Raw genomic sequence first — 126,944 nt, forward strand, 5'->3', positions numbered from 1 at the left:
ACTTTTAAGGGCAGCTGTGTTTTATTAACCCAGTCATAATGCCCCTAAAAATCCTTATTGCTCTTGCAATGGTCAACAAATCTCCTGTCGCAACATGTAGAGGATCTGTGAACGGCGTCTGGGGACTTACATTAACAACCTGTCGCGCTGCAAAACCAGGGCACTCGTCAAATGAACTGCATGTATTGGTTGCATTGACTACTTTTAGAGCGGTAACCTTAGTTAGACAAACCATGGAATCGCGCTTATTGAATTGCAGAACACGTGTATGGAAAAGATGCATTCTCCAAGGATTTACAGAAAACGAGCAGTACCAACAGTTACTTTCGTAAAATGTGATATGCTGATGCCTATAAGCACAATGATGAAAATGTTGTTGAGTGTATCTGGAACTGCACTGGCTGAATGTATGTATGTACTAACAATTCCAATGTTTCCCTTTGGCAGACTTATGAATTATGCTGTCATTGTATTTCTGCACAAGTCTTCCTAGTTTAATATTCAGTCAGGGGAGTCAACCCTCCTTATCCTTTTGTATTTTGACATTGCAATCATTGCCAAGGGACAAACTGAAAGAGAGACAGGAAGGAAGATAGACAGCTAGTCTGACAAATAAGACAAGCGGCAAAGGCAGACTATCACAACTCAGAGAGCACACAGTACAGGCCGGTAGAAATACTGGCAGGCAGATGGGTGCATAGACACAGGTAAACCATGAGACATCTTGACAAGACAGCAGGAACGCAGAGAGTTCTAGAAAATGGCATCCAGGCAGACACAGGAAAAGACATGCAGGCAAACACACAGATAGAGAGAGACATCGAGGCAAGCAGGCCGTGGAGGACTGGGATCCAGGCCTGGGTGTGGTGAGGTGGACTGTGTTGGCTGGAGAGAGGGTGGTGTGGAGTGGAGCTCTCGATATTAGTGAGTGAGTCATCGGAGGGAGGATATTCTGTTGAGTTTCCCAGTGGGACGGCCATTGCTGAAGGAAGAATCCTCTTCACGTCGAGGGAAAGAGAGGGAGAGACAGACGGACGGGGAGTGAGGGAAAGTGCGGACGATGACTCAGGGCCATGAACCACATGGTGATGGAGGAGGGAGGGAGGAATTACTCATCAGAGCATGTGGAATCTCATACGGCTATCACAGGACTGACAGTGTGCTTCCCTCATGGCGGCTGCTCAGCCGCCACCCAGTCGCCATTACTCCCTGAGGCACAAGCTCAACATCAGCCTGGCTTTTTGAACAAGGCGAGCTTTTATCTAAGCTGAATTTTTTTTTCAGTCTCCTTGTGACTGGCGAGTGCATGTTGAAAATACTGCATAATTTTCTGAAATGTTATTTGAATTTCATCAGAAGCTATAACAGCCGTCCTGATGAGCAATTGTCATTCTTGGTGTAAGAGAATATTTCAAATGATAGGCCAAGTTGAGTAGCAGCTTTAAAGATGATGCCAGCCTAGCTCAGGTTTTATATCAAAAGGTTGAGCATTATAAAGTGTAAATATTGAGGCATTTTGAAAAAGGAGTTGTGCCTGAGAACCTGTCTGCTTTTATCTTTGGTTTTAAATGACAGCAAGTCAGTGCAGGTCTCTCTGCTCTTTCTCCAAATTAGACAATACTGTCAAATTATGTAATCAAAGGACTGTAAATTGTGCTATGGATATGCATCTTCTCTAGATAAAGAACAGAGGGTGGCATTTTAAAGTCCAGTAGCTATTTTTCTTCTTTGTAGCTCGGCTTATAAAACAGCTCTTTCATTGCTGCGTAAATCCATCCTTACAGTGATAAATGTGCCACTTCAGAGCGCCTGACAGGGTTGTATTGAGTGATGACAGGATGGAGAATATAAAAGTGAAAAAGCCACAGGAACGCCGCGCACCACGACTTCTCTGTATCTGCTTGAGACTCGGCAGCTGAACCTGCAGATGTCCTTGGTTGTGAGTGGTGGAGAATTAAGCATTAACACATAGCTCCGTGGTGGAGGGGGAAGTTTGTGTAACTGTAAACATGTGCACTCAACTCTACTTTATGTGTGTCCTGTACACCTGCTACAAAGATCTTTTACTCTAACTCTTGATTAGGCCTGCCCTAAAAACTAATTTTGTAGGACAATATAATAACCCCAAATTCCAAGAATATTTAAAAATATAATATCCTAAATAAATAAACAATGAAAAACCACACAACCAAAACAATAAATAAAAAGGCTCCGTTATCAAAAATGTGCAATGTCTTTGGAATGCCTACGTTTTATAATGGTAGGGAAAACCTGCCAATATGAGGTCAGAAAAAGGGTCGATGCCTTTGTTTATATTTATTAAAAAAAGTCAATAACTTAATGGTTTTGACAGGTTTAATTCAAATTGTTCATATTCAGCATAAGAAGTTGGTGATGAGTACACCATGGCGGCATGACTCAACAGGCAGAAGGGGCACGCCTATAAGACTAGTTTAGGCCCCCTCTGCTTACCAGAGGCGGCTCAGTCCCAGATCTCTGTCTAACACAGGCTGCATGAGGGTGTGGGCTGACAGAGCTCCAACACCAAAAGAACCACTCAACTCCAGAGCAAACACAGCAGACAAAAGCTAGAGGGCAGGGAGAACTGGAGCGGACCTTCCCTGTGTCAATCCCTCCAACAACCGTCTGACTGGATATGGAATATGGACCAGAAACTTTTTTAAATGAGCTGTGATGATTTTAAATTTCAGAGGGGACCCGTTCAAAGCGCAACCAAACCGACACATCAAAGATGATTGATTGTTTACTGTAATAAAATGTTTACAAGAGCAGAACGTTGTCAGATATAAAGCCTCTTAATTTTGGCACATTAGAAGTGCCCCATTTTGCGGCATTAAAAATGTAAATACCATAAATTGCCTTCAACTAAGTTAGCATAATCTGATATTTTCACTTGTTTAAAACTGAATGAATCCCTCTGAACTACTTCATGTTTGCTTTTACAAAAAATAAAGTTATTTATATCTACGAAAGATTTGCAGTCAGTTGTTACATTTCTTTGACCAACCGTAATATTATTTTTGGACGTTATGCTACATCTTCTGATGCTACTGTGACTTGTTTAAATAGTTGATTAATTGTGATGTTTCTAAGCAACAGATGTATAAATCACTCAGTCTTAACTTTGTAAGATATTACTAAATATTTTATGCAGCAACTACATTTATCTTGCTTGAAACAGCTAATGGTTACACGAAAAAACGTATTATGATATGATAACAGCATCAATAAATAAACTGTGGAGGAAAGAGAGTCGATCATTTTGAAAAACTCTGGCAGCAGTATACTACAATTGTGAGCAAACATATCAATATGCTTGTTCTCCGCACTGCAGTAAGTTTAGCCTGTAGGTGGACTAAAAGGTCACAACAAACACTGACATGTCTCCCAGGCTTCAGCTATCTTGTAGGTGTAGAAGGCGTGTCTGTCTCTCACACATGTATGCAAACAAGATAAATTGAGTCAGGGGTCAGCACTGTGTACACACACACACACACTCACTCCTATACTCACTGTTTGCTTTTCATATGGAACGTTTAACTGCTTGCAGGTATTTAACCTTTTCTGCGCCGGCATGCATTCAGAAAGACGGCAGCAGGGCTTTTTCTTCCACTGTTTGTCTTTGTGATACTGTTTGCATATACTCTACGTAAGCCGAGTGTTGATGTGAAAGTATTAGAGCTATAGTATGAGGAGAAATAGTTTATAGGTTCTCCCCTGCCTGAGCTTTAGCTTGAGTTCATCCACAAATATTTTGAAAAGTCATTCCTCTTCTCTTCTCTCCTCTCCTCTGCCAACCAGAGAGGGGCACACTGTCAGTTTCCAGTTGTTTTCTGGCTGTTTGGGGTCAACGATGCATGTTGGCAGACCTCATTGGCACTGTCTCTTTGCATTGCTACATTTGTTGGAGGCTGAACTTGGTTTGTCGTTTGTGCGCCCCGATATAAAGTAACAATGAGCTCTGCAGGGCGATTGGCAAATGTGTTTTTGAAACGGCAAAAAACAGTCATGCCATTGTGTGGAGTCAGCGAGTGTGTGTTCACATTTGTGTATGTGCATAGGGGGTGAGGAAAAGTGGGTGTTTATTTTGGCACTAAGATCCTTTGCCAAAGAAGCGGTTCCGCTACCAAAACTCACCAAATAAACCTGCGGCGGTAAGTGTCTTATCTGTTCATCCTCCTCAGTAGTCAGAATGGAAAGGTAGCCATTTTACTTTCTTGCACCTTCCTCCTTCACAACTTCTGAGCTAAGGGAGCTAATGACGAGCTGTGGTAGGCCTTTACCGGTTTGTTTTTTCCCCAAAAAATAGACAGCAGCCAATACAAGCTGACAATTTCACCAAACTTCTTAAGTATGTAACATATCTGGCTTACAAGGGAGTGAAATAAACCATTTTTAGCAAATCAGGGGCATGACAGAGCCCACATGGTTGCTCTGATCTTTTCTCCTCCCTGCGGTAGCTTATTGTCTGGCTCGAGCCAACATCCTCCCGTCCAGAGGGCCTCTGTGCCAAGCTTGGCTTTGAGGATATTACAAAAAAGAGAAAACCCATCTTCCCAAAAAAATTTCTCCAATACAGAGAAGACATTTTCCGCTTCCATCGAAAGCTGTCAATGGAAGTTATTCAAGCTGCCTCGGAAAACATCAGTTGCTGTTTTTTTTAGTCTTCGCCTTCGCAAAATGATTAGTCACGGGACAGCATGATCATAGTTGGCTTTAAGGAGAAAGGGAGATTGTGTGTAAGTGTGCATGGGTTATTATACTTATGATACCCCTAGAGCAGTGGTCCCAAAGTCCCCCTCTTTAGATACATTTTGATACATTTGCTTGAAGACTCTTATAGGATTTATTAGAAACATTGTAATTAATGCATAACTGCAACTTTAGAGTGTGACATCTTGAATAGGGAGGAATAAGTCACTTTTAGGGAGGAGGCCTTAAAACTGACATGTCAGCATGCATTTTTATTGTGCAGATAAAAAAAACGACATGTTTACAGATTTCATGGGAATAAAGACCTTTATAACCACGGGCCGCCCAGATTTGGAACCACTGTTCTAGCGTTGTATGCAAGTATTATCTGCAGCGCACATGTGCAGCTGAAAAATATCAGCATCTGCTTTGCTTTTCTAACCGTAACCTTTGCAACTGATGTGGACAAGAATAAATTGCCTCTATGTGTGTGTATGTGTGTGTTTGTGTGTTTGGGGAGTATGTCTGGCTTAGTGTTGAATGAAGAGCTTTTTTATGTTCGCATCAGAGTGATCGTTACCACAATGTGACGGGCTGGCCGCGGCGTTCTCAAGCTCAGTAATGTGCATTCTTGGAACTTAAAAAGGCATATTACTGAACTTACTTGGGCATAAATACCCATCTGACTACCAAACTAATATTTTGGAAATATCTTTTGACATCTGCTTCCCAAATATTTAGACTTTTATAACTCAGATTTGGGTTGACTGTTTTTTCTTCCATATCCCTTTTGTATTTTTAAAAAAAATTATTCTTGGCTTTTTTTGTCTTCACTCATGTACTTGCACAGGGTGGCTTATTTTAGGCAGTGTGGGTTTAGGAATGTAAACATTGTCATAGAGTATATGCAGGAACAGTACATACAAAAGATGTTGATTACTGGAGACAAATACCCCTTTTGACATTGACTTATTTTCTATAAATGCTTTTCTATTGTTAACGCTTAATATGAGATGTTATGACATATGCCAATTAACTATCTCGCAGCGTGAGTAAGTAGGTGTGCTTGCTCAATGGGCCAATAGATGCAGAAATGACTGGATAATCCAGGTAATTTATCACTCTGCAGTCTGGATTAATGCGCTGCTGATTAACATTTAATAAACGGGTCCCTCCAGTTCTCTTTATACCTCAATGCTTTTATGTCTATATATAGGAAATAAAAAGCAAGAAGCCTGTCAGCGTAGCTTAGCATAAAGACAACTAGCCTGGCTGGGTCACAATCCACCTACCAGCACCTCTTAAGCTCACTAAATAACCCGTTTAGACGTTGTTTGAGTGGAACTACTAACACTGTGAGTTGTGCCAAGGCGTGTGGATCAGATATTCCCCACCTGCATTACAGTCTGATATCTCAATCTCTCAGTTGGCTCTCTGCTGGTGACATTTCAATCTCCCCATGTGCTTGATTGTCAAATATCCTCTTGCTTTGTAATTAAGGTGAAGATGAATACACATCAAGGCAACATCAAAGTAAGATATACGGTAGAGGCTGACATAAATAAAAAGAGCAGAGCCTCAGCAACAGCTAGTCATAAATCAACTTGTTATGAAGGAACATGGTGGAGTTTAGAGGATAAATTCAACTAAATGTGTTTCTTTCCCTCCATCCTCCCCTCTTAACCCATCCATTTAACCTGCTCTAATACAGTGTGCAAAGCTAACAAAGTCTGCATGCAAAAAGATTTTAGAGGGTATTTTTTCATGACACTGATCAAATAAAGAACGCAAACCGTACGCACTTGATTATAAAACCGTCAACTCCCACAGGATATTCAGTCCCCTGAAAGTGGCTTCTCAAGCAGTGCTTATTTTCAGACTGTGCATGTACCTCAACAAGCTCTACAACGTGAAATCTAAGCAAGCCATTTGTAACGTTACACCTGAAACTAACCACTTGATTAATGCAGCTGGTTGGGAGTTGGCGTGCAGGGACGTTATATGATCATTACTGTATATCAGATTTAATGTTGGCACTTTATTTGTACATGCTACTAGTGAACATGTTGTGGAAGCTGTCAAACTAGCAGGGATAAGGAAAACAATTCTGACATAAATGTCTATTATTTTGGGACACAGCGAAGTTGTCCAAGATGCTACGTCAGCACCCAAAACTCATTTTATTCATAACGTCCTGCATTTGTCGGGTTTGGCTTTTATAGGACTGATACTATAGTTTGATATAAAAGTATAAAAGAGGCAACATCTGCATATCTTATAAGTTTACTGGAACTTAGCACTATGTTTAACCAGTGTTTTTTTTTTTTACAATTTTGAATCATTAACTACAAAAAAGGTCATGAAAAGCATACATGTTTTCAGAAACGCATTCACAGATTGACACATTTCTGGCTGCAAAAACCTCAAACAAATGTTGATGGGTTCCAATAAAGCAAGGGAGATATGATATGAATTATTAAAACATATCTTTCCATGTATTGTTTTTAATTGCCTGCTAAGGTGTTGCCCTCAGCCTGGTAGAGTTTAATTTGTAGCCCTCAGTAATTAGCATATAGAAAGATGTGAGATGATGCTTTGGGCGCGTTCTTTGTTTGCAAAATAGGTGCATTATCATGAATAGCAGCAGGCACATTTCCAGTGTTAACGCTGCTTCCCAAAGTCGGAGCATTATGATCTAAGATCACAGTTGTCAGAATAAATAATGGATTGTTGGACATGGATCTCTGGCTCAATAGAACATAATGATACTCAATCCATCCCACCAGCGACAGGCCTGTGACTCAAGCAGTGTCCTGAGACTGCACGGATATACTTCATTCAGACAGGTAGAGCCTAATGCCCAGAAAAACTAAATCACTTACCAGTAAGGCAACTCATGAACGTTTTGGTCACTTTTAAAGCAGTTTTGTGTTCCGAGAGCAAGTCCAAAAGCCAACAGTATTTCATTAATCCTATGTTACACTAAGAGGACGATTTGGTTGAATTTGGCAAGACACTTTGACACTGCTGCAGATACTATCATATTTAGTTTCAGTTTAGGAGTCATTTCAACCTGATCCAATCCTGGTTGTTAAAGCAAGTGGGGGTTGTATAAAGAACTCCATATGTTACCCTCTTAAGCTGGTAACCACCACGTTTACTGTCGTGTTATTTGTGGGATCTGCCTGGCTCTGACTCTGAGGGATATGTTGTGTTGCAGGCATCAAGATATTTAAGCGGTTACAGTTTAGTTTTCCTGGAAGTTGATTCCTCTCTATTCCCACCTCTTCTCTCGTTCTTTCTTACTGGTAGCTCTAACAAAGAAAGCTTTGGAGTGGGTGTAAGGAGACACACATGCCTAATGAGCAAGAGAAAATGGCTTAATGAATTGTTTAATTAATCTGTATGTCAAGACGGCAGTGTGATTGCGATGTCTGGTAAAGCAAAGAGACAGGGACATTTGTTATTGTGTCAGCCAGATCACATGTTTAATGTCATGCTTTCCTTCAAAAAACATCTTCAACCAGACATTGAGATTTCACCTTCTGAACCTGGCGAACAGATTAGCCATTTATCAAAATTAAATCCATTTAAAATTGACAGTAGCTTTTTGTTAGTGATTATGTAAAGTGCCGGGAAGAAAAAGGGAGAATAAAAGAAACAAAGAGGTGAAGGGAATGGTCTTCTCTCAGATTTACAGCCATGGGGTCACTAGTGGAAGTGGAGCTGGAGCAGGGTGGTGCAGAGCTCTCCTCCTCCCTCCTCGCCTCCCACCCAATTTGTTTTGCTCTCCGTTAGTGCATATGGGTCATACTGTTATTGTGTGAACATGTGGATAAATACGTATTTCAGTCAGCTTATGGAAAGAAATACTCAAACATGTACCTTGAAGTTTAAAAATAGCCACACAGTGGAACAAAGCTGCTTTTAAGGTAAAGGTCATGCTTATGACTTGCTGTACTTACGTAAATGCATGTAAGTGTTAAATCAAAGTGTACTTCGACCGGGAAGAAGTTGTTCATGTTCTGGTTGATCTAATTGCACAGTCGATGTAATTCAACTCAAACATGAGCTTTTTTTATAAAACCTTTTTGGTGCAAATTTGAATTAGACTCTGTGTCATTAAAAAGATCATGCAATGAATTCACACAATTATATGACAACCTTTTTTTTTTTACATCTGTCATATGCGTGCTGCTTATGAGGTGCCATACTTCCTCGAGTACATTCTGCAATTTAAGGCAAAATAAGTGGATATAGCACTGTTTAAAATGAGTAGAAAAAACCTGACCGTTATTGCAACTAAATCACAGTGATGTCTATAATCAGCAGTATGTGATCATTTAAATAAATCGTGAAAACAAGCCAGCTCTTCCAGCTTTTCTGCACTACTTTAGCTAACAAAGGTGTAACTGTAAATAAAGGCATTAATATAAAGTCACATTTGACATTTGATACACTATTAGTGAGAGAAAATTTGATAGCACAATTCATTAGGATAGTCTCTCACTAATATACCTGGGGGCCCCACGAAAAGTCCACGTAAGCTCGGCCCAAGCAGGAAGGCAGGATGTTTTTGATGAAGCAGTGGGCTTAATTTAGGTCCAAGCATTCTCAGCATCTGTCAGTGTCACCTAACTCCCAACAATCTGAACACACAGTGCAGGAGGCGTTAGTGTGTGTGTGTGCATGTCTGCTCATGTTTATCCAGGCAGGCGGGTTATAAATTCAAGAAACATACACCGACACTTAGCCATGCTAAAGAGACTAGAATACCTCTCAAGAGTAAAGACATGTCCGTCCTCCTTTTCGAGTTGCTGTATAGTAAACATTTCAGCTTCACTACAAACTATAGTAATACAGTGTTTCTTTGATATGATTTGATATTGCTTTATTAATACTGGCTATAAAAAAATGAATCCCATTAATCCTGCCAAACTCCCAAAAATCTTGATTTCTTCTTGTAAAGGAATTGGCTTAGTTATAGCTCCTGCTTGGCTGTAAAATAACCAAACAGGCGTCTGCAGTGCCAACAAACCAGCAAAAGCAAAAGAGGACTGCCAACAACCTCTGCCAAAGACTTCAGCTTGCACCCAGTGTTCTCCTGCTGGTATATAGAGAAATGTCCTGTCTCCTTCACAGCCGATCTTTTCTGCCTGTATATAAAAAATGTAACACTTGAATAAAAGCGAAATTGGTTTTAAAGCAGCTACGCACTGTATAATAGGATTGATTTCGAGCTCTTTCTCAGAGCCTGAGGTGTGATCCATGTTTGATGAGCACATGCGTGTGCTGAAACACGCAAAGTGGGTTTTCAAAAACCCCTTAAGAGAACCCGGTGACGCTTTGACCTCGAGCTTGTCGTCGTTTTAATGTTGCATTAAGTGAACGTGCTCTGACTCGTCGAGTGACTGCACAGAGTGCCGAGAGGAGAGGCGTGTGGTCGTTATGCATCCGTAACGAATGGAAAGAAAAGAAGACCACACAGCGGCATGGTCAGAACCAGTTGTCAGACACCATATTTAAAATGTAGGTCAGACTCCAAGACGTAACCTCCCTCGCCCACTACACTCCCCTCCTCTGCACCCCATTTCTAATCATCCCATCCCACTACCCTCTCTTTGTAATATCTTCTTACAGCCTTTGCTCCCCACTCACTTTGCATAATCCACATGTCTTTTTTTTATTCACTCCTTCTTGTCTTCCCTTCCCTCCGTATGCTGTTCCTGACACGTGCTGCTTAGCCATCCGTAGAGACAGCAGCAGCTTTGCATGTGTTTCACGGGCATCTTCATCGTTAGATCAAGATGGTATTAGTTGGATTTAAAAATAATTAGGAAACATTAACATTGCGCCCACAAAAATGTGCTAACATCTAAATGTATTACTTCACGAAAATCAGGGGGTGTAGGGAACAGCTATATGCAGGTCAAGTGGCAGCCAGATAATTATGAGTTGTAACAACAAGTCTATTCAGTTCTACTTAATTTAAGAGAAAAACAGGTGGAGCTGTTGCTTAGGTGTGAACACAGGATTTATCAATTCAGGTACTTGTATTAAATAGAAAACAAGTCAAGACAAAACAAACATGGGAAGTGGGGTAGTAGCAAATAGTTATTTTGGGAATAAGGCTTGATTGGCTTGAAAATGAATCTCAGTTTTAAGTCAAATGTGCTACATACTGTGAAGTCACTGGTCCCAGTAATTGTTGGCTAGTAAAAAGCTTGCCTACCCCAGCTTTACAATATATCGCTAGCTTAAATTCTATGTTAAAATGTATATAGTTGCTTGATTACATCTATCTAAGCTGTTAACCTTTGCTTTTAGACAGCGTGGTAAGAACAGATCAATCTCTGAAATAAAATAGATTCAATATTTTTTTTTAAATCTAATTCATAGTCAAACGAAACAAGTTGGTGTTTGTTTCCTTCAATAGTCTGCTTACGCTTTTGGAAAATTGGAGGTTTTGCTGCCTGGAAACCGTTAAAGGGCCAGTGAAAAGCTTGATTGAAGATTTACAAGGTGCAGCACTGATCCTTATTCTTAAAGACAGCCTTTGGCAGGCCTGCAGCGACAGTAACAGCGTTCCTGCTACCATTCATCATGGGAAAATGGCAAACGCTGTACAGTTCAGCTGGCATAAATGTCCGTGCTTCTTTTCCGCTCGGTGGCTCCGAACCTATTGTGGAGCTCACATGGCCGCCAACAATAAGACATGATGACATTGTACTGTTTTCACTCTGGAGGCCTCCCAGTACGAGTTCTCAAGAAAACCTCTTCAGTGTGACATGGACTCGGGCCTGTAACCACCAGCGGAACCGAGCTGAGCTTCAGAGCTCCGCTGAGACCTGCCAGAGCCGCAGCTCTCCCTGCCAGGGGCCACGGCTCGCAGTCAGAGTGAGTTACAACCCATGCTCCTGATGCACACATGCTTATCCTGAAACACACATACTTTAAACATGCACACTATGCATCCATGCAGAGGCTTACGTGGAATACATATTGAAGCATATGACTACAACAGGACACCCACATGAAGACAGAAATACTGGATGTTAGCGTGCGGATAAATGTATGCAAACACATGCAAGTACAACCACATCATCTAACATAACCCACTAACTGTGAGTGTAGCCCCGTTGGACCACTGAGTGCATGCACAATTATAGATACTAATGCGCACCATGCTTGCACACATGACAGGAAGTGTCCTACAGGAGCGCTATCTGTCAGGGTAAGTTTAAGGTCAAAGTCCGGCAGCTGCTGGATCAGCTGGATTGATCTGTCTGGGTAAACATGAAGGGATAAATGAGCATGTATGTGATCAAGGGCTTAGAAGAAGGTGTGTGTCCGTGAGTAAGTGTATCACAGCATCAATATGTGATGGTTTATATACCGTGTAGATGCAAACATTGTGAAGATTTTAATCTTTTTCCATTATGGCTTTGACACGATCACCCACACAGCGTCTCAAGATTAGGAGATGAAGCAAGTAGCATTCTTTGAGAGAGAGGTACCAATCTTACAAGCTCCTGGTTTGGAGCCGATCTATCTATCTTTCCACATGTAAGTCATTGCATTGTCTGTTCCTAATTCGGAAATCCAATTGCCCCTGTACTATGGTTGTTTCCATGTTTATATTGTACTACAGTTAACTGTGTTTGTTTCTTACAGGTTAAAAAAGTCCATGGTATCATGCCCTTGCAAATTAATTTAATGTTGAAAGATTAATTAGTGACAGAACATTGAGGGCGGTACTTGTTAGCTCACATAACCTATGAGGTAAAAGCATTGATACCGCCTGTGTTTGCACCTGACCACCACATTTACTAAGAAGAATGAATTGTATTATAAATATGACTTAAGGAAACTATGACAAGATCATCAATCAAATGAGGAAATGACCACAGCGACACGCTTCACCAAATCATGTGCCAACAAATCTCCCCAAAGGCACGTTGTTGGGTCTATGAACAATACCAACAACGTGACTTCATGTTTTTCTTCGTAAATGAAGTGGAACATAGAAAGTTTTTCAACCAAATCATTCAGCCAAAATCCATGTGGCACCTGTGGCGCTTTGAATGCATAGTTTAATTATGCAAGTGTTTGGGGCAAGGGTCAATTTGTCGTCATGGTGAATTAACTACATGATTAAGGTATTTAAGTGTGGGCAATAAAAAACTGTTTTTTTAAAGGAGAACTTCATAGATTGGCCACTGGTTGGGGAGGACTACTGCAAATGTGAGAAAAGTTATTTAGAGCTTGAAGTGGCTCCAGAGGGAAAAGAGCAAATTTGTATTTATTGGCTTAAGTGATCTTATTTGAGTCAGCATCAGTTGGGGCTGAAGACCCTTTAAGTTAGAGTTAAACAATCAGTCGGTCTTGAGTTAAGAGTTGAATCATCTTATCTCAAAACCCACTACCAATCTCTGCTTGAGGCTAGTGTACAAAAGTCGCTACTAGCATAACATTCAACGTAACTAAAATTGCATTGTTGGTAATGTAGGCAACAATAAGGATCATTCAAAGTATTCGAGTGATACATCATGTCCAGATACATCAAAGCTGTATCTGGACATATTTAGCTCTCATTTGGGCTGTGTTTTGGCAGATCATATGATGTATCCCACAGCAGTAATATATTGTGTGTGTGCATTGGTAGCTTTAGACTTTGTCTCTACATTAATCTCAGGAATGTTGATGTCGTCCAGAGTTTAATAGAATGAGGTGTGGGTGTGGAGTAAGAGTCCCCCGGAGCAAAGTTAAGGGTCTTAAAGTACTGAAAAGCATTGACCCAGACCCTTCGCCCCCACTCACTGACACAGCACTTCTCCTCCAACCTCGCACATACTTTGGATATGTATCAAAGAAACACAAACTTGGACTCACATGTCAAACACAGACACAAGAAAGACAAGAGGAATGATATGAACTTAAACAACAAACGAGCTCTTTTTCAGATGAGGATGAGCACAACATGTACCCAGCCAGAGATGTTGATGCTCTCCTCAACACAAAACAAATGTACACACAGAGCAGAACACATCCCTGTTGTCTTGTGTTACTCGTCATGCAATGAGGAGCACATGACTTAAATCAGGTGTGGTGCGTGACCTCTTATCGGACAAAAGCGTCCCACAGAGAGAGCTGATGGGGAGACTGAGCCTCCCCGCCCTCCCTCTCTGACGGCAGTCATGTGGTCTCTATCCCGTTCGCCACCCCATGTCTCGTGGTTCAAAGACCATAAAATGTTGGCGGCACGTTGTCAATAATCATCTGCTTAGCCTTAGGAGAGCACCATTAACCCGGGGGAAGGAAGAGCTAAAGACTTCTTTTAAACAGTGTCTTATAAATGTCTTACCTGGAGGGCCTAATGTCTCTCGATGAGATTCTCTTAATGGTTGGTTTGTATTTTATGGATAGGCATGCAGAGCTAAATGCTAATATTCCATGAAGTCTCAATGAATGGACTAACGTTCCTGATGTTTTCACTCACAGCTTTGGAGCCTGATATACCATATATTTTTATGTTGCATGGAAGGTTTCATATTCAGGTAGTTAAAATGCTTCTGAAGGTGTTGAGACAGCTAATAAAACAAATTGTTCCACCACCAGGACAAGGTATCTTTCCAAAAATCTGTAAAATGGAGGCAAGCGGGAGAAAAGTAGGAGATGAGGTATGTTAAAGTTTACTACTGAACATTTTCTCCAAATGTTCCCTATTTGATTTAGTTAGTAGCTGGTGAAGTGTAAAAGGGTGTAATCAATTTCATCAGAAATGTGTATGTGTGTGTGTGTGTGTGTGTGTGTGTGTGTGTGTGTGTGTGTGTGTTTGTGTGTGTGTGTGTGTGTGTGTGTGTGTGTGTGAGCCTGCAGTCACATCACAAGGTAGCGTTATTGAGCAGCGGGCCACAGGCCACTCAGGACTTTAAATCAGAGTAGTGTTCACTAACCCAAGTTTACTGGATTCATCCACAGACAACATATGAAAAGGAAGGATTGTTCACTGCAGTCCTGAGGGTGGCATGAAAATCAAGTGACAAGGCTTTGAACCACAGGCCTATATGTGACCGTGGCTAATTGTTAAGATTGAAAGACGAATTGAGGGATGTAAGGCAGATGCAAAAATAGACGCCTGTCCCTTCAAGCGATAACCACCTTCAAGACTGTGAGGAGAACAAAGTGTTAAATTAATAATTGGATTAAAAAAAGGTTTGTGAAATGTTTTATTCTTGAATAATGTATACGTGTAACATATTAAATAAATATTCTGTTGAAAACAATATTAACTGTGTTGTCGTTTTTGTGTGGAAAATAAATTATTGTATGTTATAACTTTTCATGCTAGATGTAACAAATGTCTCAAATATATTGTATTAAACCTCTGTTTAGCTAGATGTATACGTTCCAGCTAAGTACTGTAGTTTTAGGCAAACATAACTTAATATTTTTTTTTGTTGGAGACTACTTTGATGTAGTATTCACATGTGTTTTTGCCACACAGACAATAGGCTACTTGATATTATGAATTTATTCTTGCTTTTTTTTCTCATAGGATTCATTGACAATAATAAAAAAACAAGTAAATCATCAGACTTATCTTTTAAATATTCCCCATACAAAACACACCCGATAGGATTTATGACACGCTCATTTGTCTAAACGGTACTTGTATATACATAGTTTCTTAACTTGTTGATAACTGCACTGATGCCTATCCCCTGCTGCGAATATTGACATTATGGCAACAGTACTGTATGATTTATCGATTTGCTTTCGAACGGGTCACAGCGTTAGGCTTCCCGTTAAAAATAATTGATCACAACATTGTTTCAGAATTCAGAACATGGTTGCAAATAAGGAATTAAACAATGAATAACTCAATGATTGTTACAAGTATTACACATACACACACAAACTTGAGGTAGAATTAGAGAGCTTAACCAGTTTTTGAACTGAGAAACACGTTCAGATTTCAAGTGTTAAAATGATCTAATGGCCATACTAACCTTATTAAGCTTTTTCAGACACACACACACACACACACACACACACACACACACACACACACACACACACACACACACACACACACACACACACACACACACACACACACACACACACACACACACACACACACACACACACACACACACACACACACACACACACACACACACACACACACACACACACACACACACACACACACACACACACACACACACGTAATGACTCAGACATTCCATGCACATAAAAACACACTTCTCTCTCTCTCTCAAATGTTTGATAAGCTAGGTCATTATTTTGCCGTTTCTATGGTATGTTACATGCTGCTGTTACCCAGCAAACCACTTTTACTAAAAGAACAACAGAAATGCAGCAACTTTCAACTGGTTTGTAACAGACAGGTTTTAATCGCCGAAGCTCCAAGTACCTTATCTGGCATGTGATGACCTATATTCTAATGATCTGTGGCAAACCACTGAGTTCCTTCAAATCTCTCCACCAAATTATTAACGGCTCTGAACAATTCAAAGTGTAATATTGTAAATGTCAGCCTAGTTTAAATAATGATAGACAGCTGATATGCAGGATCTTATTGCTGAGACAGAAAGTACTGTCTTATTTAAATATCCTTACTTAATTATGATTTAACCCTCTAAAACCTCATGAACTGTGGAAAAGCACACACTAATAAATTAAAAGAGAACAATATCTATTTCCTGCCAGTCATCCTTGTTATAAAATATTAAAAAACAACCTGAGGTCCTACCAAAAAAATGAAAAAACCAGTATAACTGTGGGAGGGAAGTAATGCTCTACACTCAAAGACCTGCATCATGTGGCCCATTCATAAAGCATACAAGCCCAACCCTGGAGCTGCATCTCAAGGCCTACCCATAATGCTCATGAGCCTGACCCCGGAGCGGCATCAGGAGTTCATACGGCCTCGCGGTCCACACCCTGCTTCGGAGGAACTGCTAACACAGTCCAGCGGGACCAGAAGAGGATTTTCGGACATGCAGACACGCCTTATCCGTGCTGCGTTTCTGCCAGACACTGAACAGACACACGCAGATAAAACAGCAAAGGCAAGAACCCAGATGAACTCACACCTACACACATTACATGCAGCTCCTCACATTCTATATTCAAACAACCTGCTGGTAACAATAACGAAATGTTGTTACAAGCCTGAAATGTCTGCAGTGACTTGTGTGTTTATAATCGGTAAATGCACACAGCTGTTAGCGTCCAGTGTAGCTAGTGAACAATGCTGGCAGCTCCGCACCTCCAGCACGAGGGACACATAAGGAGAAATAGAAGGAGGAACTGGCCCACTCACTCTAAAGACCAGTCCCTAGTGAGTGTGTGTGTGTGTGTGTGTGTGTGTGTGTGTGTGTGTGTGTGTGTGTGTGTGTGTGAGAGTCAGTCTTTATTGTAATATGTCTCCACCTTAGAGTAGGATGAAAATCATATGACAAGACACAATGGTTACAACATGCCTGTAAAGCGTAAAAGTAAAACTTAAGGATGAGCTAATGCAGGAGTGGAATGTGATCCATTTGAAGGCAGCGAAATGTATATATACTTTTATAATTCTGCACATGAATCAAGACCATGCAGGCTTTTCAGAAAATGTCAAACTCTTCAGTTCTTCTTAAAGCATTTGTTCACTTTTTAACCAATATTAGAACTGAAGCAATCCTACAACTTTTATAGTTGCAAAGTTACCTTAAAAGCATGGAGCATGATGACTCATGCCTTTGACCATCACACAATTCCTTGCTTGCATTAGTCAAGTCCCGCAGAGGGATGTTTCAGATGCAAATAGAGAGAGATGCCAAGCTCACTCGCTGGCATGTTCCATTGCCAAACCTGTTGATCGGGCTCTTTCCTCACGGGCCTAAAAGCACAATTCAATATTCTGTTAAAAGCGGTAGGTGGCTTGTTTGCCAACTGCCCTGAGCTGATGGGATACATTTATTTAAAAATGTTCATAAGCTGTGAAAACTGTAGGGACATCTTGTGAAAACTGGATTTGCAAGTTTGTGCAAATCATACCGACTTCCCACATAAAGTGAGCATAGTTTGATGCACAGTAAGCAGAACTCCCTATTTTCTCCTCTATAAGAGCAAGATGTTAATAATGATATGGGTGAAAGGCTGAAATCACCACAAGCAGTTGCCAGAGAATAAACTTAAGCGTCTGTCTGGGTTTTGCAAGAGTACGAAATCTCCAATTTCAACAGCAATCCCTATGGCCTACAGCGACATATGACCCCAACAGCGCACATGGTCACTGGTATGGTTGGTTGTGAACACACACACACACACACACACACACACACACACACACACACACACACACACACACACACACACACACACACACACACACACACACACACACACACACACACACACACACACACACACACACACACACACACACACACACACACACACACACACACACACACACACACACACACACACACACACACACACCTCTGCCCCCTCTTTGCAATCCTTTTCCCCCCTAATGGCCGTTGCAAGTAGCAGACGGTTTTGCCATCCCTCTCCCAAAATAGCCCCCCGTTAGCACAACCAGGTCAGATGGTTTTGAAACATCCATGGTAAACCGTGCTAGAGTGGAGGGGTGAAGGGGATAACAAGTGCGTGACCACCTCCTGGAGAGCTCCTGAGAGGCGGTCATGGGTGGGCCTCAAGTGGAGGTTTCTTTCACACTTGGGTGACATTGAGTGTTGGGGAGCAAAGGAGTGGTGTCCGAAAAATACTGGTGAGGTGTGCGAGCAACAGGTGGTGGGCATTTGATTCATAACATTTGAACATGAATTTAGAGAGCCTGAAGTCCTGAAGGGGTAAGCTGTTATTCCACTAGCTTCTAAAACATAATGCAATCTGTCATTGACTTTCTGTGATTTTACAAAAGTTATAAATGTATTACTTGAGAGGGTGAAAAGTACAAACTTAACATAAACTTGGTTATCCGAAATAAATTATGTTAATAAATATACTTTTTTAAAGTAATTTTCCAATTGTTAAACTGTGTAAAAATATTTCCCTTTCTCTCCTGTTGTTACTTTGTCATTAAACATAATTCCCCTCTTGGATTAATAAAGTATTTTCTGTGATTGATTAATCAATTGCTTTAACACATGTCTGAGGTAATAACCACGCCTATGTACTTGCCACGTTTGCCGAGCTGTGCCTTTTAGCCCAGGATGGTCGGGGGCCCATGGGAAATGTTGTAGAAATGTTGTAGAAACAATATTAGATTTTTTTTTATCTTTCAACACAAGTTAAATGTGGGTTGAGCCGCTCACCACACTGTGGGTTCCTTTGGGAAGTCATTAAGACTTTTTTTTTTTTTTTACTGCAAATGTAACATAATGGTATTACTAAACTTGTTGCAGGAACATGTGGAGGAAAATTGTTACAGCTGCACAGAGAGGCTATCAATTATAGCTCCAGGATTTATAAACAAACACACTCGAAAAAGTGGTTTGCTAAGAATCAACTAAGAATTAATTTGTGTTTTTACAGAGTAATGACAACCATGACAAGAGGTTCATGAACGTCAACTATTTAGCTGACAAATGTAAAAGCCGTAATGAGAAATCACATGCACCATCTGGCTTGACTCATGTATCGAATGTACTTTTAGCCATGGTAGCACACAGAATCTTTGGAGGAGTTAGCTAACAGTTAATGATCTGGAGTCAGGCAGACCAGAAGATAGATCCTACTCTGTGTGTGTATTTCACAGTCAGGCATTTGGATTATCGATTCATCAAAAAAGTAGAGCAGAGCTTGACATAGCAACCAAACAAGCAGTCTCCTAATGACTTAACCACATCAACTCTTTTTATTCTGTGCCTTTCACCCTCCCTACATCTCTCGCTTCAGGCACCAACCGTGGCTTGAACACGGTGAGTCACGTTGGAACAAAAAGCCCCATTCAACACAAATACACAAGCGCACACACAATCTTAATAAAAACTCCTTCTCTTCTTCAGTAACTTCCCCCCCCTTCTTAATCTGCAGGCAGAACCAGATCGTCATGGCCAAAACCAGACGAGCAAACCAAATGTATTTTGGAAGTACTATGATTTCCTTCCTCAAAAAAGCCATCTGTTGCCTTTTTTATCCCGCATGACACACCATCAGTGTCACTCACTGGCCTTCTTTCTGGTCAAGGGTGACTTTCAACTGGCTTATTTACACAATTTAGATAAATAATCTGTCAAAAAAAGGATGGGTCGACTCAGCTTTTTAAAATATCGTTGTATTTTTCCCCTTTGTCAATAACTGACTAGCAATACTAAAAAACATTAGTTTCTTCCAAAAAAAAATATTTTCTTGTGTTTTATTCTACACAGATCTCTGTGAGCTAACAACTGATTATAATTAACTAAATAAACAAACCCAAATTTCAACATGTCGGTTCAGCATGTCAATGTTCAACATGTAAAAAGTAAAAGCTGCCTTACCCCATGTGAATAATGCATATTAGGTTAAAAGAACTGTATACAATTTTTTATTCAAACCAACGAACAAACCATTTCAAATAAATATTCAGACAGTTGATAAAGTATTTAATACACAAAATTACCTACATGGTTATTTAATTATATTTGTATTATGAAATCATTAACCTGTAAGCAAAGTTTTGACTGGTTCGGGTGGGGCTCTTTAATAATGGTGGACTTAAAATATATTTAAACAAAACCCTCAGAAAGCAAGTAAATGAAAATAAGCATGAGATAGCTTATTACCTCACAATTACATCTAAGTAAAGCATTTCAAAGAAGCAGCCAAGTGACTGTGCTTATTGTAGAGTACACGCTGTGGGAGTCTGAGATACGTTGTGGAGTCATTAAAACTGCATCAGTGCACATTTAACTAAAGATCTAGATAACGCTTAATGGGAAAAGGACAATGATAGAGTAGAAATGTTTGCTTTCTGGCCGGCAACTAAACAAAGAGGAGGGACTATTTAGGCTTTCACTACTATTTTTTGTGAAAGCCTTCTCTTTCTTTTCCGATGTATTACTTTAGGAGAATTTCCAGATCTTCACCATGTTGCCTGAACATGTTTATCATGACAGCCGTATAAAACATGTTTTCTCTAGGCACTATGCCAGTATTCACACCAGCAGTCTACATAGGGGGAATCTCTCTGCGGGTCAAAGAGTTTGCCTCGCACACAAGTGTGTGTGCCATGTATAGACTGGGATAATAGGTTCATGAAGAAACAGTTCACTGTCAGCTTTATGGCCCCTTATTCTTATGGTTCAAAGATTTCTGAACTGGCAATTGTTTTCAACCAGCAATACTAGCGATGTGAGTTCTTAATTCTTTATTAATTTAACGTTTGAATGTAATGGTAATTTGCTGCTTGGTTTTAAAGTGAAAGTCCTTTACCAAGAGAGACAGCTTAACGAAACTGGGCATGAAATCAACGTAAGAGGCCTCTCAAAGAATTCAGCTGAGCTTATTTTACTGGAAAAGCCCCATTTTGTGAATGATTGTTTCCTCTGAGCATTGGGGTAAAGATTGTCAATCAAAAAGTAGATTCATCAAATCTTCTGTGATATTCTAAGGGCTGTAGGAGCGATCCCTGGTGGAACCGTCTACCTGTGAGTATAAGACTAGTATTCAAACACAAAAAGCTTCTGCAGCCAAACCCATTTTTGTAGGGTAACCGTCTCCGCATGTTCTCTTGCTATCTATTTCACTGTATTACAAACCAATTATAATTGTGTTTAAAATTAAAGAGCATTTCAATCAAGTCAGGTAACATGTTAAATGTCAAGCTTCCCTGCGCTTGATTAAGTGATATAGTGATTTAGTTGTGACTCAGAGTTATTTCAGATATTTCACTCAGCTCAATGAACTGTGGCGGCACAGCTAAACATATATTTACATTGGCTAAGGCCCAGTGTAAGCAGAGCCCTTCAATCATGGTCTAAGTTATAAAGATATGGGTATGAATGCACATTTTACCTCGTGACCTTTCTTGCGAGAGGCAACTCACTTCTACTTTTTACAGGTCTTTTTACGGAGATTAAATATTTAATCATAAGAGATGTTACTCAGGAAAATGTTGCTTTAATGCTTTAGTTGGAAGTGAAATGTACTGGGTGTGCCAGGAGTGTGTATTCTCATGTAATACAGTCCAGATGTTACTATTTTAGCAAGCTGCCCTGTGAGGGTGTACTAAGCCAGGGACAGCAGTGCTTTAAGCTAAATGCTAACTTTAGCATTCTAATAATCTTTCATTCCCTTTTTTTTAATATTCTGATATTTGGCACTCATTCATTCATTTGCCCCCAAGTTAGAGCCTCTCAAATGTGGAGATGTCTCTGTAGTTCTGTGATGTAAGGTTGAATGAAAGTCTTTGGAATGGATTTGGTCCTTCAAGGACATTATTTGGAGTTTCAGACTGTGAAAATGGCTGGTTGATAATGCAGGTAATCAATAATTTAATTTAAATCAATAACAATGCTTATTGGATCTAACCAAAAAGTACAGCTAGGTCGATAGGAATGTCATCCATTTAGATCTGATGATGGCACAGGATGAAAGGTCAGGGGATTCCCAACATTATCACAATGTATCCTTATCAAGTGTCTTAGCAATCCATCCTATAGTAGTTGTTGAGACATTTCAAACAGAACTGCAATTGTAAAACCTCTTGGTGGTAATAGAACATATGTATATATTGAGCTTTTGTTTTATTTCTGTAGATCCTTGTTACTTTGTGTTTTTTCAGCATTTTGGCTGTTAATAAAAGTACCGAAGGATACATTTTTTGTGACTCTAGCCATCTTATTTAATTCCTATTTTTTTCATCGACCCTTTTTGTAACACATGTGATCACCAATGTCATTAGAATTAATTGTCTGAGAATGTCTGCAATTTTTTTTAATTTGCAATTCATAAAATAATTGTTGAGACATTTCAGTTTGGAATAAAAGACTGAAACCAAACCACAAGCAATACTAAAAATAAATTCCATTTCCTGAACTGGATGAAAACCAACAAAGTACTGACCTATACACAGTAAATGGTGACTGTGTACATGTATTTTCAACACATTTGTATCTGTGAATCTAGACAGATTTTTCAGACTATTGTGTTATCTGCAGCATGAGTTGCATCATTAGAAGTTCTGTACTGAAGAAATGGTGCAACTCTCTCCCTTGGCATGAAAAACGACATCTCTACAGGCTACAGTGCATTTCATCCTAACATAGTGTTACGATCCCAGACACTTAAGATGTAGGACCCAAATGCAAGACCCGGGAGACAGAGGTAAAGTATTTGTTGGATACTTTATTTTCCAAAACAGCAAATATGAAAACGCTCACGCAGTGAGGAATCAAAAATCAAAGAGTTCCAAGAGCATAGACCTAACATGACAATAGACAAGAAACGATACGCATTGACCTGAACATGACAAGAGACAAGACGAACTGACACTGAACACTGGGAGACAGGGGAATTTAAACACAGGGTAACAAGGCACAGGTGGGAACAATCAGGGGCGGGGCTGACACTGACGGGCACAGGAGACACACGAGGAGTGACAGGTGAAAACAATCAGGGAATTAGACACACCAGGGAACTAACGACAGACAGGAAAAACACAGGGAAAAGGACCAGACAATAACCCAGGAGGAAAAACATGACAGCAAACACCCAAACCTAGACAGACAACACTAAAACCCGTGACATAAACCTGGGGGTGTGACACATAGCAAGGGTACAGGAAGGCTTTAGGTTTTCTAATAAAAAAGCAAAGTTGTACATGGCAATTTTCTCAGAGTATTTGAGGCACATTTTTATCCTCCTCAATTGGGTCCTGACCCAGATTTAAAGAAGAAAGCCTGCAGGGGACTGAGGAGACCTACAGCGCAGAGTACAATGTTCCTAACACTGGCAGGGTGGGGTGAGAACAGGCATGATGCAGAATACTAATAAGAAAGAGGAGAGCTTAGAAAAGCAAGGATGACTCAGTGTCACCCAGACTGCATGTGACTACAAAGGCTGGGGGTTAAAGCCTGTCTCCCCACACTGACTCTCCCTCCATCCTTTACAGACAGTATGAGGAACAGATCAGAGGATGTTGGACTTCACCAAACCCTACAAGCCAGCACCAAACCTAGTGTGAGTCACAAAGAAATTTCCCTGAAATCATTTCGCCAAAGACTCCTCCTACGTTCCTATCCAGCATGTGGCATCAAGTCTTCCAGGCCATGTGCGCCAAAAATTAAACTTTTGCACGAAACAGCTCCTGTTAAAAAAAAAAACTTACAATTTTGAGCTCTTCCACCCCAACTGGAAAGCTGAGACTGGGATGAAAAAAATAAAATCAGCACACTTTGACTGAACTGCAAGCTGTTAACAGGGAGCAGAGTGGAGAGGAAGTGTGGTGTTGTAAGTAAACGTTGTAAAAACGTAAGTAGTTTTAAAGCATGTGAAGCCCCCATTCTTTTCCAATATTGGTTGCAATTCCAGGCATTTAGGAATATGTAAATATTAAATGTATTACATTTTAAGTCAAATAAAGTGTGTTATCCTGCACATAAGAAACTTTGAGTTCTTCCTACGTCCAGCTATGATGTTTCCATTGAGATGCACAACTTCAACATTGCAAATAAAAAAAAGAGGACCTTGTGAAATGTAACATGAGCCGAACATGTCCCGAAATGCTTAGGGTTCAAAGGTTTAATGGTAGTTTAATAGGTCTTTATCCACTGACTGCATTTGCCCCACTAGCATCCATACATTACCCAGACCTGAGGTACGCTAACCTCAGAGGAGTTTACTTAGCAAACCAATGTGCAGTCTGACAAGACAACCTGTGTTTCGGTCTTTTTTTTTGTCTGATAGATTAACAAGTTGGATAACTGCTTGGAATGGAAGAAAAGAGATATTAAGATACCAGCAACTTAAGTGATTGATACCTTTACTTGTGGTGTCTTTACCTTTTTTCAGGGCATCAGAGAGGAAGATTGAGCCTGAGATGTTACTATGTGATAACACCCTGAAGGACAAAGAGTTGGTGTTTGATGCGAGTCTCATAGGCGTGTTTCAATCAAAGTGTCGCTGTGCTACTGTCTAAGCCTAAGGCATGCATGCACATACCGGTTTGTCTGCCTCCATACGTATATGTACATATTGAATATTGCACTGCTCTGCTAGCTGTGTGACACTGTGTACAGCAGTTGCTCCAGCATGCCTTTTAAAACACATATAAAACAAATAGGCCAACTAAAGGTTCATCATAAACACCAGTTTGCACAAAACTAATTTCCTGTGGACCATCAAGCCTTGGAAAGTTATGTCACACATGTAAAGATCCAGACACACAAACATCTTATTCTGTATCTTATCTATGGAACATCTGTGTGTAATCATATTTATACAGTCAAGAGTATGTAGTGTGTGTGTCCTTTGTAAGAGAGTGACCAACTGAGCTTGTGTGATAGTGTCTCTGTGAGTTTTGTCCTCTGTGTATCAGAGGGCCGTGGGCTAAAGCTATTAAGATCAGTATAGTGGTTGGATTCAGATGTGATCTGAATGATGATACTTCAGAGCTGAGCACAAAGCAGATGCTTTTCCAGAGCAGAAACTGTGCAGGGCCAATGTACAAGCCCTGGGGGACCCCTAAACAATGCTAGCTTTAGAGCAGCTATTAAAGCCAAATATATAACAGCCAACAGTTAAACCCAAAACACTGTAAAGCACTGCCAAACAAATCTGCTGCACTATTATTACCACATTTAACCATATGTTTGCACTGAGTAATCATATTATATTTTGTTGGGCTTCGTCCACATATGTTCACAAAGTTGAAGATTGTACAGCCTCCCTAAAGGTGGGGATGTGATAAGGAGTTAATATTTGTGACAGAAACTATCAGGGGATTTTGGTTAGTTTTTTTTCGAGGTATACAGAGGTCAGTGATGAATTAAAAAAGATAGTGATATAATAGAGCGGAAATAAAAGCTAAACAGTTTAGTTTTCAGAAGAGCAACAGTTTAGAGAGATAAAGTAAGCAAAAGAAAATGTGCAAGACGAGTTGAAACAATGAAAAAATAAGAGAGGGACGAGGAGGGGAGTCAGAGAGTCTCATTCGCTGCTCACAAAATAGTATATCAGATATAGATAACACATACTTTCACACCACTGATAGTAAACAGTCCAAGTGCTGATGGAGCTCCTTAGAAAAGCCAAAGTTTTAATACAAATGCCAAAGTTTCCATTTGAATGTTTTTTATGTTAAGAGAATCATGCATTAAAAAGTGTTCCTATACTGTAAGAGCCAACAAGCATAATAATTAATCTAGAAATTAAATAGTTGGTCAGTCTGCAAATGTAAAATGCTGCTGGCATGTAGCTAGTCTGAGTAATCTGTTTTAATCAACATGACATTAAAATCACTAGTTTTATTATTTGTTATTTATACAATTAAGTACAATAAATAATTTATGGCATTATACTTGTTAAATCTTGTTTATTGGAACTATTTAAAATTCAAACCTAATTAACTTATCGCCCCGTGTTTATTACTTATTGAACTTAAAAACACCACTTTTTGATTTTCATATTTATTTTAATGTTCAATTCTAATATTGTTACTGGTTATTATAACACATAATGAGTGTTTGCCTGTTAATCCATGTACTCATATTTACATGATTCACAGTGCAAGTTTATTTTAGTGACAATTATTTTTGCGTGAAATGTATGTATTGTGGACTGCTTGGGGGAAAATGTGTGATATGTTTTGTGTTATTTATATTAAGAGAATATTAACTGACAGTGATAAATGTACCTGGGGTGATAATATAATTTCAGAGAAAAGCAAATAAGCACTTAATTTTAGTACCTCACGATCGATCCTTTTTGCCAAGTTAATTTCATTTTCTTTTCACCCTGACACAGTAATGATTTACATGGTAATTATAACAGTTCTCTTTTCACGAGTGGTTTGATTTGAATGTTTATAATAGACTGAAATCCTTTGTACCCGAAGCCATTAGGCTCCACAATCAAGGCTTTAACATCCACTCAAAAAACTTGAAAAAACCTCAATCCTTCTTCAGCTTATGTACAAACTGTACAGTATGACTTGCAGATTCACATTAAAATGTATATACATGTAATATATTAAATGATGTACTGTACGTCTATACATGTTAACACTTTAAACATTTTTTATTTTATACGGTCAATTCGATGTTTTCCTTTGTTATTCTAAGTATTCTTGTTTAAAACCCTTCTCTGTCCTGACATGTGTTTTACTCTTTGCTGCTATAACACCTACATTTGCTGGAGATTAATAAGATTAATTTTATCATTCATTTTAATTTCAGAGGGGAACAAGAAAAAAACATTTCAAAATTCCTGCTCCATGTTCTTGTTTGTGTAATTTATGAGTTTATAGTTCTGAACAATTATTTCATTATTTAGCCATTTTTATAGTTAAGCCATCTCAAATGTGTAAATAACATATAATTAATGTATTTAGTTCATTTTTCCATCAATTGGTTACTCAGTCTTTAGTTAAGCCTTCCAAAGAAATGTGAAATAAGGGGGATTATTTTAAATTAACTACTTTCCAGTCCAACATTTTGACAGATAAAGACAAAAATGGGATGCAACACCTGAGTTCAAAGCTGTTTCAAGATCTCTATTTTTAGAATGCTATTTTGTTACAGTCATAAAATGTTTAACATAAGTTAAATGAAAAAAGATAATAACCAACCCTAAAACATAAAGTCTGTTATATTTCAAACAGATGGCATAAATCCACATTAACTGAGTTATCAGCAATTTTTCTCAAGAATCCACAGCCTTGAAACTGCTACGATGTTTGCGACTGAGCTTGGCAGCAACTGGCCGACTACAACCAGCTCCAACAAAACAGCACATGTATGAAGTACAGAAATATGAATACATTCTTCCAAAAAAACATTCTCTTGTATTGCTTTTTTTGAACTCGGTACATCTGAAATAGCTTAAGGCTTAAATCCAGCCAAATTCTTATACAGGAATCTTCTGTCTCCATTTTCATCAGACTTCGGTTTGCGTTTGGCAGCAGGAGCTGAGCCAAGCACATTTCTCTGAGTCATCAGAGGGGGGGGAGGAGGAGGTGGAGAATAAGAAAAAGGGGGAGGCAGAGAAGCAGGAGATGGCAAGTCTGGATTTTCCCTCTCGCTCTCACAAGCGAAGGCCTACACTGCGCAGCAACAAGCTGAGAAAACCATGCTCTATTGTTTCAGGCCCGCTGGCAAAGTGAGCCTTCCTGAAACTCAGCAAACAGCTATCGCACACACACGAGGGAGAACTGCCAAAGCACTGCTCACTGAAAGACCTGCCAAATGGAAGAAAGCTGTTGTATGAGAAGTTTACTTTCGTAGAATCTGTTGTTTCTTTTAACCTGACGGAAAATTATTTCAATACAATCTTTAAAAAACATACAAACGATGAGAAAAATAACCTACAATAATCAATGTGTCTTTACTAATGGTTATAATTGTGTAGCGGTGAGGGGAGATGTGACAACCTAAAAAAAGCAATCATTTAAAAGAAATAGCTCTGAGTAAACACATTACCCATTAAAAAGGACTTTGTGGTCACATTATGACATTCATCCAATTAAACTGCATACTTTGTGGCTTTAATATATCATTTAAGTACTGCCTGTAAACGCTGGCAGCATTCTGGCTTTCCACTTAAGGCGGGACCGAGCAACAGTAGGTGCTACTTGGAAGAGGAAATAGACAATGCTGTCGGATGGTTGGCAATGGTTTCTAAGAAGCGACTGGACATTGCTCACCTTCTAGGAACAATCCCATTTTGATTCAGAATAGATTTGAATAGGAAAGGTATACATTGGTTGCAGCAGCATATCAGAGAGACTCCCTGAGTAAAACGAAACCATCTGAAAGCTTGGAATCTTCCCACCAGCTGATAGCGTAGGAGACTATTTATTTTTGGTCAAAGTGATGTATAACAGCAGGTTTTCACGTAAGAGGGAGGCGCAGTCATGGCGGCAGAGTTATTGCCCCGTTTGTCTGGCAATAGGTAGAAGGTGAAGGAAATGAGAAATGAACAACACAGCAGGAGAAAGAGAACTGGGTGAAATGTAGCAGCTTTGAAGTACAATCCCTCATTTCTCTTCTCATGTCCCCCTGGAGCCGCCCGGCAGCTCGACTGTTTGTTTTCCACTCCAACGTGGGGACAGATTTGGACAAGGGCGGCAGCGGAGTCTATTTTCTCCACCTGGAAGCTTGGAATGGAGGGCAGGGAAACTCAAGACTGGTTTTACCCGCTTCCTGGAAACGGTAAAGCAAGCAGGAGGCCCCACTGTCAGGGAAAGGGCAGAGAGAGAGAGAGATAGTGTGCAGGGAGAGACCTAACCCTCTGGTCAAGAGATAAGCAATATGTGTGAATGCATGAGTGGGAGTGTTTATGTGCCTGTGCGCTTATAGGTATGCAAGTAAGAGAAAATGATAGAATGGTATAGAGCATGTGCTCCAGCCACAGGAGTTGCTGATGCCAACGAAGATCTGTTTACAGTGCGTGCCCCCGATGACCTCCCAGGGGATGCAGGAGCCACTGCCAACACGCACATAAACACACACTCACATCTCCCAGGCCACATATCTCAGCAGACATAGATACAGGGGTGTCTAAGGGCACCTGTTAGAAACATCCGGAAGGCTAGATTCCAGACAAAGCATGGCTCTGAAGACCCAGCCTGGAGGAAGGTGTTGGTGGATGTGTGAGGGGGAAGAAGGGGCAAGAAACGCTCCTGATATCCAGCACATGACTGAGCCCTGCACCTAATGATTTCCACAGAATTACATTGCAAGGATATGTACCAAGAAAAATAAACAAGCTAAATAAACTTGTTTAGCAATGGAGGCCAACAAGGAGAGCAAGTGTGGGAGTTTAAAGGCTTGTTCAAAGGCGTAAAGGTAGAAGGACTGGAGAGAGATAAGATTTTTCTCGCTGTCTTTCTTCCAGCTGGTTGAACAGCAGCTCTTAGAAAAACTTCTCTAACACTCAGCAGTAACAAAATATTACTCACCTAACCTGTTTTTCACTGTTTCAACAACCATTCAAAAGGTGGCATACAATGCAAAAAACTGCCAATAATCTGCTGTAAAGATGGAAAAAATTTCATTACGGAAAGAAAATATGAATCAAAATGAGTTCTAGCCAACAATTGTTTCAATTTTGAATTGTGTGTCAATCTCCTGATTTATTCATTAATCGGTTGGTACATTTCTCATGTGGCATACAATACAAAAAACAACAACTGTCGATGTACTCGCCAATATTATTGTCCCATTGACCAAGCCTAACCTATTAATTAGTAAGCTTTTAGTGCTATTAATTAGATATTGGGACTTTCGGAGATCTAGGCTGTTTTTCACATGTTCCAAGTCTTGTCATAAGCCTATCAAACTGGCTGGCCCTTGAGTAATACGCTTTGTTAACGCCTAAATCCCAATTAGGGTTGCAAAGGGGCGGAAAGTTTCCGGTAAAAAACATGACATTTCAACAGATTTTCTTTTTAAATCTTTTTTTTTTTTTAAAGTAGAACAGAACAAGTTTTAATTATTTTATTGAACAATTATTTGTTTCATTGAAGAACGAAAACAGGAATGTTGAGTGTATTACTCATCCCCCCCAACCCCACTCATTGAAAAATGAACAAAAATACACCCCCCATCCAAAAATCCCCACAAAGTCCCATTCAAAATGTTAAATGAAAAGAGCCCTTCTTTTTTTTTTACCCTTTCAGTCAATGGGCTCTCCCTGGGCCTCATCAACATCACACTCTGAGTCTTCCTCTTCAGTGTCACTGTCCGGCCTTGCTGAGGATGGCTCTGTGTCAGGCTCAGAGAGCCTTAGGTTTGCCCGAATGCCAACCAGTTTTTCCACTCTCACATTTGTGAGCCTGTTGCGAACCTTTGTGTTGTCTCAATAGCCATGCAGTAAGCAGTGTGCTATGGCATGGATATTCAAGTGTACTTGAATGGCATCTGTTTTTTTTTAGTCAAGATTATGCTAAAATATACTTTCCCCAACTATATTTAAGTTCCCTATGAAGAGCCAACCTTCAATTTTGAAAATTCCCAGTTTATTCCCATAAATTCCCATTTATTCCCGTTTATTCCCATGGAAAGTTTCCATCTTTGAAAATTCCCGGAATTTTGCAACCCTAATCCCAATATGTTGAACCATTTCTTAAAATACCTACCTTCCTCTCTGCTCTTCACAGTTCAGCCCTGCAATGCTTTCCCATTTGCACATGCTGGCCAGGTTTCGAGCCTGCCTGTTACATTTCAGTGGTAGACCCTCCCGACACACATGGACGTGTGCGCCTGCTGACTCACCAACCTGCTCGTCTGCCGGAGTGATTAAGTGTGATCAATGCTGCGCGGCAACCATGGCTGCGCTAATGTACAAAAGTACGTCCTGAACAAAAGGAGCTGGCTTAGATGATGATCAAGGTGACTGACACAAAGAGAAAGTCCCAGATACACTTAACGTAACCTCTTAAATTATAGGGCGTTGCTTTGATGCTATATAACGAACACGCTCAAGGTCCACAGCGTTTATATGTGGTGTGTAGGCACACCAAAGTACACTCAGTATGTAGACTGTATGTAGGAAAATAGAAGCAGAGCACCCTGAAAGTATGTAAGTATACTGTACTGTGTAAATATGTGAGTGTATGGGAGAAGAGATGTATCTGTGAGTGTAACGATAGGGACAGAGAAAAGAAAGAAAGAAAGAAAGGGGAGAGAAAGTGGGACAGACAGCAGTGACACACGCCCGCAACTCCCTCCTCTCTTCCCTTCGTTTTCATCTCTCTCCTTCCACTGAGGGGAAAGGAAGGAGGTCACCCACTCCTATGAGCACTCAATCAACCTGCGCCGGTGACCTTGCTCGTCCTGGATACAGCGCCCGCTCCCTGTGTTTGTATCCCTGCCATCCAGCTGCCATTTCTCTGCAGCCGGTGCCAGGTTACAGAGCCAAGAGCACAGAGGTGCCGTTCCACCAGATGCACACTTCTCTGCTCGGTCAAATCTCAATGGCAGACGGCTCTGTTTTGCGTCTTTGACAAGCGTCATGACCAACATGCCCAGGTTAATGAATTAGTAAGTGGGATCTTCCCTCTCTTTATATGCAATGGTTGTGTAGGCTACTCATGGATAGTGATTTATTCATCATGAAGAGGGCTTAGTCAAAGTGAAAAAGAGTGAATGAGCAATATTAAGCATTGTTTGAGGATGCCATTTAAAGAAATCCTGTAAATAACAAATCCAGCCATATTCAGTTACCAATAATCTGCTGTAAAGATGACAACATGTGATGACGGAAAGAAGATATGAATCAAAATGAGTCTTACAGCGAACAATTGTTTACATTTTGAATAGTCCGTCAATCGCCTGATTTATTCACTAATCGTTAGGTACATTTCGTTTTAGAAACAAGTCTAAAATAATACATATTTAATAGATTAGTTTGTAATTATTGCTCTCTAAATCAATTGGTCTGCATATTGTTCGAAAATAGATTAAAATGGCTGAGAACATTTGCTGTCGTGTTGATTATTTTAATCAACACAACAGTAAATATTGGAGTTGGAGATTCATTTTCTTTTGGTCAACTACATTAAATTGTTATCAATTGTTTTAAATTGTCTCTTGACAGAAAATTGTAAAATATCATATCAAACGTCCTCTTTTTGTAAAAAGGAGTTGCCAGCTTATTATCATAGCAAACAACATTTAAAAGACTGAATATATAATGAATTTGATACATAATGTGAACTAATTATTACTAATGTAACTAATTACTGTAATTTACAGTCCTAAACAACATTATCATCTATATTACATTTTAAAATAAGTAAAAGCCAAGAAGAAGATTTTAACATAACACACATATGGTGTGGAAACAGAATGACATGACAGTTTTAATTTAGAAGAAAGTGTCACCACCAAACCTTGGCAGCATCCTAACACAGCAGGTGGCCAACAACATATTGCAATGTAGGAATCTGCATGGCACTGCTATATGAACGATGCATCAGCTTATTTTTACGAGCATCATTCCCATACCGCCAGCACCAATTTGACTTCATCATGAGTTAAAAAGTGTTTTTCCAATGTAGATAAAGGGAAGGAAGGGCTAACTGAAATAACTGCTGTAACAAAGTCAGACTCGTAATAAAAGACAATTATCCGACGCTGTACTAACGGAGGTTGCAGCTACTTCTAGGGTGCAAATTGACCCACAAGGCCACAGACGGCCCTATCAGCTGTGACAGTCAGATCACATTCCTTTGTTATGTGCTGTCGGACGGGCCTTCCCCTACGGAAAGTTAGTAATAACTGTGGATACAGCTGCAAAGATGGCTCTGATGACCACAGCAAGAATAGGCATGGAAATACAACACATGGCCGAGACAGACGAGGGAGGATGGAGAATGGAAAAAAAAAAAAGGTTTTCTGAATGGATGGCAGGCGAGCTGAAGACCCTTGGACTCATGTATTTAGTCCGTTAAGTTTTTGTCAGAGAAAAAAGAGAAAGAGAAAGAGGCCGACAGGGGAAAGGAAAGTTATTGTAATTCATCTTTAAAAGGGCAGATTCCTGGGTGATGAATGATGTTCAGAGAGAGTGTGTGTTTGTGTATTGTCGAGATGGACGTGGGAGGTGCAAGCTAGCTAGCAGCAATTCTTATCTCTCCACAGAGCAATGTGGAGAATGAGGATTCTGGGTTCTGCCCTGCTGATCAAAGACACACAGAGGCTAATATACACCCCCCCTTTCTCAACTCTTTCATACACACACAGTCAGAATGACAAGCTCAGCAACTAATGTAGGCTAATGCTATGAGCAATCACTCATTACTCAATAAAAGGCAGAGGGACTGTTGTCAAATATTTGAGATGGACATATTTAATGAAGAGTACCACCTGTTTCTGCTCGAGTCCTTTTTACTGTGTATCAAAGAGTCATTTCACTGCATCTCACACATTGGAATGAACAGGATAATATCTCATTTTCATGTTCGGTTAATATCCTTTTTTGAGTAATTAATCACTTGGTATAAGCGTCAACAAATATTGAAAATGGCCATCACAATTTCCTTGAGCTCATCATCTATCTGACCCATGTTCAAATACAGAAATATATCAAATTTACAAAGTTATACAAATTGAGAAAAGCAGCAAAGCCTCACATTGAAGAAGCTGGAACAAGAGAATAATCGATTATCGAAATCATTTGCAAAGGATTGTATGTTGCTGGATGAATTGACTATAAAAGCTTCATTTCATGCCCATAGAGGTTTAAATATACATTTGAAATGGGGTCAGACACAGCATCATGCAGGAAGAGGCACTATATCCCAATGTTCCCTGATGACATTGACTGCAGTGAGAGTTATGTGTTATACAAATGAGTTGTAAGTGTGTAACTCAGACAGCAGCAATGTACACTAGACGGTCTCATCTGTAATTCAGATGCAGGTCTCATCACCTTGACTGTGTGGAGTCTGCCTCTACATGACTGCCTTTGTGGTTGTGCATACATATAAGAAGGTGTGAGAGATGGAGTGTGTGGATGTGTGTTTTTTTGCAAGTCCTTATATAGTCACGGTTATGCTCCTCAGACTAACAGCATGTCGGGGTGTTCAATAACAGAACAGTGGTGAGTGTATTTACTTCTTTTCCTCACTCTGCTCTGCATTCCCACCTATCCATCTGCTTTATCCTCCCTCCATCACCTCCCTCTGTTCTTCTGTAATGCACGTCCGTCTCCTTTTGTTCTCTAGTCTGCACACACACTTACTGTATCTGCTTCCTCCCTATCCTCCTTTTTTTCTCCATTTATCTCTTCTTTAATCCATCACAGCCTCGTCCACCTCCTCCCCCTTTTCTCTCCCCATCTCTGTTCTTGTATGCGAGTGGTGGGTCTGCGGGGTCCTTGTTATCCAGCACCTATCCAGACATCCCTCAGCTGGGAAGCCAGACAGCATGACAAAAAGACGACCAGAGAGGAGGAAAGACTGACAGCTCGACAGCTATTGCAGCAAGACTGACAGGCAGAAGGAAAGAAAGATTCAACTGGGCGGGAGTCGTCCGGAAAGGCAGCACTGAGAAACCCAGGCGTGTAGTTTGAGAAGAAGACAGAGAGGCTGTTAGTGAGAGGATACCAAACAGGTAGACAGGCGGATGAAGGCAGGCGAGTAGGAGGCAGACAGGTAGGCAGAGCAGCCAGCCGAGCTACGAGCTGAGCATCCCAACAGGCCGGAGGGTCAGGAGCTGCACGGCTGATAAACAATGCCTCTGTCTGGGCCTGGCACGCTACTGCAGGCGCTAAATGATGCCTGCACAGAGACAAATAACCCTTAAAGCATATTCATGAATGTCTGATTTCATTGTAGCTCAACAACTGCTTTATAGTAGGAGTGTAATGTATAGGCAATCGATCAAGTCCACAGAAATTTCATCCACAGAAATTTATTCTGCAACAATTTTGAAAATAAAAGGGATCATTTAGGTTTTCCACGTCCTACTAAATTAAAGATAAAGTGTAAGGTGAGTGAATATATATACACACAGACAATTTCTTAACTAACTGTAACCCATATACCTGAAAAAGACAAATCTTCCTAATTTGAGGTTAAAAAGTATTTGATAACAGGATGTTGAACCTTCAAAGATGGCACAATCTTTCCTTCTTACTTTGTATTAGTGGAGACAATTTGGAGCATTTACAAACTTGACTGTCATTGAGCATAACTGAATTGGTTGCTATGATTCAAGTCAGGTGGAATATGTTTAAAACATATGTATTTCCTCAACTGCACCCTAATAAAAACCATCATGTTACAACAAGAATGTCCGAATAGTATTGCAGTGACACTCAGGAAGTGCTTTTACCAGAGCCAGGCTCGTAGCACTGGCTCAGTGTTTCACCATATGGTGAAGATTTAATCCCGGCAAACGCCCTTTGATTCCAATCACTCTGACTCAGCTAAATCTGTTGCCCTTCCTCTGTTCAGCAGATGTGGCAATGGTTTCTTCTAGAACTTTCATAAATATCCTAAATCTTAATTACAGTGCCCCATGTTTTGAAATATAAATACCAATAATCTGGCCCAGGGTTGGACTCACACATGGAAGAACCGTCAGGAGCATTGCAGCACCCTTATTTATTTCATTACAAAGTTAAGAAATAGTGTTCTTGGTCAACCGGCTGCTGATACAGTTACAGCTGCCAGATATTTCTTCAGTCAAAGTGCAACTCTTACTCTATGGTCTGCCACCCAGATCCCTGCACACTGGCTGTCGTCCGACTGGGTCGAGTCACAATGACAGGAAACCACGAAGCTTCTTCTTTGGGAGCAATACAAAATGGCTTTTAAGAACCCTGGGCAAATAAATGTGTTCACATCCCCACAGCCTAAAAACAAACCATTAAATACTATCCACCATTTCCAAGTTCAGAGAAGTGCCAAGGACTCATTAAAAATATCCCGCCAAATGTCTCTGAAGAAAGAAATTCCAAATTAAATAACACTGGCATGTATCAAGCATGGTTGAGGCACATTTTCCAAAAGGGCCTTGTTGATTTCAATGTTTTTCACCAGTGGACTGCACATAATGATTCCAATTTACCAGAATTCCTTACCCTCCAAAATAGACAATTTATGTTTTTGTATAAGTGAGCTTTGGCTGTGGTTAGCTAACCACACGCTTCTTCCTGGACTTTTCTACATTCTGGTACAAGATCAATCCAAAAATAATGCACAGGAAACAAATAGAAAAACTTAAAAGAGAAGAAAAAAGCCATGACTGGAGGTGAGTCACAGAGGAGAAACAGAGCCGGTCTGAACTGGATGTGCAATTTATCACGCACTGCAGGAGGTCATTTAAAGGGGGACGGTGTGGAGCAGAGTCCTATTGATGAAATATCTTGTACTTGCTTTTGTAAGAAGGAATGTAAAGTAACAGAGGACTTTTTTTAATGGATTTCCCCCAATCGAGACCTTATTGCATCCTTCCTCAATTAAGTTATTTTTGTCCAAAAGACTGATGCAAATTATTATCAAATAGGCTTCCATACGTTGAGTATTTGGTTAAATTCCCCATTGACCCCATGCAGGCTAATGTTAACAAGAATACCCAGGCTCATATGTGATCACTTTAGAATTCCTAAACAATAATTGAACTAAACTCCAGCATGCACTGACACAATATATATATACAGTGGGGCAAAAAAGTATTTAGTCAGCCACCAATTGTGCAAGTTCTCCCACTTAAAAAGATGAGAGGCCTGTAATTCTCATCCTAGGTATACCTCAACTATGAGAGACAAAATGAGAAAAAATATTCCAGAAAATCACATTGTCAGATTTTTAAAGACTTTATTTGCAAATGATGGTGGAAAATAAGTATTTGGTCAATAACAAAAGTTCATCTCAATACTTTGTTATATACCCTTTGTTGGCAATGAGAGGTCAAATGTTTTTTGTAAGTCTTCACAAGGTTTTCACACACTGTTGCTGGTATTTTGGCCCATTCCTCCATGCAGATCTCCTCTAGAGCAGTGATGTTTTGGGGCTGTCGCTGGGCAACACGGACTTTCAACTCCCTCCAAAGATTTTCTATGGGGTTGAGATCTGGAGACTGGCTAGGCCACTCCAGGACCTTGAAATGCTTCTTACGAAGCCACTCCTTCGTTGCCCGGGCGGTGTGTTTGGGATCATTGTCATGCTGAAAGACCCAGCCACGTTTCATCTTCAATGCCCTTGCTGATGGAAGGAGGTTGTCACTCAAAATCTCACGATACATGGCCCCATTCATTCTTTCCTTTACACGGATAAGTCGTCCTGGTCCCTTTGCAGAAAAACAGCCCCAAAGCATGATGTTTCCACCCCCATGTTTCACAGTAGGTATGGTGTTCTTTGGATGCAACTCAGCATTCTTTCTCCTCCAAACACATCTAGTTGAGTTTTTACCAAAAAGTTCTATTTTGGTTTCATCTGACCATATGACATTCTCCCAATCCTCTTCTGGATCATCTAAATGCTCTCTATCAAATTTCAGACGGGCCTGGACATGTACTGGCTTAAGCAGGGGGACACGTCTGGCACTGCAGGATTTGAGTCCCTGGCGGCGTAGTGTGTTACTGATGGTAGCCTTTGTTACTTTGGTCCCAGCTCTCTGCAGGTCATTGACTAGGTCCCCCTGCGTGGTTCTGGGATTTTTGCTCACCGTTCTTGTGATCATTTTGACCCCACGGGGTGAGATCTTGCGTGGAGCCCCAGATCGAGGGAGATTATCAGTGGTCTTGTATGTCTTCCATTTTCTAATAATTGCTCCCACAGTTGATTTCTTCACACCAAGCTGCTTACCTATTGCAGATTCAGTCTTCCCAGCCTGGTGCAGGTCTACAATTTTGTTTCTGGTGTCCTTTGACAGCTCTTTGGTCTTGGCCATAGTGGAGTTTGGAGTGTGACTGTTTGAGGTTGTGGACAGGTGTCTTTTATACTGATAACGAGTTCAAACAGGTGCCATTAATACAGTTAAAGAGTGGAGGACAGAGGAGGCTCTTAAAGAAGAAGTTACAGGTCTGTGAGAGCCAGAAATCTTGTTTGTTTGTAGGTGACCAAATACTTATTTTCCACCATAATTTGCAAATAACTTATTTAAAAATCAGATAATGTGATTTTGTGAATTTTTTTTCTCATTTTGTCTCTCATAGTTGAGGTATACCTAGGATGGAAATTAAAGGCCTCTCATCTTTTTAAGTGGGAGAAGTTGCACCATTGGTGGCTGACTAAATACTTTTTTCCCCCCACTGTATATACCGTATATATCTTTTACATAAAAACATAAAACATATTTATTTTACTTAAACCGATATATTCCTGCACTTGAACTCTTTCTGAATATTGAAGTATGAATGCATGTTGTTTGTATGTTGTCTCCTCCTGAATGTTTTACGTATCTTGTTGTTTTTTTTTTATGGCACTTTAGAAAAAGGAGTAGCTCTAGTCATCTCATTGTACCTGTATAATAACAATAAAGGATTCTATTATATTTTACATTTATATATTTGTGACGCTTGTGTTATTTATTTAAGATTATAGTAGATGAAAAAGGGGTCAGTGATTTTCTTAAACAGCTGGGTACTTTAGCTAACGTTACTCTCACAAGAGATACTATTGATACTTGTTACTTGACTTTTTCAGGCTGCGTATAAATATAGATCTAGTGTGAATAATGGCCTCGACAGATTAACTTCATAATATACGGTGGTTATGTTCATTGTTCTGAATCAATAATTCCATAGTGCACAGTTGTGGCGACTTGTTGGTAAGATCCATTCATTCTCGTTTATTATCTTGCATTGTTTAACAATAACAAGATACACAGTACATTTGAACAATTTAAGTTGAATACCAACATCTAGGATGGGAATGTTGCTGCTGCTTCCACATATAATCATAGGAAAGATTAGCGATTTAAAACCGCTCTTTTAGAATATGATGATTGATGATGAAAAATGTCTATCCACTACCACAATGTATTTGCTTTGGTCAGCTGTAGGAAGTTAAACTCACCACAGTCCTCCCTCCTGTCTGCTGCAAGGTCTCGTCCTGTACCAGCCTAACAAACCATTATGTTGCCAGATCAAGCAAGACGTTGAATGCTAAATGACTGGCCACACTAGAACCAGATGAACTGGTTAACTGGAGGTGATTCACATCGAAGAAATGTGGCACTGAAAAGGCCTGGCGCTGGTTTTCCAAAGTGATCGCAGCACTGGGAAATGCCCTTACTATAAAAGACTACCTGGCTATCGATAAAACGAGATAAAATGGTTGGTCAGTGGACTCCAATAACTTATAGTGTACTCCATTTCAGTGAAAACATGAGCTATAAGCAATGAGCTGAACTTGACCCATACAATAACTGCAGTTGGGACGTAGGAGGGCCAGCAGTCTGCTTATTTCTCCAAACGCAGGCAGGAAGTGGAAAAAGGCTCCATTGAGACATGAAGAGGCATTTATCACTCAGCAGGATTACAACAAGTATGAGACAAGCTATTCCTTAATTTAACTCTGATACCACCCCCACAAATGTATAATGAAAGATGATTACAGCTACTGCAGCAGTAAAGGGGAAATCCACCCTCAAGAAAAAACTCAGAAAAGAAAACGATGCTGTTTTAGTCAAGGTTTGACAATGTGAAGCAGCATCTCACAACGCTTTAGTGTTTTTTGAGGGCGCAAATAACAATGAAAAACAGACGGGTTGTATAAACCGATTCTGTGTATCGAGGGCGACTTTATTAAGTTTAGTGAAAAGCATTTACACTAAATAAACAGGACACATGGATTTGAAAACAGTAATGTTACAATTTCTGTCAAAGAAGCATCAATTTAATCTCATGATGACATGACAGAATAGATTCCTGGGTTTATGGTTTCTGGGCTTAGGAGAGACTTCTTCTCGTTGACAAATATTCATCAAACATTCCAAGATCAAACAAATAGCATATGTGAATTGTGCTTTGGAGGGGATTTTCACTTAAGATCCAGCCAAGTTTGCAACGAATGATCATTGGTCGGGTAAATTAACAATGACATCCAATGTGGGGTTGTCCTCCTGGAAACTCAGGCTTTAAACAGTCAACGACGAACAGATTCAAATTCACATTGTAAAATCATCCTTTCAAGCATTTAGAAAACTGTTGGACAACCTCGGACACCCTTTATTTTGGGATGCGTCTAACACAATAATGTCTGAAACTCCTACAGTATGACGAGTATTTAAACAGGAACCATTCACTCTCTATCTTAAGTGTCTGCAAACACCAGAACGGAACGACATCTCCCTCTATCATCACCCTCACCACACTTCCACTCATATTTGCCCCTTTGATCAATAATGAAATGTACACAGCTGAGTGGTGAATATCAAAAGCTACTTCATCTCCTTGATAGAGAATAATCTAATATTGTATCCACCAAGAACTCTGCTTAGAACAACAAAGTCTCATCAGATTGCATGACACTGGATTTCATCAGATATTATGACCTCAATCTATTATTGACACAGTGTTTGCAGTTATGAATGATTTAGAGCTATAGGATTATATTTATCAGCTTAGTAGCACTTAACATCTTGAGTTGCATTCTGAATTAAACGCCAGGGGTATGTGGGGTTTAAACAGTGTGCAAGTAAGTGCTTGTGCCTAGCAAGTCCTTGGGAATGAACCCACTGAACTCCCAAAGGTGTGTGGAATAACTTAAAGAAATCACAATTGTATTACCAAGTCTACCATCTAGTGGCGAAAAGCCGTCGTCACTTCTGAAAGCTCCATGAAATGATACCGGTATGATTTAAACAAGTCAACATGACATACTGTAGACGTGAGCTTTATTTGTTAAAATAGTGAGAGATCTGAGCAGAGGAGGCCCAACTGTTCCTGGAAAGCCCAGGCGTCAAAATAAACCTCATTTTGACAACAGAGCAGAGATAAACACGCAGGGATACGGTACCAGAAGGTAGAAGAACATTTGATTTATTGTTATTATGCAAATGAAAGTCTTAGAGAGCAATGTTGGGTTTCTTGTAACATAAGTTACTGTAATTTCTTGCTTAGGTTGATAGTACTTAAATTAAAATTGTTCCTTTGTGTACTTGAACTTGCAATTCCTAAAACTATAGAATTTATATCCCAGAGAGCAACTTTACATCAACTCAGTGTTCTCAGTTTGGACTAGTTTCAGTAACAACGATCACAGAAGCGGTACAAACAGGATAGTATGTTGGTTTATCTCAAATTAATCCCTAAACTCAAAGAAGCCTAACAAATTAATGTTAAAATATAAAACGTACAAATCAAACCTACAATTAAAAAAACTATAACCTGACTGCGTAACTTGGGTCCAAACTTCAATCTTTGAAATCAGATAGCATTCATCAGTTTCATTTTGTAGCATAACATAACATTGGATTTCTTCCACTATTGTTTAAGATTGGGAAAATAAAACTGATGCTTACTAAAATAAATATCCCACCCATGGGTACTCTCCAAGATCCTCAAATCTGTACAATGACAACAAGTGCTAACTCACGACAGAACGCCTCAGTTACTTTTGGTACATGAACATAGAATTACAAATGACTAACATTACAGCAAACATCTGGCTTACTCAGCATCTGCATCAGCATCTGCAAACTGGCCGGCCTCATTGGGAACCTCCAAGCTCCACCATTTTACGGGCTGTCGGTGGAGCTCGGCCGGGCTGTACTTGGCTGTCACCGGCAGGTCCACTGGGTCCGTTTGCTTAATTGTCAAATTCCTTAAATCATAATGGATCACATCTTCTGGACCTGAAGGAGGCACAAAATACCAGTTAGACATTTGTACTTCACCTGACCTGGATCATAACAGCTTTAGACTTGAGATTAACCTCAGTGGAAATAGCTTGTTGTTAGATAAACCTTGAAAATAATTGGAAATTGGTTTTATTCATGTTCAGTTTCCTTCAATTGAAAACTATGGTAACGATACTACTGTAATTATCCTAATAAGAATGTATTCAGATATTTCGGGTGACATCAGCATATACTATGGCTACAGTGCTGTATGTGGATATTTAACCATTTCTTTACCGTAGGGCATGAAGCCAGAACACATGTTGTCCCAGCCAGTCAGTGTGACCTCTTTGATCTGACTTTCCCAGTCTTCCTCCTCTTGTGGTGGCAACGCTGGTGGATGGATGTTTCTATAAAAGTCAGCAGATTGATAGGTCTCATATTACCTTTGTATTCAACAATCAGGCAAATGTATTCTTTTGAAAAAAAAACAAAAAAACAAGGGAAATTGGCCATTGAATTATGGTAATATCATTATCATTCTTGCCATGAGTTTGATAAAAAAAGATTAGCGCCTTTTCCGTTGACAAGAAAAAGTGACCATGTGGCCAACATATGTACACAGTTTTTTACATATTTAAAAAAAAATGGTACCTACAATATATGTTGTACTATATGAAGGAGCGAGGTTCTATTGAGTTGCATTGTGTGTGAGAACTAAAAACCTTTCAAATGGAACAAATATTTACTAAATGTATTATTTGTCAATGTCAATGAAAGCTGTGTTAAGTTGTAGTTTTTACTTTTTGTCCACCAGAAATGTACTTATGACACCAAATTAATTTAAAAAAGATTAACGGTTTTATCCCAGTGATTCTTTCAAATATGTTACAAGGTAGTTGACCTACCTCTTCTTTTCTCTTCTTTTCCTCCATCTCCGTTTCTTTGCTCTTGATGACAGGTTGGGTTGTGGTGCCATTTGTTGAGAATTACAGAGAGGAGCAATAGAGTCTAGACTGGGGGTCCCATTCACTGACGGACCACCTGGAGGCCTTGCACTGCGGACCCTTACAGCTGCTGAAGCATCAGGGGCAGCTGAAATTGTGCTTTCATGTTTTCCCAGGGTCCCTTGGGGCATGCGTTTTGTGCGCTGGCCCTTGTCCCCATGGTCAATATAACCATTTACCATGCATTGCGGTTTGATATCGTCCCGTGTGCAGACTGGTGTACTCTTATTTTCTCTAGTGGAAGCAGCTGGGCAGCCATTGAGAGTGACAGCTCCATTTACCAAACCTGTGACGGGAACCTGATCTCCGACTTTACAGGGGTAGTGACGCGTCTCTCCTCTTCTTCTTTCATATTTTGTACCATTATGAGGCATCACGTCAACTGTGAATTAGTCGGAGGGTTTGGTGTTAGTGCAAAGAATGAAAGAAAACAACTACAAGAAATATAATGTTTTTTTAACGTCTATAGGAAAATGATGTTCTCCAGAAGATGAATCCTCCTGTTGGTAAAACAAGTGGAAAGATTTAAGTTGGGCTTTTAGGAAGGACATTTTTTAAAATTGTTTTCTGCATGGACATTAATAACATGAATAATTGATGTCTTTCAGCTGGCAAGTTCTCCCAGGGCATTGATAGGCATAAAACACATAAGTCACTTGGTTCACTCGGTTTGTTAATTTACAAAAAGTAGGGAGGAATTAATCAAACACTTTAAATAATTTGGATTCTGAGTTGATGTTGATTAGCAAGAAACCATGCTTGGTTTCTTCTCCTGGCAGGAAAAAAACATCTCAGAAAATACATTTAAATGATTAAAAATAATAACTGCGAATTGTTAAATTACCTTTAATACTTTTTTCACTTGTGGATATTGTTTATGATGCCTAAAAGAAAAAAACATGCATATATATATATAAAATGTATGATTAGCGTTTGAATAATCACAATTAGCAAGATTATATCAAAGACACATACATTAAAGACAATAAACCTAAATAACACATCCAAAAAGAGCCAGGGGGATAAAAAAAAAAGAAACAAACCCATTAAAGAGTTATTAAGGAGCTTAAAAAAAATAAGAAATATCACAATTAATCTTTTTTTGGTCCACACTAGTTTCCCTATATGCTAGCAGCACCTGTATAATCACAGGATTCACAGTGTCAGGCTACTTTCCTGCCATGTGTTGCGTGGGGAAACTATTGAGGAAGCCAATAAACTCTGTCTTTTTTTAGAAGGAGACTGTTCTCCACGCTGACTCACATACAGACTCACATGTTGTTAAAAAAGTGATATGCCGGGCACCGCGTTAGCCCTGCGCTAGCTAAACTCAGCGCCGGCTAAACTAGCCTTGTGATTAACCGGTACTGTGGTATCGACTGTTGACGGTACATGAGCTCATTATTTGGGAAAGCAACAACAGTTAACAAAATACAGGAAAAAATCCCCCCAAAACTTTCAATCGAAAATAAATCCCTTTAATTTACTTTGAATCCTAAATGAAGTTCCATTTTACCTGTACTTTAGCCTGAGGCACATCTCCCCGGGTAGCACGCGCTGTGGGAACAACAAGATGGAGCAAACGCCTGGCCAATAGGAGGCGTCAGAAAACAATGTCATATTTGTGGGTATATTTCTAGAGTTACTTTTTTTTTTTTTTAAATCCAGTTGAATAGGTTTGGGGTTTACCAACAGTTTTCTATGAGTATCAAACATTAAGCCCCCTGGCCTATAGGCTTAACATGTTAGTATGTTAATCTGGTTGTTTGTTTCTTGGACTTTGTGAGCAGAGTACGACAGCAATAGTAATGTGTTTGCTTAAACAGTGACCCCTTGCGTCAAAAGAGCCACTTCTCAAAAAAATTATGCAAACTAACCCACTTCTTTGCAGACAAAAGGCTCTCGGAGTCGTTGTTAAGACTCATATTTGCGCCAAATAATAGCTTTATATTTCTTATTAATTAATCATCTGTTTTACTGTATTCTATTATCTGCGAGGGAGTAGACCTATACAACCTTCAAACGTTTTGGAACCAGATATTTTTTTCATAAACCAAACCAAGGAATAAACAGCTTCGCACAGTAATAATAATAGGCTACATTAACTGTAAACTTATCATAATTGGCTGGTATAATAAATACAAATGGCCCTGTTAATTTCCACATGGAACAAATTCATTTTCAGTAAGAATATTTGAATTGACAGTTTAAATAAATACTGAAAAATGCTCTGTTAATATAATTTTTTCTCGTGTTTTAATTATTAATATGACAATACGATACCCTTTTGAATATATAGAAACAGAGTGTAAGAAGGTAACACTTGTAGGCTATTTAATAGTGTAATAAGTTGAAAATACACCCATGGTGTACCCATGGTGTATTTTCAGGGTTTATATTCTGTTCTGTTGGTCACATATCTTTGACTAAATACTGGGTCAATTTATCCCTTCCCTAACACAGCTCCAGTCTTAAGGGCTGAGTGATTTTTCCAATATTAAAAATAAAGTCTATCGAGTTATTCCACCTGATTCAACCCGGTTTCATTAACATTGAGTGTAAATTCTGAAATCAGTCAGGCAACTTGAAAGAATTGGATATTTAGGCTCAAATGTTTTTATTTACAGAACAGAATACCACATCATGGAAACGTAGACATCAGCAGTGTACACTGTGGGCAAATAATAAGTGTTTTATTATTTGAGAAATTACATAAATGGAAATAAACTAATTCAACATAAGACATTTAATGAGACAGCATCACTGCCAAAGCAATTGTTATTGCTGTTTATAGTTACATTGCATCATTGGATAGCGCTAATGATGACAGCTTAATGTATCGTTTATTAATTTTCTTAAATCTAGAATGGCACGAGCACCTATAGAATGAAGAGATTTGTGAAGCAAAACAAGACACAAATCTGCAGGTATAGGTAAATAAGTTAATATTGCTCATAATGTTCACCATTTAGTTTGAGTTAGGAAGACAGCTTTCAACCATAAAAAGCCAGTTCAAAGCAGGTTGAAAAGCAAAGGACTTACCGTAACAAAACAGATTGAGAAATGAAACAAAACATCCCCAACTGCATTGAAAAAGTCATTACACTGACTGTTGACAAAATGTTCCCAAAATGCTAACCTTCGTACCATACAAAGCATTGTGCTATAACGCTTTTCTAAAAGGACACCTAAGGAATCACAAGTTTTTTTTTGATAAAACTGTATAAAATAGTTTTTATAGTATCAATCTGAAAAAGAGTGGTGAGTGGCACATGAATACAAATCACTATATAATTACAACATTTACAAGTCAAAAAAATATGTCAGACGTAGACATAGAATGCACCTTCAGAAAACTATGTAAATCTATAGCACATCGTCTTGAAAAATGTCCTCAAAGGCACAGACAGAAGAAAAGGTGAACCATGCATAAAGAAACAAACACGTTTTTTCTTGTGCAAGGAAGCAAAACTTAGGTTTTGGAATAATTACATGATACAGCAGATTCAAATTGTCTCCCCTCCCCCAACAATGCCCTCTTCATTACAGTACCTAATACTGTACATGTGTGTTTCAACACATCTTGACCAATTACAGTGATTTCAAGTCAAAAAGCCTTTTTTAGCCTCACGGAAAGTGAAATATCCAGTTGTACATTCATATTTACAGTATTAGAGAGTTTCAGAGGGCACAAAAAACTATTTGCAACATGTAGGCTTTAATGAGATTGCTAATCCAGTTTTTGTGCCAAAAAGTGAGTCTCCTGTGCATGCTCACGTACAATATCTAGGGTGATTTCACTGAGCAAAGAGAGAGGATTCAGTGAACCATGTTACAATGGCTTCCAGTCACTTCAACATAAATCCACCCTGTACATTCATAGCTCACAATTCTGTTCAACATCATTGGGGTATATTGCTAGCAACAATGAACCTATTCGCCAATGTGTTGCTAGCAAATAGCAGCCTCAGAAGTTCCAGTTTAAAGACACTCCTTGGTTGCAGCTTCTGCTCCTTAAAGTGACACTCGACTACTCATCTGAACAAACTAAGGGCCACTATTGGACTGATTGACTCTGCAAGTGCTGTTGCAAGGTTACTGGAAGACATGTTCTCAAAAATAAACAAATTCACCTGCAATGTACCATCACCAACTTTACTAAAACCCTCCTTTGCTTGCATACGTGGTCCATCATCTGTCGCGCACAATTTCTGTTTACCCTTGTAGCTAAAGGCGCTCTTATTCGTTCCTTTCTCTTTACACTTTTCTCAATCCTCTCTTTAAAAACGTGCCTATCCATGATTCATCGTCAACAAACACCTACATGTCAGAGGAGAAAAGATGGGCAGTTTACAGATCAGGCAATACTCTGGTCGGCCTTCATGCCTCTGAGACTCAGGTTTAGTCTGCTTCAATGTTCCAAAGACATCATACCAAACTTTCTATCTGCGGATAATACAGCCAACATTACACCAGGATACGATACAACCCATATCAGGTTTTTTACATTGTTCCAGTTTTTATGTCAAGGTAACACAGTATGTCGAGTGTATTTCTTTCAGCGACTCTGTTAATCCTCAAAGCATGTTGAGCGCAGGATATTCCTGTTTTGTTGTATGAGATAAACATTGTGACAGTATCTACAGTTCACAGCATAGACAGTGAATAAAAAAGAGCAGGACAGATCGATTAGAAGAGTCACAGTAGTATGACCTGCGGTCAGTTCAGCACTTAATCCCACTGTCGAATGTCCTTCCCTGCCATAAGCAGCAGGGGGCGATGTGTGTCTATTTATGTTCCAGTTTCTACGACTGGCTCTGGTTGTCTCTGTTGTCCTGTACAGATTCCTGCCTCAGGTTAAAGTTTCTGATCAAACAACTGGAATGATCTTCATTCGCCCGAGACCGATTCTCACTCCAGTTGAGTCACTGCTAGTCGCCCTTGATCTCCAGGATGGAGGGGTTGTGGTCCAGGATGGACAGAATTATTTTGTCCATGTACTGTCGCAGTCGAATGTTGATTTCTTCCTGCTCTTTCAGGGCTTCCATTAACTGTGGAAAGAGACGTACGTCATACACCTTTTCATTTCAGTTTGCCAAAAAGGTCAACCCTAATCGGACCTATTTATAGGCCTGATGACTCAAGAGCTTTTGTTTGGAACTATTGTGAGAGCTAGAATATGCTTTACTCACTTATATGGTACATATACAATTATGTTTATATTGCTACACAAGTTGTTATTAATACTGCTATTTGTTATAAATGCTGCATGTTGCTTAAATAATTCCTTCAAAGGTGAATCCATTATCAATACAGTTGCTAATCCACTGCCTAGTTAACTATTCATTGATCAATCCACAATTTATTGTAGCTCTAAAGCTGCTTTAATTACAGACTTCATTTGGCTCAGTGTCTTACAGTCTATGTGAGAATGGACCACCATATTATGCACATAAATGCAAATCTAACATAATGTAATATCTATATGTCTGTCATGCTGTGATATGACCTACAAATACACTCCAACTAATGTATGGACGGCACCTGTAACATATTTCAGATTAATTAAATGAATAAACTTGGTAGTTTGCACAAGAGTAATGTTCATAATAAAATATGCATAGCTGGTCTGTATCTTGTTGTGATGTTACCTGGTCTCTGGAGGCGTTTTCTATCTCAGCAGCTAGAGACTGGGCCTTGGTCTGTGTGGCGAACAGGGTCTTAGCTTCATACAGGCTGAGGCTGAGGATCTGACCGTTGAGCTCGTCGTTCTGCTCCCTCAGCTTCTGATTCTCCTAAAAACACAGTCGGGGAGGGAAGAAGAGGAGAAAGAGATATATAAGGAATTAGATAACAATCTCGACAACACAAGTGCATCGGTGGTCATAATACTTTTGAGGGATTGTCTCTACTCAAGCTTCACACCCATACAGTGCACTTATCTCATACAGCAGCAAACACAGCAATCTATTATGGCAACACCTACGGGACATAACATGGGTTACACGTGTTACAGAACAAACTGCTCCCCTGCTTCGTCTGACGTGTTATGAAAGCTCCATGATTAAGTTGCCTGTGAATACTGACAAGAGGTCAGTTTGCTTTTCCCCTCTCTCTATCCTCCACCATTAGTGAGGGGAATTGCAGAAACTGACCCCAATTCAGTTTGGGCAAGCTCAGTAGTGCTATTAGTGGTTAATCAGGAGGTCACAGGCGCAGTTTTACCATGAGACCAGGACGGAGCCGAGCCCCAGACAACAGCAGGTGCTGGAATTCAGGGAGAAGAAAGTCCTGGGACACAAATGGCTGGACACACACATACAGACATTTAAAGAAGTGCACAGGCAAGCATAATATAGTGAGCTTCTCCCCGTGGACGTCACTGGGCTGTGACTCTCAAATTGGATAATTTATCCAACCACAGGCAATCTAATTGAATTGTTCTTAATCAAATACTTCAGGAAGAAGCTCAGGATACAAGTTGATATGTTGAGAGAGAAAAAAGAAGAATCTGCTGATAGAAGCTGGAAATAAAACCATTATCATCATTCCCCTTCATGCTTGCCTGCACCTAGTGTGACCAGTGTGGACTGAGGCCACAGGGGGACATGTATTTTACCATCTTAGTCCCTGATAAGATATAAACAGTGCAAATCAGCACTTCTAACTCACTCCCAGAACTGCTTCAAGGCTTGGAGGGTTTAGTAACTTTCAGATGGCCCTACGGAGCACCATTGCTAATGCATATCAATACATTTCATAAAAAATGAGTCAGACACAGGCTTCTCTACAACTTCAAATAATATTATAACTTCTTCTGTCACTAGCCTCATCGGTGAGATCTGAAAAACACTCGTCTTCTCCCTGGTCTCTAAACTAATGTTCACTTTGCATCAGGTCTGTACACTTCGCAGGACTGGAAACAGTTACATGACATTTAAGTCTGGCAGGCAGATAATAGAGGCAAATGTCACTGTGCCTGGGAATACAGAAATGTAAGAGCAGAAGAAAATGATACAGATCACATGCAGTGGATATCAAACTGTTCTGAGGATGGGGTAAGCTCCATGACCAAACGATCAGTATGTCAAGGGTTGCGCTGCTGTTAAAGGGGCTTTTAAGGGAATACATGGAGCCAATGTTATTAACTGGTATGATAATATATTCTGCCTACACCCACTCTGTTTCAAAGTGGTCCATTAAGCGTATGCAGGTAAAAAACAAAAGTGTGGCTTTGCTGTGGCTTTGGCAGTGCTGGAGATCTTCCTGTTGTGCAGGGTTAATACTAAGCTGTCTTTGGCTCTTTTTCTTGCTGTTCTTGATATTCTGACCCTGATTCTCCAGTAGCCAATCCGAATCACTGTGCAGGTATATTGGACAAAATGACAAGGCTCTAATTGAGTCATTGTGTGTGAATATGTTTTCTCTGAGATATTGCAGGGACAAGATAAACTTGTGTTGATCGTGTTTAAATTCCATACTCCTGACTTTGAGTCATTTGTAGCATAGTGTCAAGTTATAATAATAGTATTAAGAAAGAGAAATAAAATGAACATTTAGCCCGTTTCAAAGTGAGACACACACAAAGACAAGAAAACAAGTATTTGGTTGAAATATTTAAATAAAAAACAACTGTGTGGTTTCACAGTAGTATGTTGAACATTCAACCTGTGACGGTTTCATTATGTAGCCTGCTTTTTAAATTAGCATCTCCGCGCATGTATTTAAAAAAAATAAAGAATACTCTTTAGTGCATCAAACCGCAGCTGTACACCAGGCGCCATTTTGCTTCCCATCTTTAAAATCAATGTGAAAGTGCTTCATAATAATCTCTGCACACTCAGCGGATACAGTCCTCCCTGAGCTCACAATGCAAAACAAAGACGTTGGACAGTCTTCCATCAGTACCTGCTTCAGCCTCTTGACCTCGTGCTCCAGCTCCATCTCCCTGGTCCGGCTGTTGAAGTCTGCCAGCCCGGAGGAGGAGCTGCGGCTGCGGCCGGGCCTCTCTGCCTCCAGCTTGAAGAGCTGCAGGTTCTCCAGCTCCCGACGCAGGTCCTCTATGAGCTGCAGAGAGGACGGATGGAACATGTTATGTAATGCCAGTGCAGTGTTTTGAAGGTGTAGGTGTAAGAGGCAGCATCATTGCATTGGGACATAGAAGAGTGAAAGCAGAACAAACAATCCACTGTGTCTGATTGGATCAAATAGTCCTTCCCACCTCCTGCATGGCTTCCTTTTCTTTCTGGAACTGCTGTCTGTTCTGTCTCAGTTTGTCCATCATTTTCCTGTAGAGGTCCATCTCGTCCTTCAGGCGCAGACTGGTGTCCTCCAGCTTGTCCGTCATCCTCTGCTTCTCCTGACGAAGGACAGATATGCACACACTTACCGTATGAAGTTTATTTTGTGTAAATGAGGTGTTATTCCAAATAAGACGAATATACTCACTTCTCAGACAGACATTCCTATTTGCAGTATGCAGTCATTCAAAATTTGAAATCACATAAAGAGAATTGCATACATCCACAATGATAGACCTTTGTATATACTATTAAGAAACAAAGGGTCAAAGGGTTTTAGTGTGCATTCATTTAAAAAAAGAATCCACAAACATTTATTTGAATATAGAGTTATTTTTCACATTTTTATGACATATTTGGTCACACATTCTTATTCTGTGAGCAACAGTTGACAACTACAGTATCTGCTTCTGTATCAATAACACAGTCTCAATTAGAGGTATGGCTCAGCAGCATCCAGTGGCACACCTAATCTTATTCATTAAAATGGCAGTTTCTTATTCTTTTTTCACCATTTACTAACTTATTGACAGTACCATGAAATCTTTGGGTGCAATATGTTGTTTAAACGTTTTCAGACTCATGTTGATGCCACTTGAACACTCTGTTAATATTCAGTACACCTTGGAATGTAAAATCGAAAACAGAACAGAACAAAGGAAATAAGAGTAAATATGGCTCACCTCATCCAGTTTTTCAGAATGCGATTTAAGCCGCGACATGTTAAGGGTCATCTCACTGTTCTCCTCCTCCACCTGCTTGACTCTGAGAAAACACAATGTCCTGCACATCAGTTTCCTGTTTATATAAGCTGAGTGTGTCTCTCCGTAGCTCCGGAGGCATCAAACTCAACCCAGGAGGAATCTGTGAGTTCTCTTCAGCTTACAGTTTTACATTCACAAGTCAACGTCCACATCCAGGGATTTAAGAGCCCCTGGATAATGGAAAGTTCTTGACATCTAAAAACCCCAATCTAAATCTTACTTCTGCATCAGATTATAAACGTCCTACTTTGAATACATTTGAATATAAATAAAATACACATACGTTTGTGTAGTTTGGGTTTGTGACTATCTGTGTTTCTGTGCTTCTCACCGGTTGGTCAGCAGCTCTATCTGTGTGTCCTTGTCTCTCTCCATCTTGCTGTAGGACTCTCGGTGTCGTCTCAGCTCCTCCCGCAGATTTTGTTCTCCTCGTGTCTCCTGATCTTTCAGCTGCTCCTCCAGCTCATTAACCCTGAGATGATGAGCACGACATTCAAACTACTAAATAGCTTATTTTAAACAGTCAATACTAAAATACTTCTACATTGTTGAATTATGCAGACATGATTAGATGTTTGGGGATAAAAAGTAATTCTACAATAAGCAGTAACAGAGAATGATTTTTGTGATATGGTGCTGATCATTTATTTGTTCAAAAATGAACCAGGTGTGTTTGTGAAGGACAGTTTTCTCTACCTGTGTACTAGCTGTGTGTTGTCCTGCTTCAGCTTAGACTTGATATCACCGTTCATCAGAATCTCATTCTCAAGCTCTGCCACCTTCTTTTCCAGAAAGCTGACCTAAAAGAAACCGAGGGCATTCACTTTCAAATTAGAAAACATCCCGTAAACAAAGAAGAAATATCATATTGGAACTAAACAATAACGCTATCCAGATTTCTTAAAGGTTATTGTACAACTCCCAAGGTTTAAGCTTAAAGATAATAACTTTATTCCTTTAATTTTACAGACAAAATCCTGACAGGGCTCATCTTTGTGCATTCTCTACTCGAGCTGTGCATCTACCAGGAACAACTCGTCACATAAAAAACGCTTAAGGTGAGATATATTAAAATATTTGAGTTTGGTTAGGTTTCAATAGTCACACAGAAACAGGAAGAGTTCTTCTAACTTCCTACAAACATTTGTGGGTAATTAAGAGATTTTTTACTAGAAAGACCAAGGATCAATATATACTATGGATAAACAAAAGCGCACACACACACTTCGCACCTTCTCATTGATGTCGATGTCACAGGAGTCGATGCTGTCTCTGAAAAGGTCTTCAGTGCTGCCGTTACTGCTGCTCAAGTTGCTGTTGTGAAGCAGCTGCCTGCCAAACACACAGAGACACAAACATTAAGAATCTGCCCGTTATAGACCCAGGTGAGGACCAGCTGTGTGTGTGTGTGTGTGTGTGTGTGTGTGTGTGTGTGTGTGCGTGTGTGTGATGTAATGAGCTCAGCTCTGCAGTGATTCTTCTGCAAGGTTGCATAGATGGTATAGGACTATGAGGGCAGAGCCAAGCAGGCACACACACACACACACACACACACACACACACACACACACACACACACACACACACACACACACACACACACACACACACACACACACACACACACACACACACACACACACACACACACACACACACACACACACACACACACACACACACGCACACATTACTTGTGAATAGCAAGCTTCTAATACATTACGGAGATTAGAAATATGGAGAGGAGACATGAATGATTGTTTACTCCAAAATATGGGGACCATTTTGTGGACTGACCAACCAACTGAGTGAGCTATAGAGCTGCTGCTCGTAGCTAAAAAGAGGAAACAGATAGTAGAGGGATCAGAATAACAGATAAAGGGAGCGATAAAGTAGAAGAAGTAATCAGACCAGAGAGAGAGGACAGTAGAAGCAAGAGAGGGAGGGAGCAGAACCTCATATTGGAAACATAGATCAGGTCTGACAGGCCACTTTCACTCTGTCGCTGTAACTCAGTTACTGTGGGGGGAAACAGGACAAAACCCTGGATACAAAACACTTCACTCAGTACAGACTAGCAGGCCATGGAGAGGGATACTGTACATCGCTAAAGTATTCTTTTTTCAAACTGCAAAAACTAAATATTTTTACAGCACATATGATTTCAGATCAGCGTTTTCTCTAAATAACCAGTAACTAATTAACTGGCTGTAAGAGGACAATGGTCTAGCAGCCGAGTGATAACTAATCTTTCTGTGTATGTGTCAACAAATAGAGCAAACATGTGCAGCAAAGGCTATATAATGCATAAACACACAGAGTACAAGTGAGTGACCTTCCCAACACACACACACACACACACACACACACACACACACACACACACACACACACACACACACACACACACACACACACACACACACACACACACACACACACACACACACACACACACACACACACACACACACACACACACACACACACACACACACACACACACACACACACACACACACACACACACACACACACACACACACACACACACAGGGGATTACCTTCCAAAAGCAGTGCTGGAGATCTTCCTGTTGGGGCTGTGAGGGGAAAAACAAAAGGACACACATTACAGTAAATTGTCACAGATATGTCTACAGTCACAATACACTGGAACTACTGATGGCAATTAAGATTTGGGCTATTGTGTGTGACAGACAGGCAGGAAAGAGAGAGAAAGAAACTCAGAAGGACATGTCAATGATAACACAATTGAACTGGTGGTTCAGTGAGAGAGGGTTTCTGCCAGCTCAGCAAATGTCTCAGGGCGACAAAAGCCCAAAGACTGTGTCTGTGTGAGCGGGGTTTCACATTGGATTAACACAAGTGAGCAAACATACTGTAGGGCCAGAATGTCTGCTGAAAACTGACATGATCACCAACCCCTGGACAAGGTTTATTTAAAACAGTAGAATCTACATTAAGGCAGCAGTAGTACAGTACAATAAATAGCTAGTTCTATAAAAATAATTGTGTTCAAATTCAGAAATGATCACTGTGGCATCCATGTGAAACAGCTTGGTACAATATTGAGAGTCTTCACCAGTAAATAACTGACCAGGTGTCCAAAAGGCGGATCCTCTTGGCAAAGTTTTACAGGTTCTATAACTCTAAATTAGGAACTATTTCTCTGCTGCTAATGTTTCACTTAGATTCCTCTTTGAAAAAGTCTAAATGGCAGAGCAGAGTTACTGCTCCAAAAATCTATCTTTGAACTTTCATCTGCATTAAACCACTTATGAATTATTAAACATTTGTGATAATGTGCTCTAGCTTCAGTCTTTGATGCACTGGTGCTCTTATGTACAAAATATACACATTGAAAACATTTAACATTTGAAGTTCTTTCATTTTGTTTATAAACGATGAGCATTTTTAAGTTGATGCTAGAGTACTGTAACCATGCCCTTTTGCTTCAACCCACAGGACCATTGCACAGATGTTGTTGTTTTGATCATGGAAAGATAAACTGCATTTCATAAAGAATATTTGATGAAGACGTTACCAGAATGGCCTTTAGTTTTTAATGAAAGCTAAACTTTGAATTGACTTCAGTTTCTATGATGTATACTGCACATACATCTACAGTGGGGCAAAAAAGTATTTAGTCAGCCACCAGCATGACAATGATCCCAAACACACCGCCCGGGCAACGAAGGAGTGGCTTCGTAAGAAGCATTTCAAGGTCCTGGAGTGGCCTAGCCAGTCTCCAGATCTCAACTACATAGAAAATCTTTGGAGGGAGTTGAAAGTCTGTGTTGCCCAGCGACAGCCCCAAAACATCACTGCTCTAGAGGAGATCTGCATGGAGGAATGGGCCAAAATACCAGCAACAGTGTGTGAAAACCTTGTGAAGACTTACAGAAAACTTTTGACCTCTTTCATTGCCAACAAAGGGTATATAACAAAGTATTGAGATGAACTTTTGTTATTGACCAAATACTTATTTTCCACCATCATTTGCAAATAAATTCTTTAAAAATCAGACAATGTGATTTTCTGGATTTTTTTTTCTCATTTTGTCTCTCATAGTTGAGGTATACCTAGGATGAAAATTACAGGCCTCTCATCTTCTTAAGTGGGAAAACTTGCACAATTGGTGGCTGACTAAATACTTTTTTGCCCCACTGTATGTTCCTTTTTCAAATCAACCTACAAACTTCCGAATTGTATTACCCATGCTACCCTGAGGCCAATTGAGTTTAATTAATTGTATGTAAAGGAGCCAGACATGCCCAAATGTTTTAAATACCCTAACTGCTTACTGGCAATAGCTCCTTTCTCTGTCCATTCAGAATCTATTAAGTCTAAAATCAATCATTCTTGGAACGGATCTATACAGAGACATTTTCATATTTTAGTCCGTTCATATTCATCTTTCTTCATTAAAATCACCACCACCCTCCTCTTTCAGCCTGTGTCTGCCTCGTGTGAGCTCACTCCATTCAAAGTCATTTATTCAATCAATTTACTCTCTCTTGTTCTTGCTCTTCCCACTCTCTAACTCTTTCTCTCTGCACATCTCTCCTTCGTAATTCATCATTAGGAGAGACATGTTGGATTATAGAGCCCTTTCTCTCTGGGGAGACACTCTGCACATTCAGCAGTGAGTAACAAGGGAAAAGGTGACTTCATAGTTACACTATTTACTTAAAACATGATTTTACAACATTCACTGCTCTTAAATAATAATAGCAATATTACATTTGATTTAAAAGCACCTCTCAAGTCATTGGATGGTATACAGATAAAGCAGTTAATACACATTAAAACAGTGCATGTGCTTTTGAGTCATCAGGGAGCCAGTAAGCTATTAATTGTCACAATGGATTATGTTTCCAATAATAGATTAACTATTACAATGGCTGATGAGGTAAGCAGAGTACCGACCTGTCTTATATAAACACCAATTAGTGTTTATGACTGCATGAAGCGGGAAGGGACTCTTACTCAACCCTTATTATATTATACAAAGTAAGAGCCCACAGAGCAAACAGTGAACCCTCAACTTCACCAGTCCACTGTGATTGGACACTATTTACTTCTAATCCCTGTACCTCTACAACATACATTATAGCACTATGTTTAGCCAAATCCCAGCCGTTGTGTGAAATGCCACCATGGTGATGTCTCACTCTGATGTCACAAGCCTAAAATGCTGTTTTATTTGAAATAATTTGAAAGTCTAAAGCTCAGTTTTAGTGACCCAAAGAGTCTTTTCGTTGTGGGAAAAAAGGCCAAAATGGATAATAAAATCCACGTTTCATGAAAAAGACTGTTTGTGTGGACTAGTCCATTTTTTGAACAAAGGTGGAAGGAAAAAACTGGACTCAGCGAATACATGCTAGAGATTTGATTTGACTTAACTGACTCGCAGTCAGAATAAAAGTGTGGTTGTCAGCAGGAAATGTTCACAACTGTGTAGAAAAAGCTCACAGAGACATATCATGGAAGCTCTACTAACAACCTTAGTGTGTAGATCTTGTGTAATACTGTGTGTGTTGAATGAGAACAAAACAGAGAAACGGCTCCATAGAGAGTGAGAGAGAGAGACGTGAGGGTTCACTGAAAGAACAGCGTAAACACTAAGAAGGCAGAGATAGTTTATATGTTAGGGGGTGAGTTTAAAACTGGGGTAGTTAAAGGGGGGCTTCTATTCCGCAGGGCAGAGTCCATTGTCTCCCAGTTTGTGTGTGTGTGTGTATGTGTGTGTGTGTGTGTGTGTGTGTGTGTGTGTGTGTGTGTGTGTGTGTGTGTGTGTGTGTGTGTGTGTGTGTGTGTGTGTGTGTGTGTGTGTGTGTGTGTGTGTGTGTGTGTGTCTCCTACCTGTTAGACTTGAGGTTTTTGAGGCGAACCTCCAGGTCATTCAGCAGGTTGACCTTTTTGCTGCACTGAGAACAGTAGACATCCATGGTTTCACCGGTGTAATGCTGACGCACCTTACGAGGAGTCTGGCCGGCACTGAAACACGCACAGAGAGAAGTTTTATTTGCTGATACAGCCTTTTTCCAAATGTAACCAGCTTTACTTGCATATGCATGTCTGAATATACAACAAGTGAAAAGTGAGGCCTATGCAAAAACATGTGGCCGACGCCAAGGCACTAAGACAATTGATCTGGCTGTCCACTATATACTGTGTATCCACTGTATAAGAGAAATAACGACTACAACTAAATCAGACCATCTATGAGATGACAAACTATTTTCTGAATATTTGAATCCAGAAATATTACTTACATTCTCTTCTTAGATGATTGTGTTACAGTATGGACGGAAGGTGCTGATTAAATCATGACAAAAAAAACCCCTGAATTTACACACGCTGATTTTGTTATTGTTTCCGATATCTACCTCAAAATCCAATCATTTTATCACAGCGCATTGTATGTGCTTTGAAAGTCAACAAAGTAGAGGAATCCACATTTCAACCAAAAACATTCAAAATATTTGGTATAGGGCACTTTACCAACATTTGCGAGAGAACTTTGAACTCACATTGTACTGTAGTTATCCAAAATTATTTCCCATGCTGAGTTGTCTAATACTTCTTGTAAATCCAGGCCTCATTTTTTATTTAAATCTCCATGCCATGTGAGTGCTGTCTGCTTGGTATGCGTGGAAGGAGCATGGAGCAGTATAGCCAGTCTATCAGCCGAGAGACTTAATCCCATTAAACTCGAGCTGTTGATGAATATTAATGTGGCCTTAAGGGTAAGAACTCCTAAGCTACACTTCTACAGTCAAAACGCAGAATAATATGAGTCAGTTAATGGTTCTGCAGAGTCCATAATGTTTAACAGAGTTGTATCTACAGAAATGAATCAATGTCAAATAACCTGTAACATTTCATTTTAAGAAGATATCATTTTTTTGATGATGTACACAGAGGTGGTCATACCTTGGCACCTCTCCACATCATGAAGAAAAATGTCTCCCTCTAAAGCAGGGGTAGCCAACACGGTGCCCGCGGGCACTTAGTCGCCCGCATGGGCAACTTGAGTCGCCCGCCGGGCATGTTCTAAAAATATCTCTCCAAGCAAATCCAAAATGTATAAAATACACAAAACAAAAAAAGAAATGTAATTAAAAGAACCTACCCTATGCATAAACGAAACCTCAATCATAGCGAACCCTATCTACTTACTACAACTCTATATCTATCTAATACCCCTCCTCCCCCCTCCCCCACAATGAATATCGACCAATCACGTTGTGGCTTGATTTGCGGGACCAGCGTTGCAGTCGGGAAGAAAAGCAATGTGGCACCTCCCCGCTGATTTTCCTTCTGGCAGAATCTACACATCAGCCCCATTGAACAGCCTATCATGCCAGCCGATACCACACATGAGGGGCAGAGTTTTACTGTGTGTGTGTGTTGCAACTTGCATATATATTTAATGCACTTGACGCACACATACACATGGCGTAATTTCCTTAAAAAAAACAGTTTAAAAGGGGAGTGATTAGCCAAATATGCATAAATGAAAAGATAGAATGCTAACTAAGTAACATAAGATAAGAATAAACAAGTTGAAATTATTTGTTATTGGTTCTGATCATATACTAAAGATGTTTGGATTATTGAAAAGTATACAACTCCCTTTCATATGAGTGTTGAGAGCTGTATCCATCAATTCATTTTGTGCTCCAGATTGATGCATTTCACTTCAACATTTAAAAAAAAATTCCCCTGGAGGATGTGAGGTCCCCCCCCAAAATAAAGCAGGTTAAAATAATTAAATTGCATACATGTTATTTTAGTAAACACTGAAAACGGGTCCCACAGACCCAAACAGCACACAAAGGTTAAAGGTAAGCATACAATAATGTTAAAATGTGCTAAATATATACACTGCAAAAAACAAAAAAAAGAGGAGTAAAAGTAGCCCCCGACTTGTTTTATTTTTTGAAAGTAGCCCTCGTCCTAAAAAAGGTTGGTGACCCCTGATCTAAAGTATCTCTCTTACCTGGAGGGAACAGATGATGATCCGAGGTCTGAGTAGCCGTTGGTTCGAGTCTCGTCGTCCGGGCAGGGGCTGCTGGGAGTGTAGTCTGGTTCGTCCCCTTCCCCGTAGTCTTCAAACTGCTCTTCGTTCAGAGAAGCCGAGGATCGTGTTGATAAGTCGGAGGTCACTGAGGCGCTGGTTTGACCACCCCTACAAAGTACAGAATTAGTCATAGTTAGCACTTAGTCATAGAGGAAGAAAAGAAAATGCTACTGTGAACATAACAATCAGGCCTTTATTGGAAAATAATAATATTATATTTGAGTCGCACACAGAATTTTAGAAAGCTGAATAAGAACCGACTTTTTCCACATGAATATAGGTAGCTTTCAAGATTCAAGGCTTTATTGCAGGGGTGGGAACCTTTTTCCTCTCAAGGGCCATTTACATTTTTTCAATATCCTCTGAGGGCCGTACAAATTATTGACCTCTGCTTAAAAATACTAAAATCACAGCCCATTCATTTCGCCTTTCTTTCATGCTGTGCAAAGAAAAAGCAACCTCTTAATCCAGATATATTACCGTGCACGGTTGTGGCATGAACACCACAACAGAAAGATATGGACACAAGATGTGTGCAAATGTATTTAGTTTCCTATCCATGTGGACATGATTTAAAATGGACCTATCATGCTATATTTTAATAATATAGTGTAGGACCATACCTATATAAGACATATTTATACTTTTTATTTTTCAAAATACCAAACAGATCATGCATTTCAGCCATTCCTCATTTCGCTCAATTTAACACTTTCTTTTCATGGGCTGATTCTGTGAGAACAGCACCATCTACAGGCCTGGCATATGTACTACAGCGGCTCCAGCGCTTTCGAGCGGCAATGGGCAATGTCCGTGGCTGTCTCCTCCTGATTGGTGGAGTTGGCCCAATAGCCGTAGCGCCACTTCTGTGACGTCACAGAAGTGTTCAAATCTGGATCAGTCTGTATCAGATCCGTTCCAGCCCCTTTTTAAGAGATTTGGGTATGGAGGAAAATAGAGAGGGTTGTGTTTTCTGACACTTGGTGAGTTCCCTGGAACACCGGGGACACATATTCATGTATAAAAGAAGTACAAAAGTGCATTTTGCATGATCGGTCACCTTTAAGTGGGGGGGGACCAAACCTCCTCTAGGGGGGTCCGGTGGCATGCTGCCTGTGGAGTCTATTTTTATATAACATTCCAAGATTATTTTTATTACATTATTTGCTTATTGTGCTCATTGTATGTGCTGTGACTTTGGAATAAATGGACCCAATCACCCCCCCCAAGTTTTGATGGGGTGGACAGGAACGAAGGGAAAAGTTACATGAGAAAGTGTTTAGCTTGCAATATTGAAAGTAGCAAGGTCAAGTGCAGAGACTGAGAGAACACAAAGAGGTAGTCAGAACAGCACATCGCACCGGCCTTCACTTTGTACGGGAGCGGCGCTCCCCAACAAAGCTAGAAAGCAACATTATGGTTTCCCACTATATCTGAAGAAACGTTAGAGAAAACAAATTAGTATGATGGTGCCAGAGTAGGGAGGGACTTCCACAGGCCGGCCGAATGCTGATTGGAGGATCTTGTTGCCAAGACACTATCTGAGTCTGCGCACCAACCAAAGAGAACCAAGTCTAAACCATGGTATCTCTTCAGCTAGTCTTGACCAATCATAAATGTACGGGCAAAGCCTTGTGTAATAAAATGTATTGTCGCACGAGGTTCGAGGCTCTTGACGGATTTGGTGGTTACAGATTACAGCTTTGCTGCCTGTTATTCCCAAAGAAGTGATGAGTCCTTGGCCAAGTAAAATATATATTTTGCTCTCTTTACAATAAATAGTTCAACTTAGAAGTTGTCTTTCTTTTCTGGAATTCTGAACCCAACACAGACGAGACATATACCACGTGATGACACGTTAGGCTCGTGTTGTGTTCAAGGGCCCTGACCTTGGCCAGGAAAAACAGGCACTCGATTGTTTGATTTTTTTGCGGTCTACTGTAGATGTCTTACGTTTTTTCTTTTTTGCGTTTGTTTATAAATTACCTCGAGAGCTGTACCAAATGGTCTCACGGGCCTTACACGGCCCGGGGGCCGGAGGTTCCCCACCCCTGCTTTATTTTCATGTGCACAGTAGCTACAGTGATGGCAATGAAAAACTCAAGTCAAAGGCTCCTCCAACAATGCAACATGAAGATAGGACATAGAACAAATACAACAGAGTGTGTTGTGTAAAATGTCTCTTATGTTTGCATCACCAGTAAAAGGATCATCATCCATTGGGGTCTGACGTAAGATATAGAGACAGTGAGACAGTGAGACACTAGAGTAGTAGTAAAGAAATGTGGAACAAAGCTTACTTCACCCCAGACAAAAAGAGTTCTCCCAGAATGTCTCCCTTGTCTCCAGGTCTAATGGGCCCGTCGGAGGTGTCAGACCCCAGGGTGCTCTCCACTGCACTGTCTCTGTCTGATTCCCTCTCCCTGCCCTCCTCTGCCTCCTCAGGCTCCTCCACCTCTCCAGGGAATAACTGGCACTCTGGGACGGGGTCAGGAAAGGCCCGAGTGCACATGATGACCGGACAAAGCCGCTCCTCTGCACCTCCCTGAAGAAAAGATGGGGAGAAAGGCAAAAAGAGTAAGTTTACACACAGATTTAAAGACACTAACGGCGCAGAAATAGAGAGGGTTTGAGTATTGCTGTTATTGTGGTCACGTGATGTCGACAAAATCCTTATTAGTGTAAACCTTGCGAACACAATTGATTTTTTCAACTAATAGCATGTTGTCAATACCATCATTTTCAAAACAGACAAACACAAATCCTGATAATAAAAAAAATGGTGCTTCTTTTCGTTATGGTCTGTATTTCCTTAGTTATAAGTGTGAACATGAACTGCTAGCAGCAAATGTAGCATGACATCTTATGGTTCAACAAAATGTCAAAGAAATACAGTAGAAAAACATAACGGCAAAACTATTTAATAGATATATTTATTTAATATTAGTTAACTCAGTGGCACTAACTCGCCTGTAGGAATACACACTAAATAAAAAGTGTTACTTTTTGAATATCAAAACTGTCCCTGAACTTGTAATATGCTGTTTCCTATTCATGGTGGTTGGGAATATAGTGAGTAGCACTTGTGGATTCTGAGTTAAATTGGATTTCCCATTTAGTAAATTCCTTCACTGTGGGAATAGTCTTAAGTTCACACAGGAGGCCTCGATGGCTAGAAAAGGTCAAAGGGCAACAGCTCAAAGATCACAGCTCAAGCTCCAATCAGTTTCACTCTTCAACGGCTCAAATCTCAACTAATGCAACAGAGAACAAGGACTTATCCCAGCATGACTGAACAGCTGAAGGACGAGGGCAGGCAAAGAGAGAGCACGGGGGTGAGGTGCATGCTGGGTAGTGAGTAACAGAAAGGTGTAGAGGGAGGGAAACAGGCATGGATGGAGGTGTTGAGGATGAATAAATATAGCAGAGAAGCACACAAGTGAGGATAAGAAAAAGAGAGCATAAGGAACAAAGCTGAGAAGGAATGCAAAGGAATTAGCAACACAGTTTGAAAGTGAAATTAGACGAGAGCTGTGGAGGCCGAGAGATAACAGAGTATCTTGAGGAAAGTCAGGTGGGTAATATACAACATCACATACCAATAAAATATTTCAGTAACAAAGATTAAGACTGCTCTCTCTTTCTCTCTTTCTCTCTCTCTCTTTCTCTCTCTCTCTCTCACACACACACCAACACAACCCTGAATTTTTATCCTTTAAGCTCCACTGATCATGGATGAATAACTCATTTCCAGTCCCACACTAGGAGAGTAATGCAAAGCTAGTATCTTTGTCTGTGAAATATATATATATATATATATGTAGCTCGATTTGTACCAGAATGAGCCACACCAAAATGTTACTAAAACATCCGGATTTGATGTAAGTAGGTACAGTAAGTATGTAATTACATCAAATAAGGCAGTCCAGATAAATGCAAAGTTGATCAGAAATGTCTCCTAAAAGCTTATAAAAAAAGAAAATGTGACTTTGGGTACCCTGAAATGTGCTATATAAATTAAATGTATTGTTAATATTAAAACACATGAATATTCAAACTAATGGGCCATAATATCTTGTTGGGCCTTATTGCGAATCCAGATTAAATGTGGTTATAATTGCCTCTGGAAAATGTTGCATACACCTTTGAGATGGTTTGTAAATTAAGAATATTATAGCAACACTTTTTTTCATTATTATTCACGTTTGTTTACATCCCTATCCCATACCCCTCCCAACACACAGGCAAACCTTCAAGCCTTTGCAGAACCAAATTTAAAAAGTAGCCATTAAAATCATAAACTGAGGGTCTGTACTGTTACAAAGGGCCAACATGGGGTCTGCAGCTGAGTCACCGAGAATAAAACCAAGGATAAAGATCTCTGTAGGATTCCTTAGACCACTCTCCTTATTTCCCTGCAGCAGAAAAAAGAAACAGCAAGAGGCAAGGAAACAGGCAGCAGCCCCTCTGTGCTCCATCATAACAATTCATAGAACTGAACAAGCAAACCCAGCGGGAAAGAGTGACCTGTTGAGCTGGCTCAGGGGAAGAGAGAAGAGGAGGTTTTTTATGTTTCGCTAGTCTACATAATGTAGAAGAATAAAATACATGAATAAACCCCACTTAACAGGGGAGGAAAAAGTCAGGAAAACTGCAGATGCAATGCAAACAAATAAAGAAAATAAAAGTTGAATATGTATAATTCAACAACATTTACTAGTTTAAGTGATAATATTCATGAAATATCAAAATAGGTATTAAAGTCCTTATCTTACATTAAAAACTTTTTTTGGCAGTTGATTTCTGGGGGGTGTATGCAACAGATAGTCAATGTATGTTTCTTTATTTCATACTGAATAATATGTAAAAAAAGGAAAAATATTAGGTCCAATAAAAAAACTTTGCTTCTGGAAGCAGGCCATTTCGTGACGTCACGTGTGGTTCCCGGCTGCCGCTGTCTGGCTCCCTGCTGCCGTCCGGATCGCACAAATCGCTCCCATTTCTCCCGTAAAACCTTCTCTTTCGGGAACAAATGAACGGTAAAACCATCCCGATTGGTGTTGCTACACCCGCCAACGACACACCTCTTCACCATGATCCGGAAAAAACAAGACAAACTCGGAGATAAACACTGATACACAAAGTTGACATGCGGCTATACCAGCAATGCTACACTGTGTGATGCTGGGACGGGCTGAACTCACCAGGATTCGCGGAACCACACGTGACGTCACGACACAGCACAAGCAGCGGCAAGTTTGAATCCAGACTTTTCTGGATACCTCTGAATTTGACCCATTTTCCCGATATTAACAAGTGATTTACAGCAAATAGGAAACGATATTCGATCTATATCACGTGTTACTGGAATAAGACCCAACAAGTTAATGCATTTTGAAACAGTTCTATGATCTTTCAGCTACAGTAAATTACGCAAGATAAGGACTTTAATGCCTTGATTCTCTTGAACTACATTGTGTCTTTGCTAAACTAAGAAATATACCAATTTGGGCTGTCTAGCACGGTTTAAAGTTTTTAAAGAGCTTTATTTTTTCTCTATTCAGAGGAACACTCCAATTTTCTTTTTAAAAACAGTAAAGTAACAATTTTGGGAGAACAGAAGCACATGTGTCATCATTTAGGCGGGACATTAAAACATTTGTGACAGCTGTTGTTTCAGGCAAAGAAGCGCTGATGGACAGTGACATCATACTTTGCACTCTGCCCATCATTTTAAGTTGATCTGATAAGAAAAGTCAAACTGTGGTCATGAAGTGAGGAGTGCGTGTGTGTGTGTTTGTGGTACGTGTGTTTACAGTAGGCCTCCCTCTGTACCTGCCTGCTCTGCAGATCAGCCTGGGGCAGTAACTGCCAAAACATGAGCCAGTTTGGAGTAGCTTGATTCCCCAGGCACACATAGATGGCCTGCTAAACAGCAGAAAACTTGCTGATGGCTTTGAACCAGCGACGCTAAGATCTGCTGTGCTTTTAACAGTAGCGTCCCTGCCCTGAAGCTTGACTCGCCTTCACATCACCCTTTGGTCCAAGTATGACTTTAATCAACCTTAAATGTTTGTTTTGGGCAAAATCAGCCCCGTTATCAGCAGGTTTCATCTGGTGAATGAATCTATGAGACAAGGAAGCCTTTCAGAAGTACAATGTACACATGTGTTATACAACATCCATTTTAAACTACAGTGAATTTGTTTTGCAGGGTAGTATTTCACATACCAATAGCATTTTTAAAATACATTCATAGTTGCTAAAATGTTTCCCAAATATCAACGTGATGACATCTAACAGGTCCAAATCATAGACTATAACAAAATAAGTCCAAATGCATGACAGAAGATTAATCACTGAAAGATAAGTTACACTCTATTGAGCTTAGATCGACATTAATGGCAATGGATTAGAAAGACAAAGGAGTAAAAACAGAACAGCTTTATAATATTACTCTCCTCATCGTGCATGCTGGGGTAACTCAAATGAATAGGATCTGTGTGAGTCTGTTGCTGCGGGGTCTGACCTGCTTTTGTTTCCACTATCCCAGGTGAGGCTAAGTCAGAGAAGAAAAACGTGTAGAGATGAAAAACACTAAAGAAAATGGATGTCTTCCTTTTCCCAGAGATTTTTGGTACATTTTAGTCTATGAGTGTTTTTAGGTAAAACTGTATGAATCTGCGCGACTATAGCCATAAATGTGTGTGAATTAGGGCTGCATGATATTGGACTGATATTGCGATATTTTTTCTTCCCCTGCGATATATATTGCGATATGAAAAAAATACAGGAATTGAAGAAAAGACCGTTTTTTTTGTCCACAAACCATCCTTTCTTGAACTTTAACGCTATACAATCAGTATTTTTTTAACGATATTTAACCGGATGAAGGATTTTAATCACGGACTTCTGGATCTTAAGTTATCAGAGCATCAAGCTGAGCTAGCTCGGTTATCCTGCTGTGATATGATCAAGAAGGAATGCGATTGGTGTGCATGCAGAGCCTGCATGTCACTCACTGAAGTACCCCTGACATGAGAGCCGCGCACGTTTTCTTTTTGTAGCAAGCAGCAAAATAATTGTAACATGACGTGTTTGAGTTCATTTGCCTACTTAATATCGCACGTCCTAAAAAAATAAAATAAAAAATTGCACGTCCTGCGATGTGAATATCGCACATGTGCATAACGTGATTATCATCACGACACGATATATCATGCAGCCCTAGTGTGAATGCTCTTCCTGTCTCACTGACCTACCTAGCAGTGCCCTGTCCAGGTGCTGTGTTAAAAGACGAGCTTCTACACATCCTATATCATCACTGAATTACTCACACATGACAGATGCATTACAGGTCATGAGGGACTTAAAAAGTGTACACTTTCCTTTGAAAAATATGGGTCAGACTCCTTCAGTGTAGACATAAAGAATGTTAGCCCAGATGTCCCAGGTACAGTTGTTGTGCGACAGTTGTAAAGCATGGATAGTTATGTACGAGACGGAGTAAGGAAGAGTCTGGCATACAGCCAGGCTCTCAGGGAAACATTTATTATTTACATCCACTGCAGCTGCATTAGAAATGGAGGAGACATAGATAGAGGGACAGAAAAAGAGAGAGCAAGGACACTTCTCTACAGGAAACCAAACAGGGAGAGATGTTGTCACTGGTCAAGTGGAGGTGGAGGGAAATTATGAGACAGATGGTAGAGCGGAGAAAATTGCAATTACTCTGTTGCTTGAGACATACAGTCGTAGACGTCTGTTTGTCTGTTAGTGTAGAAAAGGTTGGGAACAAAACAGGTGAGTGGGAGGCAACAAACGTTTATCTCAAAGTCCTGCTCGCATTCATTGGTACCGGTAATCTTATTTCCTCTGACGTGAGCTGCAGGCAAATACCTGATGCAAATTCCCCTTGGACATACACAGAGGAACACAAAGTAAAGGTAATACTGAGGAAGTCAGATGAAATGTGTTGTTGTACGTAGGAAACTGACTTTATACGGGAGTTTCATCTTGCAATTTACTTATTACTTATTTATCTAAATAGTTATCACCGTAATGAACCGTATTTAATTTCATCTTACTGTACAATTTGTAATTTTACATTCTGTTCTTGTATCATAGTCTATTAATGTGCATATAGACTTCTTGCCTTATTTTTTATTTGTATTTTTGTATTTTATTATATATGTCGATAGTTGGAGGGGCTCAGGTCATAATATTTGTTTTGCCATTTCTACACTGTAGCTTATGTGCATATGACATTAAAAGCTTTGAATCTTGAATGCATGGTCAAAATGTGTCAAATGAGTCCTATTCAGTGGCTTGATATTTTGCCACATACTTGACGTTGTCTACATGCTCACAGTGCTAGTAAACTGTTGTATACACTACAATTTTACATGCAGACCCCTAGAGAGTGACAGGCAGAGTGATATGAACTAATTACTCACTAAAAGGCCAATTCAATGGAGGTTAGTGTTGAATTTGTACTGTTGGTCATCAAAGGCCCAAACTCTTTATCAGGCTGGACAACAACAGTGTTGTCATTAAGAAGATAGACTCTCGATCCACCTCCCCTCACACCCCTTTACTCTGCGCTGAGTGCTGAGCGTCGATACTGCTTTAGTGCTGAACAAATCATTAATCTGCCCTTCTGGCACAGCGGAGAATTATGTGGATGACGATGCATTTCAGGGCTCCATCGATCTGAATGTAAGGAGAGGGAGAAGATGGCTGTGAACTTGCCAGACCATCAGCAGAGGGGGTTTCCTACGGGTGTCTAATTTAGTTTCATTCATAAATCAAAACCTACATTTTTGTTATCTAGAAAAAACACTGCAAAGAATACAGCCATAAAACAATAAAACCATAACTATAAATGAAGTTAAGATAATTCTTGATGCAAGTTATATGCTAAATAGGTCCTCTTTCTCTAGGTTGTCCTCAGACGAGTCCTCCATCGTCGCTTCCAGTCATCCCGGTTTTTCCATACATCTGGCCAGTTCATTGGTACTTTGTGCTCCTGCGTCGTTCTTGAGTACGTCCACGTGTGTTTGTGCGGGACGTCCTCGTGACCGATGCCCGTGTGTTGGTTCCCACAGCACCAATTTGCCGGCTGGCAGCTCTTGATGCCTTTGGCAATGTCCTGCTAGTCTCATTCTCCTGGCTGCAATTTTCTCGCTCACCCTTGGTATTCCCTCGTACAGGATGTTGTTGGTTAAATGTACACTCTTGCTGATGTTAAGTACTGCTCGCAACATTCTGGTGTAGCATCCGTCTAGAGACTTTTGCAGGGTTGGCTTCAGGGTCCAGCATTCACTGCCATAGAGGAGAACAGACTCTACCGTTGCATAGAAGAAGCTGAGTTTGATTTGACGGGGGAGGTTGGAGTTCCATACACTGGTCATGCCGTTCAGGGCCCTCCATGCAAGTGCCTTCCTCACCTTAAGATCTTGCTCGGTTGAGTTGACCCATGAGCCCAGGTACTTGAAGTCCTTGACTTCTTTAAGCACAGTGCCTTCTGTTGTTGTCAGAGGTGGATGCTCCGGTAAGATGTTATAGGTGATAACCTCAGTTTTCTTGGCGTTTAGCCTAAGGCCAACCTTGGCACACTCTGACTCCACTCTGTTCAGGAGTTCCTGTGCTTGCTCCACGCTGTCGGAGAGCAGGCTGATGTCGTCCGCATAGCCCAGGTCTGTCAGGACTACTGTGGGGTGTCGTCTCGACCTCCTTGGTGTTAGAGTGAAGCCAAGATCCTGCTCTCGTCCACTGATGGCCTTCCTGAGCGCGTAATCCAGGACCATGATGAAGAGTTAGGGGGCCAGGGTGTCCCCCTGCATTACCCCAACCAGGATGTCAAACTCCTCGCTGTTGCCATCTGGGGTCACCACCCTGGCCCTTGTTCCTGCGTACATGGTCTCTATTGCCCGGAGTAGATTGGGAGGGACACCGTAGGCCTCAAGGATCTTCACCATTGTGCTTCTGTGGATCGAGTCAAATGCCTTTTTGAAGTGGATAAAGCACAGTACAGCAGTCAGGTTATCCTTTTTCACCTCCTCGATCATTCTCCTTAGCGCCAAGATCTGGGCTGCGGTCGTTCTCCCCTCTCGAAAGCCATTCTGGTTCTCCCTCAGGTGAGGGTCGATGGCGTGCCGTATCCTGTTCAGTATCATCCGGTTGTAAACCTTTTTACATGTCTTGCATTTGACAAGTTAAAGCTCCTTCCATGTAGCAGAATTAAAGTCTTTAAGGGAACTATGATCGTTATTCCGGGCCACACTCTTGAAATATTTAAACAGCATATTTGTGGTTTGTCATTTGAGCAAAACTAGATTCAAGGAATTATACGGATTATAAAGGTTGTTGTTCCTGCTGTGTATTTATTGTATAACTAGTTGGACAGTAACCATGTTGTTGTTTTACAAATCACACGAAACAAGTGTTGTGCAAAAGACAAGGGCGGACCAAACAGAGATGGAGTGCTACAGCAGCGTGGGAGGGATTCGATGACATCGACAGGATCGATCGCCAGCTTTGATTCACTGTGAGTCAGCAGTAAAGAGGTTGGAGGGTGAGCAGGAACGTGGGGGACACGCTGAAAAAGGGGGTTTGGAGAGGATGGATCAGAGAGAGAGAGAAAGAAAAAGGGAGAGCGAGGAGAGAGATACAGCCGTCTCTCTGCTGGTGTTTGTCGGAGCGAGCTCCAGAGATAAGAGGCGTTTCTCTGCAGAGGCTTTACATATCTATCTCTCTCTTTGTTCATTTCATCCTCGCATACCCCCCTAAACCCTGAGCTGCTCGAGTGCTGCCACCACAGAAATGTTCACCTTTATAGTCATCATTTAATGCTTTTGCTTTGATATTCAGCATTGACTCTGTTACCAGTGGGTGCTCCTGTCATTCTGAGCCTCAGATCCCACCAGTGGGGAACAAGAGGCTCTGGGACAGGAGGGCCTACGAGGCTTCCAATACCTTCAAAGGAATTCACAAATGTCAACACAAGAGCTCAAACCAATACTCAAGCATTTCAATAATGTTTAAAGCCTAAACACAAAAATGTGCTGCTTTGTTCTTTCATATTTTATATTAATTTAAAGGGGACCTATCATGCAAAATGCACTTTGTGATGTCTTTTATGCATAAATATGTGTCCCCGGTGCGTCGGGGAACTCACGCAGCATCAGAAAATAAAACCCTCTCTCTTTTCCTCTGTACCCAAATCTTTTTAAAACGGGGGTACAACGAGCGGATACAGATTTCTAACCGCTGTGACGTGTCCATCCGCTGTGACGTCGGCGGACCCACAGAAACTTGCTATCATAAACAATGCCTGACGTGTTTTGGACGTAATCTCGTCTTTGTTTACATTAGCAAGCCTCGCTAACACTCAGAGCTAACCTGTACTGAAGAGCATGTGTTTAAAAAGCAGGAAATAAAAAAGGAACTCACCTTGTGATAAACCCGCAACAGAAAAAGCATTTGAGCTCCATACTGTTTCAGAAATAATCTTTGATGTGGTTTAAACAGGATGGCGTTTTATCTCAGCAGAATTTAACTTTATCTCCGGTAGAATTCTGATCAGGCATTAGCTCCACCTCCTTTTTCTTTTTTTTTCAAGCTAAGGACCCAAAATCCGCCTTTCTCTAACATGGCTTCAAAAGAGGGGTATGAGCAGTATGAGGCATGGCTACAATGGGTGATCTGTTTGGTATTTTGAAAAAAAAAATTCAGACATGTTTTGTATAGGTATGGCCCGCCCTACAATATATTTTTCAAATATAGCATGATCGGTCCACTTTACATAATTTTGTTGTTGAAATTTTGCTTGAAGATTTGATTTCCGGCTCAGGGAAATTGTGATTGGCAATTATACTATTTTCTGACATTTGGTCAACAGTAAACAGTTAACCCAGGACAATATCGAAAAGGACAAATCTCTAATAAAAAATAATGATTAGTTGTAAAGCCTACATATGTCAACATATTAACTTCAATTAGTCTCCAGTTGTTGAGTGATGATAACCACACCTACTTTCATTGCTTCGATACATGACAGGCAGTGTAAACACTCTGTTGGTGTGTATGTGCATGTTTCTGCCTGTGTGTCTGTATCAGCTCCCATGGTAAGCAATACTCTTCCTACGCACACACACACTCACACAATACTCAAAGCGGAAGCAATGACTCATATTTCACGACCATTTTGATCAGTCAACACTGTGAGAAACTTTAGGCAAATGAGACGAATACTCAACCAGCTGAAATACTGTACCAAAAAGAAAACACCAGTCTGCCTATCATGAAAAAGTCTCTATTCCTCCCAGTCTTTAAATCAAAACTGTATGTAAAACATCAACAACAGGCCTTTTAAAGCAGCTGGACAAAATCAACTACACGTATATATAAAAACATTACACACACAGATTTGTCTCCACCTGAGTCTAAGCAGGTAGCTGCTTGAATTACCAGGAATGCTGAGTTGGACAAAGGACAATATAGGGAGGGATTGGAGCGGCACACTGGAGACATTGTGGAGGTTTTCTCAATGAAACCCAGTTAGAGACATGAGAGAAACCCAACAGGTGAAACAGTGGGACTGCCTGTGTTTTCTCTCCTATGTCTGAATCTTCTAAATGAAAAGAGCAGGTCCTGGAAAAATAAAAAGATGTGCTTAACTTCCTCAAGGGGTATTTTAAGGTGACATTTAGATTAGGGTTAGGACATAGTTTAATAAGGTAATAGTGGCAGTTAAGGTTAGTGGTTAAAAACAGAGTGCCATTAGTTAAGATCATTACAGGTGTTTCAATCCCAATGTGTGTGTATGTGGGTGGGTGGGTATATAAAAGTTGAAATACATCTCGAGATTATCGGAGAATTAACTGTTCTTTGGCTTTGTTGTTATGTCTTTTGTGTGTGAATCAATTTAATAATGCTTTAATTCTTTAATAATAATGTAATGCACCTGTAATTAGAAAGAAAAATGTCCCAGAGAACATAAGACACATTAGCTTTATTACTTGTCAATCACAAAGCATATCTTAATGACTGCTGCTGATTACACAACATTAAAGGAGACATATCATGCTATATTTGAACAATATATTGTAAGGCCATACCTATATAAAGTATATAAATATAGTTTTTTTTTTCAAAATACTAAACAGATCCTGCATTTTAGCCATGCCTAATTTCTCACTCCTTTTTATGCAGCGGTCCAGACATGGACATCAAACGGCGGTACATATTCAGTTGCCAGTTACTTTGGCATTAGGGCAGGGATATCTAGATACTTTCCAAGGTTTTAAATAATGAATTGTGCTACTTTTAAAGCAAGCAACGATGTTTTCAAATCTGTAATCAAAAAGCTCCTCAAAAACGCGATCGAAGCAGTTCCTGCCGTTGCTACGTTAGTTCAAACAGTAACAACGGACTATTTTTCTTAGTGGATGCATGTCAATTTAAATCAATACATACAACTATTTTTTAAATCAATAAAATCATTTTCTGAATCCATAAAACCATTTCAATTAATATTGGGAGTCATATCGTTACTTTGTTGAGAATATGGCCGTGTAATAAGCCGTGTAATCATGCCGATCTAGATCCCTCCGCTTCGCGTCGGGCTCCTGATCAGCCTGTCGGTTTTCTTTTCTCCATAATGACCGCGTCGCTGCACATTATCCCTTACATATGATTATATAGAGTCATCATTCATTTGTTTTAAAGAAGGAGGCGCAAACGCTTGCCTCGGGGAGGGAGAAAAAGAGCCACAGCGGAGAATAAACAGAAGGGCAACCATGGCAACCATGCGCGGGAAGTCTTCTTCGCTGCTTTTGTGGCAGACTACAGCGCCTCTTACAGGCCTGGCATATGTACTACTCCAGCGCTTTCGAGCGGCAATGGCCGGCCGTGGTCCAACCTCTCATTCCCCTGATAGGTGGATAATTGACCACTAAGCAGAGCACCCCTTTTGTGACGTAGAAAATAATTCAAATCTGGATCAGTCTGTATCAGATCCGTTACAGACCCTTTTTTTAGAGATTTGGGTATAGAGAAAAAGAGAGAGGGTTGTATTTTCTGACACTTGGTGAGTTCCCTGACACACCGGGGACACATATTCATGCATAAAAGATGTACAAGAGTGCATTTTACATGATAGGTCCCCTTTAAGTCAATGTTAGTGATATCAGAAAACGGCACTATTTGTTCCAAAAGTTAAACCAAAGAGCTATGTTATCAATGCTTGACAGAGAAAAACTGTTAGGTTAAAAGGATGTTAGATGTCAGCACCACTGACATATTGAAGTTTAGTTAAGAGAAGCTGTCACATGAAGTAGGCAGGTGTGTGTGTGTGTGTGTGTGTGTGTGTGTGTGTGTGTGTGTGTGTGTGTGTGTGTGTGTGTGTGTGTGTGTGTGTGTGTGTGTGTGTGTGTGTGTGTGTGTGTGTGTGTGTGAGTCCATTTGTTCTCTGCATCATGCCAACCACCTGTTCTGAACTCTTAAGTGTTTCACGACTGCCTAAGAATGTTTAAACAAAACAAACTACTGCTTCACATCAACACAAGGAAACTGAACCACAAATCAAACCAAAGTCAGGGGTGTGTTTTGTTTCTTAGCAAACAACAATACTGCAATACAGTCCAATATGGCTGCTACTGTGATTAATGTGGATCAGAAAACTGTGACATGTTTCTCTTGCATATTCCCAGAGCCCAAAGTATCTTCAAAATGCTTGTCCAGTCACAAACATGTAAGAGTGTTAATCTATAGAGATATAAACTATTAAGGCAGCAAAGCGTCACATTTTAGGAGCTGGAAACGGAATATTTCTACTAATTTTGATTGATAATTGACTTCAAACTTGTTTTTTTCTTCTAATCTAATTCAGTTTTGAGTGGATTGACTAATGGCTTAAGATCAACAGTTAACTGATTTAGTCATATTTCCTTCAAACGATCAATCATCCTCCAAGGAACTGCAAGAAGAGAAGTGAGACTCATCTTCAAGGAGGAGCACTAATTCTGTACGTAGCAGCACAAACACTGAAGATGCTTAGTCTTATTCATTGTTCAAGTCCATCGTCTCAGAGACAAAGTGTGTTGTGTCTTGGGTGTTTATTGTCCTCTACGTGTCATCAAACTTGTGTCCAGTGAGGAGAAAACAAAGTCTTTCTTTGTCCCTCTCCCTAGCGACTGTTTGCTATCGGCCGTTGAATGGGAGGGTTCAGAGTGGTTAGCGGCGGACCCTCAGCAGGTGGTCCGGCTTCTTTCAGCTGCATGTGAATTCAAATGTTGGTATTCTGTGCCAATAATAATTTATTTAAACCTTTTCATAATAGGTCGAAAAACGAACTTCCAGAGACACTATATATCTGGCTCTTTAACAACAGTGCATTCAGGTTAACTGGTGTTGTTGTGTTAACGTAATGATGTTTTGTCTAGTTGTTCTTTTCAGTGTACAGTATGACAGAATTCATAGAAAGGAGAGACTGCTTTAACTCCTGGCAGATTAGCTCTCATTCATCCAGTGCGGCTCAGAACTGTTAATCTAGTTATTCTAGTCCTGTGTTCACACTGGTATTCTGGAAGACGCTTGGCTGAGTGTCAATACTGTTTTAGGAAGCTGAATACATCAACTGTAAAAAGCCACTATGGTAATCTTTATTAACCATAAGCCAAGTAATTTCGGCTGAATAATTTTCAGCCGGGGCTCTGTTAATTGCCCAGGACAATTAACAGAGAATGTCCTGCTCGGCGGAAGAAGTAAATCTCATTAGGTTATGTCCAGTCACCTAACGGGAGCATTCCAAAGGGCACGCCTGACGTCATGTGTTGCTATTATCCTCACAATACAAATGAAACTCACCTTGCCCTCCTATTTTTAGCACAGAGGAAAGCAAGTAACAGGGTTATTATATACAACTCTTTGAATTCATTTATATAGATGTCCTAATTCTGATCTACATTGCATTTAAATATATATTTTTAAATGAGGACACAGTCAGAAAGACAATCTTTTAACTGGCGTTTTTTTAGTGGCTTACTTTAGATGATCTCCTACCTCTAAATCTGTCAAGTAGTAAATCACATTTCTGTAATTTTAATAAATCCTTCCTCAGTGCTTTTATCCACATTACAAGTTCAGTGTGGATGATTTAAAACATATTGTGATAGTTATGGCATATATTTCCTCTTTTTTTAAATGTACTATGAACTAAATAAACACAGTGAAATAACTTGGAGTACAGTTGTAGAGAAGAAAAGTTTACATTTTCTAAATAACTGAATATTAATACTGAAAATACTGAACACACATCGCAGCCTGCACTTCCTCATGTTTCCAAATATCATTCTCCCCAGTCCAGACAACAAAACCTGTTGTTCCAATATTAACGCTATCTTTTCCAATTGATCGGAACCTGGACATGCTATATCTGTTCCCAAAACATTTATTTCGATCTCTTTCACTTTTTTTCATTTCCTCTGTTTGCAGCCACCCTAGTTTCCAATTAATCCCATTACCATCAGAGAGATGCTGAACCGCAACAGGGCCAGCAGCGACAGGAGCAGAGACAGGATGAGAGGCAGACTGGAGAGCAGACAGCAATGAGAGGAGAGAGAACACAGGAGACAGGACAGGGTAGCGTGATGATGAGGATGACACATACACCCACAGCTGAGCGAGACAGATAGGGAAGCTGAGGCAGGGTCAACTGCATGCATGCATGCAAGCATGCATGCAACACACACACACACACACACACACACACACACACACACACACACACACACACACACACACACACACACACACACACACACACACACACACACACACACACACACACACACACACACACACACACACACACACACACACACACACACACACACACACACACACACACACACAGGGAGACAATGGACTCTGCCCTGCAGAATAGAAGCCCCCCTTTAACTAGCCCAGTTTTAAACTCACCCCCTAACATATAAACTATCTCTGCCTTCTTAGTGTTTACGCTGTTCTTTCACTGAACCCTCACGTCTCTCTCTCCCTCTCTATGGAGCCGTTTCTCTGTTTTGTTCTCATTCTGTCAAAGTGATCTTTCATCACCCCCTTGCTTGTTCCCCTGGTAGGGTGCAGTCTGGTTGCTTACCCCGTTCACAAGTGAGGGGAGTCCATGGTGAGCAGCGCCCCTCTTTCCAGCAGCAAAACCCTCATGCGCTGAAGTCATCCACTGTTCCCTGGTCTCCGGGGCTAAGTCCGTTGTCTTGGCTCACACACACACACACACACACACAAACACAAACACACACACACACACACACCAAACACACAAACACACACACAGGTGTTCCCTTCAAAGGCAAGAGGAGGAGGAAGAGTGGGGATAGTCCAAAGGGTGAGTCCTTGTTAGTGGTATATTCCAAACAGAGGCAGAGGAATGGAGCTGGATGTATCGTTCACTTTAAAAACGCTGCACCGGCTGCCTGGCTTTGCCTCTCTCTCTCTCTCTCTGTAACACACACACAAACACACACACAAACACACACAGACTCTGCACCTCACACACTTTCCCTCTCTCGCTGACTGCTTCGCCGGCTGACTTGCATTCACACAGTGAGAGCTCAGATCAGGCAACAGTTGTTGAATTCATGGCCCCTCCTACCCCCTCCCTTCCTCTTGCAGACGGTCGCTTAGCAACTGGCTTATGTGGGCGGGGCTTGAGATAGTCCTCACATTGCTGCACACTCTGCTCTTGCCACCGCCTACTCAGGCTGTATTTGCATATGAAGCCCTGCCTGCCTCAGTGTGTCTCGGCCGGACAAGAGGCCGGTGCTTGTGTGGGCTGTGAGGAGGTTGGGGGGGGGGGGGGGGGTGATGCTTGTCACTTAAACTGAAACAGTTTGTCTTCAGTGATGCAGCAGATTCTACTAGATGGGCAAGATGTCCTGGTTCGTCCCATGGAAAGGCATAAAGAGATGGAAGTTTAGAGAGAGAGGGGACAGAGAAGCAGCTGAAGCATTTGTTTTTTTACTGCACTCAACTAAAAAGAGGAAAAGACACCAAGATGTATCAAGCCAAATATTTTTTGAAGGAAATTAATCTGCAAAAATGTCAATAATGGAGCAGTGTTTGAATAAATTGTTTTTCGTAAAAAAATTGCCAAAATCTGGTTTCAGGTTGTGCAATAATAAAAGTCTATTTTTTTGTCTTTTATGTTATTAAAAATAATATCTTTGGGACTGTTGGTGAGACAAAATATTGCATGGTATTTATATGGCAATAAAATAGGCCAAAATGGACTTTAATACATGATAAAGGTGTTTTACTGTTTTTAGACATTTTAGAGAAAATTATTTAAGAAAGATATTTGAAAGATTTATAGATATTTGGCAAATGTACTGTTGGATAACACTATTGAATGTAATCGTCCACTGTAAGAGACTTTAGGATCATATGATTCAGTGGATTTAATCCCTCAAATCTTCTGAAATCCTTGCAGAAATGCACCGTGGTCAATATACTGTACACATGAATCACTTAGCATGGTTCCTGGGAAGTTGAAATTAAAAGGTTGCAAATGTATTTCCCATTTAATTTTCAATATAGCTCAAAGAGTCTACAGAAGTTTAAATACATTTATACATCTATTCTGTGGGCTCTCTATAATGGTTAACATTATTTATTGTTCAGTCATTCAATCATTCGTTCAGCTGCCACTCTCTTCAGCTCTATCTTTTAAATTGCTTATATTCTAGTTGGATGCTGACCATACTCTATGATCAGTCATACAACTACTTTGGAGTCAGCACTGAAGAGCTCAGGCCTCCTTTAATTAGAGCTCAGTAATGTGGTTATTAATTGTGGTACTACTGTTGGTTAATCACAGTCAGCTATTTAGCATTTTACTATGTAGCTTGTTTTTATCTTAAAACACTGTTGAATATGGCTGAGTTCTGTATGTCGCTTTCCCTCTTTGAAATAAGACAATTATATGACCTGAATGTAGCTGTTTTGTACTAAGCATTATCGGGCAGGCGATAACGTTGTGTAGCAACACATTAGCAATTCTTAATAACACTTACATACTTGACATAAGAGTCAGGGCAAGGTGCATGAAATAACTTAAAGAGCAACTTCCAGGTTAAAGACACCTGTGAATAAATGTGTAGGAAAATGATGAATAAACTAGATTTTCCCAAAAATATACAGAAATATACACTACAGTGACATCTGGCGTCGTTTTTGTAAGACATTTTCACTTCCGCATAAAAAAGCCTCGGCACGTGACCTCCCGCGTGTGACGTAACATGGGGGAAACAAGGGGGAGAGCGACTGGTGTAACGTATTAATAAACATGGATCCCAATGCTAATTTCGACACAGAAGACACAGAAGAAGTTGAACATGAATATTCAAATGCATATGACGGACCACAACCTTATAATTATGAGCCTGCTAGGCGTCCAAGAGACCAGGAGCAGCCAAGGATTAGAAGAAATAACGGCCATCGGAGAGAAATTGAGCTGTGGTGTGAGGAGAACCAGTGGAGAACTGGGCAGCTATCTTGGTGAGTGACCGACGTTAGCTACAGAATGTTAGCTAACGTCACATCACAACATTGTAAAGTTAGCTATCATATATCAGGCTATAACTAAAGTAGCATTGATAATATAGTAACGTTACTGGCAGGACTGTTGATACTGATCCATAACAGAAACTAATGTGCAAGTATCAGCCGTATCTCGCGTTACCTAATGCAACTCCACACTACGGTGCTGTGTACCGGAGGGGAGACGCAAGATACGGCTGATACTTGACGATCTGGCGGAGAAAGGTTGTGGAGCCTCCGTTGATATGCCGTTGTAAATGGCTTGATGGAAAGCAGGTGTGGGGAGAGAGAGAGAGCAGCGAAGGGGGGGGGGAGAGAGAAGTAATATGGTTTCCTGATAAAGCTGTGGAGAGTATGTGCTGCAGGGAGGTGGATGCACAAGGCACCCAAGAACGAACGCTAGCTCCGGTCCTTTTTACTGTGGACTCGATGTCCTGACAGGCTGTTATTTGTGCAACCTGCACAAACACAATACTGCACCATGATTACAAATGGTGAAATACAATGTAAAACTACCGAAAAATACCAGCTCACTAAAACACAACCGCTTAACTCAACGCAACTACTAACTATACCTGCGGTCAGAGAGCGGAGATGTTTCCCCTTTGTGATGTAATATGACGCGTTTGACGTATGACCTTAAAAAAAAGCAGTTTTTAAGAGCAGAGCTCAAAATAGCTCCTTTCCCTCTGAATTCCTGCCCTTATGTCTCGTAAAACATATCAAATCCTACATTTACTTTTTTAATTGTAATTTTCAAGCAAGTTTAAGCATAAATGTAGGGAAAAAAAAACCCTGCAAGATGCTCTTTAAGCACGCTTAGATGTGCCTTAATGTGGGGTGGGGAAACCCTGGACTATAAATGAGTCATCTTTCTTTTTTGTTTGTTTGTTTCACTTTGTTGTGTGTGTGTTTATACACTAAGGACTCATCACTCACAAGATTACATTTCACTGCCATATATTCCTCAGATATATTTGCTATTTTTCTGGATGATATTTTCTTACTGAACAAGCTGCTGTTATGATCCTCTCTGCCTTAATATTGTCATCTGAGAACACCCTGCCTCCCATACTGCAGTTGTCCTACTTATATTTGTTAGAGCGGCTCCCCGTGCTGTGGAGACATAAATCACGCTCTGTACAGCCATCACTACATATTCCCTCTGGTCTGTCTGCTACTGGAAATACAAAGAGAAGGATGATAGTTATTGTACATTTTGTGGATTTATTTTTGTCTTATTGTATCAACTTCTGGCTGCTTATAGATAGAAAATAATGATGTGCTGTATATGTCTTAATATTATGTTGACCTATATTGTAATTATAATGATGATACAAATGTCCGGGTATATGAATCTGTTTCCTGAGATTTTGTTTGTACAGTGTTAGCTCAGGTTTCATCACCTTGTGCCTTGTTCCAGTAACTGGTTTCAGCCGCCTCTGGCATAGTCGTATAGCAGCCCAGCCAAAACGTAATACTGCTAAAATAACAAGGAAATGTTAGTAATTACTTTCTTACTATCTATCTCTCTCTCTCTTCCGCCTGTTGACACATTTTCAGTGTTCATTTCATGACTCATACTCTGCATGCCAGCCAATCTCTGTGTCTCATGAAGTGGGTTTCAAAGCGCCACAGATTATGCTTAATGTAAGTAATGTTATGCTGATGGATGATGAGATGAAGAGGGAGCAGTGGTGAGAAAGATGAAGAGGAGGAAAGAGATATGATCCAAGCAGAGATCCAAATAAAACCTAATTATGTGGAAAGGAATGCACCCTTCCAACAGTCTCCTTTCTCTCTGTGCCCTGCTCTCTTTCTCCTTCACTTTTAAAGGAGGTTGGCAGGGGCTCAGCCAATGGCCGGCAGCTATTTGTTTATGTGCAATTTGTTAGAGGGCTGGCCCCTTTTCCCCCTTTTTCAAAGAAGCCATTTACAATTCTATTCATGTCTACCTGCCTCATTCAGACGGCGACACAGTTATGGAGCAAGGGCCAGGTTTTCATTACGTGCTTTCACAAAGTGTTAACACAGTTATGTTAATGCTATTCAGAGAGGGAAAAACATTATGACATTACTCTCTGTAATGTAAAGTCAAGGAGGTGGATTCATTAGAGAAGGGGGCAAAGAGAGGGATGGTGGTTTAGAAATGTGCATTATACTTTGCAAAGATTAATGAACACAAGGACAAGCACACACTCTTACACCCTTAAGTACATTCACACCTAGAGAAGTGAGAAAAAAAAAAAAAAATGTGCGAGTTGTCGCTGCCACAGCTGCTGGGGTTCGCAATGCAGCAAGACGAATGATAGAGAGGAAGAGGGTGGGGGTAGAGATGGATAGAGTGAGAGAGGAAGATGAGAGTAGAGGCAGGGATACTACCGACTAACTGCTGGATTCTGGAAAAAATCTGCTAGTTTTTTGGGTCATATAAGAAACGTGTTCAAATGCAGATTCATGTATGCTGAAATGTACATGTATGCACTGCAAAGATGAGTGTTTACAAAAATACCTGATTCAAATATATTTTATTTCAAACTATAGGCCAGCAGTTCGGCCACGAGTCTTTAGCATTTCTAGCTTCAGGTTTTCAGAATGGGTTCGTTAACATTTTCAGATTGAATCTTTTTTAAATGATGAATAAGTATAAAATGTGACAACATGCCAGAACTCACTGCACAACTTTGTTAAACTCCCCGTAATGAAAATGCAGAAGAAGGGAGGAGGGGTCAGACAGACTGTGAGAGAGAAAGTCAGTGAGAGAGGGAGGAATTGAAAAGGCAGAAATCTGCATTTATCTTGCCATCTTGAGTACCCTGGGCCCGACAGAAAAAGTGAGACCATGAATAACTGAGTCTCACTATGAATGATTGAAAAATGTAGGAGATTAATTTTACACGAGGAAAGGACGCATGGGGTGAAGGAGGAAATATATAAAAATCAAATGAAGAGAATGACAGAGCACAGAAATAGAAACACAATATGACATTTCAATTGTGTTTTACGATATTATGAGGGAATGCACAGACAGTGTACCATGTAGAGACAACCACAGCAGTAACAACAGAGATATAAATACACACAAGCCAAAGTACGAAACGGAACTTCCTCAGATGTATTGTTGTGCTTAATCCATGCAACAATATACACCATTAGAATACAGCACAAAACAAAGAGAAGTTGCACGCAACATTAGTACAGTATTGCATTGACCTATGAAATATTATTTCTTGCTACTACTGCTTTCAGGAAAGGGTAAATGGACTGTACTTATATAGCGCTTTATCAGGTATTTTCAACCCCTCAAAGAGCTTTACATACTACCAGTCATTCACCCATTCACATCTCATTCATACAGAGCAGTACCACTTGCTCAAGGGAAGTGTATGTAATTCATACACAATCACACCCAGTTGGCTATCGGGAGCAACTCAGGGTTAAGTATCTTGCCCGAGGATACATCGACATGTTGACTGCACGGGCTGGGATCGAAGCCACAACCGCTATATATTGCAATATTGCTATACATATGACAAAAGGTCGTAACAACAGGGTTTGACAGAATTGTAGTCAAACTAAAATCTAAGTCGTAACGTAACACACAGAATATTTTTTTTTAACAAGTTTGCAGGTGAAATATATAAAGAATGAGCAGGCAGGACACAGATATATGTGGGTGACTATATGGCTGTAACACGAGTGAATCCAGGCTACTGGGTTAGTGTTGCCTGCAGGGGAAACTCACACACAGTTGTGGAAGTATTGATTGCGGTTCACGTGGTGAGAATGCATCTTTTTCTGGAAGGACACAATGTACTCTGACAAAGTTTTGACTGACACACACACACACACACACACACACACACACACACACACACACACACACACACACACACACACACACACACACACACACACACACACACACACACACACACACACACACACACACACACACACACACACACACACACACACACACACACACACACACACACACACACACACACACACACACACACACACACACACACACACACACACACACACACACACACACACACACACACAGAGAGAGTATAGCGTGTGCAACAATGAAGCAAGTGACAGTGTAGTAGAGCGCTCCACTGCAGTTGAAATGCATTATTTCCCCAGTCATCACAACTATAACACATGTTCTCTTTTCCTTCTTATTCTCATGTGAATATCAGCTGTTATATAACGGATGAAGGACATCTTTTGGCTGCATCTGAACAATGTTTGGTGTAATTTCAAAGGTGCATGCATGGTAAAGATATGAACGGTGTGATGAATGTGCCTATGTCTCCATTATGTGCAAACTAATGATGAGTCAGTTATGAGCCAGTGAACATCCATCACAATCTGAGATCATCCATTTAGGTCGATATTAGCCAATGCAATACTGTGGTGAGCTGGTGTTTGTCATGTTTAAAAGAAACAAACATGGATTGCGAACAGAGGTGTAAGCAACACACTGAAAGTTTTCCGTCAGCATGCTGAGGTCAGGCCTGGTTAACATACGAGTGACAGATCAAAGGCTGATAATCAATACACAACCTAGGCCATCAACCTATCAAAACACTAACAGACCACTGGGACAGCGAGTGACAGCAGGATCAATGAGGAAGATAAAGTCTGATTAAGGAGAGAATAGAAAGAAGAGAAAGAAATAGTGTAAAGATTTGTGTTAGAACAACCGTCAGAGTTTTTCTACCAAACTAACAAAACCCAGGTGTATTTGCCTTAGCCTTTGAAGGATGTTCAGGGTTTAATGGAGGTTTTCACTTCCTGCATTAAAAGGTTAGAGTGGGCAGAAAGGGTACTTGCTGTGAGCTGAACCGCAACAGTGCAGCTAAACAATGGCTGCTAATTAGCCTGACAGACAGGAGGAAAAACACTGAAGCATGAGAAGGTTATTGAGCAAGGTCATGGAATATGAGTGCACTTTGCAAAGAGATGAACAAACACAGGCAAAGCATACAAATCAGTGGGAGAGGTATTTGAATACAAGGCAAGGGGACTACAAAACACAACTCAACTATTCCCAAACACAATTGAGCCTTTTTTTTTGCCAATTCTTTTAATTGGCATGATATTTAATAACCAACGAAACCATTTTATAACCAAGGCTAGTGAAAATTGCCAAAAACAGATACATTGTATGAAGCACAAACAAACTGCAGTAACTTAAAAAAAAAAAAAGCAGAATTAGAAGCAATAACAACCTTATTAAAAAAAAAACGTGATAACTTGTGCAGCAATTTATTTTTCAATGTAACCACAGTGTTTTATTTTGAAGAATAACAATTGCACACACAGCAGTGCAGCAGTGTTGTGGTTTAAAGACACCTGGGTGCTGACACAGGAAGTTGGCCATGGTAAACATTCACACCAAGATGACGCATTTCTTTCACTCGCAGTTCTTGTTTGTGTGGAAAAAAGATTTGAGCCAGCTCATAAGTTATTGCGTTAGTCATGACACTGTGAAGGATACAGTTTCTGCTGAAACACCTGTTGAAACAGTTTGTGCAAGCGTAAAACGTCCTTTACGGCTGCTCTGTAACCCTGAGGAGGAGGCAACAGATGTGTGTGAAATTGTTAACTTGCTACATGTTCTTCAGTCACTCTCCTCACAGCTGGTGTCAGAACAATGTTTAACCGCCATTTTCTCTCAATACAAAACAATGCAGTTCCTGAAAGCTTTGTGGCCCTTGAGGTAATTTCCAGTCAGTTTGGTGAATCAACCCCAAGTGTGGTGCAATGCCATGACTCCCACTATGAATGGGAGCATGCTTGATTATATCTGTGTTGTTTATGAAAGAAGGGAGAACGAGAGAGAGATGAAGGGAGAGAAGGAGGAGGCGCTGATCCAGAACTGAGCTCTTGTGACAGCTTCTCTATTCAGTCCACATATCACAGGACAATCAGCGACCTAATTAAACAAACAGAAAGAGAATGAGGGGGTAAACGAGAAAAAAGAGAGAAGCCAAGAGGAAAGATGAAAGGAAGTAATGCTGAAAAAAAAGTGTAGACTGATTGAAAACTAGTGGAGAAAATGGGGAGGAAAAGCAGCAGAAAAGTGCGAGTGAGAGAATCGGATTGAGTGGATCTAAAGAGCTAGAGAAAAATCAATGATTAAATCAGGCAAGGCCCGGAAAAAACATGAGCAGCTAAGTAGAAAGAAAGTAAAGTTGGAAAATGGAGAGGGGGATGGTAAGAGGGGCAGTGAAGAGGGGAATGTGGTTCAAACACTGGCCTTGAACAACAGAAGAAATGCTGGCTCAGATTTAGAGAGAGAGAGAGAGAGAGAGAGAGAGAGAGAGAGAGAGAGAGATAGAGAGAGAGAGAGAGAGCGCGCAGTGGGGGGGCAATGGTGCTGTTGCAAGCAATTCAACTGATCCTCTGTAAACCAGGCAGACTGGGTCAGGACACTAATTATGGATAACAAGACGGACAGACAGACAGCAGAGATGTGCCCAGACCTCTAGCACTGGTCAAGGGAGATAACAGTGGGAAGGGACAAAGGAGAGTGACAGCAAATTAGGGAGGGAGGGAAGAAAGGAGGAGAGAGAGAGTTAAGTAGTGTATGTAATAAGACTCAGGGCACACTGATAGCATAGTTGTGATGTTTCTTTCCTCTACCACAAAGGCCAAGTAGCATTCCAGTTTCCTGTCTGCAGCCCTCACAAGGCCGGCAGCTGAGGACATACTGGGTAAAAAGGTGGAACAAAAGTAAAGCGGAAAAAAAGCAGACTCTTTACTTTCGCAGACTACGTAGCAGACAGAATGAATGCTGTTTATGTCAAAGTGATTCAGTTTTCTGACACTTTCAAACACGGCATCATTTGGTCGCTTTGGATAAAAGCGTCAGCTAAATGCAATGTAATTTAGGTTCAGTCTGACAGAGACATGGCGCAACTGTTGTAGTTTTGGTCTTTTTTTTTTGTATTGCTTTTTAATACAATAATTATGCGTGTTGGACATGACTTTGGCTTGGTAAATTAACATAGGCGAGTTCTTACACGTCATATTTTGCTACTAGAAAAACAGAAACAAAGGTTTGGATTTAAAAATAACAAGAATTTAACTATAGATGTAACGTCATGTAAATCAAAAACATAGCTTCATGTAACATCAGTTAAAAAATCACAAATGTTCTCGCTCTTAAAACTATCTATGCGGCTTTAGGCTTCTGTAATTGATGTGGATGAGTTTACATTGGGGTTCGATGAAAGCCTGGTGCGTCTCACATAGTATCTCAAAGAAGCCCCGTGCGTCAGAATCATCCCATCGCCCAAACGTCGGTATTTGAAACCCGTGGACAAGAGATCAAGCTGGGTAAATACACACCAATGTCTAATTTCAGCTGTGATGATGACACGTGTGTGTTTTTGAGTGTACATCCACTGGTGAGCAATGACACATTTGATTCGGTTCTTAATATAGACGAGTGTAAAAAGAGAAATGTCTGCAGATGCATGTTAACCATTGCAACAACTCTGCGCTGTTACACTTCCTTCTCTGGGCTTTGCAGAAATGACACTAAGCAGCTTTGCCAGTTTGCATTCTCTGCACTCTCTTCTGTCGTGCACAGAACGAAGAGAGAGCCCCAGAAAGAGAAGTAGTTTGGAAATAACTGGCTAAATGTGATGGCAAAGCAGAGTTAAGAGAGGTGTCATCAAACAAAGAAAGGGCCAGAAGAGATCACACATGCACATGCTGAGCTGAGATGGACAAGACTGCTGCATGTCCACAAACGGTATAGTGTCCTTCAGTAACAACATCACATGACTCACTTCCTTGTTCCCTCTCCTTGTACTACGGCTTTAAATATAAACACATTTTTATTTTTTGGCTTCTGATGCCATTGTTCTTCCTGGAATGACAGTGTGGTTTATCCCTTCACAGATTGATGCTTAATGCCCTCGCAACAAGGCCAGGTATAAACCACTGCCTTTTTTGTTGGTAGGTACAATTATGCTCAACTTCTGTCTGAAACTTTCAACACTTAATTTTCTTCATCAAGATTCTGTTGCCGCATTGCTAATTTCTCACTTAAAATGTTGTTTCCGAAAAATGTTCAGTGTGCCGTTTGGCTGTATTGTTGCTTGGTTTTGGTTTGACTGATTTACTGTGTGTTTGTGTGTGTGTGCGCGTGTGTGCATCCAGATGCTCCTGACAGGTGTGTCCACTCACTGACAGTCTGGACGTCACACTGATTGAAAGAGAGATTGACGGCCAGCTCAAGGTCATGTATACTCACACAATGTCTAGTTTGAGAGGCCCATCAGAAATAGCTACCTTGAAACCAAGCTATTCAGCTTCCTCCTTGACTCCAGCCTTGCTCGTCACCATCATCGCAGCTCTCTTTCAAACGCTAACTCTCCTCACAACATGGCCTGAAGCTCGAAAAGTAACATGATATAATATTCTCATATCAGCGGTATGAATGTTGCTATAAAAAGATTTGAAATAGCCTTGAATTGAGTTTGTAACCAGTTAAATATTGCAACTCTGTTCTGCATAAGATAGAATAAACAGCCCGGGGACACACACATTTAAACAAACACACTACATCATAAGCACGGTGGGATTTGCTGAGGTAATCAAATCAAAATGAAGGGCTTCTTTTATCAGAAGGTTTATTACTGTGCGTCATGATGCACTACAATCTGGCTTTAATAGATAATAAGGGTGACATAAGAAAGGTTGGGAAGAAGAAATATTGTGTAGTTGAAGACATAGAACAATGACGGCATTAATGTAAAAAATGCAAGATTGTGTGGGAATATAATAATGCATATGTAAAGGACATACATGAATAAAGAATGAACTTGGGACGGCACAACAGAAACAAGTGAGAGTCGGTCTTGTGTTAGACTTATAGCCATTGCTAGTGAGCGAGATCATGGGACAAAGGCAATTCATATGTGCAAGTGTGATGTAGGGAGGGAGAGAAAGAGGGAGAGAAATAAAGAGGATGTGAACGAGCAATGTTTCTGTTCATTAGCAGTCCTCCCTTGCAGCGGACAGCTACAGGATAATCATGTCTGCTGGGTGGCCGTGTGCCCTTCACTGTCATTGGTGGGACTCTGCTGGGCCTTGTCTCTATTCCAGACTGTGTGTATGAAAGTCTTTCAAAACTTTAATTAAACAACTAAGCCAAACACTGGTGCCAAGAAACTGTGAGACTGCAATGTTTGTGTTATTCCAAAACAAGACATGTCATTCCCTTCCTTTCCAATCAGCCTATTGTGTACACCCACAGAGAATGTAATGTATAACTCAGACAAATTCTGCATTAAATGTTTTTTTAATGGCAACAATTGGTAACTGACAGAAGAAATAGGGAGGAAGCTTTAGAATGGATGCAGCTACACGCACAGGGTCCCATTTTTCACCAGGATGCCTCGCTGTGTGTCCTCATTGATACCATCCATTGATCGCTCTCAGCCTGAACAGTCACAGATCGATTTTGCAACTCCACAGCATTGGGTTGACCGGCTGCTTTTTCCAAAGGGATTCTGTAGACTTCTGCAGCACTGTGATCGATGGCTGAACAACTGGCTGTATTTGCCACACAGCTGCTTTACAAATACAGTTTATTTCATGCGATCACTGGATTTTACTTTCCAAATTCTGAACATGTGAATAGTTTCTCTGTGTAAGTCAGGGGTGGGGAACCTTTTTCCTCTCAAGGGCCATTTTAATTTTTACAACATCCTTCGAGGGCCGTACAAATTATTGAACTCAACGTCTGCTTAAAAAACTCAAATCACAGCCCATTCATTTCGCGTTTCTTTCATGCTGTGCAAAGAAAAAGCAACCTCTTAATCCAGATATTTGACCATGACCCGCGCATTCATGCACCGTGGCATGACCACCAAAACAGGAAACAACAAGCTTGTTTAATTATTTTGCGGTCTAGATTTCTTGAATTTTTTTCTTTTTTGCGTGTGTTTATAAATCACCCCGAGGGCCGTACCAAATGGTCTTGCGGGCCGTATACGGCCCGGAGGCCGGAGGTTCCCCACTCCTGGTGTAAGTAGACAGCTCAGCACAAAAAGGCAGTTTTCAATAAGGGTAAGTTGACTGAATCGAGGAATAGCTTTTATCATTAGGAGCTAAGAGGCTGATAATGAGTTGGCACTTAGCTGGACCGGCTGCCTGCACGAGAAATATAAAAACCTTGGATGTAATGCAGTAAAGGAAGGTTTTACAAAAAAAAAAAAAAACGAATAACACTAATATATACCAGTCACCTCTGTGGAAACATTGGTATAACTGCCTTTTTTTATTTATATTTGAGTGTTGGATGTCTTTTAAAAATGGACCTGATGATGATGATGTAAGATCAACCAAATATGAAAACAAGTTCATACATTATTTTGCATGGGGTTTATCGCTCTAACTTGTCACAAAAAACCCAAACACGGTAACGAATAAAATGCAATGTCTAGTTGCATTGTGGATCTCCAGTTGAAATCATTTAATGTATTTTCAGGATCTGCTGGCATTATGATAATCTATTTAAACAGGCAGCCACAATACTCTGGACCATATCGTCTTGAGCATGTCATTGGTTCCTGTTTCCATCTGAACTGATTTGGAAGTGAGGCCTGATGAGTGTCACGGGCACTAATGCATCGTGTCAATCACAATCACAATCACAGACCAAATGGCTCACCCATTAATAAATTAGATAAAAGGTTTTTCCTGTTTTATCCGTCTCTGTTCATCCTCGGTTTTTTCTCTTTGCTCACCTCTAATCTTTTCTTTGTTTTCTCGGTTCTGTTTTCCTTTCGTCTCAGACTATCCCTCTCTGTCTGCATTCTTTCTGCTGCTCTCATCTCTTTCCAAACTCTCGCTCCCTCACATCTATCAATCCATTGTTTTCCTTGTATTATTCTTTCTCAGGCAATAGCTACGTCGTCATCACTTGCACAGGCAGACGAAGCACACATATTCAGTATTCTCGTTCACGCTCGCTTCCCATAACCTTCCTTAGATGAACTCAAAGTCAATATGCTATCAATATAACAAACAAACGCAATGAATACCAATTCAGTTGTGCTTGAGGCTACGTGCTACAGTTAATTAACCCACATGCTATGCTCCTCCTATAGGCTGTGGTAGAAATGCTACAGTGTTGTTATCACTTTACTCTGCCATATATAGAAGTCTATTGAACTATCTACACTGTATATATTTGATTGCTATACTAAGATATTGTGATTTGTTATGTCCATCCAACACTACAAAGTGCCATACTGAACCTTGCTGGGGTGCAAAAGAGTGGTGCTGTGAATGAAGAATATGTATTTGTTGTGCATGTTTGTGCTACATGGCTACAGAAATGGCCAAACATATCCCATCACATTTGATAGGTGGGGTAGGTATAGTGTTTACAATTTAAAATTCAGAAATGACATATAGCAGGTCAATTCAATGTTTTACTTATGTCTACATTTGTTTAACCTGTCCTAGTATTGCCATAAAAAAACTGTAAGCGCACACCCATTGGCTCCATATATCCATATATTTTCTTATTCCTTACATGAATTACAAATAATTACAGTTAAGCCAAATGTCAAGCCGACTGATACATAGTGAAACACAATTAGTTTCCTATCTGGGATGCAAACATGAAAGGTCATGTTAAAAGATATACAGCTGCCATGATGTGTTTTGAAATTGAATACAAACATTATAAGTTCAAAAATAGCTGGCCTTATGAATTGCTATCCAACACCCAACAGGAATTCCCCAAAAGCTCATAAATATTTTGAAGCTGTACTTTATTATTTCAGTTACTTTAGCTCTCAATATTTCGGTATGACATAAGATGACAGCTGTCTCAAAGGACATTTCGAAAAAAAGACTTTAACTAGCAGCTAAGAAAAGGTCTGTGTCATTACAGACATCAAAGAAAAAGCCCACCCTCCCATCTCTGTCCTTTGATCTCAAGAAGAATGGAACATCTAAAAGACAGCTTGTCATAATGTGCCATCACATCGCATTCTACCAGATGGTTCACAATGTGGCATCACATATCTTACGTTTTCCATGGCTGTCAGTGGGCTATCAGTCAGCAGTGTTGGCTTTTAATGTGGCCACAAAGTTTACCATGTTGGTTTGGGTGGGATTGTCAAAACATCACATGACAGCAGGAATTCACACATGCTGCTCCACAAAAAGATAAAACAGACAGAAATACACACAACTGCAATTTTGTATAAGAGGATCTGCCCCTGTTCAGCCTGGGAAAACTGAAATGTACTTGTCTCTTCAATCTTCTTTTAATCACACATATAGTCATATTAACAATAGAATAGGTGCATGGCGATTGCCTTCGAAGACAACACAGGCTGTAACATCTTTTACATCTTGTGCCCAAATCAGCTGTCCGTGCCTTATAAAAGTCATATGTGAAAGTTATAAAAGATATTCATGGTATGGTAAAGGTTTGGTCAGGTTTATGTATGAAATATTGTTGGTTAAAGTAATGAAAAGATTGTTGTCACAGATAAAAGAAAACCAACTCTCACTGGACCAGGTTGTCAAACTCACACATTTTCTAGGTCAAGCCTCCGGTGATGCACGGAAAGTTGTAAACATAAGATTCCAAACCAAAGTTAGTCATGGAGTGCCACAGGGCTCAGTGCTCGGACCTATTTTGTTCACATTATATATGCTTCCGTTAGGAATTATAAGGAATCATTCTGTACATTTTCATTGTTATGCAGATGATACTCAACTACATTTATCAATCAAGCCTGATGAAATGAATCATCTAAATACAATTCAAGACTGCCTCAAAGACTTAAAAACGTGGATGACCTTAAAACTGAAGTTATTGTACTCGGCCCGAAGAATCTACGAAACAAATGATCTAAAGATATACTAACTATGGATGGCATTAATTTGGCCTCCATTGAGACTGTAAGGAATCTTGGTGGATTCATCTTCCTATTATACACACATGCATTTCCAAACATTTGGACTACCTATGTTGTAAAAGGTATTATCTTTTCAATTTACACATGGCATCTATTGCACGTCTGTCTGTCCTGGGAGAGGGATCCTTCCTCTGTTGCTCTCTCTGAGGTTTCTCCCATTTGTGGTATTTTTGCACATGCAAAGAGTATTATCAACAGTTTTAATAATACCATTTGTAGAATTGCATTCCAGTTGTGGCTGTATACCAGGGGTCGGGATCCCTTTTGATATGAAGTGCCAATTAGAAAACAAAATCTGATTAGTGTGCCGACGTTCGTGAACTGTCAACAGGGGGGGAGCTCGACGGGAAGCTGTGGACCTCTGTCACCTGTCAGCGCAACTTACATGATGCAGTTTAAACACAGTTAAATAAATAAAGGGCGGTGCTGGCCGTCAGCGAACCGAGCCTGGTCGTCTGACGGCCGGATGTACTGTGATTCTCCAGAATACACAGTTGGCCAGTCCGCCCCTGTGTAGCATATTATTTCGATGACAGATGAGAAGATCGCCACTGGGCTTTCAACTAAAGACACAGCCACACAAAAACTGTGGCATATAGGCTACAGCTCCTTATGGGTAATGCAATGTGTGAAGTGCGTTACACCCCTGGTCATTTCACCATGGAGGAAAGCAGCAGAAAGTCGACTGGAGTTAAAGAGAGCGGGGCCTAGAAGTTATCCTTCTGCGCTGCGTTGCGTGCATGGCTTCCTTCTGCAGGGGGAGATGCGCTCTGCCGGCGGCCTCGTTCAGGATCCGAAAATACAATTTAAATATTTTGCACACTTATTCCTAGTGTGCCACTGGTTACGGTCCCGCGTGCCAGGGGTTGCCGACCCCTGCTGTATACTAATGATAATAATAGGGAGGCGTGTGGCGCAGTGGATAGAGCGTTGGTGATGGGATAAGGGGGCCACAGGTTCAAACCCCACTGCAGTCAGCATGTCGTTGCGTCCTTGGGCAAGACACTTCACCCCAAATTGCTCCTGTGGGGATTGTCCACAATATTGAGTATGTAAGTCGCTTTGGATAAAAGCGTCTAACAAGTGACATGTAATGTAATAAATAATACACTTTATTTGTATAACACCTTTCATGCACAAAGCAGCCCAAAGTGCTTTACAGAAAACATAACAATATTAAAATAATATTAAAATAAATACAGAACAAGATAAAACATCGACAGTGATCCTAATAAAATTACCTTGAATTAATGCTGACAAGAAATTAAAATAGGTTAAAATAAAACAATTAAAAAAATAAAAATAAAAAATGTAAAATAAAACGATGAATGTAATATTAAACCTTCCACCTTCTTTTACCCTCCCTGTATCTCTCCATCATTCACACACACCTATATACAAAACCTCAATTGAAGCTTAAAATGTGAGAAGTAACATCGGACAAAACCCCTTCAACCACCAATCATAACATCCTTCTGAAGAGGTGCCACATCAGTTGATACATTTGCTTCTACTCTTATCTGTAAGCTAGTGGCATGCTGTCTGTTTATTCCTCCAGAGCAGTGGTTCCCAACCTGGGGGGCGCCAAAGATCGCAGGGGGGGGCGCAAGGCCTCAGATGATTTGAGGCCAAATATCATATTTAGACTTTTTTTTTTTTACTTTTTTTTTTAACATATAATTGTAAAGCAATACATGATTGTCACTAAAAGCCTCGTCTTTACTTTAAAATATAACAAATTATTGAGTAATTAATTTGAATAACAATTCAAGTTAGTAGCTATTAAAGGCATAAAAAGACAGAAATGTATAATTCTTTCTTTAATAGAAATGTTTCTTCTGCCCGTAAATTGTCCAGACCGGGCTTTTCTGGATAAGCGCATTTTTAAAAACATAGTCATTGTCCATGTCGGTTTCAGTTGGATTATTTGTCACAGTTGCTCCGATCAGATCAGTCTCCTCCATTTATTTACGACTTTTGAATCCACATAAACACATCGGCAAAATCTGACTTACTTTGAGCATGTGTTTTAAACAGTTTAATCCCTTTGTGAATTGTTTCCACTTCTGCGCCAACCTTTAATTTCTTCATACAGCGGGAATCCAAATGAATTAATCCCGAGTCCAATAACCATCAGTCACTCCAATAGTGCTCCTTAATTACGCTTTCATCCTCCTTTAACAAAATACTTCACATTCATCCAGTTTGTGACAGTAGTTGTAGCATTTTTGAGACTTTTAAACTTTAATTACCGCTGTTGCACTCCCCCTCCCCCCTTGTGTGTGTTTGTGTGTGTGGGGGGGGCGCAACTTCCAACAGGAGTCATTTGGGGGGGCTCTTGGGGAAAAAACCACTGCTCCAGAGTATGGCATTCAGACTCATGTTTTAATGATCGACCCACAATGAAATATTGATTTAAGTGCCATACAGATTGGAGTGGCTTGGCAGTTAAACAACATTAAATTCAACCCTTTTCCCGCTCCTCAAACCTCCTCGTTTTGATGTGAAGCCAGGGGAAACTGTGAGGTCTTAACCACAAAAGGCCCCAAGAGCAGCAGAGAATGTGGATCATTTACCAGTTCTTTAGTGTCCTGTCATTTTTCTCATTCTATATGAAGAGGCTGATTTATAAGAAAATGAGGGAGGAGAAGTTTCTAAATGTAACATCACATTGTTAATGCCCTCTTTAGTCCTCAATGCAAACCAAAGCCATTTACTATGAACTTTTACAATCTGAGCTAAAAATTCACCTCTTTGCACTAATACTGTAATACTTGTTGAACATAACATTTTTACATTTGTATGTGTTTTTATATGTTCCTAGTTATTGTGCTTTTTATCATGCTTTGAATGATTGTTTTATTATTTTACTCCCATTGTGTTATTTTATATTTATTGCCTGTACAGCACTTTGGTCAACCGAGGTTGTTTCGAATGTGCTATATAAATAAATACAGATTGAGATTTAGCAAATGAAACAAAAGAAAAACGGGAAGAAATGTTCTGATACGGCATCAAATGATAGATAGATGTATACTTTATTAATCCCAAATTAGGAAATTCTTACTGACAGTGTATTAACATGTAAGTATTGATACATCTGTTCAGTGTGGTCATCATGCTGAAGATTAAATCCGCATGAACCGACATTGTGATATGAACCATGAGTAATTTGCGTCATTTCATTGCTTACTGCGAAGGAATATGCATTAAGAATAACACCAATACACCGCGTTGATGTTGACCTTAGACAAACTTCCGCTAACTCAGAGTTACAGTGTAAAAGAGCCACAGACGGCCATCACACCGCTTTGAGGAAGGGTTGCTGATAGCCATCATGAGGAAGTGTTCGTGTTGCTCACAGTCACTCAGGGAGGCTGCCTCTGCTTCTGAGTCTGCACTGCGGCTCGGCTGATTTTCCCATCATGCTCTTGCACAAACAATGTTAAACAGCAAACAGACTTTGAATTGTCTTTTTTTCTGCTTCCCCTTTTCATGGCTTTGTTTTTGTTTGTTCTCCGTTTCAACTTTGGCTGTTAATGCCCTCACTCCTGTCTCAACTCTCCTCCCCCAACCGCCTCACTTTCCTCCCATCACAGTTCTTTAATCAGACCATGAAATGACTGCGGAGGCTGGCAGAGGCATCTCCTCTCCACGGATTATCTGAAGTGCTAATGTGAAAGAAGAAAGTAGTAAGAGACGTACGAATGGAAAGCAAGATGTAGACATGGGGGGAAAAGAGGACATTAGAGAAGTAAATTGGTGCAGTAAAGTTCTGGGAAGTGATGGATAATAAATAAAAGAGAAATGCACCAAACAAGAGCATATTGAAGCAGAGGAAGGGAGCTCAAACTATACCAGAGTATAAAACAAAAAGATGACGAATCATTTTTGTGCTTTTTCTGACTTTCAAATTCCACTATTTTGCATCCGTCACAGAAAAATGGTTTCGATGATAACATGAGGAGGATGTGCGTTCACCGAGAGATGAAAGGACACTAGCAGGAGAAGAAGAAAACACACAGAGACCGAGCTGAAGATTAGAGGCAGACATTTCCTCTGACCAGATAGAAACCATTAGCAGGTTATTAACATCTCTCCACGTGACGACAAATAGTGTAAATTCATGATTCATTTTCTGCAGCAGCTACAGTAGGCAGATCTGGGCCATTCTACAGTTTTAAAATATTTCCAGGACCAGTTCCAGGATGAGGTTCCCTGCCGTTCTAATGACTACTCATTGCCCTTAGCTGGATGTTAGACTAACTAATGTACTTTGTTGTGCATTGATTAAAATAATACTCTTTATTCTGCTATGCTTGTCTTTGTTGTGCTGGAGATGAACACACGCACAATTTGTTTTTGCCAGAATATATGTCAGCACCTGCATTGGCCATGTAGTCTTTCCCCTGTGGTATGTGTGTGTGTTTGCATGTGTGTGTGTGTGTTTGCATGTATGTGTGTGTTTGCATGTGTGTGTGTGTGTGTGTTTGCATGTGTGTGTGTGTGTGTGTGTGTGTGTGTGTGTGTGTGTGTGTGTGTGTGTGTGAACCCAAGCAAGCTAATAAATCCTCTCCAACAACGGCTCTTGCAATAATGAGACACTTCTCACCTTTCCTCCCTCTCTTCTTTCACTTGGTCTCTCCACACACGCATGCACACACAAAAGCAAGCACACACAAAAGCTAACACACACACACACACACACCACCCCCCCCCCCCCCCCCCCCTGGGGAGCACTGAGATTCCCACTTCTGCTTGCTATGGCAACACAGCGTTACTCCTGAAAATCGTTTCCCACAACTGGACACCGCGGCGAGCCACTCAGATATCTGGGCCTCTATGGATCATAAATCTAACTATACAACATAAGCAATATATCTTCATCCAGCAGAGAAAGAGAGAGACGTCTCCTCTACAGAGGAAAAGACTTGAGGAGACATTTACAAAAGGCTTTCAGTAGTCTGAAGAGATGTTAATATAGTGGTTTCTATCAGTGAGGAGGTTAAACAGCAGTTAATATTTTCACCTTATCTCTATCCCTCAGAAGAAGTTCCTTTCTAGAGGAAAATGAGATAAACTCTGCACAGACCAAGAGGAAAAGAGGAAGTACCTGCAGATCACACTCAGTGGGAACCAACACATCGACTGGCTCCAGGGTTTGAATGCAGAGGCGGTTCTCTCAAGAGTTCAGAGCTTACTGAATTCAATATTCACTAAGAAACAAGGTACATTATGAAGAGTAGGTTGTTTATGTAAAAGACGATATTTCAACAACAGAAAACGTTATGTGTTCCCTGTAAACAACCACGTATACTGCTCAACGCAATAGACTCCATGTTGCAAAAGATCGATTATGTATACAGATGATCTAGTTGCTCTCATATCAATATCTGTAAGCAGATTCTAACACCACTAAAACAAGTTCAGGTCTAGCTGAAGTGTCTATTTGCTTCATGTAAAAAAACAACTAATTATCAATTGCTAGCCTTTTGAAAAGATCTGATAAACAATAATATGTTCATTTGCTTCATTGTAATCACAAGCAACAGCATCATCTCCATCTTAATGCTAATCTGCATTTACCATCCTTCTCTCCAAGTTAGACGTTATAAAATATCATCACTTATCTACAGTGTATTTCTTCAGTGCAAAATGGTATTGCTTGCCAGTCACTGCTAAGACATTTCCAATAGACATCTTAAGCCTAAGGTGCAACACGTACCTTTCACTGTGAGCAGGAAAGTAATCTTGATCAAAAGCGTGGGACCTCTTCCTGGAATATAAAATGATTCGACTGCTTTCAGATCATCTTTTATAAGGTTTCAAAGGGAAGTGTGCAAATGAGATAGCATTTTCAGAAAAGAGAAGTGCTTTGTATTGCCCGTCAAAGAGTAGGTAGCAGCCGTATTGCATTTCACCCTCTGTGAATATTTGAAGAGCACTTCTCCATGGTATAATGAAATGTTACACTGTACCAGTGGCAGGGTAAAGACTCTTCTTTAAACCAGTGATGTCAAGTTAAAAGATAAACAATATAATGCTAGAATATAAAGGCTAATTGTTGCAAACTATACTGAAACAGTTATTTCTCAACTAAGAAGTAGAGCAGACGTTTATTTGACTTTGTCACTTTGCCAAGTACCCATGTTCTCATTGCTTGAGGGAGTTGTATTGTACAAAGTATCACATTTCCCAAGATATAACTCCAGGAATGTATGAAATATGTGTCACGTTTTACACCTAGGGATCTAGTTAGACTCTGTTGTATTACACTAATTATCTCAGCATACAAGGACATCAGTTGGAGTCAAGCTAAGTGCATGCAATACTCTGAGGTAGTACAACCAAATTGCTACATCTGTAAAAATGTCCCATCTGAGTAACCTGAAAGCTTAATCGCTAAATGTATTTCATTCATGTCAAATGTTCCCATTAGACAATATACCTTTATGTTGAACTATTTTATAATTCAACAAGATGTCCTTAAAGCTGGAATAGTACAAATTGGAGAACAAATCCAAAAGTTTGTAGTAATGTACCAAGCTTATAATCATGTGTGTACCGTTAACATAAAAGAAAGCTAGAGTGCAAGTTATGTTGATAAACCGTCTGTCTTCTACTGCACATGTGCAGTCGAACACTGCCACCCAGTGGACAGAATAGGGAAGTACAAGCTGCATTCATTCAGAATTCAGTGCAGCATTGTGGCTGTTGTCCTTCTGACCCCTTACATTTTTGTAAAGTGGATCAAACGGCACAGAAGACCGCGAACTGGTCTTGTTTTGAAGGGATTTTAAGGAAGAACATTTCTTAAACATATATCTTGTAAGATGAATAACCAACACACACAGTATTCTGGGACTGTACAATGTCAATATCAATTGCCATATCAAATCAAGATTATTGTCTTATTAAAGGATTGTGGGAGAAATAGTGTGTCAAAGATTGGCAGGTGTGGCCCAGGGGGGTAAATGTGCATCTGTCAATTGGAGGGTAGGTGGTTTGATCCCTATTTCCTGCAGCCAACATGTCAATGTGTCCGTTGCTCCTGTAGGGATGTCTACTGTATTGAAGTGTATGTAAGTTGCTTTGGATGAAAGCGTCAGTTGCATGTCATGTTAGGTAAAAAGACAGACAGTCTTTGGGGTGATACGTTTCAGCTTCATTTCACACTTCAGAGGATACATGCAAACACACCCACACAGAAGCACTTTCAAACTTACCCAAGAGCATCTCTTAGCTGTCTCATACGGCCCTGTGTTGAACCGTGCTCTACTTTTCTTTTTCAGGAGCCCAACATAACCTGCAAAGAAAGTAAAGCATGCATGAATCATCTCAGTCTGTTTGAGAGTCTGCACTGAAATCTTTTCCTGTCCAAGCTGCTCGGAGCATGCTTCTAAATACATAATGTATTCATATATATTATTCACATATTGTTCAGACAAACACCTGCATGTGTTGTGTTTGAGTTGGCCCCAATGCACTGGCATGTCTTTGTAGTGTTACATGACTTAATATTCTATGTTTCCGTGTTATTCACCTTGAAAATCCATTACTTTTGTTGAAACTGTCACATTGGTTTTTTTTCAACATAACATTCTTCTGCAAACAGACTCCTGTGTGGTTTAGAGAAATAGCTTCTCTGATGCTATCAAACCAAAAGGTCAATATCAGGACAGAAACACTCACACTTCCCGTGTTAAAACTTGTACGAGAGAGTGGTGGTTTAATTTAGAAACCAGATCTATTATTTATGAACACTTATCCAGTGAGAGAAACATGAACACAGGTGAAGTGACACCAAGGGGAGGGTTAACAGACTTGGTATGAGGTAGAAAATGCAAAACTTATCCAGCAAAAGACACAATAAACCGATTGAAATTGGCAAAAACTAACATTTGCTGTGTGATTTTGCAAAGGGAACAGGAGAACACAACGTTGGCCTTTTCATCACTGTTAGGAAAAGTTGTTTATTTATACACCCAGCAGTTAATGAGCAACATTATGAGTATTTTGTTGAGTTCACATATCAACAGTCTTCTCCAGAATTGTTGACTACACCTTTAAATGAGTATAATATTCCAGGTCAACACAACACAGCTCAACAATGCAGAACTGGAAAGCGTTTGTTCCTCTCTAGCTCAGTGGCAGTGACGTGTCTCGGCCCCTTCCTGTGCCGGGTTGGCCCGGGTCCACGGTCAGCTGACCAGGGGGGTATACTACGAAGCAGGATTTTCGCTTAGCCGGCTAACTTCAGGGAAAACTCCGGCTTTCCGGTCCTACGAAGCTGGTTCTCTTTTTAGCAGGCTAGATCTCCATGGTAACTTATGCTTAGCGGCTAACCTGGTCGGGACCAGGTTAGGTTGCAGGCTAAGAGCTCAACTCAGTGAAAGCACTGCCTGCTGACCAATCAGAGCTCAGTGTGCGGAGTTTAAAGCGATCAAGTCATATTACAGGAGAAAGGAAATACAGAAAAGCTGCCGTTGCAGGAAAGACGGTCGGTGAAAATCACCGACTGTGTGAACGTGAACATTAATAGAATATCACCTCCCATCTTCAGAGCAATCTGACTATTATAACATTAGCGTTCAGAAAGCTTACTTAAATATCTGCACAACATAAGTAACCAGATCAGAGTAACATTAAGTACAGTCCGCGGCATATCACATCATAATGTATCATATTTCCTTATCTGAGTCAGCTTCTTGAGCCGTATCTGTCCGTGCAACACTCACAGTGTCACATACTGTATGCAGAAGTATTAATTTAAGCAACACATTAAGTTGACGAAACACTTTTGTCAAATGTAATTAAAGTCAGATCGTGTCTTAGACAGGGCAGTGATATCATAAACCTGTTAATGTACGCATTCAAACACGTTTTCTTTTACCAGCTGTATTCACCTTGCAGACATGTGCAGCTATGTGGCTTTTATCCTGGACACAGTGTTTAAGTCATGGATGTTTAAAGTTTAACTTCTTCATATTTTACTAATATTAAAGTTCACTTTTCATTCAGGAAGTATGACGCTGCGCGGTCAGTACGTTTCTCTATGTTTGTGATTGGTCGAATGCTCCAAATACCACCCCTTTCATGTGAACGCGCACCTAAATAGATAGGGCACGGCTGGCTTGAGCGATCCACTTGATAACCCGCGTCGTAGTACCGTTTAGCGAGAGCGCGTATGTTTTGGATTAGGCCAACCGGCTAACTCAAACATATCCAGGTTAGGTTGAACCAGCTTCGTAGTACAGGCCCCTGGTTTCACACAGACTCTCAGTCCAAATACAAATAACTAATGACGGTTAGAGGAAATAGGAATAGTTGGCAAACTTGCTTCTTTAGCCAATAAAAGGCCGTTACTGGAGATATTTACAAACGTATAATTCAACTGAAAAACCAATCCAAAAATAAATGATACATTTATATATTTACATTTAAATAATAATATCAAAATAATAAATACAAATAAACAATATCAACAAATATTTTGGATTTTGATGTATTGCTGAAGAAAGTAACCTAGTGTTTTTTGAAATTTGTTATCAAATATATTAAAAAACTGTGAAATATTGATTTCATCAGTCAGTATGCTTCAGGGCAGTTATGCCATGTTATGGTAACGGTTTATCACATTTACAAAAGAAAAGTAACAATACTTTATGATAGGGCTGTGCAATTTATAGACACTTAATCGAAATTGCAATATTGGCTATTCAATCTTAGAATCGCATGAAGTGCAATATTTGTAAAAAAGTTACAATTTTGGTGATGCACAAAAGCCCCTGACCTTTAAATCATCATTCTACAGATTTAAAACGAAAATCTTTAGGTACAGAATTTAGATCCGCGTAGAAATCTCATGACTATTTTGAATATATGTTTCAATGATGTTAGGAATAATGATGCAAAATGATCACTCTCCAATATAGTAAATCATATCACGACTTCAATATCAGCCAAAATAATAGCAATTAGACTTATTTGGCTTGATGTGCACAGGTTTGTATATAATAGACTATCTTTGATTTCCATCCCAAAAATAAAGGTGAATTGAAGGTTTGAATGTAACTGTTGGTTTTATTCACCATTTCCTTAACCTAATATTCAGTATAAAATAAAGGTTTGGTCCTTATTACAGCACATACCATCCACATGGGCCTAAAGACATGAATTCATCATTAACAGGAGAATGTATTCAAAGAACAAAAAACAATGGTGCCAATGCTGAACATGTTCTGCCTAGTAACAAAAGCACATTTTGATTAATTATTGTAGGACTTTGCGTCATAGAAATAGATATGTAGCCGATGCTAAATGATTTTCAAAGCTAGTGTAGAAGGGAGCAGAACACTGAGTTACAGAGTGTCAGGGTGTTCTGTAAAGCAACACAAGTGCAACCTATCAGTTCTCCCTCATACAAAGTGTATTCCCTTGGGAGCTTTTTCTAACCTTTCATGGAAAGGACACCACGGCAGAAGCCCTTGAAGTTGATCCTCCCATGGGAGTCTGGGTCCAGACATTTGGCCAAGTTTTTCACCTTTGGAGGGGTACAGAGACAACATTAGAGCTATCAGAGCACAGGAGACACATTTATGTTCACACACAGTAAACATATTTTTAAAAAGTAACACATTTTAGCTTTTGTGCTACGTCAACTCAATATGTGGGCTTTGGAGAAAAAAACGGTACTGAAACTAATTTCTGTAATTGTATTGTGTCAGAAGCTTATTGAAAAGTATGATCTCCACTCCAACTAATACACTCATCAACCACATGAACAGGAATGTGCTTGAGTGTGTCTGTGTGAGTGTGTATTTGTGGGTCTGTGCAGCCCACTTCCTGATTTGTGAGATAGACAGGGGGCTGATAAGTACAAACCACTTATTAGTACATGAATCATCCTTCCTCCCAGCATTGCACTAAGACTCAACAGAGATGAACAGCGCTGCCTTATTATCATATTAAGTCTTTCCTTTGAAGCCATCAAATGATCTCATACTGCCTGTACCAATCCTCTCTAAATCATCTTTGTAAAAATAAATGAATAAATAAGAGTTTACTGCCTTATCATTTGAAAACAAACCACAACTAAATGTAACAGCCATAGTCACAGCAATGTGCATTGTTTATTTCATGACACAATATGTGCGTTTGTTTTGCTAAACTAAATGTTTTAAAAGTATTCATCACTTTTATTGATGATCTTGACACTTAGATTAGATTAGTTAAGTTTGTTAACAGCAGAGTTGATATGTTGGGCCTCATGGGTCAACCCTTATCCATACACTTTACTATGTTCAAAGTTAGTGGAGCTTTGTCCGAATGTGATGACTGCACCTGTGCTACACGGTTAACTTGTGTGTCACTAACCCTCGTGCACATGCTTTAGTGTTCCATAGTTTACCATACATCCTGCTCATAACTGATTTAGTACTGGCAGTTCATTTTAGTTTTCATTTCAAGAGCACACATTTAGCTGACTTTTCTACAGAGATGTATGTATGTCTTTAGATGAGTCACCTTGAGTCATTCTAACATTGTTTCCTTTAGTGCTGTTACTTGTTGCTGCTGCTGGAGGGACCTCTTGGAGGCTGTAACAAAAGATGCTGCAACTAAACCTGAAAGCTGAACTACAGGAAGTGGCAAAGTGGAATGGACCAAGTGATTTTTTTAAACCAACCTGTTACTCCTCGTGCAAGTCAATTTGGTCACACAAATAATTATTACACTACATGAAATTGCAAGATTAACCGAAGGTCATTGAAAATATTTGTCTGAGAACAGCGCAAATATACAATCATTTACATTGTCATTTGGCCAGTAGCTGTATACTTTATATAGACCAATAGAACAAAAAAAGACTTGCTGAAAAAGCAACAGATGGACGAAACAAAATCCATAATATGTATATACATTTTCATCTGAACCGGGTCAAAGGCATTGGGATGGATAACTAAAGCAATCCAACACCCCTCATATGCAATATCACACATTTGTATTAGAAACATTGGCCAAAGCACAGCCAAATACATGATCCCCCCACACCTCCTTCACTGCAGAGCGCTGCTTCCCCTCAGCGCTCTGCACCACGGCTCAATAATGCATTATTCTCTTTGCAAGCTGCCCACAGACACTTTACAGCACTAATTTCAGCAAAGGTTGGTCAATGAGACGGAAGCTGCTACAACATTTCTCAGAATTAAAAACCCAAACTAAGGTTGGATTAGGTCATGCCTAAACTTTGAGAGGTAGAGACAGCATTCGTCATAAGAGAATTGTGTGAAACTACACATCGAAAAATGTGTCTCATAGATCCACATTTTGTATTTATTAAAAGGTTTACATTTATTCATTTGTGCAGCTCATCTCACACCCTCAAAACCATTGCCTGGCAACTGGGTAACAGTGCAGCTGACAAGCTATTTGTGGTGTTCAAAACTGTATCTTGTATTAAATGAATATCTCTAGCCTGTAAGAAAAAAAGTATAGCTTTTTAAACTGGCGGTCACAGGAGGATGTATATCAAGGTCACCTTAATGTCAGATGTGTGTACCTATAATGGTGTCTTACTTGTCTTCAGTTGTTAAGGACAAAGTGAAGGTGAGAGAAAAGAGGGCAGAGGAGGAAACTGTCGCCGTGCACGTTTGCATGTGACTGCACGACTGGGAGAGCCACCTACTGCGGGAATTGCTGATATAGGACAATGACACGAGAGGGCAACACATGCAGGAGGCTGCTTTACTGTATGCCTCCAATGAAGAATTTCAAACCCAACCGAGCAAGAGAAAGGAAATTAAATAAATGTCTCGTGCAAAAATGAAAAAGGTTTTTCAGCGTCTCAAATCTGAATATTTCCTTATTTTTCACTTTTTCTTTAGTATCATATTAAACTGGATATCTTTAGGAATGACAGAACGAGACATTTTGAAGACCCAAAGATGAATCAATTAATCTAGAAAATTGGTAGATTATTAATGAAAAATGTAAGTAATCAATAGCTGCAGTCCTATACAACCCTAACATAATTGTAGAACATATCGTTTGTTGATGTATGTAGTCTATTCTGTACTCTACTGACTTGTAGGTCCTTGAGTTTATAAATTGCATTGACTTCATGTTGCGAACTCATTTCCCAGATGAAAGCGTCCCCAGGGAGCCAATCAGTGGCTCCACAGTGTTCCTGCTGATGAGCAACACAACACTGGGGAGCCAATCAAACACTGTTCTATTACCCTGCCATGCACTGAGACACAAGGGGATGCCCACTGTGACACACGCACTGATGAATAACATCTCAAATATTACCAATAATAACCCTTCTGCATCACAAGCTAAGGGAAAGAAGATTACACAGTGTTCTCCGATTTGTTATAGGCACGTCTCTCATAATGAACTAACCCTCAAAAAGAATATTCAATCAGATGAGACAGCGCTGTGCATTCAAAAAACATAGATTACTCAATGGTGACAGATACACACTGTTGTTTTTGTTTTCTAATCTTTACAATGATTCAGTAACAAGTATTATCAGGAACAGACACATTGCTGAGGTCATTTATCGGGAATATGATACAGCAACTTGCTCTCAGGGAAAAAAAATCTCAGCGGTTACTGAGAAAGAGCTCTTCTCTTTTTCAGGAACTGCTGTCCTGGTCATTCTCTATAAAAGACTTGAAGGAGGCAATATTGAGGTGGCAAATAAATATATATTTTTTCAAAACCATAGATTTTGTTCCGCTGTCTCAGCACATATTTTGTGAGAGTCATGGTGCATTAGCCATGAACAGTCTAGGTTTAAGCACATTGTTGGGGATATATTCCTAATAGCTTGACTGGTGCTGGAGTTGGTACGTTGAAGTATAAAACATTTGATTGTAATATCAGCAAATAGCTTTTTGGTTTTATTTTACACAAAATACAAACCACTAGTATCGATATGGATCCCTTAAATGTAGGTTTTAAATTATTATTATTTTACGATAATTGAACAAAGCAGGACATTACACAGTTCAAGTAAACTAGTTAAATCTAGTTTAGTCTTATTAGATGTTTTGAAATGGATTGGTTAATTGCTTTTACCTGATTATTTACATCACTTCAGATATAATGTCTCTAATGTTATGCACTTGCAATTTAAATGAGTACAAAAAATGCTAAAAGTGAATAGCATCTTTCGGTCTGGCAGTACTGTAGGCCCAGTAAACATTCTAACTTTCCTGCTTCAGTAAAACTTTACAACGATCTTATTATTCCACACACAACTCTCAGTTAAAGGAGATGTAAATGCATCATACTGTTTTGCTGGACTATCATACTATCCCCCACTGTTTCTACCGCATTGCAAGTAACAAAAACATGTTTCCAACCTGGAAATCTGTAATGAGGAAACTTCTCTGCATTAGTGTGTACATGCAGGTGAAGCTAGGCTCTTCCCAATTAGCTTCTCATGTGTCAAAAACTCCATGTTAGCTTCTTCATCACATAGCAATGTAGTGATATATTTTTAGGAGGAAAGATACAGCATAACACGTTCCAGAAAATAATGAGGGCGTGTGGAAAATGCTAGCATTATTCGGTTACCTAAAACACTGTAGGCTTCTAATGGCACAGTGTAACCTATAGGGAAAAAAAAGACGAAGCAAAAATAACAATTACTGAGGATCCACGTGCTCACCTGTTCTGCTTGTCCAAACTGGGAACCAAGCTGCACAAAGTGTTCAGGGAGGATAAACCCGTCTGAGTCCTCGTCACAAACGTCGAACACCTGTTTGAGTTTCCTCACAAATGCCAGCAAACTCTCCGACTGAGGAATTCTGTCTTCTCCCATTTCTTTGGTGCTTTTTAAATCTTCTTTTCGGTTGTTTTACTCCAACACAAAAACACCATGTTGTTAGGAAACTAGCAGGTCTTCTGTGCGCGTGACACAAAGTTATTGGATGCTGCTGCTGCGCGCGGGAGGAGTAGTGATGCTGATGGACACAAGTCCCAAACCGGAAGCATACAATAGCAGGATAGGATAGGATAGTGTTTCACATAACAATACAAGTACAGAAGTCCCTATCAATGCATGTATCACATTTAGTGGGATGCAGCCAATAGTAAATCCATGTATTGTAAAACCACAAGTTTCAACCTCAAAATGGCACCATTGAAAAAGCCAGTCTCAATATATTACAATTTTAACATATTATCAGAGAAAACATCCACATCCCTGATGGAAAGTGAATGAATAAGTTAGTGGGAAGAAACAGCTTCTGAATCACATTCAAGGAGCAGATGTAAAATCACTGATTCATGAGGAGATGCTGTGCTACTGTCTGGGGAGAAAAAAATATTGTCCTGCATAGTAGGAATATTGATGCTGAAATATAACACACCCAAAAAGGAGGGTGGTATTTTCGGTGTTGAAGCTGAATACTGTCTCTTCTTTACTCCGTATTAGCTTTCATGAGTAAAAAAAAAGGATTCCAGTTAAAATGGGGAATTTTGTTTAAAGACAATTCTCAACAATTCAGTAATGAAAACCTTACTCATCTACTTCCTCAAAAAAAGAACACTTGTAGCCAAAACAAATGTTCAGTAATTCACATGGATCCTATCTAATGTGATTTAAATCTTGACCCTAATGTTTGTACCCTATTATCTTTAGATGAATTAGATTTATAATGGTAATTGTCCTTTATGTTTGAGTTTCAATTCCTCTCTCACACAAACAAATCTACATCTGCTTTCTCACAGATTCCAGTTTGCAGTTGTTGATACAGTTTATAAACAACATGTTCCATCTATCAGTGACCTAATTCTTGTTCCCTATTATCCAGTTTCTCTTTTCTTCTATCATCTGGAGATGTGGCTTCTTCAAACGTTTCCCACAATTTTAAGTGTGTTCCTTTATGCACAACAGAAAACAGGCTTTTGTGTTGAATCTAATAAACTTGTTTTCAGGTCACTTAACAAGGCCTGAAAACAAAAGGCCAGTCTATAAAGGCCTTCATTACGGGATGTGGATTAGTTGAGTTATATCCATCCATCCATCCATCCATCTTCTCCCGCTTACCCGTGGTCGGGTCGCGGAGGTAGCAGTTCCAGCAGAGAGCCCCAAACTTTCTTTTCCCTGGCCACATCAACCAGCTCTGACTGGGGGATCCCAAGGCGCTCCCAGGCCAGCGAAGAGATATAATCCCTCCATCTGGTTCTAGGTCTACCCCTTGGTCTCTTCCCAGCTGGACGTGCCTGGAACACCTCCCTAGGGAGACGCCCAGGTGGCATCCTAACTAGGTGCCCGAACCACCTCAACTGGCTCCTTTCGACGCAAAGGAGGAGCGGTTCAACTCTGAGTCCCTCCCGGATGACTGAACTTCTCACCTTATCCCTAAGGGAGACACCAGCCACCCTGCAGAGAAAACCCATCTCGGCCGCTTGTACCCGTGATCTCGTTCTTTCGGTCATGACCCATCCTTCATGACCATAGGTGAGGGTGGGAACGAAAATGGCGCGGTAGACAGAGAGCTTTGCCTTCTGGCTCAGCTCCCTTTTCGTCACAACGGTGCGGTAAAGCGACTGCAGTACCGCTCCCGCTGCTCTGATTCTCCGACCCATCTCACGCTCCATTGTTCCCTCACTCGAGAACAAGACCCCGAGATACTTGAACTCCTTCACTTGGGGTAAGGACTCATTCCCTACTTGGAGTGGACAGTCCATCGGTTTCCTGCTGAGAACCATGGCCTCAGATTTGGAGGTGCTGATCCTCATCCCAGCCGCTTCACACTCGGTTGCGAACCGATCCAGTGAGTGCTGAAGGTCGCAGACCGATGAAGCCATCAGAACCACATCATCTGCAAAAAGCAGTGGTGCAATCCTTAGTCCACCGAACTGCAGACCCCCTCCCCCACGACTACGCCTCGAAATCCGATCCATGTATATTACAAACAGGATTGGTGACAAAGCGCAGCCCTGGCGGAGGCCAACCCTCACCGGAAATGGGTCCGACTTACTGCCGAGGACCCGGACACAGCTCTCGCTTTGGGAGTATAGAGATTGGTTGGCCCTGAGTAGAGACCCCCTCAACCCATACTCCCGCAGCACCTCCCACAGTGACTCCCTGGGAACCCGGTCATACGCCTTCTCCAAGTCTACAAAACACATGTAGACTGGATAAGCATACTCCCAGGCCCCCTCCAGGATCCTTGCGAGAGTAAAAAGCTGATCCGTCGTTCCACGACCAGGACGGAATCCGCATTGTTCCTCCTCAATCTGAGGTTCGACAATCGGCCTGACCCTCCTTTCGAGTACCTTAGAGTAAACTTTCCCGCGGAGGCTGAATAGTGTGATGCCTCTGTAATTGGCACACACCCTCTGATCCCCCTTTTTAAAAAGGGGAACCACCACCCCGGTCTGCCACTCCTTCGGTACTGTTTCCGACTTCCACGCAACGTTGATGAGACGTGTCAACCATGACAGTCCCTCAACACCCAGACCCTTCAGCATTTCTGGGCGGATCTCATCCACCCCCGGGGCTTTGCCACTGTGAAGTTGTTTGACGACCTCAGTGACCTCCCCCCGGGAGATTGGTGTCGATCCCCCGTCATACTCCAGCTCTGCCTCTAACATAGAGGGCGGAGTTGTCGGGTTCAGGAGTTCCTCAAAGTGCTCCTTCCAACGCCCTAACACTCCATCAGTTGAGGTCAACAACGTCCCATCCTTACTGTACACAGCTTGGATGGTTCCCTGCTTCCCCCTCCTGAGGTGTCGGACAGTCTTCCAGAACAACTTTGGTGCCACCCGAAAGTCCTTTTCCATGTCTTCTCCGAACTTCTCCCACACCCGCTGCTTTGCCTCGGCCACGGCTGAGGCTGCTGCCCTTCGGGCCTGTCGGTACCTTGCAACTGCCTCGGGAGTCCCCCGGGATAACATATCCCTGAAGGCCTCCTTCTTCAGTCGGACGGCTTCCCTGACCACCTCCAGGGCCTCCTCCAGACGTTCCCAGTTCACCCGAACTCCACGTTTGGGCTTCCCAGGTCTATCCAGAGGCTTCCCCCGCCACTCGACCCAACTCACCACCAGATGGTGATCAGTTGACAACTCCGCCCCTCTCTTTACCCGAGTGTCCAAAACATACATGCATAAGCACACACAACAGTCAGAGTTTTCCTCCCCATAACCCGCAGGCGTAGGGAGGCGACCCTCTCGTCCACTGGGGTAGACTCCAACAACGAAGCACGCAACCGGGGACTTGTGAGTATCCCCACACCCGCCCGGCGCCTCAGGTCCGATGATACGATAACGAAATCGATCATGGACCTTCTGCCTAGGGTGCTCTGGTACCACGTACACTTATGAGCATCCTTATGTTCGAACATGGTGTTTGTTATGGCCAATCCATGACTAGCACAGAAGTCCAGTAACAAACCACCACTCCGGTTCAGATCAGGGGGGCCGTTCCTCCCAATCACTCCCCTCCATGTGTCTCCATCATTGCCCACATGTGCGTTGAAGTCTCCCAGCAAGATTAAAGAGTCCCCTTCAGGAGCCCCATACAGGACTCTTTCCAGGGTCTCCAAGAAGGCCGTATACTCTGAACTGCTGTTGGGTGCATAAGCACACACAACAGTCAGAGTTTTCCTCCCCATAACCCGCAGGCGTAGGGAGGCGACCCTCTCGTCCACTGGGGTAGACTCCAACAACGAAGCACGCAACCGGGGACTTGTGAGTATCCCCACACCCGCCCGGCGCCTCACACCTTGAGCAACTGCGGAGAAGAATAGAGTCCAACCCCTATCCAGAAGTAAGGTTCCAGAGCCGATGCTGTGCGTAGAGGTGAGCCCAACCAGATCCAACTGGTAACGCTCCACCTCCCGCACAAGCTCCGACTCCTTCCCCCCCGGAGAGGTGACGTTCCACGTCCCCAAAGCCAGCTTCTGTCTCCCGGGTCTGGTCCGTCGAGACCCTCTGCCTTCACTACCACCCTTCTGGCAGCGCACCCGACCCCATCACTGTTTCCCGTAGGTGGTGGGCCCGCGGGACGGAGAAGCGGAGGTGTTGCCCACGTCGCCTTTTCGGGCTGTGCCCGGCCGGGCTCCGTGGCAAGCCCGGCCACTAGACGCTCGCCGACGAGTCCTCCTTCTGGGCCTGGCTCCAGAAGGGGACCCCGGGCTTCCTCCGGGCCGGGTATCCTCACTTTGTGTGTCGTCTTTCATGAGGTCTTGTGAACCAATCTTAGTCTGGCCCCTTGCCGTTTAGTTGAGTTATATGTTGTATAATAATGATAATTTGTTAACTAACTACTAATTTTGTCAAACAAATGTAGTATTGTTAAACGTACAATATTTGCTTTAAACGTAGGAGTAGAAGTATAACAATGGAAAAACTTAAATGGTACTTAAAATTGTACTTAAGTTCAGTGCTAGGGGGAAAGTACTTAGTTACATACAATAGACTATTCTGCACTGTTTCTATTATATTCTGTTTCTATTATATTCTATTTTATGTTATACTTGTACTATTTTAACTGTTTTATTGTGTTGCACTGTTGGAGGAGACCTAAGATTTTAATTGTCATAGTTACAATGTAGCTATGCACACATGACAATAAAAGCCTTGACACCTTGAAACCACTGATAATCAAGCACACATTTCACATCCTGATGGCATCTTGGGACATTTTGTATTTACTTCGTCCTCACAAGTGTGCTGACACAGAAATATTGGCACATGTGTGGTACTGAGACACAGGCCTGCTATTTATTCTCATCATGCACACCACCAGTTGACTCCGAAAAAGGAAGTGTGTTTACTGTTTCAACTTCCCCCAATCATTCTGTCTTCAAGAGGATGTGATACTTTTCTAGAAAACAGAGAGGAGAGAGGGAGCAGCCCAGACTTTGAGGTGCTTTCTTATTCTGTTCAGTCTTCTTCGTGTGTCAAAGATGCAGGCTGTTAGTGTTGGACAATCACTTTGGATATACACTCTGCTTTTCACTTTTCTACAACTTTGGGGTAAGGATCATGCTAAAGGTGTTTCTCAAAGTTATTTATTTGTTTTTTTCTAACAACTAAAAAAGTTGATTTACACTAGAAATATCTATTAACTGTTTTAATGCTGCAAGAAGAAGTAAACTATTGTAACCTGCTGTTCAATATGTAATGATTCACACAAACAATTCGGTCTGTTGTAAATGTACCACATATGGAAATTACAGCTATGTCTCCTTTTATGTCTACGTTTTATGTTCTATTTTTCATCAATTGCAATAACCGGTACAGATTGAGCTTGACCACATGTAGCAATCATAGAAGCAGTGTTTGTCATGCCTGCTTCACTGTTGTTCCACCTCCAAAGGAATTTGTGAAATCCAACTGATTCTTGCTTTATGTTACACCTAGGAAGACTTTCAGCTTCCACTACCTCTCCTCCTCTTACGTCACCTACTCTGGACATCTATTCAAGGTCAAAGGGCTCGGCGGTTCTGGTCTGCCGGGCCCCAGATGGTCAGAGAGGGGTTAAGTTTATGTTGTACCGAAACAAAAAAGAGGTAATTTCTTTTGCAGATGTTCTCTGGTGTGTCTTATGCTACCACTTGGCTCGTTTGGTTTAATCGTTCTGTGTGTCTCTTCTGCTATTAAGGTGGACTCTCAGGTGCTGGAGTCTGGTGCTGAGGAGGTTCATTTCACTGTGAAGGAAAATAATACAGCGCAACTCTTCTGCTGTATCTACAAAGAACAGGGTCGTTTCAGTGCCTTCAGTCCCTATTTACATCTGGAGAAGACAAGAGGTGTGTTTATGTTTGTTTTTTAATGTATATCTTAATAATCTTGCCTTTGATCAATTAAGAATGTGATTGGACACTCAGTCCAAACATGTTCTCTCTTTTAAAATAGAAAAAGGTCAAGAGATCTTGAGCTTGAAAAGTTCAAACAAATGTAATGAAGGCACTATCTTAAAGGAAACATTGATTGATACAAAGTTAAAGAGCCAATGATCAGATGGCTATGTTATCAGGTAATTCTGAACAAATATGGGCAGTGCTTTTAAATATTGAAACATCCAATTTACAGACATCTGATGAAAGGCTTTTTAGCTTTTTACCTGATATGGAAACTCACACTGTATATTCATATACACTGGTAGTACTGCTGACAGTCTTCTTGCAGCACTGGACACTTTATTATTTTATTCTGTGTTTATACATTTATAACACTAGATATGTTTGTGCCTTAACATCAACAGGCTTGCTCCAAATTACATTTGATTGCACTTTACAGTTACAGTTACAATACATTTATCTTATCTTATCTTACTATAGAGGACAAGGTAGGAAGTGGATGTGGTGTGATGTGGAGCAACAGAGTTTTTTTAGTCAATCTTTTAGAGTTTGCACCCAGTAGTGATTGTACATGTGGTATAAAATAATAAACCCTCCCATCCGCTGCTCTACAACCTCGAGAACAGAGTGCTGCATGCAGGTGCTCTCTGTGGTCTCTTATTGTCCTCAGCTCTGTGGGTGTGTGTAGTGGTAGTTACATCCTGCACTTCATATAGAAACCACACACACACCCACCCACACATACACACACACACACGGACATCAAACACAATGTGTGGCTTCAACAGTTGATGGTGACAAAGGGAAGTTTGGCTAACAACTGCGGCAAACCAAGGATGTTATCGTTGCCATATGTTTACATTAATTTTGTGTAACATATTTAAAAGTAATGAGGCAACAAACACATAGGACTTATTGATTATCTTTCTGTACTTTTCCAGATACACCCTCTCCAGTGTTGTCTGTGAACCCCTCCACTGGTCAGGTGAAGCGTGGGGACACTCTGTCCTTCAGCTGCTCTGTCCCTGTCCCGCCTCAGTCTCAGTCCCGGTCTAACCTTGGCAACCGACCCATGACCTTCCTTCTGCTGAGGGCCGCTAAGCAACCGGGGGCCACATCTGTAATCCTCCAGCCTCAAGCCAGTCTGGTATCAAACCATGACCCCCAGCCAGGAGTCTTCACTGTGGGGCCGGTGACGGGTGGAGAGGAGGGGGAGTACACCTGCCTTTACCAGGTCAATTTAAGAAGTGGATTGGTTAATTCTACTGTCAGCAACATGGTTCTAATCTCTATTACAGGTGAGGATATCCAACATAGGAGGCATTGTTATTGTTACCACATTGACATCCTTCTTTCACTATTTCTCTATAAAGCAGCTGATACTATATACTTGTATAGACTATTCTTGCACTATTTCTATTCTATTTTATTTGTATTTACTTGCACTATTGAATCTGTTTTATTGTGTTGCACTGTTGGAGGAGCCTGTGACCTAAGCTTTTAATTGACATAACTACACTGTGTACAATGACAATTATAGCTTTGAATCTTGATTGTATACACAATATACAAGGCAGGAGCTTTCACTCATGTTTCTCCTGATTTGGTCTGGTTTCAGATGCGTTGCCTGTTCCCACTCTCGTCCTCGAGCAACAGACGGCTGTGTGGCATTTGCTCTGCACAGGCTCTGCTGCGTACCCCGCTGCTGCGTTCTCCCTCTACGTGGCTGATAATGAATTTCTTGTTGACACTCACGAAGTTACCTTGATCCACCATCAGGTCACCTTCCCAGTGCCGGTACAGGAAACTCCGGTGGCTTTCTACCAGTGCCAGTACAATGTCCTCCTGGCGGGGAAATGGAGCAACTCTCCACGCAGCCTCCCTTTAGCTGTAACCAGAGGTACAGATGAGCTGTTGTACTCTATGCGTCGTTTTAATTGACCAAAAGTTAATGTTGAGGTTTTAAAAGAGTTTAAGACTTCTTGTTTTCTTTATCCAATCTTTTAGGAATTCCTCCTCCATCATCAACAGGTAGACCTACCAACCCTACAACATGCTTATAATTCATACATAATCCTATCTAGTGGGACATATGACAAAAAAAGGGATTTAGACTTATCATTCTACTCCATGACTCAAAATAATGCCGGTGTGCTGTGTCCAGATTTTTCCGCTGTGGACTGGCCTCTTGTACTGGGGTCTTTCTCCGTTGTGGTGTTGTTCCTCTGCTCAGTGATACTCGTGGTTGTGGTGGCACGCAGGAAAAGTATGTCACACATACATTTCTGCTTCCTCACATGATGCATACACACAGTCAAGATGTCTTCCACGTGAAAATTAATATTGCCTTTTCTTTTTTTTTTTTTTAAAGTCAAGGCAGCAGCTGAGGAAAAGAAGAGAAGGTATTCTAATTTACATTTGTCTTAAAGACCAGTAAATGATCACTCAGTTTGTCCCAACTGCAACTTAAAATATTGTCCTCAGGTTTGCACCTTAAGAAACGGTTTAAACAAAACTATCAATAAAACACCCACTATCAAAAGTTCCCAGAATTAGCTTGAACTTGTGTTATAGTTAATAATGTATAATTCTCAGCAAACAAAAGTAGTTTCACTTTATTAATCCTGTTACACAATGTAAAAACCCATTTCACATTATAGGGTTGCCTCTACACAGCTCCAATCACATTTATTTTCATAAACACGGTATATAAAATGCATTATTATGTTACACGATTGGTTTTGTGGTATGAAATGTTGCTGTGTTGAACTGTTTCAGAGAGGAAGCACACTTCTGGACTCAAGTTCATGCAAAGGACCATGTTGTGGGTGAGTTTATGATCATATTTATAACTTGGTTAATGTCTGGCCATTCAGTTTCTTGCATTTTAAGCCATTTTATTTAGGTTCTGACGTTGATTTCATAAAAGTAAAGATACATACTGATACAAACCACTGCTTGACATTGTGCTTGTATTTTTCCTTTTGCTTTATAGACCTTACACTCAGGCGTACAAGTATCACTCAGGTAATTCTTTATAATACCTTTATCTACAGTTGATAATACAAATGATTGTGTGATTGATCAACTACGATTAAGCAACAGTTTACTTTACCTTTGTACTTTCGATAACAATGCATTGAGTTAAAGAGTACGCTTTAATCATAGGCCAGCAGAAAGACAGTAAAGGCCCAAAACACACTATGTTAGTCCACCTCTCAGTAGCCCCAAAGGTTCTTATTACAGAATCTCAAACATCTGGACAAGGACATTTGTGGCGAACAGTACTCAAATAGAAGTAAATAGTAAATTTCTTCTTTTTTTTATTTTACTCGCAGTGGATTAATACACATGTTGTGTATACTGAGTATGTACAGCAGCAGGACAGTGTTTGGATATACAGTACTTGACTAATTCATTGAGGGTTTTGGTCTTTTCTAGGATTAAAAAAGTAAAGTAAAAGGAAAACAACAACTCCATGATAGAATGTGACAAGACGTACTGTATTTATAAAGCATTCTTAGCTTTACAATAGCAATAGTATTTATTTGGACACAAAAATGAGGCAGATCATGTGCAGTTTTCTGACGTCAGTCCCCCTCTTTCTTTAGGTATTTCTGGCATTTCTGCAGCGTCTACAGTTTGTTTCTCCTGTAGATTCACTTTCCCAAACAACTGTAAACTTCACTGATCCCTTCGCTGTAAACAAACACACAGAAACACACATATTCACACACCCACACACTGCCAATCATCAAGCATACTGTCAACCCACACACATTCCTCATTAATGTCTCCTTCTCATTAGTTGTAATCACATGTATTAATTAGTTTGATGAAGGACTGTCATTAGACTAAGAGCTCTAACTAGGCTCTATCTTTCTTTCTGTGTTACTAAACAGCCATCAGGAAAAAACGCTGTCATTACCAGCTGATGGAAACACTAACCTGCTGTCATTAAGCAGCCATTGCAGGATCTGAATATTAAATATCAGTTTTGTCAGTCTAAGCACTGATCTGGCATGGCCTCGTCTTACCTTTTACTTAAAAAGCAGTCATTTCATCAAGATCACAGCTATTTTTTTATGATCTTTTTATCAGTTATATATTGTTTTCTAGCCCCTCTCCCTTCACAGATTTGACTGCACTTTGAGTGTCACAACTTTTTTAACCCTTAGATGCATAAGTGGGTCTTTCTTGACCCGGTGAGGTGGTTTTCTTGAAGTATCTTTGTAATTACAATTTATTGTCATTTCGTATTCCAGCTATTCCTCAAAAAACATTTTATGGATATCATGCCATTCAAATTTTTTATTTTAATTTTAAGAAATTGTAGTTTTTGTATTACTACCCCAAGCTTCCATAAGTGGGTCAAAAATGACCCGCATGCATTTTTCTATGGGATCCTGTGGGAAAAAGTTTTTTTTGAAAATGTAAAAAAATTTCTAAAATTATAAATAGTGAAGAAATATTTCTAGTGTGAACCAAAATATAATACTAAATATTATACAAGTGATTTTTCTTAACCAAAATGAGAAAAATTGTATATATTATTCTAATACGGGTCCTTTTTGATCCACTTATGGAAGAGTGTAGGGTCCAGTCACTCGTGCATCTAAGGGTTAACTAATGTAAGTTAACAAAGATGGATAAGTGTATAACTGGATTTGTGGAGGTTTGCTACAGAAGGAGTCTTAGGTGATTCGATTCAATTGAGGGCCATAAAGTGATAATAGGTTATGAAATAAACAAAATAATGTTTAGTTGTTTAAGCGACACAGGGAAACTTGTTTGAAAGTACAAACCGGGGTATAAATGGTACCACAATAAACGACTGCTGAAATCTTTAACAGCTTGTGTGTTTGTGTTTTGTGTGCAGGAATGGGCCAGTGAGGACTCACCTACAGAGACGGCCTCCAGATCCCCTTTATGGACCTCGCTTTCCACATTCACAACCCCGACCCACCCCTACCATTAGAACATTTGGTGTTTTCTTTCGCTCCCTCTCCGTCCCTCTCTTTCTCTCTGTCTGTTTATACTTTTTCGAGTTTATCAATGTAGCGTCAGCTGGAGTAACACAGCAGGACAGGAAGGGCTATTTCCCCACTTCCTATTTCTGGTTCAGCAGTTAAATGTACAATTTTACAGGATATGATGTTTGTTTGATCTTACATGTTACTGAGCCAGTGAATCTAAATAAAGATGTGATTATTATTTTTTATATGACATGTGTTCCATGTGGTGGATAACTTACCTTAAGGTTACCTTCAAAGTGTATCCTTGACCTCGAAAAAACAGATGTGAAAACAATCCTACCACAAGCTGCTTTAGTAACAGCTTCTAAATGGATCGTTACCATTATCATTCAGCATGGAGTTGTATTTACAGTTTTGCAAATGACTATAGCTCTGATATCTAATATGTAAAAATGAAAACATTGTATGTACCAGTAGTCAATTACACGCCTCTTTAAACACATTGAATTGTTAAAATCCGATAACGGGACATCCCTACAATCTAGTTCCTGCATCAGGACCTTAGACTGTATGCATGTTGGTAAGAAAAATGTAATATATGCTTGCATACTCATGCGACACAGTGTGTTAAGATTGTGAAGAAAAAGAGAACCAACAACTCTTTCCCAAATTGTCCAGCTGTAGTTGTGCTAAGTATTCTGCAGAGGGCACCATTTAGATATAATTGAAAGTAAAACAAAAAAACACAAAAGGCAAAACACGAGGAATGTTATTCATCAAGTTGTTCTCCTTCTAATGAGAAAAGGTCCAAGGTTGAATGGAACAATGTGACTTTGAAATATGGGAATATCTACACAAGGCAACAAGCGGAGATTTGTGCCGAGCTTTACTCTTTACTACATTGTGAGGGGACAAACATGAACCTTAAGGACATTATGGCTGTCTTTATATCTACAGTGTATTGGTACATTCTAAGTGAATGTGAAACTAAAACAGTAAAAGGACTCAGGAGGGAGAGACGCCTCTCACCTGTCTGTATGGTTTTATGGCGGATAATAATTCTGCAGAGAAGGGCTGTCATTGTACTTCAGAAAGAAGCAAAAAGCAGACTCTGTGTTAGTACTCAGTTTTAGTACATATCACTGGCCTTTCACAGCACAGTCGCAGTAATGCACGGGGGAATGTATGTATTCATTTCTCTTTTATAGACACAGACAAGATGAAAAAGATGAAAGTTGAGAATGTAAATCATTTCATAAATGTTAAAGTCAACTTCATTTGGCATGGGGGAGGCGTGTGGCGCAGTGTATTAGTGCGCTGGTGTTCGGATTAGGGGGTCACAGGTTCAAACCCCACTGCAGTCAGCATGTCGTTGTGTCCCTGGGAAAGACACTTCATCCCAAATTGCTCCTGCGGGGATCGCCCACAGTATTGAGTATGTAAGTCACTTAGGATAAAACGTCTAACAAGTAACATGTAATGTCTGAGTCACTCTTCCTGTGTGCATTAACATGTGAGCTGATGCTCACACAGTGAAGATATTCAGCTTTAGATAATGACGTTCGGCTGATTTGTTTGTATAAGAGGCAGAATAACGATAGGCTTGATGTGATGAATTCAAGTGGCACCTTCATTTGTACCCACAGTTCACTGGCTTGTGACAGCCTCACCCTGTGTGCATAATGTGACACACTGAGCCATGAGTCAGGTTTATATCAGATGACACTGGCAACCCTGAAAGCCATGGTAATTGCTCTTTGATGCCACCCCATGGTGTGTCTCCAATGTAGTAGCATAGTGTGTATGCAGAAACTGAACATGAACGTGTGTGCCGAAATCTGAAAATTGTGGGAAGATTGTCAACAGGTTTGGGTTTATAATTGATTTTGATCTGTTGCAATACACTTTCTAATGTATTGATTAAAGTGGCACAACCTTCTCATGTGATTATCGTCATAGATTTGGACAAGTACTATAAAGTCTGTTTCTTTGTCCATTTTCCTGCACTCCTCTGACACAGTAGCTCAAGGCCTTGACTGCTTTCGATTTGAAAGCTTTCTTCATTGGATTTTCAGGAACATTCGATACTATTAAGCAGACAGCCTTGTAGAAGATAATCTTATTTCAAGAGCAAAATATATTGAGTGTTGTATGTTTAACAAAGCGTGAAACTTGATCACAACTATCTTTCCCCCTTCAACACTCTTCACTTACCAAGCACAATAATGCAAACAAATTAATAACTGCCAATTTTTTTCTCCTAATGTGTAATTGTGTTTATTAATGTGAGAGCTCATTTGAGAGAAACACATTCTTCCTACTTGTTTTAAGGAAACATTTGTTTTTAAAAACACATACACGTAATGGAAATGTACGTCGGCAGTGAACGACTGTTACAATAAATAGGTCCTCTCCTCCTCTCCTCCTCTCCATACAGTTAAACACACATTGCATGATATTTACTTTTTAATGTCTGTGACTCAGCTCTGCCATTTGATTTACCCTTCTCTCACAGCATCAAAGAGTCACACCCACATGAAGCATTACAAAACGCAAAATGCCCATATGTGAGGACATCAAAATAACAATCGCTGACTTTCTTTTGTTGTCTGATGACAGTGCACACACACACACGCACGCGCACACATACACACTCTCATACCGTGCACTCCCTCTTATACTTTTGTCCCCTAGACAAAGAGGCATTACAAGAGCAGCGGCTAATCCTTAAGACACCAACACAATGCTGCTTCAATGACTTCCTGCCAGTAGGACTTTGGAAGGTGGTGATTATGAAATATTGAGGAAATGAGTATTGATATGAGCAGGCAATAGACAGGTGTGTGGGTTTCATTTCTTGGTAACCACATCTGAAAAGCAGCCAGATCAGATTAGATGGATATCAGAGAGATACGGTGGAATGTGAAGTTTGACCCACCTGGATAGGTTGCCATATTTGATTGTCCTTGCATAAAAATGAATCTTTCATCTTAGAATCTGACATTACTCCAAGTAATTACACTGTTTGGTATGACTCTTCCCTTCAGTGACAAGATTTTATTCTACCATGGAGTGTGGTTTGTTTGCTATTCTTCATTTCCACATGTTGTCAGGCTCCTAAATCACTTACTCTCCTACCAAGACTTTTGGTAATGTGCAATTAGACCTGGAAGTGTGGTGATGTGAGGGAAGTTGCCTAGTGAGGAATGAAGCTTATTAATAATTTTGAGCGCTTAAATTGCTGCAGCTCCACCGTAATAATATGTACTGGCAATCTCACCGGGCTGCGTCCAGTCAGAATGAGGTGATGAATTATTCACAGGAGATTGGGAGGTCAGTAAAGCGTGGTCTGCTGATCTCACACACACAAAGGTCCACTGTGGCATGTACTGTATGCTGCTTCATTTTAGCAAAGCCTCCATCTTCTTCAAAGCTGTATCCATGGCGACACATTTTCTCTTTGACCATGGAATGTGTAAAGGGACACAAAATCAAAAACATAGAGCATTTGGATGTTCAGAGGATCAGTGGCGGTTATGTTGTGGCCATCTCAAAGTGTCTGTGCCCTGACAGAACGGCACCGCACTGGCTCCATTGTGGAATTCAGACTGCCTTGAATAGTTTAGTGTTAGGCTGGTTTGGTGCATGATTTAGAAAACTATCCTTAAAAGTACTACTTTTACATCATGTATGCCTCAGTCCGATACAAAAATATTGAAGGAAAATAAAAGAGACACTCGTTATTGTGTGAATCAAGTTTCATTCCAAAATACTTTTTTCTTGCATCATTTGAAAAAACAACAGAGCAACTATTTCTTAAGCATTAGATGTCTATTAAAATCCTTTAGCTCTCAAATCCAGATCAGCATTGCATTGTTACAGAAAGGTGCTTCATTTCACTATAATCTAGCTCTTAGTGATGCAAGAAACATAAGAACATAAGTAGTCATTCAAGGTTTACCAAAGGTTAAACAATTCAGATCAGTTTTCTATGCACTGAGTAACCATATAAGGAAAACCTCAACAAAGTGCTTAAAACCATAATGATGAAATTCTTTCTCTTAGTGAAACAGTATATTTTTGTGTTAGACTTTTTGCTAAGTATATAAACTCTATAATGAATGACCTCTGACACAACCTCATTATAAACTAAACACATTGAGCTACAGGATTTATTGCCTGGCTTTTAAATGGGATTCTATTTGATAATTCAGGTGTAATATAACTCAGGATAAAAATAATTGAAGGCATACAACTGGGGATGACACATTGCTTTTCTAGCTACAAACAGCCCCACTTAATCTATTTTCATCAATACATCACAACTCCTTATTATTACAAAAAGGTTCCAATGATAAAGAACTTAATTCTTACTAAACTTACATTTTTCTTTCCCCCGGTGCAAAGTCATTATTATTTTCTGCCTTTAAACATTCATTAGTCTTAGAGTTTTCCAGCACAGGAAACAGGCCAATTGCTTATCCACTAATAGGCGGCCCTCCTCCTTCTTTTTATCTCCTTCTTGATGGAGGACTCTTCAGGGTTTTTAATCCACAAGCAATCCTTTACCTTGGTCCCGATCCTCCTGACCCCCTTTGTAGCCTCAATCCCTGACCTCTTTTGGATTCACATTCTGTCTTTCCTCCCCTTCATCACTGCTCCAATTTTCCTCCCTGCTTTCCTTTTTATCTCCTTCAGCCCTCCACTTAAAAAACTACAGGTTTCATGTAACCTCACTCTTTCAGATCACTCTAGAAACGTCTCCTCAGTCGTCCTCTGTGTTGTGTCCGTTGACTAGACCGGACTCCCAGCGCTGCACCAGAGAAGTCTTCTGTCTGGGGGTCAAGGAACCCTGGAGGACCTGGGTATAAAGATGTGAAAGCAGGAGTTATTAGTGAATGCAAGGTTAAGGAGATAAAATGCCGCATATAAAAGAGGGAGAAGAGAAAGAATTAAAGAGTAGAAACATCAGATGTGTTGTAGCAGGAGAAAGGAGCCAACACAGGGGAAATGGAGCAAAAAAGATAAAAAGAAATGGGTGAGTATATTTCCTCTAGAGGACATCTCTTTGGATGAGCATCATTAGCTCTGCATGTCAGAGGGAGGTTAATGCAACTGTGATCCAAGGCCTTGTTTGCTAAGAGTCAGTCAACAACTGAGGCCATTTCCCCTGCAATCCCCCGCTTATTCCTGAACTTTAATCAGAAACCAGGTCTGTGCGGAGAGCAGATAACCAACCAGCAGAGAGAGAGGAGAAGAGAGAGGCATGAGGCGGAGAGAGGAAACAGAGCAAAACGTTGCTAATGCCACCGTCAAACTAAGTGTGCAGCTAAAACCAGCATATCAATGCCAATCTGAATTGAAGGAGAAGCACTCGACTCTAATCAGAGATAGCACAGTTTCAAAGAGATGCAAGACCCACAAGGCAGGTACCGAAAATCAGTGGGATTGTCAATTTACTTTCTACTTTCTCCGGTATTGACTGCACACACACACACACACACACACACACACACACACACACACACACACACACACACACACACACACACACACACACACACACACACACACACACACACACACACACACACACACACACACACACACACACACACACACACACACACACACACACACACACTCCTTCTCTCGCTCCCTGTCTGTCCCAAGGGTGTTTGCCTTCTTCCCTTATCTATAAAGATAAGCTCCTTACTGTGTGTTCAGTATGTTATCACATGTTTGTGGCCCATATTTGCTGCTGACGTCTTCCCAAACGCCTTTCTTCATTAAACCTTTTACAATCCAGTTCAGTTTTAAGCATACGTTCATATCCCCAGCAACTCCCTGAAGCACCCAACGCAACTGCAACTCATGAACTCTCAGTTAAAGAAGAAGGAACGCGATATCCTTTTAACTGCATTCGAGGAAGACCTAGGAAGATGTTTTGCCTACGTTTGCATGTCCAGTACCGGATAGGTAGGGTTGGCATTTCGAATGTACTGTATATAGAAAATAATACCGAATGAGGCCTGGTATTATTTCCACATGGTCCAATGCTTAGTGTCATACCAAGCAAGCAGTAGTATTAAGGCAATGTTAATTTTTAAACTTTATTGCAATAGAAATGAGCAGCTAAGGTGACTCACCTCTGGCCGGTTAATCTTCTCCTCTTCAGACTGGGGCGGGGGCCACATGCCTAATCTGCCAACTGACTGGCGTGCTGCAAGAGAGAGAAAGAATATTAAGTGGGTGAGGGCAGGAAAAGCAAGGCACCAAAGAGGCAAAAGTGTTCCTGTCTGTGCTAAACAATAAAGCCTCTTTGAATCAAATTAAGAGTAAACGTGGTGTGGCAGCACGGTGAAATGAAAGGAGAGGAACACAAAGGGAATTTAGAGAAAGACCTTTGTTTGAAGGTCATGAAAGAATATGAAAATAATGAATTGTCTATATAACAATACATGATTGTTCATCTCCCAACACTGAGTCATGGTCATTCAGGGCCTGTAGCACACCCTGATGGGTTTGTCACGCGGTTGTTGCACCAACGATGACGGGCCACACTTTCATTCAAATGCAGCCTAAAAGAAAACACGAATGGCAACCATCCCTGCCAACAAAACACAAACATACTGTCCAGCAGTCTGTTGTCTGAAGTTTCTCACAGCCCCGTGAAACAACCATCATGTTCCAAATGAGTTATTTGGCTTAACTTAAAACTGGGCGTTGTTTAACATTATTATATATAATTATACAAAAGCTCATATTGTTATTAAATGATTAAGACAGCTTGCTCAAGTTAGCATACTAGTACACTTAGAGCAGAAGCTATTCATTCATTACTTTCAACCATTTACCATTTGACCTCTCTACTTACTGGTTCTGGTGTTACACGTGACTATGTTGCCTTATTTGTTTAATCTAATAATATATACATATATATGAATACATACAGCAGAAGTATCCCCTTTCGGTACAAGTAACCCTGTAAGGGAATCACTGTAACACATACAAACAATGGCAGCAAAGTTGAAATTGCAAGTGGAAACTTGTCTCCTCAGCACGCTGAATTGGCAGCACTTTATTTCAAATGTGCTTTTGTTGTCCCTACACTGACTCTATATAACCATAATAACTAAGAAAAAGCAAGTTCTATGCACTTTTTCTCCCGAAATTGGACTTTTTCAAAGTGCTCCTCTCTAGCTGACACAATAAAGTGTCGAGATATGACTCAGGGCTTTTCTTCACCGCAGCTTTCGCAATTAATTTGACAGACTAGATGCTTTATTGTGAAGTAACAGAATCGTATTTTCTTGTCCGGCAGCTTATGGTCTCCAGTGCAAAATTATTGCTCCTAACGGCTAACAATGATTTGGAAAGCTGTTTTGAGGTTTTCCACTGACCATGAGAAAAATGAAATAACGTGCTTGTGGAGCTGGTTCAGGGGGTTTTCATCACCTTAGCACAGATATAAAAGAAAATACCCTCATACCCACACATACCTACACACATATTGTTTGAGTGGGCTTATGGGCAGAATCAATCATCCCATACACACACCACACTAACCTGCCGTGGGTCTCGTTCCCCGTCTGGATGATGAGACGGGTAATTCAGGAACAGCCAGTCCGTTCAGTGAAGAAGAAGATAACGTGGGAGTCTTTCCTTCTGCGATGACTGGCCCCCCACCTGCCCCCGCTCCCTTTGGGCCCTCTGTGCCACCATATAGGCTGATCCTCTGCTTGTGAAGCTCCTTCTCCCTCTCCTGAGCCTCCCGGATATCCTTCTCTACTTTAACCAAATTTGTTGAGGAGCGCAGCTTGAAAAAGGGGTTCTCCTTGGGTGCCCCCTCGTCTTCTACCTCCTCCTTTTCGTGTTCTCTCACTCTAATCCCATCATGGCCTCCTGTTCTGGATGATGTGAAGTTAGATCTTCCAGAGTCGACGACAGTGACGGGCTGTGCCTCTGGCTTGGCGTGGTAGAGCTTCAGCGCTGGGACACTCAGATTGTTCTCCAGGATAATAACCTGACAGCCTTTCCCCTCAGAATAGCCCGCTCCTCGCGGAGTGCCCCCCCCTTTTACTAGGTTTTGACTTTGTGTGTGAATCCTCTCCACATGTGAGCCTCTTATGGTGGACGCCTGTGATGAGATGTCCTCCTGGTCC

General features: G+C 40.5%; 4 protein-coding genes across 8 annotated transcripts in view; 1 reads left to right on the forward strand and 3 right to left on the reverse strand.

Annotated features, from left to right (window-relative positions):
• Nucleotides 1–41,371: 41,371 nt before the first annotated feature.
• LOC307036708 (uncharacterized protein) lies at nt 41,372–44,798 on the reverse strand. Of its 3 annotated transcripts, none has more exons than XM_079677252.1 (5): nt 44,718–44,798; nt 44,046–44,085; nt 43,103–43,701; nt 42,492–42,604; nt 41,372–42,209 (listed from the first exon to the last, which is right to left on the reverse strand). In XM_079677252.1, exons 3-5 carry the CDS (start codon nt 43,573–43,575, stop codon nt 42,025–42,027), a joined length of 771 nt encoding a protein of 256 aa, XP_079533378.1. In that variant the 5' UTR covers nt 43,576–43,701; nt 44,046–44,085; nt 44,718–44,798; the 3' UTR covers nt 41,372–42,024. The 3 variants fall into 3 exon arrangements, with proteins under 3 accessions (XP_079533378.1, XP_079533379.1, XP_079533380.1); XM_079677253.1 differs by having other exon boundaries at nt 43,103–43,583; nt 44,718–44,796; XM_079677254.1 differs by lacking the exon at nt 44,046–44,085 and having other exon boundaries at nt 43,103–43,583; nt 44,718–44,797.
• Nucleotides 44,799–45,801: 1,003 nt separating this feature from the next.
• Nucleotides 45,802–107,849, reverse strand: rab11fip4b (RAB11 family interacting protein 4 (class II) b). Of its 3 annotated transcripts, XM_079679375.1 has the most exons (18): nt 107,656–107,849; nt 103,431–103,518; nt 100,202–100,281; nt 98,701–98,751; nt 77,537–77,738; nt 62,676–62,920; nt 60,295–60,483; nt 58,152–58,286; nt 54,830–54,865; nt 53,498–53,597; nt 52,962–53,065; nt 52,597–52,737; nt 52,185–52,266; nt 51,423–51,560; nt 51,110–51,268; nt 49,427–49,507; nt 48,853–48,996; nt 45,802–48,252 (listed from the first exon to the last, which is right to left on the reverse strand). In XM_079679375.1, exons 5-18 carry the CDS (start codon nt 77,612–77,614, stop codon nt 48,133–48,135), a joined length of 1,752 nt encoding a protein of 583 aa, XP_079535501.1. In that variant the 5' UTR covers nt 77,615–77,738; nt 98,701–98,751; nt 100,202–100,281; nt 103,431–103,518; nt 107,656–107,849; the 3' UTR covers nt 45,802–48,132. The 3 variants fall into 3 exon arrangements, with proteins under 3 accessions (XP_079535501.1, XP_079535500.1, XP_079535502.1); XM_079679374.1 differs by lacking the exons at nt 98,701–98,751; nt 100,202–100,281; nt 103,431–103,518; nt 107,656–107,849 and having other exon boundaries at nt 77,537–78,006; XM_079679376.1 differs by lacking the exons at nt 49,427–49,507; nt 98,701–98,751; nt 100,202–100,281; nt 103,431–103,518; nt 107,656–107,849 and having other exon boundaries at nt 77,537–78,005.
• Nucleotides 107,850–112,839: 4,990 nt separating this feature from the next.
• On the forward strand, nt 112,840–119,029 carry LOC307038998 (uncharacterized protein). The gene is made up of 11 exons (XM_079680708.1): nt 112,840–112,976; nt 113,364–113,512; nt 113,605–113,752; nt 114,745–115,101; nt 115,422–115,703; nt 115,811–115,834; nt 115,968–116,069; nt 116,175–116,205; nt 116,582–116,631; nt 116,799–116,830; nt 118,683–119,029. The coding sequence occupies exons 1-11, from the start codon at nt 112,907–112,909 to the stop codon at nt 118,779–118,781; spliced, it is 1,344 nt and encodes a 447-aa protein (XP_079536834.1). The 5' UTR covers nt 112,840–112,906; the 3' UTR covers nt 118,782–119,029.
• Nucleotides 119,030–122,519: 3,490 nt separating this feature from the next.
• The window catches only part of misp3 (MISP family member 3), a 9,078-nt gene continuing 4,653 nt past the window's right edge, over nt 122,520–126,944 (reverse strand). Inside the window, exons 2-4 of the mRNA XM_079648073.1 lie at nt 126,349–126,944; nt 124,929–125,002; nt 122,520–123,640 (exon numbers count right to left, since the gene is read on the reverse strand). The exon at nt 126,349–126,944 is cut by the window's right edge and continues 1,842 nt beyond it. Coding sequence (XP_079504199.1) covers nt 123,545–123,640; nt 124,929–125,002; nt 126,349–126,944 — 766 coding nt within the window. The 3' untranslated portion in view covers nt 122,520–123,544. The remainder of the gene's footprint in view (nt 123,641–124,928; nt 125,003–126,348) is intronic.

This window comes from Notothenia rossii, assembly GCF_949606895.1.
Source record: "Notothenia rossii genome assembly, chromosome: 1".
In the NCBI taxonomy this organism is placed as follows: domain Eukaryota; kingdom Metazoa; phylum Chordata; class Actinopteri; order Perciformes; family Nototheniidae; genus Notothenia; species Notothenia rossii.

Bases quoted from the DNA above. Each gene is read 5' to 3' on its own strand.
- LOC307036708 (XM_079677252.1), bottom strand. From the start codon at position 43,575: ATGCCTCATAATGGTACAAAATATGAAAGAAGAAGAGGAGAGACGCGT. The intron at 42,605-43,102 runs GTAGGTCAACTA...TGACTTTTATAG, and splicing joins AAAAGAAGAGAAAAGAAGAG to AAACATCCATCCACCAGCGT. The intron at 42,210-42,491 runs GTAAAGAAATGG...TGCCTCCTTCAG, and splicing joins TTCTGGCTTCATGCCCTACG to GTCCAGAAGATGTGATCCAT.
- rab11fip4b (XM_079679375.1), bottom strand. From the start codon at position 77,614: ATGACTTCAGCGCATGAGGGTTTTGCTGCTGGAAAGAGGGGCGCTGCT. The intron at 53,598-54,829 runs GTAATCCCCTGT...TGTGTTTGGCAG, and splicing joins TCCAGCACTGCTTTTGGAAG to GCAGCTGCTTCACAACAGCA. The intron at 51,269-51,422 runs GTGGGAAGGACT...TCCTCTCTGCAG, and splicing joins AAAAGGAAGCCATGCAGGAG to CTCATAGAGGACCTGCGTCG.
- LOC307038998 (XM_079680708.1), top strand. From the start codon at position 112,907: ATGCAGGCTGTTAGTGTTGGACAATCACTTTGGATATACACTCTGCTT. The intron at 112,977-113,363 runs GTAAGGATCATG...TGTTACACCTAG, and splicing joins CACTTTTCTACAACTTTGGG to GAAGACTTTCAGCTTCCACT. The intron at 116,070-116,174 runs GTATGTCACACA...TTTTTTTTAAAG, and splicing joins TGTGGTGGCACGCAGGAAAA to TCAAGGCAGCAGCTGAGGAA.